This window comes from Rhamphochromis longiceps, linkage group LG12 (genome assembly GCF_057381845.1).
Source record: "Rhamphochromis longiceps isolate RC_006_pf linkage group LG12, R_longiceps_female_GT1.1, whole genome shotgun sequence".
Classification (NCBI taxonomy): Eukaryota; Metazoa; Chordata; class Actinopteri; order Cichliformes; family Cichlidae; genus Rhamphochromis; species Rhamphochromis longiceps.
In genome coordinates, this window is record NC_140568.1 from 43,497,906 (window position 1) to 43,607,382 (window position 109,477).

The 109,477-nt window shown below is 41.4% G+C and overlaps 4 protein-coding genes and 1 long non-coding RNA gene across 9 annotated transcripts; 2 read left to right on the forward strand and 3 right to left on the reverse strand.

Annotated features, from left to right (window-relative positions):
* Positions 1-679: 679 nt before the first annotated feature.
* On the reverse strand, positions 680-27,679 carry ypel1 (yippee-like 1). Of its 3 annotated transcripts, XM_085426474.1 has the most exons (6): positions 27,069-27,679; positions 25,923-26,100; positions 18,865-19,149; positions 5,182-5,225; positions 2,749-2,857; positions 680-1,592 (listed from the first exon to the last, which is right to left on the reverse strand). In XM_085426474.1, exons 3-6 carry the CDS (start codon positions 18,979-18,981, stop codon positions 1,503-1,505), a joined length of 360 nt encoding a protein of 119 aa, XP_085282600.1. In that variant the 5' UTR covers positions 18,982-19,149; positions 25,923-26,100; positions 27,069-27,679; the 3' UTR covers positions 680-1,502. The 3 variants fall into 3 exon arrangements, with proteins under 3 accessions (XP_085282600.1, XP_085282599.1, XP_085282598.1); XM_085426473.1 differs by lacking the exon at positions 25,923-26,100; XM_085426472.1 differs by lacking the exons at positions 25,923-26,100; positions 27,069-27,679 and adding an exon at positions 23,973-24,399.
* On the forward strand, positions 15,844-22,515 carry LOC146658070 (uncharacterized). The gene is made up of 3 exons (XR_014914144.1): positions 15,844-15,937; positions 16,072-16,211; positions 22,388-22,515. It is a non-coding gene; the product is annotated as an uncharacterized LOC146658070 (long non-coding RNA).
* A 3,512-nt stretch (positions 27,680-31,191) lies between the features above and the next one.
* On the reverse strand, positions 31,192-70,488 carry mapk1 (mitogen-activated protein kinase 1). Its single transcript, XM_085426475.1, has 9 exons — positions 70,091-70,488; positions 44,951-45,133; positions 43,826-44,015; positions 43,420-43,536; positions 43,018-43,132; positions 41,939-42,070; positions 40,818-40,927; positions 39,586-39,714; positions 31,192-35,795 (listed from the first exon to the last, which is right to left on the reverse strand). Exons 1-8 carry the CDS (start codon positions 70,234-70,236, stop codon positions 39,598-39,600), a joined length of 1,110 nt encoding a protein of 369 aa, XP_085282601.1. The 5' UTR covers positions 70,237-70,488; the 3' UTR covers positions 31,192-35,795; positions 39,586-39,597.
* Positions 70,489-73,528: 3,040 nt separating this feature from the next.
* grsf1 (G-rich RNA sequence binding factor 1) lies at positions 73,529-79,437 on the forward strand. Of its 2 annotated transcripts, XM_085426479.1 has the most exons (11): positions 73,529-73,612; positions 73,729-73,976; positions 75,046-75,190; positions 75,288-75,443; positions 75,595-75,729; positions 76,153-76,291; positions 76,408-76,517; positions 77,706-77,830; positions 77,904-78,039; positions 78,927-78,978; positions 79,354-79,437. In XM_085426479.1, exons 2-11 carry the CDS (start codon positions 73,776-73,778, stop codon positions 79,355-79,357), a joined length of 1,203 nt encoding a protein of 400 aa, XP_085282605.1. In that variant the 5' UTR covers positions 73,529-73,612; positions 73,729-73,775; the 3' UTR covers positions 79,358-79,437. The 2 variants fall into 2 exon arrangements, with proteins under 2 accessions (XP_085282605.1, XP_085282606.1); XM_085426480.1 differs by lacking the exons at positions 73,529-73,612; positions 79,354-79,437 and having other exon boundaries at positions 73,619-73,976; positions 78,927-78,982.
* A 1,118-nt stretch (positions 79,438-80,555) lies between these two features.
* rufy3 (RUN and FYVE domain containing 3) lies at positions 80,556-96,953 on the reverse strand. 2 transcript variants are annotated; one of them, XM_085426476.1, is made up of 18 exons: positions 96,364-96,953; positions 89,960-90,133; positions 89,625-89,742; positions 89,351-89,452; positions 87,960-88,083; positions 86,585-86,649; positions 86,143-86,208; positions 85,993-86,062; positions 85,784-85,873; positions 85,611-85,694; positions 85,146-85,313; positions 84,349-84,446; positions 83,288-83,407; positions 82,439-82,565; positions 82,285-82,355; positions 82,175-82,202; positions 81,959-82,033; positions 80,556-81,295 (listed from the first exon to the last, which is right to left on the reverse strand). In XM_085426476.1, the coding sequence occupies exons 1-18, from the start codon at positions 96,614-96,616 to the stop codon at positions 81,152-81,154; spliced, it is 1,977 nt and encodes a 658-aa protein (XP_085282602.1). In that variant the 5' UTR covers positions 96,617-96,953; the 3' UTR covers positions 80,556-81,151. The 2 variants fall into 2 exon arrangements, with proteins under 2 accessions (XP_085282602.1, XP_085282603.1); XM_085426477.1 differs by lacking the exon at positions 96,364-96,953 and adding an exon at positions 92,407-93,040.
* Between the last annotated feature and the right edge of the window lie 12,524 nt (positions 96,954-109,477).

The following is a 109,477-nucleotide window of genomic DNA, read 5'->3' on the forward strand; positions in this document are numbered from 1 at the left end:
ATGAAACCAAATTTCCTCAAAGTATCTAACAGGCAGCTGCTAAGCATACCAGAGTCGACGAAGCCCTCCTGCTCCAGCTTCCTTTCCATCTCCAACAATCTGTCGTTCATCTGTGAGAAGGCCATTGGGAAACGAGAGCGAACAAACATTTTGCCTCCAAACCGCGATGGACCAAACGCCTCTGCAAAGTGCAAACGAAGTCGTTCAAGTATGCCACTGTATAATGCATGACCACACACACACACAAAATGCATATATACACACAGTAATATGCATATATACATATGTGCGTGACAGCAAATATATATATATATAGAAACCATGTTCCAATATCGACGTACTACGAACATTTTCATAGTATTTATGGATATGTAATCATAGTATGTGTATTTATATTCATATGTAAGTGTCTCTTATTGTTTCATTACCAGACAATGGGATAATACACTCTGTCATCGTGTTTTATGATGTGTGGGCACTGATGGAAGGATCCCCAGTCTAATAACCATTTCTGCTCCTTTTTCGTCTTTCACTCGTGGTACTGCTGCAAACTGGGACCAGCCACAATCGCAATTAGCCAAACACTACAAATATGTATCTATAGATCTATGTATACGTATATATATATACCCATTTATGTCAAACGAATACTAGGTGCTGCTTTCAATGCTTTTGGGTGCTGAAAAGTACCAGAAAGAGGGAAAAAGAAAGTCGAAAAAAAGGGTAAAAACAGAAAAATATCAGGTATAAAATTCCACAATACTGCAAACTCATTCTTTGCCTCTTTAAAAAAGAAAAAAAGAAAGAAAGCAAGATGCTGCTACATATTTGCAACTACGATAAACTCCCTTTCCCCCTCTGCTCCTCACCCATCCCTGATTACTCATTTGGACATTAGCAAAGAAAAGCATGCTCAGCTAGAGGCAGAGATACACCAAGCCGACAAAATGAATAAACACAGACTTGACAGGGAAATAAAATATAATGCTAACCAGTAACATCCATCGGCTGCCAAACCAAATCTTTACCAAACCCGACGTTAAAACTGAAGCAAATAACATTAAAATAACCAAAGTCATCCATCAAGAAAAGAAAGAAACGTCCTCTCGGTGAAGTCTCTCTCTTCCTTCGCATAGTGGTCGACACGTCACCACAATCACTTGTAAGCGTGTTTCGGTGGGGCGGCGGCGGGTTGAGAGTGGGCGGGGTCGATCCCAAAAGCTCTGGGGAAGTAACGGCGGGACTCACATGACGTCGTTTTTCAACGAGTCGCTCCACTCGGCGGTTGCCGTTTGTTCACTTTCACAATGAGCAGGTGGGTGCGTGTGCACGTGGAGAAGGCGGGAAGGTGGAGGTGTTTGATTTTTTTAACTGTTAGGAAAGTGTGGGGGCTGGTGGAGGGAGGGCCGGACGAGCGCCCTCCCCCTGTAGTTCGATAAAGAGCATTCCCAGGTCAGAAAAACAACAACAAAAACAAGAAAAACAAACGGAGAGGCGGAGCGTCACTCCCACCCGTTGTCCTTGATCATGTGAGCCAGCTCGATGATGAACTTTCCCTCTTTGTACTTTTGACTGCTTTCAAACGCGTGCTCCTGTTAAAAGAGGAAAAACATCAGAGAATCAGTCAGGAAAAAGAAAAACACATTATCAAACAAAACGAGTGACAGTGGGAATACAAGTGGAAAAAGAGCAATAAACAGCTGCTCTTCATATCTCAGTGGCTCATCTGTGCTCACTTTACTTTTCTCCTATATCGGTGCATCTTTGTAACCATCACCGGTGCATCATATAGACTAACGTGCTCTGCAGGGACTGCTGATGTAAATTAGCAGCTTTGCTAAAATCTGGCACGCTTACATCTTCCGTTTTTTGTTTTAAAATAGTTATAAAAACACACAAAAAGACAGAAAGACTGGCGATTTTGTCCCAGCCCTTTTTTATATGGAGAACATGGGAAGCGTAGAGGCAGCATTCAAGCATCCAAGATGAACACATTGATGTAGCACTATCACCATCTATCACATCACCGTCAGAGAACAGCAGGGCTTTGAGAGATGCAGAGAGAAATATGAGAAATATTTCCTCCGGTGTCCAGATCGCTTCGTTCAAAGGTCTAAACTTCCAGACCGGCAGTGCATCTCGTTAAGTGCTGTATGATTTCCGGCATATGTCCCGGCCCTGCTGAGCTCCGGGAGACTCGTGCGAGTCTGCTTCTGTGAATATTTGCTCAGCCTGGTTTGCCTTGTAAACCAGTCCTGCTCTGCTTTGCTTGCAGGGCTTTTCAGAGAATCTCTAATTGTTTTTGTCACTGAAGCAGCAGCTTTAAGTGAGTCCCTGTCTTTATACCGTGTTCAGTTATTTTACACCCTTCTATACTCTTTTCACACAATTACCAGGACAAGCCTCTTCAAAACGGCCTGACATTTAATCACTGTAGACTCTCAGAGGTATCAGCCTGGCTGTCTGCAGCCAACCTTTCGGCACTGTAATTATCTTGCACACTTGGATACCACAGAGTGTTCAATCTCTGAGCCCAAACAAAAACCTGAGTATTTAAAAAAAGAAAAAGTGTCACAGTTTCTTTAATGAGCATTGCTTTAATGAGAGCAACCTCGTTCTTCTGACCTGTAACAGCATAATGTGTTCTCTCAGAAACTAGAAAAACCACACAGATGCAAAACAACAAAGCAGCAGCCTTAAGTGATCCATCAAGACAGACGGGGAAAGTTTAAATAGCAAATTACTTACATATTTCCAACCAAGGGTGGTTTTACAGTTTTCACAGTAGATATCAGCCACAGCATGTAAACCTGTGAGGAGAACCCGCTCCTCTGCTGGCCCGCAGCCGACATTCACCCTGTAAGGAAGGCAGGGAGATCAGGAAAGGTCACAAGGGTCAAGGAAATTAAAGCAGAGCATAAATAGAGGCCCTGTGATTAAATATGGTAAATGGCCTGTATTTGTACAGCGCTTTACTTAGTCCCAAGGACCCCAAAGCGCTTTACACTACATTCAGTCATCCACACATTCACGCACTGGCGATGGCAAGCCACAGCTGCCCTGGGGTGCCACCGGGCCCTCTGACCACCACCAGTAGGCAACGGGTGAAGTGTCTTGCCCAAGGACACAACGACCGAGACTGTCAGAGCCGGGGCTCGAACCGGCAACCTTCCAGTTACAAGACGAACTGCCAACTCTTGAGCCACGATCGCGCCTAAATCTACCTAAACCATTTTGTATAGACCGAATCTTATTTTCTTGCAGAAAGTTTCAGGAGTGAAAGCAACGCAAAGATAAACGTGTTAAGAATGACTCGACGCTGACACTTTGCTCTTAGTTTGCCCCCAAAATCTTTGTTGTGTTGTTAAATCCTCTGCTTTAAATTTACCAGGTAGGGACACATCAGCTCTACAGACGTCAGCCTTTCCTTGAAAATACCACGAACCTTGGCGTCTTACTTAATTTGCTGACGAACTGGTATTGCCGCGCAGAGGTGCAGCAACCTGTGACGGTGTGAGAATATGTAAACATTCACGTCTACCTCGGCTGACCTGTACTGTCAGCGAGCTGCACGCTTGGATTTGTTGGCAGATGTAGACACAAGAAAGAAAAGCGCCTGATGCTCAGCCTCATGAGGAGAAAGGCAGACACGTCTGATAACTCACAGCAAAACAATCCAGGCAGACTGACTGGACTGCTTTTTGTGGTGAACTGGCCCTTTAAAAACGCTGCGCTGCAGAGAAGTTTGAGTGGCGTTTTAATTAAACGAACACGTCATAAGAAACACACTCCTTTTGAAATTATTATATGTAACCAAGCAACCGGTAGATGTCTGCAAACCTTTAGTTTTTTTCCCTCCACCACAAATGTTTCTGTTTTTCAGCCTAAATGTCTTTTTACCTGCAGCGCACCATAAGCTTCGTCTCAGGGGTTCGGTTGCTTTCACATTGTTCGGAATCATTTATTCAGACGCTCGTAGACTGCTTCTCTCATTCGATTCATTGTGACAGGTGAAACAATGTAATTCAGAGTCGGGTGGCACGAAGCTGCTGAAAAGCAACACTGTCTCAAAATGTCTCGGGGCTCTGGGGGGCAGAGCGGGGGGCGGCTTCTGCGTGGTTCATTAAGACTGAGAGCAGAGTCCCAAAAACCAACCAACCAAGAAATAGACCGGTAAAACTTGCTCTCAGGTTCAAAGAGATGAATGCTAACCAGCTTTTTCTGCAGCACGGACTGAAACTCTGAAAGAATGGAAGTTCGTCCTGTGTTTACCGGTAAGAAATGATTTGTTTGTTTCCAGGTCAAATGATAAATTAATGACTGGACTCATTAAAACATGATTAGAAATAGTGCAAAAGCTGAACTGGTCGTGTGTGTGATCTAAACTGAAAACTACAATTATTTTGACCTGCAAAACACCAAATAAATCAGCGCTTGCTGGGCTTGGCTGCTGCAAACTGGAACCAGACTGTTTCTGAGTCACTATGGTGCCAGAAATCTGCAGTTCCTTTGAGTGTTTGTAGTTAAATTTTCTGGCATGCAATATCATTTTATGAACCCACAGAGGCCACCTAAAGGAGGTGTTTGTAAGCCAACTGTGGTGCAGTCTGCATGCATGACAGATCCATGCTCCGAGAGCATGAAAATTTATGTGCATCTCATGCTAACAGCTCTGGCTGCAGCAGTGCACTGATAAGATGCAGGTGTACAAAGAAGCATCCCGGCACAACATTTCCTCCTATGAACCTTCATCACTGGAATGTGTGCATCTATGAGGACATGGGGGTGGGAACTATTAATTAAAGGATGGGTTGCTTTAAGTGTGCTTTTCCTGAACAGTGATTATGTGCGTGCATAAAGCATGTGCTGAGTAGAACTTATCAAAATAACTGTAAATGGCTACTCCGGCAAATTCTGCAGAAGTGAACGGGGTTAGTGGAGGTGATCGTTCCTCTTTCAGTTCAAAATTTTGGCCTGTGCAGTTAAGAAGAAAGTGCTTTCAACATTTCATCAGCTAACATGGTGTTTCAACTGATGAAAGTGGCAAATGTTGAAAGCAAAGTGGAGTGAAAGAAGAATTCAGATAACTGAACTGTGTTTTAAAGCCAAACTAAGCTATAGGTCAGACTGCTTATATGAGAAACAAGGAGGGTGAGCTGGAGGTGTGAGATTCATACTTACACTGAATTAAACAGATAGGCTCTTCCTTGACTGCCTTGAAATGACTGAAACCAGAGAGAGAGAAAAAGACATCATGTAAGTTGACATTAAAGAGCTGCGCCGCACCGCTGAGTTCAAGAATGTCAGCATCTGACGCCCCGGGGTGCTTCTCCCCCCTCGACTGCTGTGCATTCTTGTTCTTCCACCTTATCAACAGTCCTGCACAAGTTTGGCTGCAGGTAAGGAATAAAATGAGGCTCAAAAATGCAGAAGCCTGAGCAGATAAACAACACAGACAGGTCTATGAATAATGTGGACGTGAGAGCAGTAAAAACATTAGACCACATAAACAATGACTCAGTATTCACAAACTTCAGTTTCTGCTAAGTACTGCATGGACAGTCATGTAAGAAGAGGTCAATACTCTACTCAAAAGTAGAGTATTAAAGTACAAGTAGGGCTATGAGGAAACAGATGAAAGTTTGTTTTGAATAAATGGATCATATAAAATCAAGGTAAAAATCTAATGAGTCACATTTTTACAGTTTTTCCGCCTGCAATCTCAACATTTCAAGCTCCACTGTTGACATGCAGCTCCAGGTATTCAGTGCATCTGCTGAACAACAAAGCAGCTTTCACAGCAGTTGATAGAAGACTGATGTCTGAGGAATGCTGCAGTTTAACAGGGATTCACACACCCGCACACACACAGCTAATAATAACTACTTTAATCATCGTCATCACCCCCAAAATGAGCTGAAAACCCTGCATCAGTTTTATTAAACGCACCCCGTGGAGTTTTCTCGTTAGACAGGAACTGTTATGTTTACATCCCTGAAAATAGCATAAGCAGGGATTCCTTGAGGCAAATCAAACACAGCCTTCCTTATGAGGCTGGAATTAAAAATGTCTCTGCAGAGAAGGATGATGTGGGTAACCGGGGGTCCTATGTGTTCATGGTAAATGGCCTGTATTTGTATAGCGCTTTACATGCTGCTGCAAACAAAAGAAACTTTGAGTCAAGTACTCAAATAACATTTTTGGGGTGTTTCAGTCTTCATTTACAGAAATGATGAGAACAAACCAATGACAGCGGCAGGTTTTGTCTGAGAGTAGCACAGATGAGCCTGCTGAGCTGTTTACAGAGAGAACGTGAAGCAAACAAGAAAGTGCCTTAAACTTGCAGTCATTCAAATGTCCAGCAGGGGTGATTCCTATTGTTGCAAAGATGTCTGGTTGTATAGTAATCTATGGGAAAACGGGCCTGATTCTCACTTCCTCCATGAGCTCAGTAAATACTTTCCAGATTACTTTATAGGCTCAATCACTAGTTCCATGTTGCATTTAATATAACATCGTGTTCCTTTAGTAAATCATGGTTCCCATTATTGTCGAGGCAGATAAAGCTTGCTATGCCTTACCTGTGGGAAGTGGGACTATCACAGACAGAACTACCCAGGTTCATATTATATCGGCATGACATGTTTAGCCGTTAGCAGATGTGAGTCTGATAGCATCTGCCAAAAATAAACCAAAGACACAATTAAAGAGAATTTTACATTGATAATTCAAAATTAATACTTTACAGTAGTATGCTACAGATCAGGAGTTGGTTTAAAATAGAGACACAATCTTAAAAAGAATAAAAAGCAAATCCACAATGTTTAAAGTTAACGCACATAGTGCACATGTCACTGCATTTCCACACAGAGCCACTAGAGGTCGCTTAAACTTAAAATCTGACTATAGGTCCTAAGAAGACGCTTGCACAAACAACTTATGGTAGTGTCGCTCCAGCAGGTCCCTGAGGGACAGCCGACGCCTGCTGCTGACCGGGAGGGAGTTCTTTCTCCCCACAGTCACCAAGTTTGTTTACAGGGGAGTGGCCAATTGTTGGGGCTGTTTCAGTAATACTGGAGGGTACACTCACTCACATATGTAGTCCTGATTGCTGTTGGAGGTAATAAAAAGAAAACTGGCCTTTTTTACTATCCTGCTATTTGCCTGCCATTAAACATACACACGACTGTTCTGTAAAATGTAAACAGAGCGCAGTAAAGCCGTCACAGTGAGTGACAACAGAGCCTGCCAGGCTTCCATCCTCTGGTCCCGTCATCCCAGGCTGGGCGACAGGCCTCGATCGGCTTTGCTTTTTCCATTGCAAATGAGTGTGGCAGATACATTTGTTGTTGCGGTTGAGGGCGCTGAGCTAATACCGCCTAATAGGAGCACCAGCTGCCTCCTTCACTGACCACAGCCACAACCAGCACTGAGGCCCGGGGGACATCTTTAACTGCCCAGCATCTGTCCAAACCGGCAAAGTTGAATTTCAGACGTTAGCAGTTCGTCCCAGCAACAAATTTGAGGTGCAAAAAAGGAAACCCTTCTCTCTGCAGAACTCTTATTGTCACATCCTTAACTTTGGTGTTTGTGTTTGAAGGGAAATCTATGCACACATGCAGTGCAGTCCAGCGCCACAAGACATGCGACCTTTAGCTGCGAGAGGGAACTGGGTCGGTCCCCGTGGAGTTAACAACAAGTCCTCGGCAGCGTTTAGGCCAGAGAGGGTGGCGGGTTACTCTGTCATATCTGTGCTGCTCTGTGGCTCGCCATCAGCTGAACAACTGGCAAAAGGCTCCATCTCTTGCTGCCCTTATCTGTTTCCCACAGTCTATTTTTACTTTGCTTGTGTTTTTTTCTCGAGCTGCTGCAACATTCACTAAAACATTAGCAACAGAAAATCCTACAAGATTAAAAAGAAAAAAAGAGAGAAAGAAATTCGGATAGTAGCTTTGGGAGACAGGCGGCAACCCAAGCGTCCTCCAGCCTACCAGCGGTCCAGCTAGACATCCCAGGGACTGCTCTGTTGACTGTTTAACCATGCAGCAAGAATCAGATACCAGCTGGAAATATTCACACAGCTTGTTTTTTTGCTGCTTAATAAAACATGACAAAAACTGGAGTGTGGTTACCAAGCTCATTTCTTTAAGCTGCTGCAATCACACTTGTTTTAAAACGCTTGTTCCCAAGAAATAAATTCTACAAAGCAAATCTCAAAATCCCTGAATATCCTGTTGACCACATGGGACTAAAGGGAACAAGACCTCGCACACAGAAATCTTCTCCTTCAGCCAAACACACGATACACAAATCCACCGTGAGAGCAGTGAGTGTGCTGTGTCACTGGCGTTTCTTCTTAAAATGACGCCATAAAAATGAAAGAGAAGCTGTGAAACAAACACTTGTGTTTAAAAAAAAGGAAAGAAAAGAGATTAACTCAGAGCTCTTATAACAAACACGCTGAGGTCAACTTTTACCATCTGTTTGAACAGATGTTGGCTGTTGCAGGTGAAGCTCAGCTCCAACTTAATCTTCTTAAATCCCAAGGCTCTGTATAAATTCAGTTAGACAGCGTTTGTAAGGAAAGTAGATCTGGTGTTTGTAGAGTTTGTGTTGGCTTCTGTTTTATTATAAGTCCTGTAGCGTTCACTCACAGATATGCTCCGACGGGACATATCAGAGCTTATGTGAAACTTCAACATGAACTAATGAGACGCAGTTTGAACTTGATTATAGAAGAAATTGTCCTTTTCATGTCATCCCTCCAAACCTCAGTTTTCTTATTTGAAACTGCAGTTTTTGGTTTACTTGCTGCTTTGAGTCTCTGTGTTGTTGCATTACCCAAACCCGCCTGTGAACCTTGCTAAACTTTTGCATTCATTGGTTCAAAAGCAGCGCTGAACCACGATGATTCCTCCGCCGTGCTGCACAGTCAGGACGAGGCTTTAAAACTTTTATCTCATCTTTCCTGAAATGTTGTGGCTCATCCAAATATTTGAGACACACTCCAGTGTTCCCACTCAACGTTTTCCTGCGAGTGGACGCATTTAAAGTTTTAGTCCTTTTTCCATGTTGCACTCTTGGCGTGATCATTACAGGATATCTGGTCATCTAAAGGTTTGTGATCCTCTTAGAGGCATCCAGTTTTGTTTGCCTCTCTTAATATGCCGTTCTTTCTTCCCACTGTCACCAAGTGTTTGCAGATATGGGATTGTTGAATCATTGGGGCTTTCTCTCTCTCCATGAGATCGTTTTTGTTGTGAAGTGATGCCATTAAAATAAAACTGAAATTGTCTGTAACCCACAGGTGCGATGGATGTACTGTAGGTGAGGACTTTTGTCTATAAGTGAGACAATCACCGCTAAACATCACCGCTGATGTTGCTGCGAAAAGGTTCAACAAAACCTTCCTGGTCAAATGGAGTTTTTTTTAAAGAAGAGAGAAAGAAGAGCAATATTAAACTGACTTCTCTGTCACAGGCAAACTTCCAGTTAAAGATGGTTTAAAAAAGAAAGACGAAAAAGGAGCTGCGTCTGTTAATGGTGAGAAATGAAAAGTGCGATCAATCCATTAGAGGGACTTCCATCAGCCCGATGGGTGGGACGAGGCCAAGGTGCTGAATGAGACACTCAGCCTCCTCGTCAGTATTCGGGCGGCATCCTCCCGCTCCAGGACCACGTTCACACTGCAGGCCTTCACGCTCTGCTCTTAACCGCTGCTCTGATTTCAGGATGCCGTATCGCTATCTGTAACCCGCATCTGATAAAAATATGAAGCGACAGCGATGCTGAAAAGAAGCTGCGTGCTCAGGATGACAACAACAACACGTGTCCGATCAGATTTTGTGCCTGCGCGTCTTGTGTTCAGCGTGTTTGGGTTGAAGGTGTTGACTGAAATTAAACCGTGTCATTGATTGTCTAGCTGCCCTTCATGTTAACAAATCAGTGACAAAAACAGACCATAGAATCAGAGCTTAGGAACTGTAACAAGTCAGGCCTGGATATCGGCACAGTTTTAGCCTCAACTCAATCAGAACAGTGAGAAATATATTTAAAAAGTTGTCTGCTGTAATATAAATATAAAATAGATATATATCCTACAGCAACAATCTAGCATCATTTCCCGAGGAACATGTTTGCTGGCAAACTTAAAATCCAGCTTAAATATGTTTATTTACTTTGCATGCTTTGCTGCAGCAGTTTGCAGGAATCAGCCCAGGAAATAAACAGACATAAAATATTATAAACATTGCATTTGTTTGATTAATTCCTCTTTTAATTGATAAACAGCCGTACAAGTGATTTAAATGCATCATCAGTGTTCTATGAAACATATAATCTGCACATTAACTGATGCTGATGCACATCAATCCCAAGACTGCCTCAAACATTTTCATCAGGTTTCCACCATAAAAAACATACATCACCATCTCCACTCAGGGCTGGGGTAATAAACATATTTAGTTTAGTGGCTGAAGCGGGAGGGGGGAGGCCACTGTGCCTGCCATACTTCCTTCTGGTCCATGTGCTCAGGTTAATCCTCTCTTTCAGGCTGCTCCATCTGCATCTTCCCTCGCTGCCTGGCATGCCTCGAAGACTCTGTGCACAAGCTTGGTAACGAAACATTTTTCCCCCACTCTTCTTTTTTATACCTGACTCAGGGGATTTCCAGCACCCAGGCTGCAGCGATGGAGAGAAATCTGTCAGAACCTGCAGATCTCCTCCAACACTTCCCTTTGTGTTTTTGTTTTTAAACAGGGCTCAGGAACTACTTTCTCCTCTGCTTAGACCACGTACAATGAAAAAACCCCACATAACGCACTACCGGTGCGAGATACTTTCACTCGAGATGAAAATCAAACATGGACAAGGCGAGCGGTCCTTGGCACCATGCAGTGGAAAACACCAGACTACGGTGTCATCTTCTCCTGAGTAACATAATCGGCTTAGAAGGCTCGATGCTGAGGTCCAGCGATGCCGCCTTGGACTGAACACACACATGGCAGCGAGGTGTGGCGCAGAAAGAGGAGTTTATTAATAGATCAGTGTGAGGTACGGTCAACAATCAATATCGAGATATTAAGAATGATTTCCAGATGGATGTTTTCACGGTATGATGCATTTGTGTGAAATCAGACATTAAAATGCACGTTTGTGTTTTTTATCCATCAACAAAGATCACAACCGGGTCAACAATAAACAACGACGCTTCCACATAAAGCGGAGCGAGAAACACCAATCAGAGTGCTGCAAGGAGAACATTCGGAGGGGTCCTGATGTGATCTAACAACACTTGAAATGAAATTTTGGAAACATATTAAACGGTCACATCCGTCAGCGCTCTGCTCCCTGACGTCACCGTCGTAAGCTGGACCTGAGAACAGGAGGCCTGCGGGTCGAGTCACTCGCAGGTTTCAAAGCTTTTTCATTATTTTGAATCACATGACAATATTTAAAAAACTGCTGAATACAAACTTTCTTTAGGTCAAAAGTCAAACAAGGGGTTCAGGTGATGTTGAGCATGGGCAGAACTTTTATTTTGTAACTACGATGGTTATTTTATTTTGAAATGATTGCTAGGAAATTTAAATCAGCACTCATGTTATTGATAATTATCCTCAAAATTAGCCTCTCTACAGTTACATGGATTATACTACTTTAGGTGACATACTGGTGGTCAAAGACATAATCGTATGTTGCCCTATTTTGAGAGACATCTCTACTTTAAAAATAAAATCATTCAATTGCAATTTCTCAAACAATAGAAAAAGACTGAAAATGCATTCCTGCACTCGTATGAAGGAGGCAAAGCGTCTGTTACTGTGGCTGTGAGTCCACGTGGCAGCATTATGCAACAAAATACATTTACTGCTGCGCTGCGTCGCAGGTTTTCCTGACATTTGCAGTTTTTCTGGCCGTGTTCTGATTGCTTTCTGTATTAATTATGCGGCGCTTGAACTGCAGGAGCTACGATTGTGAAATTATCTCCTGCGAGGCTGCAGGAGGAAGCACATGCACGGCGGCCTTGAGAAACCCTTTTGACACTTACCCCGATGAAAGGCTGCTAATTGAACTTCAGCTGAAATATCTGCATCCAAATGAAGTGCACGCAGCCTTTTGTAGCATCTGATCTCTCTGGACGCCTTTTACCTTTTTTAATTAAAACTAACAATGAAGTGAGTTGGGGGGAAAAATAAAAATATTACGTGCACTTCAGGTCAGGATTTACAGAAAAAAAAAAACATGCTACATAGATATTAGTGTTATGAAGGCAGAATAGGAGCAAAGAGCCTCATTTTAAGCATTGAAACCTGCCGGAGAAGAACAGCCTGTCCGAGGAAGCGCTCTTAATGAAATCCAATTATTATAGACGTGGATTGTTTGGCTTAAAGAGGTCGTCCGTCATCAGTCGCATTAGTCCAGTAAACACAGCAACACAACCCAGTGACTTCACTCTTTACTCCAGTGGTGTACTGGGAACTGTTTAGCACTGCCAACTAATCGCGTTCCTAAGAAACAGATGGAGAATAGAGATTTTTATGGCCGTATATAACTATTTAACATCATAAACCACCAACCAGCTCGGTTATTGTTCGGGGAGTTTCGTGAATGTTGCCTTGGTGTTCCTGACCAGTTAAACAAATGTAATTATTCACCAGTTTGCTGGTCGGCTAATTGTTACTTGAATCGTTTGCACTTGTCACAACAGCGCGGGGCATTTTAAAGCGCGTTGGCGTTTCTGACTGCAGTCTGACGCAAACATCGCCTCTCAGCTTTAACCACAGCAACACCATCTCTGGTTATATGTTAGTAAACACAGCAGCAGGATGTCTGCGGTTTGATTCCTCAATAATTCATGAGAAAACAAGACAGGTTTAATTTATTCCCATGGAAATAAAGCCCACAAACCAAACAAAGGCCAGCACGGACGTGGCTAATGTGAAGTCATAAATCAGCTCCCAGACAGAAGCGCTCTGGTGCTGCTGGTTTTCCAGCATTCCTGCTCCAGTGTCATCTCTGAGGAACACTGAGAAACAATGTGGCGTGACTTTAATAAAGCCAGCAGACAGGCTCAACAACCTTCAACACCTTCAGCTCCTCCCGCTCTGACCGTCATTATTGTGTTGCTTCCATCTAACAGTTTGTCACACGGGAGGCAACATCAAGAAGAATGACTGCAGCACAGGAAACGTGGGTTTGATGCTCATAATAACACATGACCGCGGTGAGACATTTGCCACACCGGCCATTCGAGCCGTGCAGTGCTGGTGTAACTGCAGATTAAATATTTCAAAAGGCAAACAGGCGGCTTCTTTTGGCTGACATTTCAATGCAAAATTACGCCTGATCAGATTCAGCAGCACCTTAACCACACAGGCCTGTACTCAGTAACACACAGTATTGCATATTTTCCTTAAAAAGAGCTCTCTGGGAACTTTGCTCTGGAAAACAGCAGCTGACCTCTAGTTTTGGCACCGTTTGAATCGGAGACGGCCCATCGCAGCCAAGAGTGTGTAAAAGCATTTGTTCCGTTCCCTGCTACATGCTCGTCTTCTCCAAGTCACACAGAGAAAGTCAAACTGACCTCAAAGCATGCGGACCGGCCCTGATCCAGTAAGTCACCGATCGGCCGTCATCAGCCGCTGTGTCAACTGAGCGAGAGGTTATGGAGGAGATTACAACAAGCTGCTACTTGATGGTAAACAAGGAGCCGCTGATAAGAGAATGACTGAGCAACAGGGCAGTTATTATTGTTTCAGCTTCACTTTCATCCATCGTAATGAAAACTAAACGTTTTTTTTTAATCCAGCTTTGACCATTGAGGATGAGCCGTGTCATAAAAGTTACATTTAATAGCTTTTTCTTCCACGATCGACTTCCTATTTGCAAAAGCGCGAAAGAAATGTATTAATTACAAGAGCAAGCAATGGTGCCTCGATTTAAATAACATCCCATGAATGAATCATGTTTCCCTCTACATTTTTCTTCTGCTGATAAACTGAAGGTTATTTGCATGAGCCACATCGGCTAAACTTCTCTTCATTTATTGCTTTATCCCCCCCCCCCACCACCACCACCCACAGCCACCCGGTTTCAGTTCAACTTTGCTGGAGCAACAATTTAATTTCCCCGCGCAGGATCCAATAAACCTTCACTGCATAAAACCTCCTTTCTCCCCTGTCACAGTCTTTGCTGCGCGTGGAGATAAATCCACATATCTGACATGGCTCACGACAGGTTAAGTGAGGCGCAGATAAATGAGGACACCCTCCCCCTCTCTCAGGCCAAAGGCACATCCATTCATGATTTATGACACTCGTTAAAAATTAAAACCCAGTGAAATTGTCGTTGTGCAGACTTTGCAACTCCAAACTTACCACCTCGAGGCCTCCGAACCTTCTGAGAGGCTGCTGGTAAAGCTTTTCACTGAGCGTGCTGTTGTGCTTGCACCAACAAACAGAGTTATCAGCATTTGCTTCAGGAGAGAATTAGCACATATATGTAGAATTTTTAAACACTGGATTTTTGACATAGGGGCCAGTGGTAATGTTATAGCTGTTCCAGTAGTACCCATGTATCAGGGTCATAAATCACATTGTTATAATTACCCAAAATGTGCTCTAAACTCCCAAACTGCTCCTTTTATACTTGACTTTTAGGACCTCCAAGCCTGTAGTTATGTTCATTATCAGTTAGAGCCCCTCCTCATTCTTTTCTTCTTCTTCTTCGGTGCAATCCTATAAATACAGTGTACCCCTTTTGCCTCTCCCCTTTTCTACAATTCCCCTGTGGGAGAGGTGGGTGTCATTTCTTTCCAACACTTTAAAACACACATATAATGCATATTTAGCCACCTGGATGTTTCTGATTGCGATTTTAATTCAGTTATTGTCATTATTAAGCCTGTTTTTGTTAGATGTTATAAGTGTGTAGTATGTGTGTATCATAAATGTGTTTTAGGCGCCATAAATGCTAGCATGAATATATACTCCTTGCTAGCTTGGGAGCTGTGGTGGGTTGAGCTAACCCTCTTCCCCACTGTTTGTATTTGGTCGTCGGAGCTGGAGTGGGCAAATTATTTACTTGGAGGTCTTTCTTTCTTTTACCTTTTTTATCAGGTATGTCGGATTTCATGTTGTTGTTTTTGTTTTATCTTATGTCAAATATGTTACGTGGAAATGCATACTTTATGTTTAATGTAAAAATAAATGCCAGCCCTTACTCGACTGTACTTGGTTTCAGTTTTTTCCAAGTGAGTACCACATGACGTACGTGAGGTCATTACAGCAGCGCAGCCTCCACACAGTCGATCCAAGCTCAGATTGATCAACTTTTCCATTTAAATAATCAGCTTAGCGCTCGGGAAGGCCTTAACGCAGAGGAGCACGCCGTCGTAACACGTAAAGGTCACCACTTCTGCTCTGCTTCATCTCACAGTTCTGAAACTTTCCCCTCCAGCTGCCGATTCACGACCGGCGTTAAAGCGACGCTTTCACACTTTTGCGCGTTTGTGCCCCCAAATGCCAGCGTGGACTTCGATACAGAAATCGTGTAATAAACAGACTTTAAGGGGCCACAGAGCTCTTTGTATTTGACTCAGGTTCACATTTGTCACTCTCTGTGGGCTGATGAATGACCAGCCCTGGCAGGACAATTTCATTTTGGGAAATTGGCTGAATCTTCAGCGTCCTGCTGTGCGCTCTGACTGTAAAATGAGGTTTTTTGCTTGGTTTGGTCTCTGCTAGAATTGATCATTAGTGAAGACAGGATTTATGTGCAGGCAGCAACAAAACGATCAGCAGTCATTTATGATGGGAAGTTAATACTGAGGCTTTTTTCCACAGGACTACGCAGACATTTGACTCCACAGACACATCACAGAGGAGGGGTCACGAGTTGATACCAGCGACCAGTTGAAAACCAGTCCCACCACCAGGTACTGTGAAAACTGTGCGGAAATTAGTGGTCCTAATATTCGCGTTTTCAGAGATTTTCCCTGAGATTCCCGACTTTAAATCCAGACTGGCACCGTCGGACACTTTATGACGCTTATAATAATGTGTCGTCTAGATTCGCTTCAGGTCACAGACTCGCGGAGATGAATTTCTCTGACAATAGTCTGACGGCAACACTGGATTCAACGAGTGACACATCATTTCTACCAGCACCTTTACGCTGTTCGTACTCGACAGGAGTGGATGATGATGAAGGTAATTTACCTTAAAAAAAGGGTAAAGTCAGAATGAAAAGCACAATCACAGGAATATTAGTCACACCAGCCCAGCGATGACAGGTAAGGTGAGTAGAAGAGCGCTGAGGTTTTCATGCTCATCAGCCTCAAACTTTCAGTCAATGAACGTCTGAGATTGAATGATTTTTGTGGCTTTCTAAAGTGTTGCCATCCATGCATTGACTTATTTAAAACTTTTGTTCATGGAGATTATGGAATCTGAAGACATTATCTCTGACATTTTGCAATATGCAGCTCTTTAAAGCCACACTTATCTACATCATGACAATATACGATATGAGCTAACACAAACAAAAACACGTCCCCAGGCCAGCGGCGCAGATACGAAGCTCGACTGTCTTGATTTTTCCATCTCAGATTTTCAAAGCACGTACGAGGTTACCAAAGATGCTCAGCGAACCAAAGCGGCTCTTTCAGCTTTGACGTTTTTAACTCAAAAACAGCCACAGAAGCAAAAATAGCCACAGCAGTAACACTTTAATAGAGCGACCAGCTCTTTCATGCTCGAGCAGCGTCAGTGATAATAGCAGCCCCGCCCAGCATCCCAGCCTCGGAGAATTTATGGGCAGTAACAAGACGCAGACGCCCGAGCGAACAGGTACACGAGCTGTGGAGATGCAGCAAGTTGAGCATCACATAAAATTTCATCTGTGTCATTTGCCAGAACTGATATCAGATATTGCTGAGTGGGATTTCACAGTTTAGACATATTTATTCACCACAAAATATAACGAGCATGCTGTCAAATATGACTGCCTGAGAAAGTCATCCTCATGGTTACTAAGGAAAACATGCCATTCATTTTGATCTGCAGATAAGTCTGCATAATTATCAGAGCTCGATTTTAACCGTGAGCTGCATAAATCAGCACAAACACTTTCAGAGCTCTAACTTTACAAATTCACATGCGTGTTGCTTGTGCTTCTAATTCAGTTCCATCTAGTGAGGATCACTTATTTAAAATCTCCACTGATTAGGGCTCAAGAGTCAGGGTTAGAAATGAAGTGTCAAAAAGCGAGTCAATCCCAATTGCACTGCCAGGATTAACAGCCTAAATGCACAGCATAGAGCCTGATATTAAACAAACACGCAGCAGTTTCAGTTTCCCCTCAATGACACCCGTAAGGTTTTTATTTACACATGTCAGCTGTTTAAGTTATGCAATACTAGGAGGTGACCCACTTTGAGTAACAGGTGGATTGTGACACAGACGGGTAAAGCCACTCGCAGCCTGTGAGCCTTTAGGTAATCTGACTGAGTCACTGAACCTCCTCAGCATGTTTGTGCTGTTTGTGCCTTCAGAAGTATTTATAATGAAGTTATGTGACACATGTTATGGATAACCACGTTTTGGTTAAAGGTGGTTTCATCGCCAGCTCCAAAGAAGGAAAAATAAACATGGCGGCATCAACAATGCTAAAGCTTGAGCCTTCACAGCAGGTGACACCATTTTTGATATACAGTCTATAAAATACTGCACAGTGAATCTCTTGTAGCACATTGTTAAGGCTTTAAAGCACACGATCCACCTTATTCCTAACACGAGGCAGCTGAGCTCTTATTTTGAAGGAACAATAGAAAAAAAACAAAAGCTCCCAAAATTCACGTGAGCACGCCTGCTCGCTGAGCTGGCTGAAAGTAAATATTTGGTTGTAAAACATACATTTAATACCACAACATTAGGTTATAACAGAGTGAACTGCGCTAGTCACTATGCTAAAGAACGCTCAACCATAGACTGTATATTAAAGACGGACATAGCGATAGTGACATCACACATTTCGGCCATCGCCATGGTAGCTTTTTGAAACCAGATGCGATCAATTAAAGGACACCTCACACTCATACGGTAACGGTTTGTCAATAACAAGGTGGACTCACCCTGCAACTGAATGTCTCGCCCCCTGCTGGCCTTCGTGAACACTGCAGGTTTATGCACTTCCACACCGGCTTCAGGCTATGAGCTCAGGAAGCGAGGCCAGTTTATGGGATTCGAGAGACCCATTTATCGACAGACTCCCGTCTCGTAGCTCTTCCAAACTCGCATTTTAGATTTTATATAACTAAAATTTTCTGTCAGCTCAGGCGAGCACGGCAGATTACGAGAAGTTCCTGCGGCATGCTGGTCACCATAGTAGTCAAACAAACACGAGTGTGCGGCGCGGAGCAGCCTGCTGGCGCTCGCTCAGATTAATTCTCTGTTCTGCTCTCACGTCATGACGTGTCTTCAAACAGACAGTATGGCTAAAAACAGTTTACTGTGCCACAGTAACCTACATTTGCTTCTTCGACTACATCACGTTATCCACGCTTATTTATAGCTTACAGAATGGGCCGACACTCGCAGCTTTTATTTATAGCTCTAAGGAGAGGGCCAACACTCGCTGCTGATCAGGGTGTTTTAAGCACGCTGCACTAATGTAATATTTCTCTCTAGTTGACCTTCGGGATGGCACCAAGGGTAGCTGCTGTGAGATTTGTGAGACAAGTGCAAAACCCTGAAGCTTTCCTTCCCCCATAAATAAAACAGAGCAGCTGAAGTCATGTGAAGTGCTGCAGGGTGGCTTTATACGAAGGGCAGGGACGAGCGAGCTCGTGTGGAGCCGTCATACCTTTGAGATGAGCTCGTCGTGGTTGGCCAGATGTGCTCGGCAGTGAATGCAGCTGTAGGTGCGGTGGCAGGACGGCAGGTAAGCCTGGAAGGTCTTAGACTTGGTCATCTTCACCATGTCAGTGGGGCAGGGCTCCTCGCTGGTGTCAGGGCTGGCACTGGAAGAGTTGCAGCTCTGCTGGACTTGCTGACAGAAGAAACACTGGAAGATGCAAGCAAAAGCCGTCGTTGTTGTGGAGTGGGTGTGTGGCACGCTCCACACAGACACCACGGGAGAAAATCAAACCTGCGGATAAGTGGGAAAAGGAAAGAGATGATGTGGTGAGCGGCACGTTCCGCACTTCCTATTTATAGCGCTCGTGAGCTTAATTGCATTTCCAATATAAACAGCTCGTTCACTGGAGCAATCATTTGATTAGAAACATCTATTAAGTGATTACAGTCGCATGTTGTCCCCGACCAACACGGCTGCATGGTTATGTAACTTAATATGACAACGAGTCAGAAGCCACATAACACGTTTCACCTGCTCTCAAACTATTTTCTTCTTCACAGCACATGATAGAAACCAGCCTGTCTTCATTTTGTCTCTTTAGACTGAAAGATGCGAGAAGAGATCAGCAGCTTGGAGATAAGTCAGAGGAATTTCTCAGGAGAAACAAAAATCGTTCAAAAGACAAAAATATACAGGATTTCGAATCTAAAACTCGGCACCAACTCTTGTGCCTGTAGAAACTTAAGGAAATGCTGCTCAGATGTCAGTTTTTCAAGTAGCTCGATAGGTTTTCCTCTCATGTCATTAATTTACACGAACAAATGGCTCATAATCATTTTTGTTGGACACTTGACGTCAAAGTATGTTAATGCACGCCGAACGATCCAGGCAGTGTTTTCAGTAGGAGAAGTGTTGCATCACTCAGCCGAGTGATTTCTTCAGTCTGGAATGAACTTGGCTGACTGATGAAACGTTTGTTTATATGAATCAACTTTCTGGGATTTTATGTCAAAGGATACCATTAGTCACATCTCTTGGCCTTATCTTGGAACGTGGCGTTTAAAGAAGAAAGAGGCACGACTGTCTGCAAAGGTTTCAGAGGTAAAAGTGAAAGCAGGCGCCTGCAGCGCCGCAGTAAAAACTGCACACCAGCACAGCTGCTGAGACAATGAAACAGAGGCCCGATAATAGGTGCGAGCTTTGAAAGGGGTTCACGAAAAACACGTCTGCAGATCTACACAGATGCTAAACATCCACCCACGTGGAGTCTTCCTTCTCCTCCTCCTACTCCTGTTTGCAAGCATGCGACTCCCAGCTGACCAATAAGAGATTAATGCTCACATAAAAATGCATATGTGGAATTTTTTTAACCTCAAAAAGAAAAAAAAAGAGAGCCCGGAGTGACAGACCTGCACAGATCTGCCACAACATTAAAACCACTTGCAGGTGAAGTGAGTGACATTGATGATCTCGTTAGGATGTAATGTCCTGCGGGGACTCGTCGGCTCCTGGAACTGCACTGACATGCAGATGTTACTTTCACACTGCTACGGTTACTCTGCGCTTCCTGTGGGACTGTGCAGGTAGGGGGAGTTGTTAGATTCATTTAAGCGCACCTGTGCAGGCTAGAAACCGAGCCTAAATAAGCTCAGTGTAATCGATCTCTCCCCCTCTGCCTCCTTTGATTTGGTTTGCTCCATCTTTTGCTTTCTGCTAACAGCACCACCACACATATCGCTTCTCCATACACAATCAGAAGTCTGTGTTGGCAGGGGTCTCCCACAGCAAACTGTGTCCCCACATTTGTTAAAATGAATAAATATGATCACAAAAGTTTGCAAAGGTCTTTGCAAGAATGTTTTAAAATGCATTTAATTATTAAACCAGATCCAAACAGCATGCAGACTTTTTCCCAGATTTCAAACTTCCACGGACATGCCTGAACAAGCCCCATCCCAGACACCAAGGCTGTGATCCTGGACTGAATCTAAATCAAGAAAAGACTAAAAGTAGGTGTTGAAAACATCCCACAAACAGACTTGGATAAAAGAATAAAATGAGAGGATATTTTGTGCTCGCCAAACTAAAAGCAAATAGAAAAACTGAGGAAGTGTTCTTAGTTTTAGTTTTCCCCCCAGTGTGGTCGGGTTTGTGACACAACCAGCCTCACGAGGCTTTGGAGTCTGTGATTACTGGGATGTCCACCGGACTGTGACTCAACTTCCTTCACAAACTGTTGCATTTTGCTATTGTGAGCATCGTATCTTGGCCCTTAGTAAAACCCGCACTTTTATAAAATTCAGAAAATAAAACTAACCTGAAGCTAAACATTGCAAACTAAACTGCAACGAGTAAACCCACGAAGAGCTAATGCAAAGCCCCACCCACTCGGTGTCCTGACCTTTAAACTTCTCAGAATAATCATGATTAATCGTTAGGTTTGTGCATTGTAGCCAGGCCAGAAAACACATTTTTATTTACTGAGGCATTTCTCCACATTTACACAAAATAAATGAATCACTGCTGTAACTTTTAAAGGTGCAGTGGAACTCACGCAGAATTCGATTTGAACACATTCAGACCCACTCACTGTTCAGCTCTGCAGACAAACATTCACTGCTGTGCATGGTGCTAAAAATAGCATTGTATTCATTTTTAAAAATCATATTTTGTGTCATTTTCTATTTTACTGGTTGCTGCATGTGAAGAGCACACGCTGATTGAAGGTGCTAAAGGTGACGGACTGATTGATTGGCTGATTGAAGGTACATGTATTGATTTGCAGCAGTGTATCAGCAGCCAGGAGGCGCAGAGCACCTGAACACTGGTGTCGAGTTTCTGGACACCTGTTGAATGCACGCCTGATATTTGCTGTGCTTTTAGCGCTGATTAAGTTTCCACCGACAGCTAAGAAAAGTCATCTTTGCCTGCTTGTGTTTAACTTTGTTACTGATTTACAAAGTGCATCTTCCCTCATATGGATTTTTTTAAGCCTTTTTCTGCTGAACTACTGACTTTCAGGAAATGAGCAACACGCAGTAACTTTACCAGAGAGTCAAAGTCCTCAGCCCCTAAACATGCAGGGCTAACGGAATGCTAATCGGGTTAACTAAGGTTACTAGGTTAAGGGAGATAAAATTAACCGTGGTAAACACACCCGGCTGGATCTTGATAAATCTTGAGGACTTTAGATTAGATTTCCCAAAACTACACAGCTTTAACGTCATCTGACTAAACTGTGAATGTCAGTTGGGTTGGCATGGTTACCATAATTGGATGGATAAACACAGTTAATGGCTACATAGATGTTACAAACGGTGCCTTTATAGATCCAGGACATGCATTCCCCTTCCTGTTTGTCCCATTGCAATGTGATTGCAGTTCAGGTTGGGGTGCAGTAGGGGGCGCATCGTGAGCTCATCCTCCATAAATGGTGGTAAATTGTGCTAAATGACTGAGACAAATGCATATCAACAACACCTCCAAACGGGTATGAAATGACATTCACACACTTCTGTTTTTCTTGCAGGGAAGCCAAAATTCTCCCAAATAAAAATGGCCGATGATGTAAAGGGACCCATGGTGCTGTGAGGTTCCTGATACCCACAGAGATGTGTTTCCCTCTCTCACCCTGGCCTATTAAAATCATGTTGAAAACTGGATGAAGAATATGAAATGTTTATATTTTCGGGCTCACCAGCGCCCCCTATGAAACCAGAGCGTGAGGATTCCTGAAGTTTGCAAATTCTCTGGCTCACATTTCCCATGTTGACTGAAATATACGGTGAATCCGACTCTGTGGATCATATTTCCCCATTCAAACACCAACCAGCACATTGTACACCCAAACTCTCAGACTTTCACTTTTATCTCTCAAGAGTTGCTAAGTGAAGGAAAAATCCACCACACGCCTCTCTTAATATAATCTCTGCATAGCAAAGGTTGCCCCGTTAGACAGAAATCCCCTCAAAACAATAACCCTGCGGCCCTGCGAGGGAAAACAATTAAAAAGGCTCGAGAAGTTTCCAATTGAGCTCAATGTGCCGCAACAGGAAGAGCAGCACCGAGACAGAAGCCAGCAGCCAGACAGAAAACAAAGGAACTTCCGCAACTCAACAGGAAGCAGCATGAAGCATGGCTGCTCTGCAAACACAAACACACGAATATATACGTATGCATACACAAAAACACACACACAATCAGCCAGGTAAAAACCTGACATGCAGACACACTCTGGCCCACAGAGGCCCCACGCAGAGAGCCACGTTTACATACATACAGTATAATCTGCACAGGTGCCGAGGCCTAATCCCTGCATGAAAAGGACAAAATCCCCTCTGAACTAGCTCAGTTTAACCCCAGTGGCACGTACACAATGAAGGTAAACACAAACGCACGCACACACACTTTATAAGCCAAGTTGCTGACTTCAGGCCATTTAAACTACATGTTCTGTTTCTTTGATGAAACTTTAACATTTCTGGAGTTTTGCAGATAAAAGTGCTGATAAAACACTTTAAACACGACGCTTTGAATCCTGCAACATTGTCTCCTCCTCCTATTGTGTCCATGCACTCCATCGCCTGCCATCTCACCTTCTGCTTCTGTTTTTTAATTAAACAAAAATATCTTTCTGCTTTTAAAAAATTAAAAGCAGAAAGATATTTTAAAAGGGTGGCAATGTGAGTGGAGAGGACAGGTAACAGCTGACATTCGCACTGAGCAAAGTGAAAACAAAGAGGCAGCACAGTGTGCGTCTCTGGTAACCACTAACAGGAAGAGTGTCCAGACAAAAGACTCGCTCCCTTCATCACTGAGTCCAACCAAAACAAGCCGATAACATGCGTTTTCGCTGAAAGTCTTACGATCCAAAGCAGTTAATCTGACCGTTAGACGCGTTTGCAGCCCTCCCAATTCCTCCTGCTCCTCTTCTAAATTTGTTTATGCCCAACAAAGAGCACGACGCCAGCTCAGGCGCAACAGTGTTGCTGTCTGCTTTCATTGTTTGTTTTTCTGAGCCTGGCGCTGTCTCTGAATCCAGCGCACACAGAACCTCGGCTGCTGCTTTCTTTCAGTTTTTAGGCAAACGGCGCTTCAGCTGCTGCTGTACTCACCACCTGGATCAGATCTGAGCAGAGCGCAGCTCGGTGGAAAACTGCTTGCTGGAGGAAGAGACAGAGAGGTGTTGTTGTTGGGGGTTTTTGCACTTCTTGTTGCTTTTTGGACTTAAAGAAATGATTGTCGGCGTCCCAGGCTCTGGTCCATGGGTGATGCTGCCAGATGGGAACTTATTGTTGCCTCCTTTGGGTGATGACGGTTCTCATTTTTCCCCACACGGGCTTTTGTTGTGCCTTTTGTGTGCGCAATGGACTGGCCTGGTTACTTTACGAGGACGTCACCACGTGGGAGGGAGCGTGAGCTTTGATTAACAGCCCAGCTGACCAATAGATGCCTGTGCTGCCTTCAGGCTCCCTTGGGAAAGGTGGATTCCAGATTAAGAGCGCAATTCAAGGTAAAATGGTGTGTTTGTGCGATTTTAATGCCTGCCATTCTCTTTAAATCCACCCTTTGAGAACTCTTATTTTATAAAAAGCACAACTCTGTTTTAAAGTTTATTTGTAAACTTTAATCTTGTAAATATTTGTCTTTGTTTACTGGTACATTTGTACTTCATTTACTTTAGATTACCAAAGTATTTTCGACTATTTTTTAAAAATGTGATTTCCACTAATTAGTATTTATATCCATATTTACAAGATTTCTTTTGAAACTTTAAATGCTTTTGGATCCTTTTGGAAAGCCATACTTGGAATTTTTAGTCAACGATCCATCCTTGCTTTATTCTTATCCTGCTTATCCACTTCAGAGTCATGTGGAAGGTGGAGCTTATCCTTGCCTTCAGGCAGTTTACAACCAATTTCCAATCACCAATTAACCTAACATGCTTTTGGACCATGGGAGGAAGCCGAAATGCCTGGAGTGGACACGCAAACACCACACAGAAAGGATCAGATTTGACTTTTGCTTGGACAGGGAAAGAATCACTTTCTTATTTTAGCTCAATACCAGCAGAAAGCCATCTGGCATATGGCTTCAGCTGGAATATGTGCCAAAGTGCAACAACATCTATGAGACATGACAGCTAGCAAGCTAAAGAAGCACAAATTTGGTCCCCTCCAAACATGCCAGAGGCAGTCAGAGGTTTTTGCTGGACTGTGTGAGAGGTAAAGGAGGCAGGCTGCATGCCAGTGGAGATAACTGCAGAGCCATGAAAATTGGTGCCTCAATTTTTTTCTTGTTATTTAGGTTACATTGTTAAATCGTTGTTTAAATGATTAGTAGAAATTGTTTTTGTGGATGGATTTATGCTGCTTAATTTGGTTTTATAAAACAAAATGTTCCCAGAGTCTTCCACCCACATGTTCAGCCAGAGTTTTTCTCTTTGCGAGTCTGAAATTGGTCATAAATGGCATTATCACGGTTTCCTTGTATCACTCTTTAGATGTCTGTGTTTCTGCTGTGACAGACTGTCATCTACTTATTTCCCAGAAAAGACAATCGCATATTTCTGCTTGGAGACCACACAAAGGAGGGAGAACACCCCCCCTACATGTTATTGTTTTTACTGTCGAGATTATTTCCCATGCGGCTTGAACGCACCACAAAAGGGAGGTGGGAGCGCGCAGACACCCGGATGTGTAAATAAATACAAGATGAGAATATGAATCTGGATTCTGTCCTCTACTTCACACACAAAGCAAAATAAAAATCAGACACACTCGTGTGTGTGCAGCTCGGTTCCCCACCTGCGGATCTTCGAGTTAAATGAAGAAGATGATGCGTTTGCGTTCCCTCCAATCACCCCGATGATTAATTATTTCAAGATCAATAATAATGAATCTGTGAGTTAACCAAATAGAACTAAGAAAATGATTGTTTTCATGTTCTTTACAACTAAACAGTCAGACTTACATCATCCGGAAACGTCATAACTGAGTAATAACGAAATAATTAACGGTCGTTTTTCTAAGAGGCAACAACATAGGCGATAAAACAAAGCCTACCACTGTGACAAAGACCAGCAGGTTCCTTCAATGCTCTGTCACGTGATGAAGATGTTTTTATGGAATAAGAGGCACAAAAACAGCAGCCTTCCTCCTCACCCTCCTCCTCCTCCTGCAGCTGCTGCTGCTGCGCTGTTTATGTGTCAGCGCTGCATCATCCTGTCACTGGACATCACATCTGGAACAGGACGCCACGAATGATCACACCAAACATTAACAAAGGTCTCATATTAAATAGTACAGCTTGTCCTCTTCTTACCCTTCCGCTCCTGGCGTCGTGGGCGCGCTTACCTTAAACAACATTTCATGTTTCTCCTTTTGTTTATTTTTAAAGTGTTTCATAACAATAATAATGAACTGTATCGTGAGGACTGTCGTGTTGTAACAAACCCTGAGGGGCGATATTGCTTCACCACGAGGGCGGCTGATGATGATGATGATGATGATGCATGTAAACACAATATTGCAGCTTCCTTCAAGAGGTGCAGGCAGAATGCGCGTGGACGTTATGAAATCCGTCCTTTCGCTGTGTTTTTGTCGCCTGTTCACGTGGCATTATAAACACACACACACACACACACACACACACACACACACACACACACACACACACACACACACACACACACACAAATCTGACCGAGATCTGCAGCCAAAAAAGCGCACCGATGATGATGGTGGTGGTGATGAAGGCAGCGCAGATAATCAGCTGAAAGCAGCGGCAAACCGTGCTTTTTTCTGCTCTTGAACACAACTTGGAGATCAAATTACAAAACGTGTCCCATTAAAGGAGAGGATGTTGTAACCTTATAATTAATGTAAGCAGATTGGTAAAGCCCCACGGTTACATAAATCCACCCGAGCTGCCATCCTGTAAGACCACGGACTTCCACAATGGGGACTAAATGATATCATCTCAAATTCTAGAGGGTGACACCTGATTTTTATTTCTTCCCCGACGCGTCAGACAGATTAAACCAGCCCCACAGACACGCAGAGCAGGCTTTAAATACGGAAAAACTCCTCTGGTGCAACAGGAAATAGAGTGTGACAAGATCTGCACACACTCTTCTAAAAGCACCACAGCACGGGTGTATCTGACCAGTACATGCGTGTCCTCCAGCAGGTCACTGCTTCTGCACTTACCCCAAAAACTCTTCACCTTCCTCCCCGTCAGAGAACCAAAACAACCCGGCCAAGAAATCGAAGCTTTTCCCTCTGAACCAGCAGTGTGGATACCAGTTTAGAAAACAAACAAAAGAAATAAATTAAAATAAAATAAAATAAATGAGGATAGCTTCACCGTCCCATAAAGGCAGCAGCAGCCTCTTTAGGTCGAGCCCAGAGCCATTAAAGTCTCCAGAAACATCAGTGTCCTCGTTGGAGTTTCAATGCGTTCACAAAGCAAAAGCGTGAAGAGTGCAGCGTGGGCGAAATCCCCAAATCCCATCCGCTTGTTTGGGATCAGAGCGAGTGCATGCTGGGGTGCACCTCTGTACCTTCAGCTCTCCGACATCAGCGGCAGGACAGGCCGAGCTGTCCCGACTGCGGCCTTTTTTATACTGAAATCCTAATTAGCTCTCTGATGCGCGCACAGCCGCGTTCACGGCCGCGGATCTGTCAATTATAAGCGTCGCCTCGGTGTCTGCAGCTTCTCTTTAGCGTCAGCGCCGCACGCTTAGAAGGAAAACTTCAGCAAAAAAAGTGCAGAAAAGGCGCAGTTTTATCTCCATCTATCGGTGATGCGTTTAAGTGTCGCAGGAAATGGCGGGTGTCAGACACAGCCCGTGAGAAAACCACGCGGAATCCAACTTCAGCACAAGAATGAGAAATGAAAGAACCCCCCCCCCCCCCCCCCCCCCCACACACACACACACACAAATGCAAACTTCTAGAACTATCCAAGAAACAAACAGGAGCTTAAACAGTTTTCTGTCTTCCATTTATTTCACGTTATTCGTTTTCTGGTGTTTTAATTATTATTTTTTTCTTAGCTGTATAATTTGTGGCTTAAAAGTGAGAGAGTAAAATCTACAATATGTATCCACAATTCACTCCTGCATCTCTTTGCTGGCTAACCAATCGTCCCTCTCCTTTCATTTGTGTTATGACTCTTCATATGTTACATGTCATACAACCTTTACCGGGCCAGTCAAACAGCACTGTGACAAGGAACATTTCGCAGTTACTCTTCACACAAAGGCAAATAAAGACGTGTTTTTTGTGTTTTTTCGTCCTTAAAATTCGCTGTTTGGAGAGGTACGTGAAGGCAACAGCAGCCTAGCTACAAAGCCTGCTTTACAAATAGAGTCCAATCAGCGAGGAGAAAGATCTCCATGTACCCAATCAGCTGCAGCGGAGGGCGGGGAGACGCGATGACAACCAATCAACTCGAGGGCAGGGAAGTGGCTGCGCGCCCGCGTGGCTGGTGGTTGTCTTTGGCTGCGCGCGCCACCGATACGCGTGCCATAAGAACAATACTTTAGTGCGCATGCGTGGACACATTGCAAGCACGTGGTCGAAACAAAGCTGGTAAACAAAGCCGTCAGAAATGAATCCATCTGATCGCTGCTCAGTGACGTCTTCACTGCAGTTATTTTTGGTTTGAATAATTTTGAATATATTTTTGCTTTCATACAGCAAAATCTGCTTTTACCTTCGTAAATGTCATGGGTTAAATTTACATCTCTCTGCGATATTAATATATTAATAAGTATGAACGAAGATGCTTTTTAAATTTACTACAAAATTAAAAGCAAAAGACTCGAACTTCTGACCTGCTTTGGTTTGTAGCTGAAAAAAAGTGAATGAGGTTTTGAATTTATGAATCAGTCACGGGACATGCCGCAGCACATCATATTAAACTGTACCGCAGCACCACCTACCGGACACACTGAGTACTACTAAAACGTGAATACTTCTGGTCCCCTTTGAAGTTGGTTTGGTCCCGCTTTAGGTGATAAATTCTCTATGGATGACTTTTTCCTAAAGACAGTATAAAACTGCTGAAGTTGTTGTTTCCTCTAAAAAAAAAGATTATGCTACTAAAAATAAATAAATCAATAAATCCTCAAATGCCATTAGGTTTTGAATCTGAGAAACATGCTTAAATCTTTGTAAATACTTTTATGCTGATGTGACCCCTCCTACTCATTTAATGAGAAGATGACACATATTTCGAGTGTTTACAAAAAAAGAAAAGAAAAGTACCAATGTATCCCAGCTGAAGTTCAAAGAAAACACAGGTAACAGTTTGGGACAGAAAACGATGAGTATACAATGATGATCATATAAGATCATGAAAATAAACAGAAGAAGCTGGGAAAATATACTTCAAATAAAATATAGCATCTCTGTCCTTATGATCAGTCATTTTTATTTACTATTAATAGTATTTGCCATCAAGTCCACAAAGACTTTAGAGCAGTCACACATCACTGGTCACAAAGTGCTTTGAACACCTGGTGAGAGGTACATGGTCTCACAAAACGAGCATCGTATAGACCCCCTGCAATTTGCCCACCAACCCTGTAGGTAGGTGGAAGACTCAGGACCGACTCTGCTGCATGTACTACACACTTTGTGGACTATTAATCTGCTTTTTTATTAATATTTTAAAGAGTATTTTATGTATGCAGATGATACTGCTTTAATGCGTTCTTAAACATTGTGACAGGACAAACCTCATCCTTGACACTGTAAAGACTTCAGGCGGAAATAATCATCCAGCCTACTTTCATTAAAGGGAGCCGATCCAGCCTGTGACTGGACAGAAGCACCTTGGGGCTGTGCTTGAAATGGGTTCCTGGCACAGGAAAGAATGTAGTTTCAAAGGAAACTTTAATCCCTCAATGTGGACTCCAACATGTTCCATATGCTCTGTGCTTTTATTGAACGTTTCTGCCTCTTTGTATCATTTGTTGGTTTGAAAAGCCCTCTGAAGCACCAAAACATCCATTAGAAAGAGTAACAACAGCCTGTCAACTGTCAGGAATGTCATTATTGAGTCTGGAATGCACTTACAGGCAGTGTGTTAGGAGCAAGGCAAACACTGCTGTGAGTGATGGGAGGTGTCAGTCACAGGTGTTATTTGGATTTGGGGGCTCTTGCTTATATTAAATCCAGTATTTAGTGATTGTGGATACGTCATTTTTATTCCATCAGATTTTTACGCCACACTTGGCATTAAAATTGTAGAATTCACCATCAGTAGGTTTAGAGATCAGGACCAGGGAGATGGTATTTGGGTAACTGGGATAGTATTTGTCAATCAGCCTGTAATCAATCATTTGTATTAAAACTATTTAACTGAAATGAAAAAGCCCCCAAATTATACAAAAAAGTAATGTCTTTGTTTATACTAGAAAAATATTTCATTGTATAAGATGCATTAGAGCTTCATTTAAACACCACATTAAAAAAAAAACAAAAAAAACAAACATCTTTAAGGATTTTCTCCCTTTGGAAAGTTTTTCTGCCATGTGTGTGTGTGTTTTTTTTTTTTAATAGCGCCCTCTACAGGCTGTACTCCGTATTTCAGGTATTTATAGATTTCCAGCCTTTTCATTCGGACTGGTTGTGCGTTTTTCCAGACACCGGGACATCGCTCCGTTTTGGGGCCCACTCAGCTTACAAAATAAACCTAAAGTATCCTTTTAGCTGAAGACGGCACCTCCAGTGGTTTTCTGTGGTTAAAGCAAAGTTTTTTATCCAGTTGATCTTCCTCAAACATGTCTCCTCCTCAGCACGATGGAAATGTTGCTTTTAAATAAAAGTTGTAAGGATTAAATCATCAGTTGGAGTCAGTGTGCAGAGCTGTTTTTGTTTGTTTTTATCAGTTAATGATAAAGTGAAGAACGATGTTAAAAACAAACTGAAGCATAAAAGCAGATGAAACTAAATTAGTAATGCTGTCAAACATTTCGGCCATGAGTACTTTTTTGGGTTTGGTTTGGTGCCGAGTAGAGTTGACTTGCAGCCGCATGTACCTCTGCTTGTCCAACAACCAATTAGAATCCAGGACTGATACGTGCTGGCAGGAAACACCTCAAACGCAGCACAAACTTTAATGTCTATTTAATTGTCATGGCAGAGTTGCAAAGAAAAACATTAAAGAACAGATCTTTCAAAGTAGCAGTCAGTCTTTAATAATAGTGAACGCTTCGTTCAAGTCAAATCCTTCACACGACAGCAAAATAAAACTGACCAATCAATTCAGAACAATTTCTATGGCAGGTTGAAGAGAAACCCTTAAAAATACAACCAAGGATCTTATTTATTTATTTATTTATTTTCCTTTCAGAAATGTTAACTACACAATTAAAGGTTTATACTGATCAAAACATACAGAGTGAAGTAGTTCCACTGGAGACAACTCAAACAAGATTAGTGTCTGATAGAAACATAACATTCATTTTACAATAAAAATATCTGCACAAAAACATCCCCCCCCCCAAAAAGGAAAAAAAAATCTCAAAAAAGTGTTACGCAAAAAAATAAAATAAAATGTTTGCTTTTCATCTTTTCAATACAGTCACAAATCACACAGCTGTGGCAACAAATCTCTTTAAAATTTACAGAAATGAAAGGTAAGGATAACCCCCGAACCCCTCCCACCCCCCAGACTTGATTGTATTCATTTTTAAGCGCATATACTGCAATTACAACGGATTCCCGACTGAACGAAAGCTGCACATCAAATCTCAGATATCAAGACTATCAAAAAAGGCACAAACAGACAGGTTGCACAAAGAACTCAGCAGAAGCTTTTTTTTGTTTTATACAACTAATCCCAGTAAGATTTCCAGTGCCCTTAATGTTCTCGCTAACCCCCCCGCCCCCCAAAAAAAGGCTATCTACAGGCGAGTCAAGTCCCGGCAGGCACCTCGGATTACAAGTCCCATCCCAAGTACTGTAGAAGCAAGTGCATTTAATAATCGTGTGACAGACGGGTGTATGCAGCGAGCGCTGGAGCACTGGGACAGACGAATCTCAGCGTCTTTTAATTTGAGTGCAAAAACTGTCATTTCTGCATCAGAGTTTTGGTCATGAACTATATTTTTTTTAGGTAAATCTCTGCAAACTGAACCAAAAATAATATTTTTTCAGATGTTAGCAAAGAGGGAAATCTGATCCAAAAGATTAAAGTATACATTTACAAAGCAAACTTTATTTGTACAGGTCTGTGAGTTTACCGAAAGACCACGCAGTTTTACCCTGATCACTGGGGAAATGTGTTCAGCTGGACCTTTTTTTTTTTTTTTTGAACTTTTGAAAGTCACAAAGTTTTACTCTCTTCTGTAAAGCAGTCAAGGTTTGAGGTGTGTCCTCTTTATGTGGATTTTTCTTTTTTTCCTCTGATGCTGATTTGTTTGATTTTGTTTTAAAAACTACAATAAAGTTTGTCTTGGTGGAAAAACGTGTTGAAAGGTACTTTTTGTCAGCAGAATGAAGAATCAGCTTCTTTGACTTCACGTTCAGAACACCTTCCTATCGTGTTTATGCAATATCAGCAGAAACTGAACTGGGGGCCAGCTGTACTGCCATCTGAGTTTATACCACAAGATGGCGCAATGAAACCAGGTGAGCTTAAGGGCTTCAGTCACACAGGCTTAGAGCATCCGCAGCTCATCAGGTTACGATTTTGAGCGGCTGCTGTAAGGTCGACTGATGAGTAATGCTGTGGTAGAACAATGGTTGGTGAGAGGCTGCAGGAAGCTGCGTGCTGTTATTAAGTCAAAGTAGTTTCAGACCTTGTGACAGGCAAGTCCCGTAGTTTGCAAGAAACATGCCGACTCGTCTGCAAACACCTGTGACAATGAGACCAAGTTACTAACTTACTCAGTGGCTGTTTTTTCCAAGTTTTGGCTGATTAGTCAGCATCTCCCTGATAAATTACAGGTGACTGCATCGCCCTCTTTGCAGCTCTCAGCAACCCAGCCAGTAAAAACCGTGATCTAAACAGACACTGACAGGAGGTCGCGAACCGGCCTCTAGGGAAAAGGGCAGGGCTAAAACTAAATTTACGAGAAAAGGGGCACATATCTGGAACTATCTGAACACATCGATGGGTAACACTGCCCCTAGTGGTAAAAGTTCATTAAACTCTGCAGAGGGTCACTGCAGAAAGTACCTTTAAAACTGCATCACTTCATTTATTACCTGAAGCTTGTGTCCATTCATGGATTCTCATTTTTCTCAATTTGCCATCTTTGCTTCTCAATGAACGGTTCGCTCTAAAGACGACTCCAATTATCCGTCAGTTTGTGCAAAGTTACATGTTCTTTCCAGAAAACTCAGCAGACCCAGAAAACATTTGCTTTCGTCTTAAGTCAGCGCGTTAATCTCGAGTCTTAACGTTCGTTTTTGCCACTTTCATTGGCGTAACATCACGTGGCTGCAGTGATGTTGACGTGTACTCGAGGGAGGTGTCAGTACGCCGTGACATCACAGTCAGAGGTGCAATGGGCTGGCTGGCTGACCGATTATGGCTTGAGTGCATCTCAGCAGAGCTCCGGCGTCCTGTCGTGGCTCCGCTCAGCTTCAGTCTAATGTCATTTAGGTCAGAACTAAAAAAGTAAAACTGAGGTTCTTTGGCTCTGTGATTTATTATCGACCAGAGCAGCTCCGCCCTCGGGGAGATCAACTTTAAAACGACTTAAACTTGGCTCGTCTCCTCAGAGAAACATAAAAATCATGAGTTTACCTCTGCGACTGACCACATGCAGGGGGGAAAAAGGAAAAATCTTTTAATAAAAGATTTCAATTTTGTACTTTAAGTGCAGCAGAGTCAGATTCTTGAAGAATCCATTCAGGTAGATTTTAAATTTGATGTACTCTGAAATGTTTTAATATCGTAACTAACACGAGTCATGCACACCTTACCAAGAGGTTTCAATTTGAATATGCAGTTCTGCAACCCAACCTAAGGTCAGGTGTGCCATTAAAGCCGAATAGATTTAAACAAGCTGAAGCTTTGGGGATTTCATCCCGCTTTTGCTCCCCAAAAGTTTCCAAATCCACACCCACCCACCCACACACACACCCACACACACACACACACACACACACACACACACACACACACACACACAGATATATGTGTTATTTTTAGGCTCCTCTCACTTGAAATAAAACCTTCAAATTCAACAGTCTTTAATCAGCAGTTACTGACAAAAAGTGGAATTATGGTCTTGACTTCTGCTGCATTTCTTTTTGTTTTTTTAGTTTTACTGCAGTCGGCTGCTGGCGCTGACGCTGCTAATGGCTATCAGCGTTAAAATGTGCAATTTAAAGCAAAAACAAAAAACAAAAACAAAAAACCCACAACAAAACAAGCATGATCTGTTATATCTGAGTATAATTTCTAACTTTATAATGCCTGGATCCCATTTGTCAGGTTCAGGAAACGTACGTACGTGTGTGTGTGTGTGTGTGTGTGTGTGTGTGTGTGTGTGTGTGTGTGTGTGTGTGTGTGTGTTTGGCATAAATACAGTTATATGGTTATTCTCCTATTTGCAACCACAACAAGATGTCTCACAGCATGCAGATGGAGTTTATCTAAGAAACAAAAAGTTGAAATCTGAAGAAATAAAGAAAAAACAAGACAGAAGAAAAATGGACAGAGAGGTTGTGAAAGCGACAGAAAGAAAGAGGACAAAAAGCACCGTGAGTGTGTAAAGTGTGATATACCACAAAAGATAGAACGGACAGAGCCTGGGCGCTCTCCCGGCAGATCCGCCCGGTTTGTGTGGCACTTAACATCGTCGTCTTTGTATACAGAGCTTTTAACAGTCATGCAAAGGGCACAGTTTTATTCTAACAAGGCGAGAGAGAGAGAGAGACAGAGAGAGATCAACAGAAACTCACAAAGAAGAAGAGAAGAAGACAAAGAAACGGGGAGGCACAACAACATTTCCTCCAGACAAAACAAGCGCTGAGCGGTAACTGAATTCTTGTCCTGATGCGGTAAAGCTCCCCCAACCCACCATGAAAAACACCACCCTGTACATACAGACGTGTGGGAAATTCCTCACAGCTAAGGTGGACACTTTCCTCCTCCAGCTGATGAGACAGGAAATCCTAATTCTCACCTTTAAAATATCTTAAGACTCTTTAGGCCATATATTTATATATGTCTTTATAGGTATACATTTGCATTCGGGCCTTGTGTGTGTTAATTAAAATACAGCGTTTGATAAAACATAGGTCCTCACTGACTGATGGCTTGTTGCCTGCAGACCCTCTGGCTGATTCAGTGATTTCATTGCATAAATCAGGTTGTTAAATTTGGATTTTTTTTCTAAATAGAAGAAAAAACGTAGACTGCATCCCCTGTAACACTGCGACGAGCATAAGAAAACTCCGATCAATGATCCTTAGATGTAACCCTCTGCTGTTTGTGCAATGAAGGCAGAGAAAAGAGCAGCTAGTCTATGACCATCATTCAACTGGACATTAAAGGTCTTGAATAGTAACTCCCCCCCCCAACCCCTGTTGTTTGAGACACACAGGTAGAAAAAAAATGCTTAACTTGGCTTAAAACACACAACCCCAACCACCCCTGTAAGCTGTGATGTGACCCCGCCCTCCCCTCACCTGTCCTCACCTCCGAGAGAGAACGAGAGAAAAAGAAAGCAAAACGGAGGATGATCTGATTGATTGATTCCTGACGCCATTCCTGAGCAAAGTGGATTTGACGAGTGAGACCCAAGGAATCCAGGAGATGTGGACATCGGCAGAGGAGCATTCAAACAAAAACAAACCCAAACTAAAAAAAATAAAATAAAATAAAAATGAATAATAAAATATCACAGCAACAGTGTGGAGGCGGGGAGGAGCAGTGGCAACGCAGGAGCCAGTCCGCAGAATCATCTGGAAGGAGAAGGAAACAGAGACGCCGTGATGAGCCGCCATACTGAACCCAAGACTCATAACACTGAGCATCCAGCAGAGGGGGGGTGGAGCCTATCCCAGCTGTCGTAGGGCGAGAGGCGGGGCACACCCTGGACAGGTCCCCAGTCTGTTGCAGGGCTAACACACACAGATAACCATTCCCACTCACATTTACACCTGTGGGCAACTTAGAGTTTAACATGTGGGGACAGTAAGAAAGATGGTTTTAAAAAGCTCTCTGTAGCATTATTATATCACAGCTTCAGGTTCATCATTTATACTTCCGCCTTAAATCTCATCGGTTACATCATAAATCAAACCCTATGCTGTGACCTGGCATGTATGCAACTCCCTAGAAATGTAGGTACAGGCGACGACTGATTGGCTTGTCAGTCACGCCATTTCCTCCTTCGCATGTGCAGCTATTTATTCTGACGCTTTTTTTTTTTTTTTTTTAAACGAACGGAAGAGAACGGATCAACTCAAAGAGAGAAAATGAAGTATGCTCACCGTGCCCACCATTATGTAGCAGAATATAGAGATTAAATGCAGAAGCAAGACCTCAAAGGGTTGATGAATGAAGCAGCAGGTGTCTTAATAACAGAGCTGTGATACTGAGAAGTCACTTAACAGCTTTTTATCCTGGCTTCAAACTTTTTTAATATAATGGTGCTTTTTCAGTCTTAAACTTCATCGACGTCCAAAGATAATCACATTATTGTGTTATTGTGTTTGTTGTACCATTTATTTGTAGATTCTAAATATATTTTCCCTTTCTGATCTGTGATGAAATCACTCCAAATCATTTGTAATACTAATAAAACACTTAAATAGTTATTTTAGTCTAATCTCGCCTATAATTACAAAAATAATATTTTGGCGCTTACTGCTGTTGCAGCAGGGGGCAAAAACGAACCTTCTGGCAGATCTAGTGCTGACGCCTGCACACAGTCATACAGTAGCTTTGTGGGGAGGCTGTAGGTCAGGAGGTAAAGCAGCATCTACTGATCGGAAGGCCGGTGCTTCGATCCCTGGCTGCTCCAGTCTGCAAGCCACATATCCCTGGGCAAGATACTAACCCCACATCACTTAAACATAGAAGAAAGTGCTTGTATGAATGGGCGAATGAGGCTGTTGTATAAAGCACTATATAAGAATCAGTCAATTTTATAATGCTATACTTTTCCTGTACATTTCACAGCGCGTTTATTTTTAACCCCGGTCCATGTTTGAACTCTTCCTCTTTCATGTGAACGTGCTGCATAGATAAACCCCGGGTAGACTTATGCAGCTGATAACTGTGTTCACGTGACCCTTTAGCCTGATTGCTGATGTTAGATCAAGCAAAGCTACATAATGGAAAGCTACCCTGGCTATGATGCATTTGCTTGACAGCCCAGGCCCCAGGAGATGAGTGCAGCGCAGAAAGGCAGCACTTTTACAGATAACCAGATCTGCAGATACTGAAACAAGGAACTAAAAAAATGCAAACATGCTCAGTGCTCTAATCTGGGAGGTGTCGCACAACAGACTCACTTTCACTGCACTCGTGTTATGCTTCAAGACATGCACAGTGGAAACACAGTAATTACACACAGCCCGTCTTGTGCACAAAGAGGATGATGGGCTATAAAATGTAGAGCTGATAGCTATTATCACAAAAGGAGGCCTGTCAGGAAGCAGCTGGTGGTGAGCAGAGATCAGCGAGGGAGGGGACAAACAAAAACAATCTCTCCAAATTTTCATTTCAATCCAGACGTGTTTTTAACTGTATAATTTGCCAAAATCCTTTCTGAAGGAAATGACACTTTAGCTGTTAAGAGTGGTGAGTATCCATTTTAGCATCAGTGCATCTGTCAAATAAAGAATTACATTGCAACAATAAACTGGGTAGTTTACATTGTTTAAAGAAACTTTTAGAACTACATAATAATAATTCTTGATATGACAAAGTTATTACTGTCAGACGCTGCACAGACAGCTCGTCTCCCATCTGACTCCCTCACAATCAGCTGATTGTATTTGCACAATGATGTCTGCATATTTAATGACGCCATGCGACTCTTCACCTTCATTCCAAGAATATCAACACGATTACAGAGAATCGGTATCGTGATGCACATCACAGTTTCATCAGCAAAACACGAATTTGAGGTTTTCTATCTGACTGTACTTTTGGAGGTTTTCTCACACAAGTCATCAGAAAACGGAGCAAACACCCAGGCCAGCGATGCCGGTTTCTGATCCTCTATGCCATTTATATTCAACTGATGCAGTTTCAGTTATTAAAACTTTCATACGGTGCTTAACAAACCTGTCAGATCACCTGTCATAGAAACAAGAAAACAAATATCAAAGTGTTTGGCACTGTATATGCCCTGATAGTAATCACAGAAAAACACCTTTAGCTGAGATGTTGTATCTTAAACAAAAGAAGGTGCAGCAGATTTCTATAACACAGCAAACATCAGATACTTGCGTCACTTCCCAGTATGTTTATGACTTCACCAGATAACAGGACATGAGCCTTTTTCACTTTTTCATAATTAATCTTTTGCTCATACCGAAGCTGCTGGCCAGAGGCTGACTCACAGCTCACGGTAGCTTTAGCCACTTTCCTTTTGTTAGCTTTTGTAAAATGTCCATATTCAGCTGAAGGAGTCTGATTAGCTTTGTTGTTAGGAGCATTTTTGTTGCAGTCCCCTGAGGTTTACTTTAACAACTCCAACCAGCTTATAATCAGTCATAAGTGAGGGTGACTGGCCAGTCACCAAACATCTAAGGTGGGTCAGATGGCACATTAGCAACCGCAGAATCTGGAGCTAGGGAGCTAGATGCAACTTCAGGATGTTTCATGTATGTGCCATTGGTTAGTGTGAGAGGACGGACTGATGACCTCAGCCACTTAAAGACAGTACATCAGATACCCTGTAACCGGCAAACCAGCGTTAGCTCAGGGTTTGTTTGATTCCCAAAACCAAAGAACGTTCGTCCGTTTCAAATGGCTAACACAGGTTAGCCATTTGAATGAATAGTGGCATTGTAAAGCGCTTTGGGTGCCTTGAAAAGCGCTATATAAATCCAATCCATTATTATTACTAGTGTTGCTCACTGCTGACAGTGTGGGAGCAGAACAGAGGCACCGAAGCGAGGCATGAGCTAAGGAACATTAAAGTCTTATCATTTAGAGTTTCTTGGAATATCTGTCCCACACCCTTCACACTAAACTATACTGAATTTAACTTGCGTTACAATCAATTCACACATTGGCAATAGGGAAAAAATAAGTCTTAATACATGGTAAATGCTGCATATTGAAAAATCTAAATTTCATACCACAGAACAATTTTTGTGTCTTGCTTTGGATACAAATTGATGGCAGTAAAGCACAACTCACTACGTTTAAAGTGCTTAGATGGATGGTTTTAAGTGGTTTTATCCTGTCCAGTACCTCGGCTTCGTACTCAACAAAAGCAAAATTTAAACTTACTCTATGAGGTCCTGACTACAGCTCTTAAACAGATGAGCTGTTAAATTTAACCCCAGTGATCCTGAGCAGATTTCAACGCGGGAACACGACTCACTCCACCGCGCTTTGAAGCAGCGGAGGTGGGACAGTCATGAGGATCTCCCTGATCTTTATGACCTTGGAAAAGTTGGTTGTTGTGTACTTCTTAACAAATTGCTCATAGTTTTGTGTCACCAGCCCCTGCAGGTTATTTTTCAGTAGTTTAGGGTTATAAGTTGGGCTGCAGTGATGTGTACTTACCTGTGTGGGATGTTAGGACCTAAAGCTGGGCTGGAAACGTGCAGTTTCTTGAAAGATGAGCTCCTTCAGCGTCTCTTTGGGTAGGTCATCTAGCTCCATGTCAAACTTAAATGGGGCCTCGGCAACAGGCTAAAGACAGAGAGCAAAGAGGGCAGAGTGAGGTAAATGTTCATGGAGACTTTAGGTTTGGCTCCAACAGAGCAGCTAAGTCACAAACAACCACAAAAGAAATTAAGAACATTTTTAGATCAGAGAAACATGCAGGCAGCTTTTTGGACAACGCCACTACCATCACTTTGAGATCAAAGTTATGACTGAAGTGCACGTTTGAGCTTTAATTCAAGCAGCTCAATGGAAATTTGCATCAACTGTTTTGCAATTACAGACATTTGTATTTCCATTTTCTTAGCCTCAAAATTAATTGAACAAACTAACAATTTTAAACATAAAAACTGTGTTTAATATTTAATGGAAATCTTGTGTGGCCCGTTTCATTACATTCCTGCACCATGTTTGACAGAGGATGTGGTGTGCTTTGGGTTAATGAGCCGTTTCTCTCCTCCTCAATTTTCTCTTGATTTCATCTTTCCAAAGAATATTTGAAGGCTCTTTTAGACGTTTGCTGCCAGTCTAATCTGGCCTTCCTGGTCCTGAGTGTACAAGGTTGCATTTGGTGGCTCGTGATTGCAGACTTTGATATGTTTACCTACTCAAGAGTGACAAAATTCTCTGAAACTGTTTTTATTAACCATGAAAATAATTTGGCAGTCATCCACTTCAGTTGCTTGCTGTGGTATTTCAGATGCATCTGCTGACGAGTGCATTCATTTGTTTTAGCGGCGACTGGTTCTTGTAAGATGCTTTTCTACTTTATTTGAACACCTAAAAACAATTTCTAACTACAAGCACAATTCATGCCATAATATTTTTTCTTACACTTTTAAGCGTACATTCACCCTCTGACGGTCTTCACTCCCATCGTTATCTTTGAACCTCATGTTGAGGATCAGGCCTGAACTGAACATGAGCCTCTGAAAATGGAGGACTCAGTATTTATATATATATAAAAAACTGCATATGGAATACAGCACCTGCTAAAACAGTTCAATACTTCTGCTGAACTCCTTGAATTAAAGCTGGAAATCTGCTCTTCAATCATCTTGTAAAATAACAAAAGTTGTGCTGTTTTTTTGAACCCAGGTGATCCATATAGCACAAGATGCCTGACCCACCTCATCTGTGGGGTCGTAGTATTGTTCCAGGTAGGGGTGTGCCAGCGCCTCCTCCACCTCGATCCTCTTGTGAGGGTTAAAGGTCAACATCTTGTCCAGCAGGTCCAGAGCTGTAACACAAAGATGGACTTACTGTAGGTGACTCTGAAACAACAACAATATCCTTGTCTGTCCACTAGAGGTCCTAGTCTACATCCAACATGTTATCATTTTTTTAAACCATCCTTTGACACCAAAGTCTGTCAGTCCACCTCTGATCAGCTCTTTACTGAACACGAATTTGATGCATCTCTTCATCCAACCTTCATCCAACCTTAATACTGTGTGACAATGAGGGGTTCAGCTTACTGAATTTGCAGAATGGCTCTAATAAACATCTGTGTCAGCCTGTGTCACTGCATGATATCAGTTTGGAAGATGTCATGGTGATACGGTGAATATGTGGTGACTCATTGTGAAGTGTTGTAAACAGAAAAGGATTTAAGAGCAATATCGCGTCATCCACCTGCACTGCTTTTGTGCTCTGAGTAAAGGTTTGGCCACAGTTCTTGAGTTTGACCAAATCCATCATTCAGCTTCTCTCTGTGAATTTTACAGCTTCTGAGGACGTTTTTCTTAAGTAAACTCAAATTTACACTGTGTAAATATTATCATCAGCTTCTCTCTGAATTTGGCTTCAGGCTGCCTGTTGGTGGACTCACATTGTGATTACCAAAGATTTTACTAAAGCTTTTCTCACTATGTTGAAATGGCACTCTGCCTTTATTAGCACTGTTCTTATGAATGATTTGATTTAATTTCAGCAGTGAAGGAGACAGAAAACCATCATGCACAGAAAAACCAACTGAACCTGCAAAAACATCATTAGAGTGTAGTGAGCGTGTTTGAGCCCCAAAGTCCAGATGTTGTGACTACTGTGACTGCTGTGTGTTGTGCCAGGGCACAGGTCATCAAAGAAGTAGACACAACATGAATGTAATGTGATGTGTATGAGGTGAGCCAGGTGTAGGCAATCATTTTTCTCCCCGCTCTATAAAACGAAATTCTCTCAGGAAATGTTTAACATTTACTAATCCCCTGATGACCAAATACTGCGGTTATGGTGAGATTCCACCTCTTACCTTTTGGATCAGCGTTGGGAAAGAGACGGTTCCACGGCACTTTGCAGCGCAAAGGCAGTGACAAGAGATAGTTCCTGGCTTTAATGTTGATGATGCAGTTGAGATCCTCCTGTGAGGGAGAACCCAGAATTCCTGGAGGACAAATAGAAAATCATAAAGACAATCAGATTTTGTTCTTTTATGATAAATAAATGATATGTAAAATGATAAATGATATGATATGTAACAATTTGCAGAGCCTCCGCTAAAAGTTTATACTGAAAGGAAAAATTCTCAAAAACGGACAAAAACATTCAGACCGCACAACGAACGGACAGATGGGAGAAGCAACATGTGGTCTAGCACCAAGAGACAAAAAAGTCCGACTTGATAAGGACATATTAGTGTCTACGGTATCTATGGACTGGCACCAGGAAGCTGTTGCGACTGAGTGTGAAGTCTAAAGGTATCAAAGTTTTTCTTACAGACTAAATAACGCAGCTGAGTCACACCATAATGATACACTGTACTACCAAACAAATACAGACCAAACAAATTCATTATCAGGAAAAACAAAGTTCATCATGGAGGACTCGGCTTGGTCAGACCATCTCCAAAACAAAACAGGTTCCCAGTATGAGGCAGCAAGTACCAAGCAAAAGGAATCCAAGAGGGAATAACTGGAATAACCAGTAACCGGTGCAGACGTTTACTGATTACATGGCCACTGTTGCTCAAACTGGAGAAAACCTCAATGCTTGCTATGATAGACCCACAAAGCAATGCACTACACAGCCACAGAGCCCCAGCTGAACCCCAGCCACCACCTGAGCTGAACAATGGAGCAATAGAAGTGACTCAGGTGTGTGCGGTTTGTGGGGATCATGGGATTCATCTAGATGTGTGTTTGACTTATAGACCCATAACCTAACCCTAACATCTCTGATCCGTTCTGGCAGATTCATTTTGCAGGAGGCTTTAATTTTGTGGCCTATGGGCTAAATGTCAGCCTCTGTGGACTTACACATCAACACAACTCATTTGAATTTTTAAAAAATGGAAAGTTCTACATGTTTACTGCATGCAAAGTTTATTTTTACCCAAAATATGGTTAAGCTGATCCAAGTAATGCTTCCCCGGAAAGATTGGCCTGTTGGACAGCATCTCAGCCAGGATGCAACCCACTGACCAGATGTCTATGGACTTGGTGTAGCCCTGAAATCAAGTAGAACAGACATAATCATGATTACAGTAACTAACTTAGTTACACACAGCATTAATATACCATGTGCCTATCAAGTGCTGCAAGTCATTTTAAATTATTCCAACTAGTATTTAGAAATTAAAGTTTAAGACTTGAAATAGAAATACAAAGTTTAAAGATATTATCACTAACAGGGTCGTCGTTTTCCAATCAACACGTTTCAATGGAGGGCACAAAGTATTTTTTAAGTTGGGAAAACCTAAAAACACTAAACATACTCCACTGTTACTCTACTCGCCTTTGAGTTGAGCATGATCTCAGGAGCTCGGTACCAACGAGTGGCAACGTACTCTGTGAGGAAACCAGTGTGATCGTGGTCGGGATCAGCCACACGAGCCAAACCAAAGTCACAGATCTACAAAAAAATGAGAAAGGCACAAGAAATTGTCACATTAGAGGACACAACATAAAAATTATAGGCTGTAAAACGTTGAGAGTCTCCACAGCAGATTTGTATTGGTGAGGATTTATGACAACATTAAGTTATTTAATCATGAAATCATGATGAAAATATGTCTGGTGTTAGTTAAACCACCATACGAGGAGGTCTTTCCCGTGACAAGAAAAATATCTGAATGGGGCCTTAAGGGTAAGTGCCTGAAAACAAGCATTTAAATGAAGCCAGCATCTGCTTGAGACGCTACCTTGAGATCACAGGTGGTATTGAGCAGAAGGTTGGAAGGCTTCAGGTCACGGTGTAGTACGTTGGCAGAGTGGATATACTTGAGCCCTCGCAGGATCTGGTAGAGGAAGTAGCAGATGTGGTCATTGCTCAGGTGTTGAGTCTTCAGGAGCTTGTACAGATCTGTTTCCATTAGATCCTGGACAATATATCTGCACGGTTCCAGGTTAAGGAAAGTCGGCTTTTATACTGAAAAAAATCACTCACACACGTGTGTATTTATATCCTTGCAGGGACATCTCATTGACATAATGCTTTCCCTGGCCGCTTACACACACACACACACACACACACACACACACACACACACACACACACACACACACACACACACACACACACACACACACACACACTTGAGGATTCAAAACAGAGTTTCACAATCTAACGTGTGGCGTCAGAGTGACTACGTACATCATTTACAGACAGTCAATAGTCATGACTCACTTACGAGGCCATTATTAGTCAGTATGGTAAATTTTGATAAATGTATTCATCATGCTGAAAGCTCACTGACACTTAAGTTCAGTAAAACTATTCACTGTTTTACGTTTCTTTGTTTTTTTTGTTAAAGGAAGACTTGATAAGAGCAAAGGCGGATGCACAGCTGCAAAAATACAAAACTATCTGATCAGTTGTTGGGTCTTTTAGGACTTTTAGTCAAGTTTCAAAGTCCCTAAGCATGAGGATTCTGATTGGTGCTCTTGAGGCCAATATGTACTGAAACTGGTCCAGGTGGACTCCACCTCCCTGACGACTCTTGGTGAAAGAAAGCCAGTGCAATTTAGTATTTGTTCTTGGGCACATGCTTGTGTTGCCAGGCTGAGCAGCTGCAGGCTTCAGTCACAGACGCAGTGTAAAACTATACACAGTGCCTGCAGGCTTGATAGTCTGCTACCATTTGGCTACAGCGAAAAGCATCTCTGCCAACTGTATGGCGACAGGTGGCTATTATGTAATGGAAGACAAATAAAAACCTCTTGACCACAAACGTTTGGTGGTAATACCAATCTGACCAGCAGCTAAAGAAAACCATCAAACACAAGAATGAGACGCTTTACACTCAAACATGCTTCAGTGAGGATACACATCCTTCATCTGCTCGATGGTCGGTGCACGGATAATGTCGTTGATTCCGATAATGTTCTCGTGCTTGAAGCGCAGAAGGATTTTGATCTCTCTCAGGGTTCGCTGGCAGTAGGTCTGGTGCTCAAAGGGGCTGATCTTCTTGATGGCCACGCGTATCTTGTTCTCCCGGTCGTAGGCAGAGCTGTATTTAAAAAAAACAAAAACCCCAAAATAAGACAAAAATGCAAACCTTTTAAATCCATAAAACTCAAATGCCAGATATGTGCAATAACTGCATTAATTTATAATTACGATTCAGAACCACTTATTAGGACAGAAAGGCCGCAGGTGACCAAGACTTTCTCGCTGTGGTGATGGTGCTAACACAGCTAAGAACATGGCCTTTGTGGTGAAAGTGAGTCACACTCTCTCCTCTGTGAATGCCCAGCTGTGCCCAAAACTGAGCACAGCCATTATCCAAATGTTGAAAACCATGTTTTCAAGTTGGGATGGTAAATATGAGAATCAATCAAAGAAATACAGACCAAGGGTCACTGAGCTGATGGAGCACACCTCACTAAGATGAACTGCTCAGGACTCTCTCTCTCTTCCACACCTGGAATCAAGGTTTTTTCCCCCTTTAATTGCCTTAAGTCAATGTTTGGTGGAGACTGTGCAGACTGTAGTCAATGTAATCAATATTAAAGCTATAACCAATATCGCACAAAATAACACTTGATATAATCAATTTCTTCCATATCCAGCTCTAAGCTTCTGTGCTTACTGGGCCAAGCAAGTTCAACAAGTGCAGCCTGAAGAACCACACATGTCACATACCAGCACGATACTGTAGCTTATATTAACTTCTAATAACTATCTTTAGAAGACAACAATAAAACCTATTCCACAAAAAGACCACATGTTCATTCACCAAAAAGTCACGTATAATCCCAAATAAGGATTTATGAAAAAGGTACCATACAATTTTTAAAAACAACTGACCAAAAAACCTTTAACCGTTACTTTAACTATTATTTACAAATGAAAATGGCAGATAAAAAATAAAGAAACATTGCTGTGTGAATCAAACCCGCTCAAACCTCTGTGACAAATGCCACTTCCTTCCTGTGGTTTGCAAGCGAAAAGTTTTTCATGTTAAGTCAAATCGGCAGGAAATGCTAGGTTTGAATTAAAAGTATTGTAAAACAGTAAGCACACACTAAAATGGAAAGATAAGTGTAGCACATTAGCTTTTACACGAGAACTACTACAGCAATATAGAAACTAGTGGTGCAGCGGATCACGGTTGATCCATAATCCAAACCGATCCCACTCCACGGTTCGGCACACACGTGATCCGAAGATTCGAAAAAGAAGGAAAAAAAGTATGAGTGTGGTCAGTCTGTCAAGCGATAGCTATGGTCAGCGCTAGTGGTCCAAGTGGAGGAGCAGAGGAGTTTGAGGTATTTAAGCAGCCCTTTGCTGCCCAGTTCGACCGCTTAAAGCTATTACAGAAGCTACTGGGGTGTTTAGCTGCAGACATGAGGCTGTACTCTCCTGTGCAAAACAAGGGGTTTAAACAATGATGAACGTGCTTGAGCCACGCTATGATATCCCGTTGCGCGTCCACTTCAGTGACAAGATCGTTCCAGGCATGTATGAGCAGGAAAAGATTAAAGTTATGGCTGAACTGTCCCAGGCATCTTCTGTTGCCCAACTAAAAATGGGTGGAGCTGCAGGTCAACGGAAAGCTACGTGACCGTGACCGCTCATTATATCACAGCGGAGTGGTAGATACAAAGCCCTGTACTGCACCTTAATTTGTTTTTATACAGTTCCATGGAATGAGTCTTGAGTTGAAGGTTTTAATAGGCAAAAATTACTTAAATAAGTTAATAAGTAAATGTTAAAATTCTCTCTTTTTTCCTTTTTTTGCTGATCCGAAAATTGATCCGATCTGTGACTTAAAACCGTGATCCGATCCATGAGATTTGTGATCCGTTGCCCCACTAATAGAAACCCAACCGGTTTAAGTGCTTTCAACCAAACCATATCTGGAATGTGATAAAGACAAAACATTTTCAGGAAATTAGGAAGCCGTCTTGCATGCCGGGTATGGAGGATCTAAAGTTAAAGCTAGATTTAGAGAAGGAGCAGGGAGTTAACATGCAAAGCTTAGCTAGCTACTTTCATATCACACATTCTTCACAGCAGAGGTCAACCTTAGCAGAGAGATCCCTCACTAAGGTAAAGGCTCATTACACAAACATGTATGATTAAAATATAGATAATAATAAAATAATTCAATTCAATTTTATTTACACAGCGCCAAATCACAACAAGAGTCGCCTCAAGGTGCTTTACATTGTAAGGTAGACCCTACAATAACACATACAGAGAAAAACCCAACAATCATATGACCCCCTATGAGCAGCACTTTAGTGACAGTGGGAAGGAAAAACTCCCTTTTAACAGGAAGAAACCTCCAGCAGAACCAGGCTCAGGGAAAAATAATAAATACGCTTATCAGTTACTATATTGGAAAAAACATTTGCAAGCCTTTTCAAAACTCTTACTCCAAAATTAGTCTACGACACTTCATTGTCATACTTCGCATGTGGCTAAGCAGAAAACCCAATCCTAATCATTGCCTACAGACACTGACAGACGTCCTGACCAAAGGTGCTGGAATATTTTTATGTACCATGCAACTCCAGCGGCCATAAACAAAGACAGGACCACAGCACATGAACACCGTGTGTGTGAGATTAGATGTTGAAAGGGAAAAATAAACACTAGCACACCCTTTGGCATGAAGAGGGTTTGTGTATCAGCACTTTTCTCTGCAGGGTTTTTACTTCCAAGAATGACACCACTTATTTGTCCTAACTAGTAAAAACATGTTGGCTGGATTTTTGTTTAGTCTGCCCACTTTGTCTTATTTTCTCTTGTGCAACTGTGCAGAGACCATAATTTCCAAAGCAGAAAGCAGATGTGATGTTTTGAATGTGGGACACATTAAGCCTTTTAGAAAACAAAATCTAAACTTCACTGCCATCACATTTCCATTCATCATAAAATGATCCAACAAATTTAGTGCTTTCATTGACTTTATTTTACATCCTAGAATCAGCTTTTTAACACAATATATAAATGTTGGACATCAAGAGTACTTTCCTCTTCAGTTTCTGCTCACAGCTGTAACTTATTTTGGAAACATTTTTAATTTAGAAAAAGTATCTTTAGTGATTATGTGGAAAAATGTGGGTGATTATGCTCGCACCCAACAGGCTCAGTGTTCATCCACTCAAATATCCAGCCCTGCCTGTGCTGAAACACCTCCTCCACACTACCCCAGGTACAGACATGTCCACTGCTGAATATCTGGCTTTTTTCACTCTTAATGGCTGTGTCAGACCCACGCTGTGGTCTCAACCTAAATCTCACAGCCTTACCAAAAAACCCAAAACAAAAGCAAACACACTTTACTAAAATAAATAAGAAGATATGCAGGAGTCGACTTCAATTAATCTTTTCCAATTATTAGTCTGCATGAATGACTGCAATTTTGACTATAAAAGCACTTTGTTTTTTTGTATGTTCTAGTTTTTTGTTTTTTTTAAAAAAACTGAATAATAATGACAGAAGTTGAGCCCGCCTACATACGTCATGGAGAACGATTAATTTACAGCCTGGTGTTGGGTGTGCGAAATGATCAAACATCTTCAGATGACACATCCAAACCAAGTCCAGCTGACCTAGTACTGTCAGGAAATGCAAATCACTGCTGCCAGCTCATCTCACCCCATTTGGTACAACCAGAAAAGCAAAACTGCACAACGCAGCTGCACCTCGGGATGACAAACTGAGAGAATTTGCAGCTTTTATCATCTTCCTCAGCTTCATCGTTTACATCTACACAAGCATTGTTTTATTTCGGCACATTACACACAACAGAAATGACTGAAAAACACCCACGTAGTCAGACAAAATAAGAAAATGAGTTGCTATAGTGATGGGGGTGTAAGGACTGCAATGTAAACACAAGTGTGCCAGCCTTCTGTGAGGGAAATATGAGTGACCTTCCTTTCCACTTGTGTGAGAGGAGTGTGTGTGTGTGGGAGGTAAGTAAATAGTTCTCCATGTAACTGTTCTACACCAGCAGATGCCCTCATGTACAGAGAAGCAGGCAACGACAGTAGTTATTCATCAAAGCTGCAATCCGATCCAGGGCAGAGGCAGTTTGGCACAGACATCATATCCTCGTACTGTTTTTAAACAGTCAATGGTACAACAGCCTCCTCCTAGTTTGTGGAAATGGCAGACATGAGAAGCTAAATATTTTCATGAAACTGATAACATGTCAAAGGTCAAAGATAAATATGTCCCTAACTTTGGAACCATTTAGAACAGCAGGTCTGCAGCAGTACTGGATGGTATAACAAAATGTATATTTTGGAAGACTTTGATGCTTTCACTTTATTTCACAGCATAAATCCATCTATGCATCTGCTGCTTATCCAGTATGGGTCACAAGGGCAGCAGTCTAAGCAGTGCAGACTTCCCACCCCAGCCACCTCCTCCAGCTGTTCCAGAGAGACAACCAAGGCCTTCCCAAGCCAGCCGGAAACGTATTCTCTCCAGCAGCTCTTGAGTCTGCCCTGGGTCTCCTCCACACCGGATATGCCCAATACACCTCACCTAGGGTATCTCCAGGATGCACTCTAGTCAACTGTCAACTCAATCTCAACTGGCTCCTTTCGATGCGCAGCTCCTCACCCTCTCTCCCTCTCTTTCCTCTTCCGGTGAGGAGCCACCGGAAGAGGAAAGCTCATTCCCAGCAACTTCATTCTTTCAGTCACTACCCAGAACTTGTTGAGGTGTTTGGAGGAACGTAGACGTAGACTCATCAGTAAATCAATACTCTGCTCTCGCTTTACCACAACAGACCGGTACAGCACCACTCTCCCCTCGTTCGTGAACAGGACTCTGAGATACCTGAACTCCTCCACTTGAGGCAGCAACTCCTCCCTGACCTGAAATGGGCATTTCACTTATTTCCAGCTGAGAACCACGGCTTCAGACTATGAGGTGTTAATTCTCATTCCTGTCATTTCACACTGGCCCAGTAAGTGCTGGAGGTCACTTTCTGATGAAGCCAGTATTTAATGGCAATATTTCTGGATGACAAACCTTTAGTGCAAAAAAGCTGTGAAACAAATCTCCATTTGGACTTTTCTTGAGTAAAACCTCCTGTTAGCTTTGAGTAACACACAGACACAACAGTCTGAAATACCACCTCTAATCTACTGATTTGTATTTTTGGACAGGATTTTCATCTGTCTGGACTCTTATGCTCTGATTCACATGTGCATGCATGTGAAATGAATATTTTCTGCTTTTAAAAGACGAAAAGTCCACATTTGGAGGTGGGAGGGGTTAAGGGTGACAATCAGACTACACATATTTTCACACATCAATTAGGTTTATGGGGTGAGGCATCATAAATCACTGGATCAGGTCTAGAAAAGGATCACGGTTTAGCCAACTCTAAACAACATTGGTTGCAACTTCTTTTAAAAAGCTCAGTGTCTTAGTTGGCATGGTGAAACGTTTCTGCATTTTCTGATGCAGAAATATACCTTCTAGTGAAATACATCAGGCACAATGTTGTGCTCATGATCATGTGACCATTTCCTGTTTTGCAAAAGACCAGGATGGTATAAAGATGAATGCAGATATCAATCGTTGGTTATGAAGCCCTGAGATGAGCAACCTTGCTGTTCCTGAACTGATGTGCACAATTTTCTTTTGTTTTATTATTCTCAGGCTGCAGCTGCAAAAAAGAGAATTTGGTGCTTTTGTGGTTCATATTACTGTAAAGTATTTATTAAATGATCGCACTGACATAAGATAAAACTTCTTCTAAGGCAAAAAAGGCCTAATACTTTTTGGTTTCAGCTTTTGAAATGCTGTTCCATGCTATAGGAATTTATGACAAACAAAAAGTATTGGTTCATACTGTATTTCACCATATTTACTGAGCCAAGCCCTGCAGTTCCTTGTCCCTTTATCTGGCATGCAGAAGGAACTTTGAGGAAGTACAAAGTACAGAGTTCACCAAGTAGTTTTAATGCAGTTATCTCTGCCTGCTAAGGCAGTTTTGAGCTGCACGGCTTTATCACTGGAGGGTGGACTCGGGCTGCTCTCAGGCACCTGTGACCTTTGAACTGAAAGCTATTACTCTGCAGATCAAACCTGGTTTAAAGCCCTCATTTTTTTTAGCTATCCTGTTTTGATGAGCAATAGTTTAACTTAGTTTATTTTACTATTGTAATTTTTTTGACCATTTCACTGACCTACATCCATCCATCAAAAAGCATTAAACGTCATATGTGACTAGAGCAGGGCGATATGGCCAAAAATATTTATCACGATATACATTTGAAAATTTGCGATAACGATATAACTGACTATATAATTGATGCGAGACAAAATGCAACTCCACAACTTTACTAGTGCAACCCCCCCCCCCCCCCCCCCATCCATTTATTTTTACTTAAACAAGCAGCTGTTTTTTTATGTGCATTGAAGCTATATAAAAATTTAACAGTGCAAATGCAAATTCCTTACTGAAAGTTTAACCAAAAGGCATTTCCAGTAGAAATGGGCTGGCATATCCAGAGCATAACCATGTATAATATCCACTGAAGTTAAAAAGAGGTGCTTTGCAACATTAAACTGCAGTGTGCCAAATAAAAAAGTCAAATACGTATTTTTTGGACAATAAAGGTGCATGGGATTATAAGGCACATTAAGCGAAACAAAGCAGTCAGATAAATCAAACTTTACTCAACTCATTCTTCTTGCTTCCTCCACTTCTGTACCATTGATTCATTAATGCTGTATTCTATCACAGCTGCTCTATTCCCATGTTGTTGCAGTATATTAATCACTAACCTCGTATTGTGGATGGATTATCTCAGTTGTTCTTCTGACTGAAGTTTGGTCCGTTTACAGCATCCTGCCATGCGACTGTATTTGTCTCTAACCATGAGGAACCTTCACGTTAACTTTTATAAGTGGAAAAGTGTTGGCGTTCATCCTCCAGCTTCACTGTTTATGTTATGCTAACATAGCTGTGTCGCTAGCGATCACGTAGCACATCATTATATACCAGCTAGCCCAACTTCAGTAACTTTACAAACATCACTGCTGTTTAGTTTTCTAACTTCATTTATGTTGGAAGTGATAGCAGAGCTGTACATTTGAATTTTTTCAGAAATCTCTCAGTCAGAACATGCTATATCATGCTGAGGTAACTAGCGAAACTAGCGAGCTAACTTCCGCTAACTTCCTGCTAACTTCTACCTCCGTTAAAAGTAATAAATTCTGTTTTCATGGATGCCTGGATGCTAAACTTCATAGTTACACCTGGTAAAGCAGCAATGCTGATCGTTTTATTAAAGATGAAAGAATTTAGACAGAGTTTTACTCTCAGTGATGCTGCAGTGTTCGTTTGACTTTGGGACCTGTAGGTGACGGAGTTTAGGACCCAGATTACTCCCAGATTTACGAGCACCTTAGTCCGACAAATACTGCAATTGACTATGTGCACGTTAGCATATGCTACTTCCGGTGCGGAAACTCCTGTGGGGAGCTTTGTTTCCGGTGTCCTATTCGCGCCTGGTTTACGGTCCAAAACAAGTTAAGCAAATGAATCAAGTGGCGATTTACATTTCTATAGATGTCTTGGGCATTTACCCAATATATCTGTAAATGATGTTCATTGACTTGTCGATATTTTTCCCCCGCGCCTCAGAGCAAAAGAGAAAAGGGATTCAAATGTTATATTTCTCAGCTGTCCCTCGTTTATCGCGGGTGTTATGTTCTAAAAATAACCAGCGAGAGGTGAAATCAAGTAGCCAAATTTATTTTTGACGATGCAAAACGTTTGGGGGACACTTCAGAGTCACACTGTTAACAATCAATGCAGCGATTCTGTACTGTACAGGAGAGGCGTCACGGAGGAGATCGTCTGCAGCGATCAGGACGCAGGACACAATGTGACGTAAAAAAAGCATGCAAACTTGCACTAAAAAATCTGAAACAGCGAGGTGAAAGGTGAACCGCGTTATAGCGAGGGACCGCTGTAATTCTGAAGGTAAGTCACAACATACCCTTCGTAAATACTAATGTATAGAAACCATTACCAGCAATCATTCATTTTTTGTGTGGCTTTTTTCACGGTTTGTTAATATGCTGTGTAGGTGTGTACTGGACTAGCTGATATCGACATAACGGGGGAAACATCTGGTTTGACTATTCTTCACCTGTAGTTTGAATGCTGAACATTTGCCTGTTTAATTCATAAGACCAGTCATTATACAGAGATGTGCTTCTGAATGTGGACGATGTGTCTTCTGCTGCAGTAATGCAGTTCTGCTTGTGTTGAGTGATGTAAACAACTGATCGATCTAAACGCTTGATCATTAGATTTTTTATGACACAGCAGCGGTGAGTGTTCCCACGTTCTGCTCTTTGTAACTTAACGCAATCTTTCCGTTTTCGAGTTTTGGACATGATTTTGGAGTATATCTTCGCAGTAGCGATTGACCGCAAAGTAAAGCTACCGGAAATATACAACCCCACATCCGGTCTCAAACCAGGAAGTTAGCATTGTCTCGTGCACATAGTCAATAACGAGGCCCGCTTGCATGTTCTACAAAAAAAAAAAAAAAAAAAAAAAGTGCTTTGTTGTGTATCTGACGGACAAACACCAAACCAGTTCCACATCACTGAAGTGGCACCATTTTTACAAACCAATTCTCATTCATCCGTTTCACTCAATGATCCGCTTTCTCCCTTCTCATTCTCCGTTGCCGCCATGCTTTTCAGCCATGTGCGTATGAAAACAAAGGCACTGCACATGCGCGTTTTACCCATATTCTATTGCGATATTTCATTTTCTTATCATTGCCTAACATTGTACCGGTATTACCATGAACGGTATAATATGGCCCAGCCCTACATGTAACTGCATTTATTAAGAATCAGCTGTAAAGTCAACCAATCAGTGTTTTTAAACAGAGCATAAAAGTTGTATTAAATCCTTAAATTCTCCTTTACTTTGAGTTATACGGGCCTACAATTAGGAAAAAAGGTGAATCAAATAGGACCAATTTTCGATCCACATTGTGTACTTTCCTGAATTTGGGGAAAAAAGGCCTAGGTATGATTATGCAATAATATTTTTACAAGCTAAATTTAACACAGCTTGTGCAATCATTATTTTAATGAAGTTGCTCTGTAGTGAAATCTTGTTTTTCCTATTTCCTCTGTGCACTTAGTGTTTTCTGAGCATGCTCACTGCTCAGGAAGAAGCTTTGTGGGGGTAGGGGGGGTGGGGTGCCTCCATTTCCATGGAGACAAGAATACAAGGCTTTTCTCAGTTATGCAATAGGACTGTAACCATGACAATATTCATGGTTAGAGTGGAAGGAAAAAAAAAAGGGGGGGGGGCAAAGTTCACTGTGCTTAAAGGGCGACCCATGGTGAGAATGTGGACTGACATCACAGTCACAGGTTTAAAAAGGCAGCGTGAGTACCATAGCTGTGGGGTTGGGCTTCACACCACACTCAGTGCTGCTGTGAGGGGGTTTGCTGCATTAAGAGGTGGTACAGTAGGACTCGAGCGTCTCTGCCATTTACAATTTACTGCTGTGGCCTGCAGTTACTGATTCAGACCGACAGCAAGTCATAACTGCTTATCAGTCACATCGCAGATTACTCATGGAATTTTTCCTGAATAGACAAATGTTAGTCAGAACCAAGAGAAAAATAACTTTACAAAAAGAAAAAAAGAAAAGTGATTGGACCATAGCAGTTGAATAAGCCACACATAAATTTAAACACGTCATTGGTTTCCCCTGTTTAAACTGCTTAAATGAGTTCCTAACAATAATATCAAAATTAACCTACAGTGAAATAAATTGACATGTGCATCTGCAACAACTATGAAAACTGTTCTCCTTAACACGACTGCACTGCTACCAGAAACCACTGGTATATTGTCCGGCCTACAGAACACGTAATCTGCAATCTTATTTTTGTTAATTTCATCCTGTAACATTGATTTATTTCTGCACAGAGATCAGTTAAGTTTAATCTTTTTGAGCTGCTCTCTGAGAAGCTTCAGCAGATAACCGGGCGACACTGACCATTGGCTGCAAAAGCTTAATTCAAGTTCATTGAGATTTATACCCTCCAGCATTTATCATTGGGAACGATCATAGATTTAACTGCATTTGCATGCTTACTAAAAAAAAAAGAAAGAAAAAAAGTTAAAAAAACAAAACAAAAAAGTCTTTCCTGTTTCTGTGTACACTAACCACAATAACCCATTTATAAAAACATGCCAGCATGGTGTTTGTGTCTGCAGGTGCTTTTCAATCAAGCTTACATGGGTGTATGAAATATTCAGCTCTGCACAATAAGCCATTTGTTTCCCTGACGTCAGCAAAATGCCCACATTGAAACATACCTATAGTTTGTTTTCAGAGGTAAAGCGCTATAGTGCGTGGAGCTCAACAATATCATTTCACTCACTGTTCGCATTTATAAGTAATAATTAGCAGGTAACCTTATTGCAGCAATTCAGACTATTTAGCACAAACATGATAAAGAAACTTTGAAGAGCATGAGCAGAGAAAAGTTTCTTCCTCAAAGCCATTTCCTCACACAGTATGCATCGCAGTTTTCTAATCTATTTGTACAGCCTCAGTGTGGCCTGCAGGGTTTCGTCACAGGCTTTGCATTAGTGACTGGTGGAGTCTATTCTTACATAGGGGAGAAGCCACTCCTATAATAAAAGCCACCTCTGCTACTATCATAAAAAAAATAATGAATCCATTTACGTGGAATAAATCATTAACTTTCCAGTGTCATTTCAGACTGAAAATGAGACATATATAACTCCAAGAGACTGTATGGAGTCATTCATAACCCCAGCTCTATATTTAGGTGTGCCGTTATGATAGCCTTAATATTTTAACCATTATAGGCTTAAACGTTACTGTAACATTTAAATTTGCTGCTTGTTGTCCCCATCCTTTTGAGTATAAAATGTTTACGAGTCCAGCAGACCAAAACCCAACAGCTGAAGCTGAAACCAACACAAATTTTTGCATTTAAATAAATAAATAAAATAACGCCAGTTATTATTAGTTAGCTGCCAGCTATTAGGAAGGCACAATACTGGTGTCAGTAAGCCAACCTATGGACTGAGGCATTTCATTCAGTTCTATGTTATTTCAGTTTTATTTTCTAATTTTTCTTACTATAAAACTAGTCGATTATTTTCTTTTACCAGTACAATAACTGGTAAATTAGATGCCAGGAACATCTGTTTTTACTGATACTGTAAGTCATTTCATTGCTTTCATTTCTTCACATATGAAGTGGATTATACAACCAAATGTATTTAAAAAATACATTTAAAACAAACAAATAAGTATACTTTATACGTACACACACGTACTCTTGACTTCTTTCTAGGTTTTTATATTTCACTCTCTGATCACAGCTGCTAACATGACATCTAAATAAATTTATATAGTTTATTTAACCTAAAAGCATAAAGCAGACTAATATCAGGCAAATGAAGCAAAACCTGAATGCACAGAATCTCGCCATCAGTCTTAATGTGCATCTCCACCTGTTACCATCAGTTACAGCTGTCATTCTTTTGAGTCATCGAGTCACAACCCGATTTTTCTAAAGCATGTCGAACAAATTTAAAAAACAAAAAAAAACTTTCTGGCATTTAGAATGACCGAAAGTGACTCTCTGTTTTATTCAGTATGACCTGCTATGGGTGACTGAGCTTATAAACCCATTAGGAAGGTGTTTACAGAGGTCCCCAAAATTTATTCTGTTCATCAGGACGTAGTGTTTTCAGTTTCATCACTCATCCAAGTGACTTCTTCAGTCTCAGCTGATTGCTGGTTTCCAACCTTATAAACAGTACATTTGCATAATGACTGAAACAAGCCCACTGAAGGAACAATGGTGCTAGTTAGTACTGACCACAACATTATCATCTTTCCGGCATACAAAGGTAGATGCACAGTTTTGCTAAACCAGAAAGACTATCATAAGAAAATTTTGTCGTTCAGTGACGAAAATACTTACGAGCCTCTGAAACGAGACCCAGGAAGTGGCTACAGGAAGAGGGTGATACCAAACCAAACAACCTCTGCCGAAGTGGATGTCACAGCACAGAAGAGCTACCTCGTCAGGCCAGGACTCTGCAGACTATTTACACCTACAGGCCAGTGGACACTCTTTCAAGGATGAGGATGTAACATCCTGGACAGGGAGGAACGCTGGTTTGAGGGCGGAGTCAAGGAGGCCATTTACGTGAAAAGGGAAAGACCGTCTCTGAATCGAGGAGGGGGCCTAAGGGTACATCTGTCACCATCTTACAATGCTGTGATTGCAGCCGTTCCCCAACTCTCTGTGAATGGTGATCTTTGATAAAGTAGCTTTGATCAGTGGGTGTTGATCAATGGTCATGAAAACTTCCATAATTAAGATTAAGGAACTGACCTCCCAGCCCACCCAGTCCATTGTTCCTTCAGTGGGCTGGTTTCAGTCATTATGCAAATGTACTGTTTATAAGATTGGGGAAACCTGCAGTCAGCTGAGACTGAAGAAGTCACCTGGATGAGTCACAAAACATTTCTCCCGCTGAAAACGCTACTTCCAGATGAACAGAATCAACTTTTGGGGATTTACTCACCTGGATGATTGAGCATGCATCAAGTAATTTACAGAGGTCAAGTCAGAGAAAAGCACAACAGCAAAACAAAAAACTGTACACATGTGACTCACTGAAACTTTTCCCTGCAGCCCATTTTTAGGCATCTGCTAAGAACCACTGATATAAATGCTTAATATAGGAACTCTCCTACAGATAGCACTCATGTTTTAATTTCTGACCATAGGCCTGCTGCTTCTCTCCTATTTAGCCACAGCATACCTTCCAGTTCCAAGGCTTTGACCAAACACTTGAACCTCAGATTCAGATGCTGGTTTTTTTTTTTTTTTTTGCATCAATTCAAAGTCTTTCATTTAAATGAAGCACTCTCTCGCATCTCTGAATGAGGGAAACCAATTACCGTAATTGTCGGGCTATAAGCCGCTACTTTTTGCACAAGCTTTGAACCCTGCGGCTTTTAGTCAGGTGCGGCTTTTCTATAGATTGTCCATGATTTTTGTGATATCGTAAGACGATTTGTTTTGTTTGTTCCGCTGTTGTACGGCACTACGTTGCCTGGCGGAAGGATCGGGGTTCAAGAGTGGTATGTTGGTCACATGTCCATCCGCCAGGCAACATAGTGCCGTACAAGTAGCGCGAAAAACAAACTTCAAAGTAGCGCTATGCGTTCAGCTGGAGTCGTGGATGATGAGCGGCGATAAACTTGCGAAAAGCAAGTTGTGCTCAACTCTACCAGTGGAATCTGACAGCGTGGAAAAGTGTGCAAACATCCACGATCACCAACGGATTTCGAAGGGCTGGACTGCTGCATGATGAAGAGGAGGACACCGCCACGGCCCTTCAGAGGGTGTTCGACTCCGACACTGACAATGAGGATTTCTTTGGTTTTGAAAGTGACAACGAAGGAAAGAAGCTGAGAGTGGATGACGAAGCCATCCTGAGCCTGTTCGTTTCCGACACTGGAGAAGAGGACTTTGGTGGTTTTAGCGCGCAGGAAGATGGTGGTGAATGACTGACTTTTCTTCTTGTTAAAGCCGTGTCTCTGCACCTGAGCCTAAAAGGTAGTCTGAATCTATTTTTCTGGTGTGCTGTAGGTTACTGTTATGTACTACATTTGTTACTCATTTATGAAGCACAGCACATGTGCAAATATGTACCCATAACTTGATTTTCAAAATATTAATAAAAGTGGTGTGTCTCCAAACAGCCATCTCTTTCCTGACAATTCGCTTTGTGCATATTCTCTTACATATGATAAGTCAATATTGAAACACCTGCGGCTTTTGGTCAGGTGCGGCTAATGTATGTACAAAACAGGATTTTCCCCTGATTTTAGCTTGTGCGGCTAATATTCAGGTGCGCTTTGTAGTCCGGGAAATACGGTAATACAAGAGCTCAAGGGAGACATTTTTCATAGACAACAAATTGTGCAAATGAAAGCATCGGCAGTCTCTAGAATTCAGAACTCAACCTGACCAACACAAGGATTTTGTCAGTGGCTTCATAGTTATTTAAAGCGCATTTAGATTTCATAATGATGAACTGTAATTAGAAAGTTGGAATCCTTTAGACTTCTTTCAGAGAATCTGGACTTTACTGTGACTTATTGGTTAGAAAACTCAGTCTTTTGGTTTAAAAACTGATAAATGAACCAAAGTAAGATGTCACACTGAAAATTGTAAAAAGGTATTTTTCCACTGTGGGAGTGAAGACTATAATGAAGTCCTAAAAACAGCAAATACTCTGACCGTAGCTTTTAAAATGTTGCAATTTTGTGCTTTTAAATTAAATATTTCTGGGGCTTAGCAGAGTCATTTTCATGGATTTCTAGTTCTTTATGTCACTTCATATACGGAACGATTAACAAAAAATATATCTTAGTTTGTCACAAGTGTTTATTTTAGGGCAATTACATTTTGTTTGTTTATTGAAGCACACTTGTGATTTGTAATTCATGCAGATAATTTAGACTATTCAGCCGAAAGGGTGCTAACCTAAGGTAATTCAAAGACAGGCGTGTTTTAAAATCTCTGAATGAAAACATGCAACTTTTCTTGAGAAAAAAAAAAAAAAAAGAATCTTCCACTGTTCATTGTGATAAACATTCTTCCTTCAGCAAAACTTTGCTTGTCAAGCCCAAAAAAAAAGAAAAAAAAAGAAAAAAAAAGTATTCATTATAACACTGGTGTGTGTGTGTGTGTGTGTGTGTGTGTGTGTGTGTGTGTGTGTGTGTGTGTGTGTATTTTAAGGCAAGTTGAACTTTCGTAAGCATACCTTGACATAAAAATGAGGGCAGGTGATAGAATCAAAGCTAATTCTGCATATTTCACTGTGCATGAACTCGATATCTGCCTTTTTCTCATTAGGTTACAAGTCCTAATGTAAGCTCAGCACTGTGGTTTCTGAGAAATGCGGATGCAACAGTAAAAGCAGCAACAACATGCACCTCTAAGTCCTGATGATCAACACAGATATTAACATCAACGCAGCAGAGCAGCGCCTGAATGTTTTACAGCCCTTCTGAACCAGAAGTCGTCATGCTCGTCTTGGCAGGCGCAGCCACCCAAATTACCCAAATTACATCTCCTTCTGAATTGCACAACAGGATTTCAGAGTATCAAGGCTCTCATTCTCTCCCCCCCTCTCTCATTGGCTGTGGAGTGGTGGTACTGATGTCAGAAGCAGAGGAGTTGCCATGGAGATGGGCACCACAGTGGCATTTCGAGAGGACGAAGCAGAGCATCGGCGGTGGCTAAGAATCAGGCAGGTCAAGGACTCGAGACGGAGTCAGAATCACCAGAGGACAAGAATGACAAATAAATTTAGGATGAAATGTTTACAAGCAACAAGTGTTTCCCATGCTGGATGTCAGTGATACCAAAGAGTTTGCTGTGATAACACAACTTTGTATTTCTACACAATACCAAAGCTCAAATGATAGCCAGGTTCACATTATGAGATGCCAGATATCAGAGGTGCTTATTAGTCCAGCGGGTTCTTATATAGGGCTTTTCTACTCTAACTGGGCACTCAAAACACTTTATACAACTTACCTCATTCACACATTCACACAGGAGCTCTTTTTTTTTTTTTTTTTTTTTTTATAAATCCTGTCTGGCAGCTTTTACAATCAGAATTATGATTTGAATACACTTGTTGTGCTAACCACATTTTTCATGTTTTTCCATGCATGTATGTGTTTTCTATCTAACATTTGCACACACCGGATGGATCGCAGAGCAACCTTGGGTTACTATCTTGCCCGATGATATTTGGCATGCAGACTGGAGCAGCCAAGCATCGGACCACCTGTTTGGTGAGTGCGAAAAATTTAGTTCCATGTATTTGTCAGTTTAATAAACCAAATATTATCCCAAAGCATTCTGATGCTTTTTGTGTGACAAACTAAAGAACTATTTTCTTCACAATTAACTTTACGTTTTTATTTCGTTGTAATTAACTATAATCCGAATCTGGAGTCATGTTCATGTCTTTCTTTTCTATTATACATGTCTGCGCAAGTGCGCTTTAATGTGGTTAATTTATTTAATTTCTTCCCTTTATTTGTTTATATAGCCATCAACACAAAAAAAGCTCTTTTCGAATAGCACTGGAGCAGTTTCAGTGTGCTGCTTTGTTTTTACCACAAACCGTATAAAAGATAAACGCCGACACCGTGACGTCACCCACTGGTTAGTCAAGTCCAGTTCTGAAGCCTTGAGTTGAGCATTTTCAGCATATTCTGAATAATCTGACACTTAGAGTGATCAAAATTTACAAAATGGACTTTAATATTTTATTCAATATGACCTGAAATGAGTGAATGAACCCATGTATTTAACCAGAATCCATTTATAGACATGGTGTCTGGCTGCTGTTTTTCTGCAGCCTTCTGTAGGACTACAAGTCTTTTTGCAGCCACAGGAGTAATCCTCTGGTGGCCATTAAACAGAGTCTCTTTCCTAAAACAGGCTTCACTAAGCGATCCCCACTGCATACTAGCTAATATAAAAGCATACGACTTATCCCCTCCTGCCGTTTTCCTTGTTCCAGTGTGATATGAACAAAAAAAAGTGGAATCTGACCAACTATCACCCATCTTTTCAGATGTAAAACTTTTTATAAACACGAGCCACTTCAGCAGCATTCCCCCATGATCTAACTGCTCATGTGGGCGGGTTGAAAAAGGCAGAGTTTGCCATGGCAGCTTCTGAATATTATCACAGAGGGTGATACAGTATCTTGTGATTGTGTAAGCATACAGTGTTAAGAGGCTCAGTGTACCACCAATCTGTGGTTGTACATCTGCTCATGTCAGGGCTTTCCAGCCTCAACAGGCACCAACAAGAGGTTGTTGAAAGCAAAAATAGGCCTGCTCTGAAAATGACACAGACATACCTCACAGTCGACTGGTAAGCAAATGTCTTCATGCAGCCTACCAACTTAGGTTACAAAGAATCTGCATCATGTTTCAGGGTTTTTGTAGAAAAATAAACAAAATGTGCATTTAATGAGAATTCACAGAAAACGAATATCCTGCTGTACAGTGGGCGACCAGAAAGAGAAGTGGGATTCTTGGTCCAAAAATACGCTCTTTAAGCAGAAGCTTACATCAGCGATATCTGATCTTATAGAACCTCCGTAAACACTTTTCTGATTACTTTATGGGCTCAGTCACTCATTTTGGGTAACAGTGAATAAAACATGAAGCACGATCATTATTAAAGTCAAAAAGGAGAAATAACGTGTATACCGATTTGGTATATAACTGTCAATAACAAACTAGTCAGATCAACCTGTAGCTTGTCATGTCTGGTTTCAAAACAGCAAGATGGTGACAGTTAAATGCTCAATGTGAATTTGGTTTAAATAATCCAAAGGAGTTAAACCCAGTAGAGCTGTAGAAACATAGTTCTTCATAATCTTTAAAAAAAAAAAAAAAGAAATCACACAAGCAATCAGTGTATCACTGTGCATCTGTGGCTTTTACTCATGTTTAATCTCTATAGAAAATGCAACAACAGAACAGTGCATCCTGCTTTACTGACTCATAAAGGCCAGCTGACTGCAGCCCAACACCACCATACAGCAGCGCAGCCTGACAAAGAACTGACTGATGGTATTTAAAAATATTTCAGATGCAAACTGAGGGATGTCTGAAGTACACCCTGCAACACTTTCGCTGGCTGCTGCACATCAAAGCTACATGCCCAACTGGCTGAAAACCACAGGTCTCAAAAAGAACGCAGAAAGAGGAGTGCAAGGAGGCTGAGGCTCGCACAGCACTCGCTCCAACCGCCTCTGACTCGGAAGCACACACAGCCAAAAATACAGTAACGCTACCAGAGTCAGTGAAACAACTGGGCTTCAACCTGAACCTGAGTAAGGACTGCGAAAGGATCACCGATTTGTGAATATAAGCGAAACTGAAGAAGCCATCATGGGACGGCATCTGTGTCACTCCTTCAGGCCCATACAGTCTGCTTTACTGTGACAAGAGCGCAAATACAAGGAGCAAAGCAAAAAGATGTTAATGGTGACAACATCAGGTGCTTACACCATACATGTATCCGTTTCTCTATTGTTGTTGCTATTACAAAGTCATTAGATCCTCTGACACTTAGTGTGCACAGTTTGGGCCAGTGCTAGTGCTGAAATCTGAAGCTCAACGCACCCTGAAACATATGGCTAATAAAGCTACGGGAAGCGGTCGGTACAGTCCGGAACAATAAAAACCACCTCTAGAAGTAGCAAGAGTGTCTGGACTACCCATACAGAAAAGAAATAGTAAAAACTTATAGGTGATTACTCATGAAAGTGGCCACTTTCATGAGTAAATCATATAAGGCTTACATGATTTACTCATGAAAGTGGCCACTTTCGCATTACTTTCATACATTGTTTTAGTAAGTATCCAAAACATACAAGTTTCATTATATAATTTTTCAAGGGATCTTATATCTGTTTTCACACTTATATGCTTTTCATACAAGTTTCACACAAGACAGATACAAACTTTATAAGATTTATATATATCTTTTCCATATGGGTATAGCTGAGTGTGTCTCCAGCAGAGCGTTCAGACACACTGAAAACCAAGATGACACAGCTCAGCTGTCCAAATACCTGCCAATGTCATTGTGGGACAAAGAATAAGTTTTGAAGTGTACTTAAAAAATTGCAAGGTCAGCCTAATATGGAGAGGCAACTCACAGTTTAGAAGCTATGACATGACCCTCCCGTTCTTCAGTGTAATCTTCAGGATATGGGGGATAACTGGTCAGCCGTTCTCAGTGATGCTGACGGGACGTAAGGTGTTAAGAGATGTGCAGTTGTTGGTGGTGACAATCCATTAAGGGATTTAAAAAAAAACATGCAATAATATCCTAAAAAGCACAGGAGGACAGTGAAGAGAGGCCAGAACATGGGACATGCTTTATCGTATATAAGCGAGCAGCGTCATTTTGGACCAATTAAAGATCCAAAAGGGAAGCATGATCCAATCCAACGGGGTGTAACAATAGTCAAGTCAAGTTGCAATAAAAGCAGATGTAACTCTCTCAAAATAAGAAGGACTTGGCCATAGAAATAAGCATAAACTGGAAAGAGTTTATTGATTTTACAGTGGATTTAATCTCTTTACCCGATTTTAAGTCAATTTTCAGGATTTACAGGATTATTTATAATAGATAAGGATCCAGTCCAATTATGAACAAATACAACAAATAGCTCCAAGAATCATGTCCTTGGTTTTACTCTCATTAAAATGGTCATCAAAGTTTTGATGTCACTAAGACTTTCTAACTTTTTAACAAGCACTTTATTTTGCGTGAGGGGCAGGTAGATTTGGGAATCATCAGCATAGAAGTGGAAGGACATGCTCTAACTTTAAAAAAGCAATAGATCAGATGGGAAGTGGGCAGAGAACTGTCCCCAAAAGAGAACCTTGGGGAACTCCACAGAGTAGCAAGATGACTGACATTAAAACGTCTTTGCAACGTATACCACTGTACCTTTACTCTCCACACAGTGCTTAAGGTTGACTGGGTCCAAGGGTAGAATTTAAAAATTTGAGTCAGAAGAAAATAAAAGAGCATTCGAAATTCCTAAAAGTATAAATTATGAAGTGAAAAGCTTTGCACATTAATTTTTCTCTGTAGGAAAATCTGCGACAAGATTAGAATTGTTACATCTATTTAATATTTTTAAGAAAAACAAATAATGCACAAGTTCTATTGTAAAACATTTAAAATAACACCTAATGGCCATACATTTTAAAACCTGTGATTTTTTTGATCAGCCAAGAGATTTTTCTATCACTGGAAATTAAAAAAAACAAAAAAAAAACCAAAACCCTAACAAAAGAAATTAGAGTTTTGAACGAAGCAAAAATCCCTCGAGTTTCGCTTTCGACCTGAAAGGTTTTGTTCAAACTTGCCCAGATTCATCATCATTCATCAAATGGACTGAAACATTCCTGAAACTGGTCACAACATGCTTTCTCTGAAAAGGCCCTTAAAAGAATACTATTACAGCTACAGCCATTAAATACTGATGACAAAGCTCCAGACAGACAGAAGATCATCATCATCATCATTAACATCAATAAGAACCCAATTCTGGAGGAAAATATGAACTTTGATGGTTACTGGAAGTGGCACCTGCAGAGACCACACTGACAGAGGCCACATTTCGGTGACGGAAACAAAGTTCATTAAAGAAAAGTTCAAACCTTTCACCCAGTTGGCAGTGTGATGGACAGGGAAGGTGTGGAAAGGCCACAGTGATGAGATCCAAATCTTAGAAGCAAAACTTTAAGCAAGTCATCACTTGTAGGAAATTAACATAAACTGCTTGCCAAGACGACGCCTAGAGCACTGATATGTACATTTTACAGTTCTACCTAAATCCGCCTTCCTGGAAATTACGTTACAGTGATAGAGATCTCAAAAAGCATAACTGCTCTGTTTGGTAGTAATCCTCCATTTAACACAGTTCATCAATTAGCGCAATAGTTAGCACAACAGTTCATAAAACAAGATAGCATGTAATAAGATGGACAGGGATGCACTGCATTTAACTTTTGTCAGTGTCAAACCGACACACTATAGATAGCGTACCCTAAGCCACGCTGATACCAAGAACCGATCCACTAACACTGTTAAACGACCAAGCTCTAGTCCTTACTGTGGGGAAGAGACTGGAAGTCATTCCTTCATATTTAAGACAACAACAGGGTTAAGGTATGCTGCTTTACAAACTGTGTGAAATCAATGTGGCAAATAAATAAATCCAATAATATTTATTTATTGCGCTGGTATTTGTAATCAAAATAATAAACAACAGCTCAGTGTGAGAGACATTATGGTGAATTTATGGCACACTGGTTGTCAGTTTGCATAGGTTTGATTACACAGAGGTGTTTGCAACCTATGCAAACATGCTTGTGTGCAGTCCTCGCTTTCCATAAAGACAGCATGAAGGTCGCCATGAATGATGTTGTGCATAAGTAAAATGCTAAATTGTTCAAAACTGGGCTGGATCCCTGTTCCAAACATTAAATGTTCTTGCTTCACCTCAGCTCTTTGCAACGTTATAAGTTCAGGGTCCTCTGCAACTGTGGGCTACTCTTGCTTATGCAAGAATAGCCCACAGCCTGGCTGCTTGCAACACTTCCCCCTGGTAAAACAGCTACAACATGCGGACGATGGTCTGCAAAGTTGCCCATAGGCTCACCACTGAACTATTAAGGCACCAGTACACTCGATGCATTGGTCTCTTCATGTGCCACCAGTATAATCGTCACACAACCACATTGATGAGTACTCGCCATTGTAGCGCAAGTAGCCATTGCAGTATTCTTCAAAAAACAACAACAAAAAAAAAAACAGTATGCCACTCAGGCAGCTGTGATGTAGAAGGAGAAGTTGTCAAAACCGGAAGCAAAGAAGGTTTTTCCACAAAGTCTCATCTTTCCAAACTGTGGGAACATCTCCCTCCGTTTACCCTGAGCTTCTATACTATCTCACTAAAACATTGGTTTAAAAAAAAAAAAAAAAAAAAAAAAACACAAAAAAAACTTTGTCACCTTTGTGAACGACAGCACATAGCAAAAGTGACATCACTTTGCTGACACATGCTGTGGCGTTCTTTCAGCTGCTTGAGCACCTCTCACAACTTGATGTTTGCGGCCTAGTTGAAGATACAGTGTATAATTGTGTCCTTGCGGCCGTTACCTCCATTTCTGTGATGTATCCATGTAGAACATTAGGTTGCTGTAAACTGCAGTAAAACCTTGCAAACACGTGTTACAATTAACATAAAGAAACTGCTGAAGCGGTGAGCAAGACAAAGCATCATCATTGGTTTTCAGTTGTGTTAGCTCTCCTGACCACAGTGTGTGGTTAAAACTGAAGTGTTGCAAACATACAAATAAAAGCTAGCTGGATATCAGCGGTAATATTTTCATGCAATAGTGTTTCTAAAGTTGTCCAAGCAGGTGAACTTCTGAAAGTAATTTTAATGTGAGCTCAGCTCTGCAATAATGCTATCTTTGCAGACTGCAACACGTACTTTGAAGCATTACTGTAAAAGCACAGAGGCCTCTTTACAAGTGAACATCCTCACATGGAAAAATGTACTTCAATTCGGCTTGACTTGAGCTACGAGTCATTTCTTTGCTCGTACAACTGTAGCTGTGTGCTTTCGGTGGGTTTTCCAGTTTGCAGACGAAAAGGTGCTAAAACAACCTGCTGTGCATCTACACCGTGGGCAGACTGTGTGTCAAAGCCTGTTCTCAGAAAAGCCTGCTCCTCTCTCTAACTACAGAAGACAAAAGAACTACACTGCTGCTGTTTGACACAAGGACAATATATTATGTAATGCAGTACAGTGTGCACATTTAAGGTCAGAAGCAGCTCCTCAGGCTAAAGAAACACATGCAAGAAGTGTTTTTCAAAGTAGAGGGTAGGGTTTGATTTAATACACCAAGAAATGTGGACAAAACTAAGTTACCTTTGATTGCCATTCCTGTGTGGGAATGTACACTACTAAGAGAAACCACAAATAAAATGGTGAATAATTTGAGTTTACACTCTACTGCACTACTGATCGCATACCATTAGGTAGAAAGTGGATAGAAAATAATGCTTCTGTGGTCTATCTTTCCTTCACATTCCTTCATATACTGCTTGTAATCTGCCATCAGCTACAAGGAAAACCCCTTGAGATACTCCCACAATACATTTTCCAGGCATTTTATGCAACACCAAGCAACTTAAACAGAGGACTAACCTCATGTAGGAACAAAAAGAAAAAAGAAAAAGAAAGAAAGAAAAATTTAATGAGGTAATGTCAGCTCACTATAAAGCCCACACACTAGCGGTATTTCCAGGATGCTTTAAATGAGGTGGCACAGGAAATCTGAATATTTGATTGAGAAAACTGGCCTAGAAAACATTAGGTATGACTTTCAGGCTCATGTGAAGCCCCGTGCAATAATTAAGATGATATTACAGGGAATGTGGTGCTGCACATGAGACTGAACATATTTTTTTACCCAGTGTTTTTGCAACGCATGTATTTAGACTCTTTACTTAAGTGAAAGTCTCACTTAAGCAGCCTGAGAGTACTAACACAGCACCAAAACAAACTTTACATTTCAAAGCAACATTAACAAAGCAAATGCAGAATTAATATCAAATCATAATCATTGATGATCACTTTAATAATGCAGCTGGAGATTATTTAAATGTGTCTGGGTGCTTTCATGTATACATGAAAGCTGTTATTGGGTTTATATTACAATCTTTAAAATATTAAGAACCCAAGGCTTCAAGATAAATCATGTGGGGTGCAAATTACATTATTAGCACCTAGAATGTAGTAGATTAAAACTGCATTTCTGTAAATGTTTAAGTAAATGTGGCAGAAATAAACCTGAAGACATGAAGACACATATAGAAACTAGAGTTGATTAAATTACTGCACATGTCACTGAATGACTACACGCAGCATGTTACAGAAACTGAAGAGACATTCTTATTTTCTGTTACATTATTTTTTCGACGCCACGCTACTCTCTGCTTCTACTCAACTACTTTTGAATGGAAAGAAATTAAAAACCTGTTTACAGCTGAAACACTAAGGTGACATTACTCATATTAAGAAATCAATAGTTATGCTCTCAGAGCATCATGAGTACATGACTCCAGGTACCTTTAAGTGGAGTCCTTTTTTTTTTTTTTTACATTCAAGGTTTGAGTTTATTGTAATTTTCCACTTCTAATCACTACATTGTGCAGTGAACCATGGCTAACAGACCCAGAGTAGCACTGCTGCAGAAGCCTCAGGCAGAGAGCTAACACACAAAGTTAGTATAGTTAATGAGGGTTTGCAAAAACAAACTATGCATTTTTAGAATATCTGCTATAGCTATAGGAAAACCGGTGACAAACATAAATATAAATATTAAAATAAAGATGGGAGGCATAACTGACACTGATGGGTCGTTTTAGTGACTTGAGGGTTGTTTTAAAGCAGACACTTTTGTATTTCTGTCCACTGGAATAAATGGAATTAGCATTTTTGATTGAGTCTAATTGTTATTCAATCCAGTTATTTTAAAGCCTCGGTTTCTCCACAATTATAACAGTAAATGACACTGTGTTAGTACACATAAAGTACAAACAATTAAGTCGCTAATGGCTGCAATATTAAACTGATAAACACAACAATGAATCCATATTCTTGATGTGACATTGTAATGTATGAGTTTCCTTTTACTTTAGGAACTTTAAGAATATAAAACATGTTTCCAGCATCTGTTTAGTTAAACAGGATAACGATCTTTAGCCGAGTGAAGAATCTAAACAGTTTTTTTCCATCTCTTTGCGAAACAGCTATTTAGTAAAAACAGCCTTAAACCTTTAAGCACGATCACTTTCCATGTGCACAGAGCTTCACACGAGCCTGAAAAATCACACCCAGTGACTTTTTCTACTCTGCATTTATTTCTGATCAAATGTTCCGATTCCCCGCGGGCCCCCTATGCGGACCCCACTTTAAAAGAAATCCTGGAAACGCCTCTGTCCGCCTGAAGCGATCGATACCTCAGATATCGTCCACCCTGTTCAGCATTGATAACAGCTAAAAGTAGCCACATAAAATGCACTTCCAGGCTAGTATAATGCCATGAAGTCAGCGACCACCGGCCGGGATTTAACTGCCGTCTTCCTTTAAGCAACATCGGCTTCTCGCTGTTCCTTGCTAGCCAGACGAAACATGACAGTTAGAAACGGAAAAGATGCGGGTTAGCCGCCGTTTACGTCGGGCTAAAATCAAAAAGTGTCAGCCCGAGACACTTCGGCTACAACTTACCACACCATCCCGTAGGCGCCTTCGCCGATGTAGGAGAGGTTGCTGTACCGAGGCCCGACGTCGAAGGCCTGCCCGCGGACCAGCTCCGTTCCCGGCCCGGGGCTGGGGCCGCTGCCAGTTGGGGCAGACACCGCAGCTGTCGCCATTACGAGGACTGTCTTTTAAAAGGGCTTTTAAATGTAAAAAAAGAGAGACTAGGATCAGAAAAACGTGCGTGTCTGTGCTTATATCCGACGCCGCTGTGACTGCAACAGGGTGTAGAGTGTGGCGGAGGCCTTCCCGACGTGTGGAGTGTTTTTTTTCCTTTCCGTTAACGTGCGTTCAGAGCGACCACACCGCGGCTGTGCTGTCGCAGGCAGGAGCGCGCAGCAGAGGATGCTGCTGCAAGACATCAACGGAGGCGGTCACGTGACTCCGGTCTTTATTTATTTATTTTACTTTAAAAGAAAAAAAGCTTTATTTTTATTCTGCCACAGAAAGGCTGTAACGGAGAGGACTTCAGATAACATTTACGTCATTTGAAACATTACAAATACTAAAAAAAGAAACTGGGCTCTTGGAACTTTATCAAGTGGGCTATAAATGCAATTGTAATATTATATATACTATATTATATTATTTTATTATTATTATTTACCTCTACTCTGATGTTGGCTTTGATCTACCTGTTAGCAGCTGCAGAACAAGATTACATGTTCTTTTAAAACATGAAAAAACACCCCAAAGTAACACTTTCCCGATGAAAGTAGTTACTTTAAATGCATGAAGTGTAAACTTCATCTTACTAAACTGCATCCTACTCCTTTTCGAGCACACACATTCTGAAGACATAGATATATACATGAAAACTTGATGTTTGTTAAGTTTTGTTTTTTGTTTTTCTCTTGTTATTTCAGTTATATTTGCATATTCAAAATAAAATTCTATCTATCTATCTATCTATCTATCTATCTATCTATCTATCTATCTATCTATCTATCTATCTATCTATCTATCTATCTATCTATCTATCTATCTATGAATTCGACCTTTGCAAGTTTGTTCAATAACTAAATAACTTTGGTTGTGGAGATATTGAAAGACAAAAATGTAGTCAAGTGACGAAATGACATATCTACATGTCCTAATTTTCTCTGTAACTGATGAAATCGGTGTTTCTCCATGTCACAATATTTCTAAATTATGATCTGATCTGGCATGCTGAGCTGTAAATAAATTCAGTAAAGTTTTAAGGACATAAAGTATAATAACTTATACATTATTTCATATGCAGCCTTGTCTACATATAGAGACCCTTTTATTTCAAGTTTTTACATAAAAAGGAAAATTATCACCTTCTTAGCTATTTTAAAATAGATTATAAAAATAAGAATTTTCACATCAAAGTTACCTATAAAATGATGATGATGAAGTTTTAGAATTAATTTATTATAACATAAATATAATATAAAAACATATTCGATCTCTAAAGAAAGAAAAGCGGATTTAATATCAATGACGCAGCTTCTACGCATTTAGTTGATGCCACTGGTTAATTTTGGAAGGTTATAAACACTTTTATTTTGCATATAATACTTTCCATCTGCAGAATTTCATTAAATGTTGGACCATAGGGGGGCACCTTAAAAAAGTAAGTTGTCATGTGCTTTAAACATGAGCTGCTTTCTTTTACCTTTTAAATGTGCACTCAATGACTTACCTGGTTAAATAATGTTACATTGACACACTGCACCACCTGGTGGTAGCAAATTGTATTATGCAAAAGTGCAGCTCAGGTATAATTCAGCTTAAGCTAGCATCTCTTCCACACAGTACACTGATGCTTTGGGCATAAAGTCATAGGTTTCTTTACATTCTGCTAATAGCTTTAGTTCCCTCTAGTTTGTAATTGTTTAACTTATTTAGACAAACCTTTAAAGCATAAATAACTAAATGAAAAAGAAGTGAGAGAAAAGAATGAAAAACCATTACATTAAAAAAAGAAGAAGAAGTGCTGAACGACAGAAGGTTCGAAGCAGATTGTTTAGAAGATATGAAAATACCAAAAACCACGACTAACCACTACTTCGTCATTATCTCCACAGAGTGAGAAGATTTTTACGCACATACTCGTGAATGAGGCCCTTCATAATACCCACAACGACCCAGACCTCTAGATGGCAGTGTGGGTTAAATACTATGTGAGAGAGGAAGCGCTGCAAGGCAGAAGTTGCTAAAGATCATCAAGTTTGCAGTAGTTCACAATAACATCCCGTCCATTTTGGCCCACTAAAACAAAAGAAGCCCAGTCTGCTTCTCTGATCAACAAACTCTTATTTAATATCTAAGGCGGAAATGAACTGTCTTTAAATAACCACAGCAATATTCATGTATAATGACAAATATAAATGTGAAAAATTCAGCTTCTCTTTTTGTGGCACATTTGTATAACTACTGATGAATCTGTTGTCACACAGTCTTTAGCAGTTTGCACCCATCACAACCAATCCATGTGAAATAATCTAAAAATAAAGTTAAATAAATACATACATACATAAGCAAGCAACTAGACATTTAAAAGATATCAGATCTGCTTAATTATCAAGGATGTTTTGTTCTTCTTATCTGGGCTGCTCCCTTTAGGGGACACGGCAGTGGGTCACTTGCCTCCATCTCATCCTCTCCTTGGCATCCTCCTCTGTGTGACGCCAGCCCTCTGCATGTTCTCACTACATCCTTGAATCTCCTCTGTGGTCTCTAGATTATTTGACCTGAGCATTTTCAACTCTGCCACTCAGTTGTGCCACCATCTCCTAACCATACATCACAGCAGGTCTTACTAATATGTTAATCATCCCTTGCACTTGTTTTTCTATAATTCAGTCATGAATGATGACAAATATTATTTTAATATTTTAAAATTTTTACTGCTGCATCACAACTGACCAAAACCTGGTTCTGCCAGAGTTTTCTTCCTGATAAAAGTGTGCTTATCCTCCCCACCTTCACCAAGTATTGCTAATAGGGGGGGTTTATGGTTGTTTCTCTCTATTATTTTTAACGTCATTAACGTAAAGCATGAAGTGCTTTAAGGTGATTTCGTTGTGCATTAGTGCTATATGAATAACATTTAATTTAAAAAAAATACATTTTGAAAAAAATAATAAAAACACAACAACAGTTGTAACAGTTATTAGCCAGATTATTAAACTTATAAAATCCACTAACACAAATAATAAAATAAAGACTTGAGATGTCCACATGGCCAAGTCAACTGCTTTCTGAAAAGCTGCATTCATGTCGTAATTTCTATTGTGATTTCTAAAAAAAGGTTCTCCTGTCAGATACCATATTGAAACTAAGAAAAAGTAAACCAAAGCTGAAGATTTTTTTAACCATACAATAGAATTATGACGAAAGAGCAGCGTCCTGCCCTTGAAATAGACCTTTATTGTGAAAATCCAAACCGGATATTGAGAATGTGAAACTGTTAACTATCAGTTTCACGTTCTCGAGCTCTGCCCTTGACTGTCACCGACCCACGTGAGTGTGTTCATTTACAGGTTATCGTGATGCTAAGCCGGTAGTTAGCTAAGCTAACCGACTACATTAAGAGAAACCCGGTCTCACACCGTTCGGGCGCCTCATTTCTTTTGCAGAACAGACTGTCTGTTATTGACCTGACTTCCGGCTTGGTTCGGCTACGATGTCCTGCAGCGGTAAATCTCTGTGGTTTTTACTGCGGCGGTGTGTCGCAGTCAGACAGCTAACGGTACCGACAGCTTCACGCATGTGCGGCTTCACTCAGCAGCGAACTTTGACTTCGGCGGCCCGGACAGCCTGTTTCCAGAGACTGTGCGAGCTGCAGCCCGCAGTTAGAAGCAGCCAGAGCCGCTTCTGTACTAAGGTTAGTCTCAGAGCAGCCCCGCGTGGTTTAGCATGTGTTTGGGTCACAGAGGCAACTAGAGACGGTTAAAGACCGAGAAGATACTTTAAAACTGCTCTGAAGATGCTTCTAGAAGAGTTTATTAACGCCACGGGCGTATGTTTTGTTTGGGGAGCATCAGACACTTAAATTCGTGCTTTTTATGAACCTTCATCTAGAAATGTGTCCCTTATATGCGAAACTCCAGGACAGAAATATCCCTGTTCATGTAAAGGAAAGCACTTGTACCAAACCCACTCTGGCAGGGGCTAGTGTGGGGGTTCCTTAGTTCCGGCGTAGGACAGCAGTGGAGGAAATGACTGTCAGAAAAAAAGAATAAGTAATTTCTAATGTGAGCTATGTCTCTGTGGTCTGGCTATGGTCAGTTGACCTGAGCTGGTTCTGAGGTTTACCACCTGCCTTCTACAGTACATACAATTATTCTACCTGAGCTATCGTGGCTGCTTTCCGACTCCTAGTCACTATAAAGCTGCTATAATTGTGGGATTTGACAGGTGTTACTGAAGAGCAGCATCAACTTGAATTGATGACTACATGGTCCTTCTAGCAGCATGTCGTTGTCATTGAAACACATCCAGGCACTTATTTGGGCAGCTATCCTGAAGCATTATCTAAATTAACTTTCATTTCCCTTTCACTAAAAGGGGTATAAAAACTGTATGTACAGAACCCCAAAAGACTGATTCTGGTCATCTTAACGTAGAGTTTTCATTGGGAGAAACGTTTTTTCACTCATCCAAATGACGTCTACCACCACTGTTTCTTTCACCACTGTTTCTTTCACCACCGTTTCTTTCTCAAAAAGGTTCCTTTAATTTTTTTTCACTGCAGCATCTCTTTCATATAATACAGTTGATCCTGGTGCAGGTAGGACCTAACCTAGCAGTGACCAGAAAGATGCAAATACAGAAGTGACAAAGTCCTTTACAATATAAAATCACATACAGTTAAAATTGTATCAGTGGATAAAACGAGCATGTATGATCATTTCACACTGATATATTGATTTAATTGACTCTACATCTTCCAGACAGGAGGAACCTATGAGGATGACTACCCACCTCTGCCGGCCTATCATCCTGAATCAAAACCAGAGTCCAGGGAGGTTTACATCGTGCAGGTGAAAGGTCTCCCATGGTCCTGCACCACTCAGGACCTTCTGCAGTTCTTCTCAGGTGGGAGTCTGAGGAGTGGCACACCTTTACTTTGTAACTACACAGTATATGAATAAATTAAATGAGATTATTATTTTTTGCAATTACCATGTACCAGAGTGTAGGATACGTGATGGGGTGAAAGGCATCCACTTGACTTTGGACAGGCTGGGGAGGCCGTCAGGACGAGCCTTCATCGAGATGGAGCACGAGGAGGACGTCAGCAAAGCACTGGAGAAGCACCGGCAGTACCTCGGCCCACGATATGTTGAAGGTTTGTTCCAAACAGGAAGTCCTTGACAAAGACTGATGGTTTGAAGGAAAACTCAGTTTCAGGGTCCTGACAACAGACATTTATTTATAATAAATAAGAAGCAGTCATGTTTGCTTAACTCACAAGAACACATTCTCCTGTCCTGTCTCAGTGTATGAAGTGACAAATGGTGACGCTGAAGTCATCCTGAAGAAAGCCACCCAGCCTCTAGGAGCTGATGGCGTGGTGCTGCTCAGAGGGCTCCCCTTCACTTGCACTGAGGATGACATTGTCCACTTCTTTTCAGGTACACTGTGTTGCTACAGTATGGGACTCTTGTCAGTGTAAACTCAGTAGATTTAGTTGCAAAAAACCCCAAATAAACGTTAGCTATTGAATGTAAGTAGAGCTTGGTAATGATTTTGGTTTCTTATTAGTCTGAAGACAAGAAAACTAAAGTAAAATTCTCATCGTCTGTGGCTAAATAAAATGTTATCACTTACAGTCTTGGCAGTGTCCTGCTTATTTATTTATTTTTTAATAAATTCATGCATGATTTGGTAAACTTGGTAAATCACATTCGTAGGATTCATTTGTTTCACCTCCCAACATGAGCAGCTGAGCACACGGCTTTCAGTTAGAAAACTGGCACTGAGCCTTTTGAAAAGGTGAAAGTATGCAAGGGGAAAAGAATTATAACTACTTTATCTTAACAAGCTGTGTTTCACAGGTTTGGAGATAATGGCGAACGGGATCACCATGGTCACAGACTCCAGGGGAAGAAAGTCTGGAGTGGCTTATGTGCAGTTCACGTCTCAGGAAGCAGCTGATGAAGCGCTGCAGAGGGACCGAGAGATCATAGGGAGCAGGTGGGAAGCTTCACTGACTCTCGAATTCACCTGGATGTTTCTCTGGTGACCAAGAAGTGCACTCTTTTATTTTTTGTCATGTTTGTTGCTTGTTGTGCTGTTTCTAATATCTGCAGATACATCGAGGTGTTTCCCAGCAGAAGAGATGAGATTCACTCGACCTGGAGGAAGAGAACGAGTCCATTTCCGTCTCAGTCCAGGCCTCAGTCAGTGGACCGGAGGAGTGGTGAGGAATTTTAATTGGAATTGGAAAAACGTGCAAATCTTACACTTAAAATATGAATATAAACATAAAACAAATAAAAAGAAGCACAGCAGGAGTGGCTACAACAAAACATTTGTGATGTGGCTCTGCAAAATATCATATTTAACATTGTTTTGAAAAGAGGCTCAAAGGCTTCGGTGTCTCATTTAGCCAAACACCCTCTCGCCTCACATCCTCTCCTCAAATCTCTGGTGGGAATAAAGCGTGTTTTATGGTTCTGGAAATGCGTCTGCCTGTGTACACGTGTTAGTTTGACCAGTGTTTCCCAGTGAACTCTGCTCTAGCTCCTTTCCCAATCCCAGCCTACTTGTCGATCAGTCGGCATTCGGTAGACGGATACGTTTATGGGAAAATAAATTACACTTAAGATGTGATAAGACAAGTTTAGGATGTAACGAACAGGTAACACAGAGAGGGGTTAAAACTCTTCATGTGGACAACTCTTACACGTGCCAATTCAATGTTAGAAGCCATATTTTAAAAAAGACTTTCTTGTTCTTTACAGCAGCGGTCCCCAACCCCCGGGCCTCGGACCGGTACCGGGCCGCGAGAGTAGAGGCTCAGGTGTGAAATGTATGGTTTTCAGGGTTTTTATCGGTTTTCAGCGTTATTTTGTTATCGTTTTTATCGTTAACTCGGTTTTCCTGGGTCTGTTCACGTGTGTTATGAATAAATCTTTTTTTTCGGTACCGGTACTAGTTTTATTTTGTTGTATTTATCCGCGACACCTTAAAGGCCGGTCCGTGAAAATATTTTCGGGCATAAACCGGTCTGTGGCGCAAAAAATGCTGGAGACCGCTGCTTTATAGGGTAGAAAGCATTTAAATGACCTGACATATACCACACAGTTGGCGCCCTCTATGGGTTCAATACGGTGCAACAGGTGCTGGTAGTGGCCCGTCCCTCTGGCGTGTTAATTCTGCTACCTTGATAAAGACTCATCGGGGGAGGGGGGTATAGATTAAATGTATTTCAGTGTCACTGTCACATTCCTTTCCCAGCATGTGTAATGTGAATGTTCTGACATACATTTCAAGCTTTAATAGCTCCAGTGAATATTTGATGATATTTCAGCCATTTATGGAAGTTCAAGCCCAAATGATACATGAGCCTGGTTAACAGACAGCAGTGTAATGGGTCCTGTTTTAGCCCCTGAAAACAGATCACCTGCTTCGCCTCCTCCGTCACTTCACCTTCAGAGCTCCACCGTACCGCTACACTACATCCACGTGAGGGGACTTCCTTTCCAGGCTTCTGGGGAAGACATAGTGAAGGTAAAGCTGTTCACGTGTTGAGACAATGAAGCTGAGTTTGGTGATTTCACGTGTCGGTGTTTCTCTCTCGCAGTTCTTCTGTCCTCTGGCCGTGTGTAAGATCCTGATCGAATGCGGTCCCGACGGCAGGCCGAGCGGAGAGGCTGACGTTTACTTCCACTGCCACAGAGACGCCGTGGCCGCCATGTCCAAAGACAGGATGAACATAGGTGAGCCCGTTGGTGAGCTTTTCACAGCGTTGTTTATTTTTGCTTTTAGTTCAACTCTTTACCAGGGCAGCAGCTGTCGATAGATTTAGTAATCGAGTAATTTATCAACTAATTGAGTAATCGGATAAGAAATACTTTTGTCTTATAAATGAGCCACAATACATTTTCAAAAGATGAGTTCAGAATGAACTTCTCATTGATTTCCATTTTAGAAACTTGAATGTTTTAAAGTTTAACTGCATACAACATCTGTCAAAACCCCGAAATAAACTCTTTGATCGTACGCCTCGTATTAAAATTACATTTAAAACATTTTTAAATGCAAAACTCTGGAAATGATCTCGAGTCAAATGTCAAACTTGAATGAAATAAGATATAGATGCAATCTAAACTAAGGCATAAAAACGTTATCTTTACTCAGTCTTCTTGGAAAACCTTCTGACGTTAATAGGAGGCAAGTTTTTGTGCTGCTGAAAACAGATGTTATATTAATAATAATTCAGCGTCCAAACCAACAACCCTCAGGTCAGCGAGCTTAATGGCCCTCGTGCATTTTTATGGAATTGTGAAAAAAAGCTTTTATTTTTACATGTTTAAATATTACAATAATTAATTAACACAGTATTTGATATTATTTCTCTTTCAATATGAAAAATGTTACGAAAGTATTGAAATTAATGTGGTCTAGTACACCCCATGCCCCCCTTTTCTCTCTCCTGAATGTCTGTGATAACGTCGTAAATCAGAAAAACAAGAATAATTTGAGTCTTCTCTGCTCTTTATATATTTTTCTGTGATCCAAATAATATTGGCCTAAATGTCTAAAGCGTGTCTTTGCTGCTTACTGATCGGTGGCATATTGACTTTGTTTGGTTCTTCTCTTTCAGGCGAGCGATACATCGAGTTATTTCTCAACTCTGTTGCAGACGGTGACGGCAGGTAGGAAACACATCTACCATCAGTTAATCTACTTTTAAAAGAGACCAAGTTATGCATAAAACAGTGGAGTGGCCCTATTTGTGTAAACCAATAATTACTAGAGTCCAACAGAGTGCCGTTTCCTTTTTCTGAGAAAATATTTGGTCTCAAAGTCTTGGAGAGGAAAGGATGCAAATGTGTCGTAGACAAACTGCTCTGAGGTCCGTACAACGATCCTTCCCTCTTCTTGTTTCTTATTCATGGACGGATCGACTGATTTTACATGTAAAACTAATATTAGAAAATAAAGAGGTTAAACACGTATTACTGAGTGTAACCCAGAGAAAAACTTAAGCTGCCTTGACTGAGCGCGTTTTGTTTTTCCCTCTTCTGCAGGTGAACGTTGACACACAGGATTCCCATATTTATTTTCCAGCCTCACGTGGACATCGAATAAACATTCCTGGTGTCAAAGACAAAGCAGTCGGTCTTTATTTAATCAAATGTAATATTCCTGTAATGCTTTTTTGATTTTATTCTGGAGGTTTGCATCTCCACTTTAAAATGAAAGAAAGAGGCGAACACTTGTAAATGCTCATGTTTATTGTAAGCCAAGAAGCTGTTCCACTTCACCTGTTAATCATCATCAGCCACAAAAAAAATAAAGATTTAGTTTTTAAATCAACAGAACATAAGTTATAAACCTGTCTTCACTTTACCTCAGCCAGGCAGAGCCGTGCATCAAAAGTGCTGAAACACATTCAGTTTATCCAGAGCAAAAAGCCTTCGGTCTAAAAATGTATGATTCACCTGCTACAGTTTAAAACACACCAGACTCAGATGTGACTTCATGCTACATGACTGATTTTAAGCCTTTTTGTTAATGACACTTCTAATACACAACAGCAGGAAAGAAAAAGCAGCTTTGTGACCTTAAGAATCAGGTGATCATTTGCAAAATACATTTATTATTTCTCATTACATGAAACTAGCTGAGCTTAGCATAAAGAAGGGAAACGAGTGCCGACTAACACAACGTTGCAAAAATGAAACACTGCATCTAAAGCTCCCCGCGCTGACGGGAGCAGCTGTTCCTGAACAGAGCACCGGGACTGAAATGTGCAAACCTTCGATCAAAACTCTGATCTTGCTGTTTTCACCGACTTGTTGAGGTTGAGTCTCCATGAACGGCTTTAAATTGGTCTCCAATTTTTAAAGCTTTACCAATATTAAGACAAGAGACAAACTCAGCTTCTATGAAGCTGAGTTTCTTAGATGAAGAATTTAATGGTGATACTGATTTTTATTGTGAATGACTTTGAATCAATGTCCAAGTTTCCAGCACACAACACTGTAAACTCAAATTGGCATGTTGACCTCTTATGGTGGATTTGGTTATTTATGCTAATACTCTAACAGTCATATTTAAGCAAATAGAGACAATAGATACCAGCGTTTTCATCTTTTATCTCTGAAAGCAGGGAATAATCATAACTGCTTCTAAGTCTCACAACATCGTTGTGGATTTTTGGTGATCTGATTTTTCATTCCAGTTTATAATTCCCAGAATCCGCTCCACTCTGGAAATAAACACTAACTTTTTTTTTATATATATTGCATGAATTTTTATTTTTTATTTAAAACCGTCTTTAAGGAAGTAATGACACACAACATGACAGCATTTGGTCATTTTGTTGACCGAGTTTGTCAGGATTTTCCCTGAATGTGACGCCAGTTTAATCACAAAAGTGCATAAAGGTACGAGTAACTCCGTATCCTGATCTCTGAATCGAAACACCGAGCCTTGAATTCCAGTTTTTCCTTTTTTATCTGTTAACACTGGGGATAAAAATGTCAGTTAAACTTTTCATCACTTAGTGTCCATAAATGAGATGATTCTTTTATTTATTTGTTTAAATCCAGCCATGTGAGGGAGAGCAAGTTTAGCTTAAAAGTGCCGACAGAAGCCTAAATCACCAACACGAACCAGAAAAGGAAGATAAATGGCATCAGCTGTTTTTATTTTAAGGAAACACACACACACACACACACACACACACACACACACACACGACTGATTTAAATAGCTCACAGACCCCGTGATTCTTAGGATGTCTCAGGAAGTTGGGATTTTTTGGTTTTTAGGTGCCATTGTTACACTCGCGCGTCTCTGCTGTGTGTGATGATTGTGGGTTCATGTTGGTGATGAAGCGTATTGTTGGAGTAACAGCGAGTAGCAGGCGGTGCAGACCGTCTCTGGGAGAATGGAAGAAGGTAAAGGCAGCTCTTTGGACACGCAGCTCTCACAGAAAACGCCGCTGCAGTTCTTACACTGTTTCTGCAGAGAAGAAGAAAAACTCCATTAAAGGAAACCACAGCTGGGGACACGAGTTCTCCTCCATTCTGCTCATTTACAGCGCCTTATTTTTACTTTTTGGTTCTATGAGAGTAGCTTTGCATGACTCACAGATCATATTCATCTCATATTGGGCTTTGGTGCAGTCCACGTTAGCTCCCCATTCAGCACCCACCCTGAGGGCCAGAACCGGCCAATCAAAGACTCCGCTTCAGCCTTCTAAAGCCTGACCATAAATCATTGATTGGTTTGAGATCGGGGCAGTTTACTGACCACTGATCCAAAATGCTGACTATCTGTGAGTCTTAATAATCACTTTGCCCTTTGAGATGATCATGCTGATCTTTGATGTGGGCAGTCCTTAAAAAGTGTGGGGACAAGAGGAGTTCCACCACCTGTGCTCAGCCTGGAAACGGATGAGATGGGAATGGATCCCCCACAATCAGGATTTGAACCAGACTATTTGCATATGTTTGATATTTTTTTTGATACAGAAAATAAGTTTTGGAACAGCCGTAACAGCTTTAGGAAGTTCAACCCAAGAAAAACAGGAGTCAACTATTTAAAGAAGCTGTAAACTTTCAATGCCAAACAGAAAAATATTCTTGATAACTCAAGTTCAAAATGATCCTCAGTAATTTGTACCTTTGTCTTGAGGAGGGAGTCGGCCTGCTCACACATCGTACACATGGAAGGCTCGCTGTTCTCCAAGAACGACTCCTGAGGAAGAACAACAAAAAGAAATAAATGCATGAGTCTCTGAACAGTGCAAAGACACACTGCCATCAGTACATGCTGACTGCTTCAGCATCCACTTATTAAAAGGCCAAACTTTCACACAGGTAAAAAGTCAAATCTCACCTGCTCATCCTCGTGGTGCGACAGGGACCTTCAAAGTTAAAGACGGGACATGAAAAAGTGAATTATTTTTCCATAAATTTCACTATTTTTTGAAACTCTGAGATACCTACAGGCTGGTATTGTCCTCCAGGCCACTCTGGAACTGGTCTTTCTCCTTCACTGACGGGGATTCTGGGAGTTGCTGTTAAGAACACAGTCATAAGCCACCAAACCACAGCTGACAGCTGTTCGTCGGACATATCGTTAATGTGAGAATCCACGTACTGTTGGTACATCCCCTGGTTGTCTCCTGTCGGTCCGCGGAGTGCTGGACTGAGGTACCGAGGAGGCACTGAGGTGATGCTCGCTCTTTCGATCGCGACCTTTTCTCAGCTCACGCTCCAGATTAGACCTGAAACAGCAAAATAAGCCAAAGAATAGAAACGTATAGTTCAGTGACGACAGTAATTAATAAACATATCTGGAGCAGAAAAAGGAACAACGTTTATGGTAAAGGGGAACCTCCAAGAGGTAGGAAAGCCCAATGTTACAGTAGAAATAAGATTCTTCTGATGGCAGCTTTGATTAACAGCCGTGCATCCAGCAGTTTCCTGCCAGGCCTCTGACCTGTGTTTGTCCCTTCGTCAGGTAGAACCTGCATGTTATACATCCTGTGTAACTGAAATCTGTGTGAAACGTCGCTACTCAAAACTTTCTAGAAACCACTCTCTGTATCGATGTGGTTTGATGGGCTACATATCGTTAGTATTTGTACGTTTCTATGGTTACAAATGCGCTCGCACAAGTCTGTGATGAACTTCTAAAAGATCTCAATGAGAGCACTGAGACCACAGAGTGAGAGTCTGACTGTTTTAACAAAGAAAGAGTGATAAAATAGAAAGGAGTATTAGGGCCACATTAAGAAAAAATGTTCATTTTCAGCATAAATTCAAAATGTGGATTTGCCAACTGCCACGGCTCACAGCTTCTACAAAACGCCTCGTGTAGATGAGGTAGTGAAATCGTACTTCAGAATCTGTTTTAGTAATAAGGAAGCGATTTGTCCTCTTCCTCTTTGTTTTGGTCATCTCAGTGTTTCAGATGGAGCAGGAGTAGTGAGGCGCCAGACTTTACCTTTGCTTCCTCAGCTGCTCCACCTCCACCTGCAGACTCTCGATTTTGTCTCCAAAGTCCTGCTTGAAGAGCCGGTTCGCCTCTAAAGCCAGGTCCCTCTCCTTCTCCGCCTGCTTGCATCTGGTTTGGGGTGAGCGGGTTAACATAAACTCATGGAAAAATAAAAATGTGATGAAGGGAAACGTGGCTGGGAAGAGAGATCAACTCAAACTAAAATGTAAGAGCAACCTGGGACACTGTGACCAAAGACCATGAAGCAGACTCTGTTTGTTTAGCGTTTTATTAGCCTAATGATTACTACAGTTGACACCAAACTTATGTTCACATACAATTTTAAATTATTCATTAATTTTGCCCCTTCCTTCTTCTGTGCTGGACGTTCGACTTCAACAAACCCCTCTGATATCTGGCGCCACACGCCACTTCTCTCTGTCGGTTGAGAATATCTGACAGCCTCAGGTTTGAGGACGAATCACATTACAGCAACTGTCAAGTATTCAGCATGGGTTTATTGGCACATCAGTCCATCAGGCACCTCTACTCATCTTATGTCTGACTAAAGCATTACCGGGGCAGTTTTTAGAAACGGAAATCTGAAGTAGAAATCTGATGTGGCGAACACATCTGGCAGAAAACACGAGGATTAAGGGGCTGCTAAAGGATCCATTCAGTCCACACTAAAAGCTGATGCTGGAGCGCCGCTGCAGGAGGTTGTAAGAAGATGGTTTTTATTTTGTAACAACAAAGGAGCATCGTACAGAAAAGATAACATCCTAGTTTGGTTATTTCTATATTAGGCAGGGTTGTATGTTTGTTTTCAGACTCGTGAAAGCAGGCAGCTACTGCTGCAGCTGCAGCAGCTTCCCCGCTGCAGAGTTCAGGCTCCGGGCCTGCTTCGCCAAATGTTTGTCACTGATTTTTTTCAAAACAACAGACGAACAAATGATGGAAAAAATTAAAGAAAAAGAAAGTGAAGAGAGAGAAAATGGATCCATGAACATAAGAAATGTCATCTGGAAGCACCAAATACATATCGTGCTGTAATAATAAACTAGCCTCACCTGGTCTCCAGCTGTTTTATGGTCCCTGACATTTGGTTCATTTTCTCCTCCATGCGAACGATGATCTCACTCTTCTGTTTCGAGCTGGCATCGGCACTCTGCAGAAGATGATCCAAACTAGTCAACTGATGTCTTTCCTCCATATACACTCGGATTTGTGTGAAAAGATATTTTTGGGGATCTAATCCTCCACCTGCTCGTCATCCCTAGAACAGCAGGTGGAGGATTGGGATTAGGCGGCTGTGAAGACCAGGATAGGGGTCCGAAAAAGGAAGGACAGGTGGACGGATGAAATATCTGATAAATGCGACCATCCCTAGTTGATCAGACGGCAAGAAATCCAAATTAAGAGACTAAACTCAGAGCAAAAGTGAAGATCACCTGTGCACCTTTTAATCTGAGGCCAGGTTGAAAACTTTTTCTGCCTAATATTTTCAATGTGTTCCAGTAAACTAATTGCTATCGTCCATTTTATTCTTGCTTTGTGGAACAGTTTCAGTCTTCTTACAGTTAAGCAGACCTTTGAACTTTCTCATTGAAGTGGCCTCCTCTTTTCTGCCTTAACTGAAAAAAAAAAGCCAAGTTCTTACTGTCAGTCAGTATCTACTGCTGACTGCAAGTTATTCTAGACAGGAAGTGATGCTTTATCATTTCACAGAGAGCTAATAGTGAAATTAAACACCTACAAGTTTCTGGGAAAAGCTGAAATCTACGAGTGAAGCCCTGAGAGACAAAAGTGGATGTGAGCCTTTTAAAAGCAGTGTCCTCATAATCAGACATGAGAAGCACCGCCTCACCTGTGACTTGTGCATTAGCTGTTGGTTGATGGCACGAAGGTCTTCCAGCTGCTGTCTGAGCTCCACCAGAGCGTCCTGCTTCTCACAGACGTCTTTCTCCAGCATCTTCATGGACAGCTCCATCTCCTGCTTCATCCCGATCTGCACCTCCAGCTCCTTCTCCACATCCTGCACACAAGTCAGACTTTGTCAGTTAGAAAAATATAAGCAGGAATGTCATAATTAAACTCTAAGCTAAATGGACTGAATTTGGACTGGGCTGACTGTCTTTCTCCACATAAGCTTTGTTGTATTTCTGTGTAAATGGCAGCTAAAAATGAAAACACTAAACAGGCCAAGCACATTTGTTACTATTAACTACAAACTTTGTCAGCAGATGACACGGCTACATGTATAATCTCTCGCTGGTATCAACGCTTCAACGACTTAAAGCTACACAAAGACTGTCAAACAGCTGAAACGCACCAGTCGAAGCAAAGTTTCCTCTTTGAGCTGCTTGCGTGTTTCCCCCAGCGCTTGTCCGTCTGCTGCTGAATCACTTCTTAATGCCTGAAGAAAAAAGGAACGCTTGCTTTTACTACAAATTTCCAAATGCTCGAGTCAGCTGCTGCATAAACTGGCAGATAAGCAGTGTTCACCTTTCTGGACTCCAGCTGATACGAGCTCTCCTCCTTTACTCTCTCCACGTCTTCTTGTAAAGTGATGATCCTGTTATTCGCCACTGCGAGCTGCAAGGACAGAAATCAACAAAGCAGCTTGGTAAACAGGAAGTCCCTGCAGCCGGGCTAAAAACATGTAAGGCTGACATTTAAAGACAGTTTTTGAAGATGATCACTGTGAGACTCGCCTCTTCTGTCAGCTTCGTGTTGGACTTTTCCAGAGCGTCCACTTTGGCCTGCAGGTTATTTACCGACGCGCTGTAAACAGGCAGAAAGCAGGTGAGTCACCGAGCTCGACAAGGTGAGGAGAGCAAAGTGAGCGCACCACCCCGACAAACCTTAAATGTCTGTTCAGCTCCTCCACGTAGTTCTTCTGATCGAGAATCGCTGTGATCTGACCGTCCCTGAAAACGCACAAAGAGAAACGTGCAGTTAGCCGTCAGGCACACAAACACACAGCAACACAAACAAAAACAATAGAAATCTGACAGAAAATCTCATTCTAGTGCAGTATTTTTAAACTGTTGAGGCTAAAATGTGTTTCAGGCATGGAACGGAAATCTTTTTCAATATTCAAGTTTAAAGGCCACACATTGGAAAAATATGGTCCGAAGGCTGGGGCTCAATCCAGCCGTCCAAATAAAAGAACACTTTCTGTCAATTAAGTTCAAGACAAATGGCTGTCAGTCGACAGAGGTAGGAGTGAAGCAAAAACAAAACACACGCTCCGATTACAGGCCCACAGCTACTGCTGATGGGACTAGAGGAGCCAGGACTCACCCCTCCACGCTCTTGCTGCTGTGTCCACCGTCTTTTAGGTACATGGAGAAATCGATCACCCCAACCTGCAGATGTTTTAAGAAAAAGGCAAAAAACAAATGACAGGAGCCATCCTCGTATGTAAAACAATTCAAAGTATGTGTGTAGAGTCTGCAGGCTGAAATATTTTAGTCTCCAAGCTCAGGCGGATATGAACAAAGAGCTGCAACATTCCTCACAGTCACTCTGGACTCCCAACCTGAGAGCTGAACATCCTGACTGACAAGCTGTGAGCTGCTGAAACAAGAACAACCTGAAGCTGCACTGCTCAACATTTTAATGTTTATGAAGCAGAGCGGGGACACAGGCCTCAGAGCCCAAATCGCTGCGCCCCTTTACATTGCTCTTAATTCAGTTGTGCTGCTGCTGTGTAAAGGAAACATCGCTGTACTTCATATTTAAATGATCTGAACAGATGGTTTAACTCAGGGTGGGGAACTCCAGGCCTCGAGGGCCGGTGTCCTGCAGGTTTTAGCTGTGTCCTTGATCCATCACAGATGATTCAAATGGCTAAATGACCTCCTCAACATGTCTTGAAGTTCTCCAGAGGTCTGGTAAGGAACTAATCATTTGATTCAGGTGTGTTGACCCAGGGTGAGATCTAAAACCTGCAGGAGACCTGGAGTTCCCCACGCCTGGTTTAACGAAAGGCTTTTGTTGGCATTTTTAAGGGAAAGTACTGACTGTAGGAAAAAAACGAAACAACAACTCATTAGTGAGAGTTCAAATATACAGATATATAAATGCCATCTGGCCAAAAGTTGAATGCCAAACAAACTTCATTCAATAATTCTAAATAACCACACCACAGTGTAGACACTGTCTGCACCACATCTGCCAAATCTGGACCAAACCCGGCCGACACAGACCAGATTTTTAAGACCGATACCACACAGGTATTTGGTGATTTTAAAATGATATTCTAATGCATGAAACATTTTTTGTCTTTCAAAAAAATGAAAACATAAACAGATCTCCCAAACATTTATTCGTTTACTCTTTCTAGCCAGTACACACCACATGCTTCAATCATTGAAAGAGGCCACTTTAGACATTTACAAATAAAATGATGGATTATTTCCCTTTAACATGAACTTGTATCATGTCAGGTTGTTGGCGTTATTGCAGAAAATAACAAGCTATTTTACACATGTCATAAAGTCCATGTCTGGCCTTTGATGCGATCAGTGAAACTGAATTTGACGCGCTTGTTCTACATGGGCTGAGAGAAAACGATGCCACACCAGGGAGTGTGATGACTTTTCCTCTGCCTTACTTCTCATTTAGTTTGAGCTGCTCTAAGTGGAGTTAGAGGTGAAGGTGAAAGCAGACTAACCTGCGAGTCCAAGTCCTCTCCCTTCATACACAGATTGGCATCGATGACATTTAATCCAACCAGAAGCCCGGCGATGACGGCGCCTTCCTCCTCCATCATCAACGCGTTTGGCTCGTAAAATTCACTACAGAGAAGAGACAGAAAGGGCTACAACGTCAGGCGGAAGGGTTTTAGGTTTGTATATAATACTACCGGAGCCAAAAACAAACAAACAAAAAACCCCAAACCAAAACAAAAACTGCAGATCCTCAGATGGCCACTTGAGACAGGCTACATGGTGGGGTCAGGGGCTGAGGGATGGAACCAGACCCAGCTGATGCCAAAGTCCAAGAACAGGCATTACTAATACAAACTGACTGATTACACACCTTAAACACACTTTGATTAAAACAGCTCGCAATCTGGATTTAGGGAGCTCATCAAGATAAAACACCTTGATAAGACTTGATAAGATTTTTTTACCACAGTGTAAAGTTCAAAGTTGAACCTGCAGGTTCAAAAGCTTGTTGTTGAAAATTCAAAACCTTTAACAAATGGCATAAAAATAATGAATGCACTAAAATGAGGATTTACATGATCCATGTCATGCAGACAGAGTGTGGTATGAACTGTGGGACAACATTGTCTCCTTTCATAAAGGATGCTTCACTGCATCCTCTGGATAGGAGATCATATGAAGGAAGCACTGAAGCATCCTTCTTAAAAAAGACTTTGACCAGCTGCTATTATTTCAGAGTCAGGTGAACTATCTGACTGCTCCACTGGCTGATATAAGATGAGCAGCAAGTGCACCGCAAACTCCTGACCCACCGCTTTGGAGCCGGACTCTCATCCTCCTGAGCCAGCTGACCAGGCGGTAAACTGAACACGGGATTATAATGGTGACATTGGAGGGAAACTAAGAAGACAGAATCTACATGTAGATTTATGTAGTAGCGTTTACATAAAACAGCACAGCCAGTAATACAAGCTGCTGTCTGGGCCTCAACACCTGTCTGTCCGTGACTGAGTTTGACCACAGCCAGCTTTGATCGAGGTGATAACTGCTCTAATAACAAAGCAAACCTGGTTGCTTAAAGGTTAAAGTTGTGCATTATCAGGAGTGTGGCAGCTTAAACATACAGGTGAATGAAGATTGTGCTGCAAGCTGCCTGCTCGCCTCCTCATCTGCTAAGTAAAGTCAGTGAACTGAACCTTTCCTTCATATTTGTGGTGTTTTTGCCTTCTGGAGAAGTTTAATGCAATTACCTGATAAATCATAATCATTTGTTATAATTAATGACTGTACTGCCAACTGATAGATGTTGTGACTGCAGTGGTCAACAAGAGACACCACATTCATCTGTTCACATAAAGTCTTCGCCTCTGTGAATATTACGATCCAAACACACCTGAGCAGGTCCTTTCTGTTGATGATGGTCTTCATATAGTCTGAGAGCTTCTTCTGCATCAAGGCCAGTCGTAACCAGGCGCGTCCTCTTCCTAGAGGAGTTCTGGTATCAAACATGGGAAGAGTGAGATTTGCACACACTAACAGCCTTTACAAGATTAAGGCAGCTAGCAAAGAAGCTCCAGCCACGTTCTGGCATTGTTTAAAGCTCAGATGACATAATTAAAATCCAAGCAGAAGAGCCTTTTTTTGTAGGAAACTTTGAACAAACTCACTTGAGCCCGGGCAGGTCTTTTACGCTGGCAGTGATCTCTCCTGCCTCAGGCGTCAGCTTCTCAACCAACTCCAATGGTCCCCAGAAGGACTTGTTCTGCCCCAGGAAGGTCTTCTTAGCTGAAGATTGACAGACAACGATGAGACGGACAGACTGAGAGCGTGCATACAGAAAGAGCAAAAACACACTGGCCTCAATACAGTTAAAAGGAAACTAAAGCAGGAGTTTAAGACTAAATATTCCTTACAGCTATGTCAGCTGTACATTTTAATCTCTCACATCTCACTGTCAAAAACTGTAAGGAGTTATAAAAGACAACACGAATGCAGTTTTTACTTTTCAGCCCGTGTTTCAGACAGTGCTCCATCACGACAAAGAACTGCTGCAGAGGTGCATAGTCAGAGTCAAGCGTGCGTCCCAGGTTGAGCGCAGACTCGATCAGGCCCTTGATGCTCAGTTTGGCCATGTTCATCAAGTTAAGCCTCTCGATTGCGATGGGATCCTTGGGATCTAAAAGACGGAGAAAAGGAAACAGACTTATAATTCTCACCTTCAGAATTTAACAGCACAAATAAATCAGGAACTAAACTCGTTTGAAAGTCAGCTCTGTATTTCTTAAACAGAAATTTTAAAAAAGTCAGTTTCCAGGAAGGTGAAATAAAGAATACACAGCAAGACAACAAAGACTCCATCATTACAAATAGCTAAAAGAAGACAAACTCCAGGACTTACTGTGAAAAACCTTGTAAATCTGAAGATTATATACAGTTTTAATATAAAACTATAAAATGTGTCTGCAAGAGAAATAGTCTCAATTAAGAGAATGTGAAAGTTTAATACAGTCCACTCGTTCTGCACGCCTGATCTATTATTTATGTCAGCATTTAACACAGAGAGGTTTTTAGTGGAGGTGCTCTATGCTGCCCTGCAGATTTGTTTACATTATTAATACAGTTACACATTTAAAGTTTACATTTGCAGTGCAGCATGTTCATCTTATTCTCTCTAACGCAAAATGTAAACAAATTAGCAGAGATCCTCAGCATGCTGGTATTAAAACTGTATAAATTTGTATTATAATGTTAATGCTGAAAGTAAAATAGAAAATTGTAGAAAACTGGGGAAAAAAAATTTAGGCAACTAAACAACGAGACACTGAGAAATACTGAGCTGGTTCAGGAGGATGGCCTGACTTATCTGGGTATTTTATAGTGGGTACTGGTCTGCTTGATTAAAACCATTTTCTCCACCATCTCTATCTGGTGTTTTCCTTCCAACGATAAATGACAAAGAGCCAAGCTTTGTCATTTATCGTTAAGAAGAAGAAGAGGAAGAAGAAGAAGAAGAAGAACTTTTATAACGCTTTCAGTGGAAACTACAGATCCATAAGCTTCCACCTCTGAAAAGTGACGCCGACGCTTTAGCTCCTTAAAGCTGCATTCTTCCTAATGCAGCCAGCAGGGGGCGATACCAGCGGCTGTAATAAGGTCTTTGACTCTGTACGTGTCTGTAGGAAAACAACCTTCCTTTATCTTTCTTTCTCTAACAACCTTATGGGATATATCACAAGTTTCAGGTCTTAGTAAATACAACATGAAGCTCATTTGTTTTAATGTTACAATTAAGACTTAAAAAGGTGGATAAAGCAGAGCATGCTCTATTGTGTGGCTGATAAGTGTGCAGTGTCCCTCAGCTTCAGACCCAGCCCTCACTTGTTACCTCCAGTTTTTAAAACCACCAAGAGCGGTGGTGGAATCACATGGCAGGATCTCGCCAACCAATATGTGACGTCACGCTGGCTACATCCATCTTTTTATACAGTCTATAGTAACTATAATACTACTAACAATAATAATAATAATAAACATATCATGAACAGTTATTATACAATAAAAATATTATGTGCATATGTTTAAAATATAAGATGTCCTGTATCTGTCCCTGTGGATCTGAATCAGTCTGATTGAGAAAATGTTCAACAGGATGGAAATAATTACCCAGCTTGTTAAATTAAGCCATGTGGATAAACTGTATGAACATTAAAATAAATACTGCCACGTCTCCCATAAAAAGGTTTGACACTACCAGTGCTATGATAGATTTAAGCAACAAAATTGTGCATGTTGTCGTTATCAATAACAAGAACCTCAGAAACCTATGCAAAGTGAGTGAAGAGGAGAGAGAACTAAAGCCTAAAGCAGATGTTTCTGTTGTCTGTTAATGGGCTTCTGTAATGTCATTAAAGTGGACTCTTCAGCGGTGTAGGCTGAAAGCTGCAGCGCTTCATTTGCCAACTGAACTGCCTACGAGTGCCTGCCAGCTGGCCTGCTCGTGCTGAGAGTAGGTGTGGCAGTTTTAAAAACAATAAAAACAGAGCACACAGTTATAGATATCTGTTTACAGTCAGGCTTGTGTTTGCTGCCAAATCTATAATTGGCTGCACTCCGCTTTGTCAGTGGGAGAAACTAAATGAAAATCATCAGCACACAAACATGTTTGTTCTGTGCAACTGGGATCTTCTGTAAGGAGCAACAGCTACCAAGTACTTGAAGCCTCCCAGCAGGACCTGGCTGCTTTGTTGTCCGCCCCTGGCTTATTTATAAGTGGCGTCATCCTGCTGCATAACCCTCAATGAAATCAAACCCGTCGTGACACAGCTCACACCGTTCACCAGGTGAAATATGTTGCTTCTGGTGTCCGCGATGCACACCACCACGCCCTAACACATAACGTAATGTGCTCACAAACACTTCCTCAAACGCTGAGCTAATCTGTCACGTTACCTTCATGGACCGGCTCGGGGTCTGGCGTGAGCGAGATGTCGTTGAGCTCGCGGAGGCACAGCCACTCGCCATCGACAGAGACGCGAAAGTTGCACAGATAAATGGTCTCCCTGGCAGCCTGGGTGATCTTGTCTGTGGTGGGAGTCGGGGTTTCGCTCTGAGGCGTCAGATCAGACATGATGACTCAGCTTGTGCGAGGCAAAACCAACACCACCGAAGGGGAAAAGGGAGGGGGGAGGTACAAAAGATGCAGGAGCTTTGCGTTCCAACAGCCAGAGAAGGCCAGAAAAACAAGAGGATGAAAGATGAAAAGAGAATCCGAGGAAGAAACAAAAAGGACAAGACGGGAAAGGCCCACAGCAGCCTTCAGCAGGTGTTAGAAAGGGTGCTCCTCCTCTTTATGCATGCATCCTCCTCTCCTCCTTGCTACAACTGAGTGAAACAGGCTGCTGTCTGTGCCTTCTACTCCTCCACCGCCTCCTCCTCTTCAGCCTCTTGTTATCGCCTTTTGTGCCGACTGGGGATTTAAAATGCAACAGAGAGCACCGTGCTGAAAAATCACAGCCCTCCTCCGGTCAGCTTAGCACCGGTTCTCTGTGATTGGACTGCCTGCGCACCGCAGTGAATGCACTGGGTGGGTGTTGACCAAGATGGCTGACGGCAGCGCTGGGTACAGCAACACATTGTCACGTGAGCAGATGGTGCATGCGTAAAAAAAAAGAAGCTAAAATAAGGGGGGGTCCCCGGAGTAACCAACCAAGGCTAATGATGCAGCAGAGGGCCTGTGTCTCTCTGAAGCATCAACAACATCCCCCCTCCTCCCAGTCTCGAACACAGGCCTGTCAGCTGGCTGCAGCAGAAAAACAGCAGCAGCAGTGAGCATGAAGGGCAATAAGGCCAAAGGTCCCAGATGTAAGCGGGGGCCATCTATTTTTTTAAATCCCCCACCCATTCTGGTACAGCTTCCCTGGGCCTAACACCTTAAACATCGAGCTGGATATTGACAATCAGATCATCTTTAGAGGATGACACTCCGTGCCATCAGAGGACAACAAAAATAAACATGTGACAAATTTAATTGAGAAAGTTTTCACTTTTTTTTTTTTTTTTTTTAATCGATTGCTTTGTTTGTCTGAAACGAACCTCTGTTTTCTCTTAGAAAGTAACACCATGTGTTCAGTATAATACAGTCAAAAACTGCAGTTGCTTTAATGTTCACATGAGGCTAGAAAAGTGAGTCAATCCTCACAGATGTGTTAAAACCTTCAGTTTTACAGCAGAAACAAACATGTTTATAGCATGTACAGTAAACAGCTTAGTTTCCATATTGTAACAACTTTATGGGGACGATTATTTTATACGCTTTCTACTTCGATTGACAGCCATCTGATCACAGGTGACTACAGCGTAACCAAACTGAACCTCTCTACCATGTTGCATTGGTATTTTGGGGGCAGCTTAAAGATGCTAAGGCACATAGTGCACAGAGGTCGCCAACTTTCTCCAGAGTTAATCGGTAGGACCTCAAACTTCACGTTCCTCCAGATTAGATCAAGAGCAGTGCACACAGAGCTTCGTGGAATGTGTTTACATCCCTGAGCAGCTGCATCCAAGCCTTATATCACCGAGTGATGTAAGATGCGGTGGTATAAAGGATACTACTAGACTCTAGTGGATTGGGCACATTTTCTCTGGAGTGGTGAATCACACTTCTCCGTCTGGCATTGCGATGGATGAGTCTGGGTTTGGCGGTTGCCAGGAAAGTGGTACTTGTCTGACTGTAATGGGCCAAGTGTAAAGTTTAGAGGTGTTTCTATGATTATGCCGGGGGCTGTTTTTCAGAAGCTGGACTTGGCCCAAAGGAACTCTTAGCGCTTCAGCATACCGAGACATTTAGGAAAACTTCATGCTCTCAGCATTTTGGGAACAGTTTGGGGAACGCCCTTTCCTGTTCCAACATGAATGCACACCACTGCACAATGCAAGGTCCACAAAGACATGAATGAGAGAGTTTGGTGTAGAAGAACTTGACTGGCCTGCACTGAGTCCTGACCTCAACCTGATAGGACACCTTTGGGATGAATTAGAGGGGAGACTGTGAGACCACCATCAAAAATCCCCATAAACACTCCTAAACCTTGTGGAAAACCTTAGAAGAGTTCCAGCTTTCATAGCTGCAAAGGGTGGGCCAACATAGTATTAAAGCCTATGAATTAAGAATAGGATGTTACTCAAGTTTTATACTGTAACGTTATGGACAGACATTACTGACCTATTGCCTACATTTATTTAAGGTCTCTCTGCAAGAGCTTTGGAAACTAAAAGTAAAAAGGATCTATATATCTTAAATGCCACAGAGACCTGTGTGCTGATAGAGAATGAAGATGTGAAAGCAAACAGGTATTTTAACAACAGGTTAACTCTGTCACGACCAACGACAGGATCAGTCAAAGACTCAATACCTCAGGAAGGTTTCTAACTGAATTAAGTGACCCTAAAGTATCTGCAGCCAGAATAAGAGCTATAAGACATACATCCACTCCTTTTAAGAGTTCCTGTAAATACTAAAGAAAGGTGTCTGAATGCTTCCTTTATTACCTCTTTTAACAGAGGACACACTGGACAATCCCTTTATGAAAGGAAAGTACACAACACCACCCAGAAGCTCACCACAGCACACAAAATTAAATCATCAACATGAGCCTTAAGTGATGCTCATCATGTTTGTTAATAAATATTAACAGTACAGAGAACCAAAGAGTGGAATACCCGCTCCGGGTTGGGGATGGGATGTACCTTCCAGTGGAGGAGCTCAAATATCTCGATCGTCTTGTTAATGAGTGAGGGTGGAACAAAGCAGGACGTTGAAAGATGGACTGATGCAACATCACCAGTGTTGTGGATATGAACGTGAAAGCGTAGCTGTGAATTTACTGGTAGAGCTACATCCCCCCCTGACCTATAACCACCAGCTTTAGATAGCGATTGAAAAGGTGCCTTAGCTCTCCCTTAGAGAGGGGGTTAGGAGCTTGGTCATTCAGAAAAGGTTCAAAGTTGAGGTATTCGGGGCACGTCCCACTGAGAGGCGACCAAGGGGGATAATGGAGAGATTATGTCTCTCATTTAGCTTGGGGATGTCTCAATGCCCCCCAGAACAGCTAAAGGAGGTTGCTGGGGAGAAAGAAGGCTACTGCACCCGTGACCCAGACAAGTATCAGAAGTTGGATGGAAGGATTTGGAAAGTTTTCATCCTTTTTATTATTTAATTCGGACATTGGGAAGGAAGTGATAGTTTTCTTCTGTATTAATTGCATGAAAGACGACACAAAGACACTAGAGGAGGTATCAAAGATGAGCCATCTGCAGTACATCTTTGAGGCATAGTTTCAACACAGCAGACCCATGTAAACAACACTCACTGTCACAGTATTAAACAGCCTGGTGTAAGGGCAGCTGGATTCTCTGAGCGATCTTATTTTCCTTAAAAACTCCTTAGGAATTCTACTTTTTTTTTTCAAGTGGTTAGGAAAGGAGCCAGGAGGTCACTTTCTGCAGCTCCAAATCAGATAAATGATAAATCTATACAACAACAACAATAATAACCAGCAGCAAGGTGAGTCAACCAAGCCTGTCAAAACACATGACACATGTTGACACATTAGCCGAGAAACAACACAGAAGAACACACAGCGGCTTTTACTTTGCAGACAGAAATCTGAGGCTGAGAATCAACAATCATGTGATGTAGCTTATCCTCTCCCCAGCTTTAGCTCCGATAACTCCTGGTACTTTACTGAGTTCATGTGTCAGCAAGGTGTTTGTTTACGGACGCTGGAAAGTTAGCCAACAATGCTAGCAGCACAAACTGCAGCGTTACAGTTGGTATTCTCAGTGTATTAGGAAGCTAGTGTTAGCTGTCAGGGAAAGGTGTACTTTTTGAAGTTGGTCAGCACTTACTTCGTCGCCTCGATTCGATTCGTTCAATCTGGAAGTCATACTGTCGAAGCGGAGCGGGCGGCAGCGATCCAGCCTTTGCGAAGCGCAGGTTGGACGAGTTTAAAGCCTCCTTGAAGTAAATCACTGAGGTCGGGGAGAGAGTTTCGTCCGGGCTGTCAGTGTGTCCGTTTTCATCGGAGGAGTTTTGTTTGTCGGAACTTTCTGGAGAAGACCGCAGAGGAAGATCTCCCGGCGGCATATCCCGCTCCGCCATCCTCTCTTCGGTCAAATTCGTCTCATGTGACCGGGGAAGGGGGCTGTCGGGCAGTACCAAGCTAGTTAGCTGCGGTTAGCTTCTGCAGACATGCACTGAGGTGATTAGCAACAGCTGGATAGTGACTCACTTGCCAGCAAAGCCTCTCTAGTAATCACTCCGCCTTTCGTCCTGTCCACCACGGCCTCTCCATGACCCGGAAATAGCCAAGCCTCAGCATTTTGGTCAGATTTGTTGCCAATTTCGCGAGAGTTTAGGCGCTGTGTCAGCTGTCTTTTACATACACAGAGCCCATACACGAAGCAAGATTTGACACCAGCAGCAGAAGCACGACTGGGAACGTCCTCCTATGTTTCCCATGATACATTGCGAAACATGTCGCATTAAAGGAGCCTCTTCTGTGCTCTATTTTTATCTTAGTGGGTTAAAAATGGACCCTGCAAGCATTTAGGTGTATAAATAGCGCAGTTTGTTGTAGAAGATAAAAAGTAAACTGTCATTTTCCCCACTAACAAAGACTTTAGCTAACACTGATGTGGCAGCTAAAACCTAAAAACACAAAAGCTGGATTATAGCTGAAAGCTGTACAGTGGTTCAAATTATGAATGAATGAATCACAGAAAGAAAAACCTTCCACATATTTTATATATTTTCTTAAAATGCTTCTACTGTTTAGAACAAGCAATAGTCATATGGTGCTTTATAAATACAAATAATAATAGTAATAGCTTGGAAAGAAAAGCATCTGGACTTCTTTAAGTTGCTTAAGATTGCTTCTTTCCAAGCTCCTTAGACTACGATGACCTGGATGACTGAGAACCTTCACAGACAATAATAGTAATAAATAATAGCATGATACACTATTTTGCTAATCCACTTTAATGTTATCTAATATTTGGTACCCTGTTTTTACTACACTCAGCCATTTTAATATTGTTTCGCTGTTCTGTTGAATGTGAGATAATTCTGCTTTAGTAATATATTTGTTTAAATTTTGACTTAATTTATCTTGATTTTCAGATTAGATTTTACCTTATTTTTTTCATATTTTGGTTCATTTTTATTTAGCTCCATACTTTCTATTTAGCTTCTGTAACAAATTTTTTAAAAATCCAACTTTGGGTACATTTTGGGATACATAAACTACATTTTATCTCATCTTATCTTAAACTTGTTGAAGGTTGTATCCCAGTGAAAATGTGTAAATAAGCAGAATGCATTGCGGAGTAATATGTGGGCATAACTGTGTGAGCTTTGTAAAGGAATCCATCAGAAAGAATTAAAAGGAAATTAAAAGGAAAGATTAATTTACAATAACTGTCAGATAATTAAGAAACAAACCGCTCCATGCCAAAAGTCTGAGCTCTAAATTTAGGATCTAAGTTTATCGTGAGGATGTTTTGCTAGTTCTCATACAAAGAAAGGTGAGCACTGTTACATGTGATACCCATAACTGACAACAGGAGGAGACTAGGGACCAATAAAACTGCCAGGGATTGGAGAATATAAAAGATATTCCTCATCACCAGGGATTTAATCTGGATCAGAATGATCTGAATTAAGAAAGCTGCATCTTGCAGTCCAGATAATCAATGAATTCTTGGTTTTTCAAACAATTTCCAGATGCAAGTGATTCCAGATTCCAAATGAGTTTAAAACACCAAAAAACATAGCCAGAAACATAAAAATTATGGATATTAAATTTAGCAATAGGATGGATCACACCATTCATGTCCCCTGTGTAGTGTAAAACCTTTTCATTAGGCAGGCTATAAAATGATAGTTTCTGCGGTACTTTGAAGCTGATATTTGTATAACCTGCTCGAGCCTGTTCTTTACATGGCTAAGAAACAACAGACCTGCATCAGTCAGGATTTAGTGCTTTTGGGGGCTTTTAGAATTCTCAGTCAGTATATTTGATTTCTATTTGGGTTTTATTGTTATTCTAGTGTTTGAAGTTTTTCTGTTTATTGAACTTTGGATTCTGGTTTTGGTTTCCTTACATTTTTAGCAGACTGTGAGTTTTATTTCTGGTAATAATATGAAGTGTTTGACCCCTGCTTTTGGTTTATGGTTGTTCTAGCCATGACTCTCACTTTTGTAGTTTTGTGTTTTGGTTCAAGTTGATTTTTATTGGTTTCAGTTCCTCACGCCTCATTTCTGTGGTAACATCTCAGTTCTCCTGTGTTCCTTGATAAGTGCTGCTATTAATGTCTGTGTTACTTCTCTTCTGTGTTGCTTTAAAACCGATGGTGATCCAGCTTTGATCTGATTATTACCCCAAACTCCAAAAAATAATGACCTTCCACTCTTCAATTTCAATTACAGTCATCTTGTGGGCCAAACTGGATACTTTGGTGGACTGATTCTGCGCCACATGTCACATGCTGTAATTCATTAATATCAATATGCCCTAAAAACTCCCTGAAAAGCCTTCAGCTAATCCAAAATGCTGCAGCAAGAGTCCTGACAGGGACTAGAAAGAGAGAGCAGATTTCTCCTGTACTGGCTTCCCTTCATTGGCTTCCTGTTAAATCCAGAATTCAAAATCCTGCTCCTCACATACAAGGTCTTGGATAATCAGGCCCCATCTTACTGTATCAGCCCATTAGAGCACTTCGCTCTCGCTCTGCAGGCCTACTTGTTGTTCCTAGAGTATTTAAAAGTAGAATGGGAGGCAGAGCCTTCAGTTTTCAGGCCCCTCTTCTGTGGAACCAGCTTCCAGTTTGGATTCAGGAGACAGACACTATCTCTACTTTCAAGATTAGGCTTCAAAACTTTCCTTTTTGCTAAAGCATATAGTTAGGGCTGGACCAGGTGACCCTGAATCCTCCCTTAGTTATCAGAATCAGAATCAGAATCAGAATACTTTATTGATCCCTGGGGGAAATTATTTTTTGTTACAGTGCTCCATTTTAAACCAACATTAAGACAAGACAGACAATACGCTAACTAAGAATAGTACAATATATACATATATATACATACATACATACATAAGTCACTCATAAATAAATAGTTGGAAAAGAAACATGTGTAGCTGTAGCAGCAAACAGTGTGTTAAGTGGATGCGTTGTACAGGGAGCCACAGGCAGGAATGATTTCCTGTGTCGTTCAGTGGTGCTTTTCGGTAATCTCAGTCTCTCACTGAACGAGCTCCTGTGACTGACCAACATGTCATGGAGTGGGTGGGAGGTGTTATCCAACATTGTCTTTATCTTGGACAGCATCCGCCTCTCCGACACCACCTTGAGGGAGTCCAGCTCCATCCCCACAACATTGCTGGCCTTACGGATCAGTTTATTAAGTCTGTTGGCATCTGCGACCCTCAGCCTGCTCCCCCAGCATGCAACAGCATAGAGGATCGCACTGGCCACAACAGACTCATAGAAAATCCTCAGCATTTTCTGGCAGATGTTGAAGGACCTCAGTCGCCTCAAAAAATAGAGACGACTCTGGCCCTTCCTGTAAAGTGCTGTGGTGTTTTTAGCCCAGTCCAGTTTATTGTCAATGTGTACTCCAAGGTATTTATAGTCCTCCACAATGTCAACACTGACCCCCTGGATTGAAACAGGGGTCAAGTGTTTCCTGGTCTTCCTGAAGTCCACGATCAGTTCCTTGGTCTTTGCCACGTTGAGCTGCAGATGATTCTGCTCACACCACGTGACAAAGGAGTCGACCACAGCCCGGTACTCTGTCTCATCATCCCTGCTGATGCATCTAACCACCGCAGAGTCATCAGAAAACTTCTGAAGATGGCAGGTCTCTGTGCAGTGGCTGAAGTGCTGCAATAGACGTAGGCTGCCGGGGGGATTCCCATGATGCACTGAGTTTTTCCTTTCCAGTCACCTTTCTCACTCACTATGTATTAATAGACCTCTCTGCATTGAATCATATCTGTTATTAACCTCTGTCTCTCTTCCACAGCATGTCTTTATCCTGTCTTCCTTCTCTCACCCCAACCAATCACAGCAGATGGCCCCGCCCCTCCCTGAGCCTGGTTCTGCCGGAGGTTTCTTCCTGTTAAAAGGGAGTTTTTCCTTCCCACTGTCACCAAAGTGCTGCTCATAGGGGGTCATATGATTTTGTTTTTTTCTCTGTATGTATGATTGTAGGGTCTACCTTACAATATAAAGCGCCTTAAGGCGACTGTTGTTGGGATTTGGTGCTGTGTAAATAAAACTGAATTGAATTGAATTGAATGTTTGAGACCCCTGGCCAAGGCTCTGTTGGTGATCTAAACAGTTCATCTAGGTATCAGAAATATTTGACATCGAAAGGTGTTTTTTTTTTTTATGTTAAAAGGCAGTTAAAACTACTATTATTTGAAATACAGGGTTTAGTCTGTGTTTGTGGGGTCAGTTCAGTTTGGTGAGCAGGATCCTCCCAAAGCTTTTCTGCCCTCACAGACAGCTGCACGAGAACATCTGCCCACCAGTTCTGGTGCACATCAAGGCTTTTTCACCTCTTTGCTGACAAAATGTTATAAACACTGTGCATTTACGTTAAATCCAACCAGAACAATATGTATTCATGACCTTATTATAACTCCATCAAACATCACATAGACTGTCCTGTGACGTAGTTTAAGGAAATTCCAGATGCTTACTCGTACGGAATTCTTCAATAACTCAAAGTTTTCTTATCCACCATCACTACACACATTAATCCTGCTCTCCAGTCTTGTCATATTTGTTTATGTCCTCAGTCTGCTCCTAATCCATCTCCATTTCCTTTCCCCCTCAGCTGTGCATTTCTGCCCCCCTGCTTTATTTCAGGGGTTATTGATGTTTACAGAACTTGTTGCTGTCGTCTGCTAGTTGGCTGTTTTTTCAGACTGTGCCATCTCTCTAACTCTAACTCTAACAGAAAGTATGTGAAGAGATTTTGTCTGAATGAAGAGATGATGCTCAGTGTGTGTTTGTTTCAGTGTCCTTTTTGAGATTGATAAGCTGAAATAAAACAAATTAAAAGATAAACTGGGAATGTTTGGACCTAATCTTTGGTTAATACTCTTGTTTTTTTAGTCATCCACATCCATTCCTCCCAGCCAATCCAGAAGGTTGCCCACCCCCAAACAAAAAATGATTTGGTGCTTGGGATGCTTCCAAAACAATGAAGAGGTCTGACCCTGGGTGTATCCTGAGTCTGCTCCGGGTCTGAACTGGGTCTGGGCCTCTCCAACTAGGGTCTCACATTGCAGGTGTTCAGGAGGAGCATTACGTCTGTTTTGTTGCTTTAATTAATTTATTATTAACAATAATATAAAATTATGCACAAAAGGAATTACTAATGTAAAAAAAAGAAAGAAGTGGTTTTATGTATATATGTTCATATATAAATATATGTGGTGGCCCCTAGAGACAAAGCACGTACAAACTCCAAAACACATTTCTAGCATGAACTGAACTTCCAAAACAGCTACCTAGATCACTTAAATTACACAATTGAAAGCATATGTGTATTGTTTGTGTATTTATACACAAGCACTCATATATATTCAAATAATAATAATAAAAAAGGTTCATTTACCTGTTTCTACCACACATCAAATCCGGTCGTTGGCACTTGCTGGCTTGTGTAGCCACTAAAGCTCAACACTGCCTCTAGCACCTCTAGTGTTTTGAAGTTTTTACGTGCTTTGTCTCTAGGGGCCACCGTAAATATACTTTTATTTATTCACTCCACATAAAATGTAATAAATAAATCATATAATACAAAAACCAACTATTTACATTTCAACTTTTAAATATTTAAATTTTCAGCTTTTTCCTTTTAAACAAATTTAAAGTGAAACAACACAAAACACTGCAAACCACAACACAATTAAATATAAGTTAAAATATGAAAACAAAAAGAAGATGCATATTCTCTGTCATATGGGCCTGCATGAATAAACTTTCTGAATCCTTTATCATCCAAAACTGAAAGTAGTTGTGGATGATTACTATACCTTTCTAATGTGGCGTTGTTGTCCCTGGCTTTCTTTCTGTCTCTTCCTCCCGCTCTGTTCCTGTGCTACTGAGAGTGTAACTACCGCCCCCCTGCCCAGTGTAAAGCACAAGGCTCGCGTGCAGAGTGAAGCGGGAAAAAAGTGCGAGAGAGGGTGAGAGAAAGAAAAAAAACAAAACCCACGGCTCCCAATAAGGAGCCGGCTCGCGTCGTTCACTTCAAAGAGTCGGCTCTAAGAGCCGTTTCATTCGCGACCGACACATCACTAGTGTGAATCATCACCTTACTGCCCCGGAGGGATTTATGCTCATGTGATCTCAAGAAATATGTTGTTAGGGGCAAAGCAAATTGGTCCTCCTTTAGGGATCAGACTAAGTGAAGAGGACACCAAGAACCTTTCCCGGATCTGCAACACTGACCTCAGCCTGGAGCCAGGCCTGAAGGATGGGGCTCAGAGGCTAAGCCATGAGGCCTGACTGGGCTCAGCCCCAGTGAGTTACATGCATCCATCCTCCATCTGCAGGAGGTGGCAGAGGCAGATGCTTTGGCAGTTCAGTCCCAGGCTTGTATGCACTTTACTCTGAAAACATCAGCGTAAATGTTCTTGAAGTCAGTCACTTTTTGTATAGCTCAAAGCAAACACACATGCAACGTGTTTAACAGAATCTCACCCAGATATGCTTCAGGGTGAAAGTGAGGAAAACACGTTGAAGCACAAAATCTCAACAATTCAGCATAAAATGGTTCATGGGTGGAAAAAAAGCAGATTAATCACAGAAGTAAACCCTCATCACTTTGATTCAAGTCAAAATGGGATAATAATGTTGGATAAACTCAAGCCAGTGCCCTCAGAAAATAACTGGAGGTTTTTTCCTTTTATTTAAAATGACATACATCGTCACATAGAACCTTTGTATTCTAAGAAATATTATACAATTATGATGGGAAATAAATAGCTTCTGCTTTTGTTTTTTATCATTTTGACGTCACAGAAGGATTAGACGTCAAAGAAGGAGGGGGACTAGATTTCCTGGAAGGATTTCACATCAAAGGCAGGAGCTGGCAGAAAGATAAAGACAACATGGATCAAAACAGCAGCATGGTTGCCTAACACCTTCAAACTACAAAGCATCCATAAAGCCCAGCAAGTACCCCTCAAAGTCTTCTTTAAAGGGAAAATCAAGTCAAATACTTAATAGGCTTTGTGTTTATGAAATGTAAAGTGAGCTGAAGCTGGAGGATCATGAAACAGAGACATCCACGACATTCATGTTATTATGGCTTCTCGTCTCCCTCCACTTTGCTTTTTTTTTTCTTCCTCTGGATGAAACTCGTCGTCCATGAGGGAAAAACATCGAAACGCTGACACGCACGTGTGTGGTTGTAAATGTGTAAAACAGCAGCTGTTCTGCATCATACACACAATCATGAGGGAGAAAGCCCTTCTCATACCAACTTGTCTGAGATATGCTGTATGAATGTTAGCCTTAACAATATTTTGTGTTGTGAATAAAAACATAAAACAATGTTTTGTGAACAAATTTTAACTTCTGGAAAATTTAAGTAGCTTCAGTGAAAACATCAGACTCTTGTATCATTGACTCACATTCTTCTACAAACTGATGTTTGTCTTGAAAATTCTTCAGAAAATTAGAAAGTAAAGAGTTAGTTCACTGAAACACAAAGCATGCACAATTATTGCTTTTGCATGGTTTCAATAATCATGATTTGTGTAAAAAATAATAAAGAAAGCTAAAATTGGCTCTTTTGACAGATTCATGTATGAGAGGGATGACTCAGATCAGATGTCAAAAAGTAACACTAGAGTGGCAAAACAATTTTCTTTTACATTAAAAACAATAATTAAGCATAATCAGCCACAAAAACAATCCACAGAGATCTTTGATTAATTTGATTGGTCAAATAAACAAACATCTCGTCCTGAGCAGATTCAACATTTGTTCAAGACAAACTGCAGAAGCAGCAGGTGAAAATCATAGACGACCCCTGGATTCAGTCGCTTGTAGAAACTCTTTAGCAGCACAAACTTGAAATAGTTGTTTCCTGCATGACTTGATCAGTCTTTCACATTGCTGTGGAGGAATTTGAAGTTTGCTTCAGTTCAGCTCTCTTAGCACTTCAGTCGGTTACAGTCTGGACTTTGATTGGGGCCGTTGCAGCAACTTTCTTCATTTTTCAGCTATTCTGTTGGACATTTGCTGCTGTGCTTGGGATCATTAACTTGTTGTGTGACCCAGTTTGGGTCAAACCTTCACTGTGAGACAGAAGGCTTGACATTTGACTCTAACATGCTTTGTTATGCAGAGGACTTCACGGTGCACAGTAGGTCACTCTTGACCTACTGATCTCCAAAGGCCTGAGCATTTCAAAGGTTACTGTGTCTGATGTGGGCCTGTCTGATCATTACTGTGTTTTCTTTGAAAGTAAAATCTCAGCCCACACAAATATATCAACAACAGTGATCACAAAACGGTGTATAACTGAACACAGTAGTACAATTTTTAACCGGGTCTTCCCATTAACACCTGACCTGCCCAGAGGGTCAGTCAATGAGCTCGTCAATAGCTTCAATGCTAACATGTTAAATGTAATGGACACTATTGCTCCCATTAAGGTGAAGGTTATCTCTGGAAGGAAAAAGTCTCCATGGAGAAACTCCACACTGGTGAAAAATGAAAAAAGAGAGTGTAGGAAAGCTGAGCGCAGATGGAGAAAAACAAACCTCCAGGTTCATTATGACATTTATAAAGAGAAACTTCACAATTATAATTTACAACTGAGGAATGCAAGGAGGTCCTACTTCTCTGACATCATCACTAAAAACAGCCATAATGCTCGGGTCTTATTTTCTACAGTCGACAGGCTAACAAACCCTCCTGTGTCAGTGGCAGCTGAACTTCATTCGACCATGGCCTGCAATGACTTTGCCAAATTCTTCACTGAAAAAATCCAAAAAATTAGACAAGCAATTGGTACATCAACAGCAGATCCAGGATATGTACTGTGTCCACCAAAAAACTGTTTAAACACCATGAAACAGTTTCAACCTATTAACAGCAAAGACCTGGAGGACATCTTAGGTCAACTGAACTCCTCCTCCTGCTGTTTAGATGTCCTGCCAACAAGTTTTTTCAAAAAGGTCTCAAAGACTTTAGAGTCAGACCTGTTACAGATCGTCAACTTTTCCTTAATGTCAGGTGTGTTTCCAGAACCACTAAAAACTGCTGTAATCAAACCTATACTGAAAAAGGACAATCTTGACAAGACACAAATGAACAACTACAGGCCGATCTCAAATCTCCCATTTTTAAGTAAGATCATTGAAAAAGCAGTTTCTCAACAGCTCAGTTACTTCTTAAAACAGAATAACTGCTACGATGCCTTCCAGTCAGGTTTTAGACAGAACCACAGCACTGAAACCGCTCTGACCAAAGTGTTTAATGACATATGTCTGAACACAGACAGTGGAAAAATGTCAGTCCTAGTTTTACTGGATCTCAGTGCAGCATTTGATACAGTTGACCACAACATATTACTCAAACGACTGGAGAACTGGACAGGTCTTTCAGGAACTGTACTAAACTGGTTCAAAACATACGTAGAAAACAGGAAATACTTTGTATCAATAGGTAACTTCACATCTGAGCAGACAAGTATCACATGTGGAGTTCCCCAAGGTTCCATCTTGGGACCCCTTCTGTTTAACATCTACATGCTCCCACTGGCACAGATTATAAACAACAACAAAATAAACTATCACAGCTATGCAGATGACACACAAATATATATCACAATGTCACCAGGAGACCGAGGCCCTGTACAGGCTCTTGGTAAATGCATTGAGGAAATCAATGACTGGTTGTCCCACAATTTTCTCCAGCTAAACAAAAACAAAACTGAGGTAATAGTCTTTGGCGCCAAAGAAAAACGATTACAGGTCACCAGAGAACTTCAATCTATACATCTAAAAACCACAAACCAGGCGAGAAATTTGGGTGTAGTGATGGATGCAGACCTAAACTTAGAAAAACACATTAAGACAATAACAAAGTCAGCTTACTATCACCTCAAGAATATATCAAGGATAAAAGATCTGATGTCTCAACAGGACCTGGAAAAACTAGTCCATGCATTCATCTTTAGTAGGCTTGATTACTGTAACAGCATCTTTACAGGTCTACCTAAAAAATCAGTCAGACAACTACAGCTCATTCAGAACTCTGCTGCTCGAGTCCTCACTAAGACCAAAAAAGTGGACCACATCAGTCCAGCTCTGAGGTCTTTACACTGGCTGCCTGTCCGTCAGAGGATAGACTTTAAAGTTCTGATGCTGGCCTATAAAGCTCTGAATGATTTAGGACCAAAATACATCAATGACCTCCTGACCCAGTATGAACCTTCCAGATCCCTCAGGTCATCTGGATCCGGTCTTTTATCAGTTCCCAGAGTCAGAACCAGACACGGAGAAGCTGCATTCAGCTTTTATGCTCCTTATATCTGGAACAAACTCCCAGAAAGCCTCAGATCAGCTGAAACACTCAGTTTATTTAAATCCAGGTTGAAGACTCACCTGTTCTCAGCTGCATTTGAATAAAGCACCAAATCCACACTTTAAGCTTAAATTTCAAAACTTACATTTAACTACTGATTTTATCTGTTTTGATTTTATATACTGTTGTTTGTTTGTTTGTTAATTAGTTAGTTAGTTTATTTGCTTGTTTTATTCAATTTTAAATCATGCTTTTTATTTGTTCTTGTTTCTAATGTCTCTGTAAAGCACTTTGAATCACCTTGTTGTTGAATTGTGCTATACAAATAAACTTGCCTTGCCTTGCCTTGCCTTGCACTTAATGACTGCCAGAGCTCAACTCCTCACTCCCACCTCCGTGCCGACAGTGTGAGGTGTTTGATTTTCTCCAGATCTGGTGCTGTGCGTTACGGCCAAACGTCTCCACTTTGGACTTGTCTGTCAACATGACATCGTTCAGATGCAACGTTGACTAAAAATAAGCTGTGCTGCCATGTTCGGTTTCTCCCGGCAACCCTTCCAAACAAAACACACTTGTTTGGGCTTTTTGTAATTGTAATGTCATGACCTTTAAAATTTGCACGCTAACTGAGGTCTGTAGAGTCTTTTTGCTTTTTTGCACTTGCAGAGTCTGACCTTGGGGTGAAGTTCCTGGGATTTCCATTAATGGGAATACTGGGAACGGTCTTGAATATTTTCCACTTTTGAATAACCTTCCTCACCATGTGCTGGACTTCAAATTATTTAGACATATCCTTACACCCATTAGTGATGGACAGCAACACTGCTGAAGGTCAGTTAATAAGTGTATTTGATTAGCAGCATCTGGCATCTCAATAATTTTAGAATCTGGTGGGAAACAGATGATTTTGTTATTGTGTCCTGAGATGTAAAGGTTTATAATGTAACAAAGATGTACTTTCTTTCCTCTTTTCCCATTGCTTTGGATGTTCAGACACCAAAATTCCCCATGGCAGCAGAAATCCCTGTCCTAGTTTTGATTTGGCAACACTCCAAAATGTATTGATGATTGTGTCAGATGAACCTGAAAGGTTAAAGTGAATTTCAAAGTTAAATATTATTCTCTTGTTTTTGCATATAGGTAAAGAGGCTAAAGGTGACAAATACGAGCTCTGAGAACAATCACAGGTTATACAGCAACCAAGTTTAAGTTTCCAGAAAGCAGTTAAGGATTCCCAGTAAAGTGGGGAAAAAGGACAATACAAGCACGATGACACATCTTCCCTACGACCATTGACAATGTTTCTATGCCTTTGAGAAATGGTGCACACGTGTGACTCTGACTCTAAACAGCACTTTCCATGACTTGTGCATGGGCAGCATGCTTGAAGGCATCTCTGCTTGGGACTCTACTGTCCTGCTCGAGGACTTCAGCACTCATGTGAGCAATGACAGTGTGACCTGTGGAGTGTGACTGGCAAAGAAGGCTTGATCAAGTGGTCTTGGTTTGTTGGACTTTTGTGCTAAACAACAGTTTGCTCATAAAGAAAAACATTGTATTTGAGCACAAGTGCATTTAGATTGGTGGTCTGTGAGAGACCTACAGAGAGATCATGTCCCACAGCTGGTTTGGGAATGCCAAAGGTAGAAGGTGGCTGGGGAGAGTGAAGTCCCAACTTCTTTGTTTAGACTTCTGCCCTAGATAAGCAGCAGAAGATGGATGGATGGACTTTTTCAGCGCAAGAACATTTAAACACCTAGAATATCTTATTGCAGCTTTGCATTACAATTTCTATTGAACTACCTGAAAGAATAGCCCACCCTACCTTATTCAAATAACAATGTGGCAACTGATACGCAAATAATTTGAAATAAACTTTCAGCATTTCATTGAAGCATATTAAAAATAGGCTAGTAAGTGTTTTCTGCAGCTCTGTGCAGCTTCTTGGACCCTTTGAATTCATTCCTTTGATTTGATGACTCATTCTATTCTGTCTAATGAAACCTGAACCAGCAGCTGAAAGTAAAATGTTTCTTTATCAAACAAGGGCAAGTAAACCCACTGATTCCACTGAAGCGTACATCCAATTACTAAAAAGGTTAGCAAAACTGGAGTTGGTGGAGATGAAAGCAGAGCTACAAGCACCCTGGACTTTGGGACAGGCAGAAACACAAAGCTACAAACACATTAGACATCAGAGCTAATTGGATTCACCAGTGATCACGAACCCTCACAGTGTGTTTGGCCCTGAGTTTAATTTAGTAAATAGTCTCAACCAAGCTTTACTTCAGAATCATGGTCCAGAAAAACAAACAGTCTCATAAAACAATACAAAAGCCACGTTAAGAGGCACCTGGACCAGTGTCCACAGTGGAGACAGATATAAGACGTCATACTT

Excerpts from the sequence above, each read along its gene's own strand:
- mapk1 (XM_085426475.1), bottom strand. The coding sequence starts at position 70,236 with ATGGCGACAGCTGCGGTGTCTGCCCCAACTGGCAGCGGCCCCAGCCCC. Across the intron at positions 43,133-43,419 it reads AGATCATGCTCAACTCAAAG|GGCTACACCAAGTCCATAGA; the intron begins GCGAGTAGAGTA and ends ACTTGATTTCAG. Across the intron at positions 39,715-40,817 it reads ACTACGACCCCACAGATGAG|CCTGTTGCCGAGGCCCCATT; the intron begins GTGGGTCAGGCA and ends CTCTGTCTTTAG.
- grsf1 (XM_085426479.1), top strand. The coding sequence starts at position 73,776 with ATGTCCTGCAGCGGTAAATCTCTGTGGTTTTTACTGCGGCGGTGTGTC. Across the intron at positions 73,977-75,045 it reads AGAGCCGCTTCTGTACTAAG|ACAGGAGGAACCTATGAGGA; the intron begins GTTAGTCTCAGA and ends TACATCTTCCAG. Across the intron at positions 76,518-77,705 it reads GTCAGTGGACCGGAGGAGTG|CCCCTGAAAACAGATCACCT; the intron begins GTGAGGAATTTT and ends GTCCTGTTTTAG.
- rufy3 (XM_085426476.1), bottom strand. The coding sequence starts at position 96,616 with ATGGCGGAGCGGGATATGCCGCCGGGAGATCTTCCTCTGCGGTCTTCT. Across the intron at positions 90,134-96,363 it reads AATCGAATCGAGGCGACGAA|ATCCCAAGGATCCCATCGCA; the intron begins GTAAGTGCTGAC and ends TCCGTCTTTTAG. Across the intron at positions 86,650-87,959 it reads GAGAGGACTTGGACTCGCAG|GTTGGGGTGATCGATTTCTC; the intron begins GTTAGTCTGCTT and ends AAACATCTGCAG.
- ypel1 (XM_085426473.1), bottom strand. The coding sequence starts at position 18,981 with ATGGTGAAGATGACCAAGTCTAAGACCTTCCAGGCTTACCTGCCGTCC. Across the intron at positions 2,858-5,181 it reads GCCTATCTGTTTAATTCAGT|GGTGAATGTCGGCTGCGGGC; the intron begins GTAAGTATGAAT and ends CCTTCCTTACAG. Across the intron at positions 1,593-2,748 it reads CCACCCTTGGTTGGAAATAT|GAGCACGCGTTTGAAAGCAG; the intron begins GTAAGTAATTTG and ends CTCTTTTAACAG.